General features: G+C 53.3%; 1 protein-coding gene and 1 non-coding gene across 2 annotated transcripts; both read left to right on the plus strand.

Moving 5' to 3' along the window:
* Window positions 1–47312: 47312 nt before the first annotated feature.
* PTPRS (protein tyrosine phosphatase receptor type S) lies at window positions 47313–111115 on the plus strand. The gene is made up of 34 exons (XM_067032972.1): window positions 47313–47511; window positions 53919–54064; window positions 54634–54775; window positions 60434–60622; window positions 66993–67103; window positions 78059–78328; window positions 79780–80361; window positions 81658–81791; window positions 82046–82190; window positions 87604–87909; window positions 89295–89488; window positions 89637–89663; window positions 91789–91906; window positions 92932–93540; window positions 93993–94090; window positions 94617–94870; window positions 95974–96067; window positions 96173–96388; window positions 96878–97035; window positions 97576–97587; window positions 97766–97878; window positions 99486–99533; window positions 100759–100856; window positions 100943–101066; window positions 101646–101821; window positions 101901–102020; window positions 104817–104971; window positions 105090–105375; window positions 105587–105765; window positions 106456–106582; window positions 106673–106798; window positions 108629–108783; window positions 108976–109111; window positions 109804–111115. Exons 1-34 carry the CDS (start codon window positions 47421–47423, stop codon window positions 109870–109872), a joined length of 5808 nt encoding a protein of 1935 aa, XP_066889073.1. The 5' UTR covers window positions 47313–47420; the 3' UTR covers window positions 109873–111115.
* Window positions 111116–128542: 17427 nt separating this feature from the next.
* On the plus strand, window positions 128543–128624 carry TRNAD-AUC (transfer RNA aspartic acid (anticodon AUC)). Its single transcript has one exon. It is a non-coding gene; the product is annotated as a tRNA-Asp (tRNA).
* The last annotated feature ends 13211 nt before the right edge of the window (window positions 128625–141835 follow it).

A 141835-nucleotide genomic window follows, 5' to 3' on the forward strand; every position in this document is an offset into this window, starting at 1 on the left:
CGTTCATCACAGCACGGCCTTCCCTTACCACCTGATTTAAAATTGCATCCCCAACCCTTCCCTGCTCCTACTTCCTCTTCCTCCCTAGCACTCCCCACCTTGCATTTATTTATCTGGTTTTATGTCCATCTCTTCCGCTAAAAAGTCAGCCAGGGATTGTTGCCTATTTTGTTCCCTGCTGTGTTCCTACTCCCTGGCACACAGTAGGTGCCCAATAGGTATCTGTCAGATGCATGAATGAATTAAGAAATGAGATGAGTCAAACCTGATGTGCTATACCCAGCCCTGTTTGTCCCAAGCTATGTGAATGCCAGTACATCCCTTCTCTCTCTGAGCCTCAATTTGCTCTGCTGTGAAATGGGCAGAAATCATCAGTCTTACTCCACGGGGATGATTCCAGCTGCTTGGCGACAAGGGAAGCTCTCAGCCCACAGCCCAGCACATAGTAGGTGCTCATCGGATGGATTCTGTTATCCTGTGTCAGCAACCCTCCCCTTTCCCTCAGCAGGAGGCCTGCTCCCAGCTCAGAAACATCCCAATATTTTAGTTTCCTTCAGTTCAGAAAAGTCACGACAATACTGGGGGACGAGGGCAGTGACCATAGCCTGGGGGACCCATATGCAATGTCTGAAATGCTGCAGCTGCCTTGAGTCTCATGGGCACAGGAAAAGCACCCCCTTCCAGGGCCCCAGAGTGCCAGGCACCAGGAGAGGCGCTCCATGAGTAACTGGGACGCCAGGCAAGTGGATTTATTTAGCACTTCCTGTTTTATCCTGCGCCACATCTCTGCTGCCAGGACGATCCCACTTGTGGCCGGGTGGGAGCCAAAGAGGGTGGCAGGGAGAGGGCTAAGCTCCAGCCCTGCTGGGACATCCATGTTTGCCGTGTGTCCTGCCCACTGTGTGTTCTGGCTAAGCCACGTCCCCTCTCCGAGGCCTGGTTTCCTTTAGAGGTGTGAAAAATGAACACTCTGACATCTATTAAATGCCTACTACGCATGTGATTAAATTCACACAGTGGTTAACCTAGGCTGGGTTGAACTGTTGTGCCGCTTAAAGTTTTGGAAGAACGTACCATATGCCCAAACTGCAGATAGGTAAACTGAGGACAGCTCCTGGGGGTACCCCCCTCTGGATGCCTGCACCTCTCTGATTGGTTCATTATAGGGAAAAGGAATGTCACTCTAAGCCCCCACCCAGTAGTTAGGGTGATCTATGCCTCACTCCTGCCCACCTCCCCCACTCAGATCCTTCTAGCTCTGCCCAGAAGAAACCCTATCCCTTTCATCCACTTCTCCTGGTGCTCCAGGACTACCCCCCTGCCCCCACCCCAAGCCCCTGCGTCTGCTGCAGTCTGTTCCCAAAATGCCCCTGGGCATGGTATGCAAATGAACTGAGTTAACCCTTTTCACACACAGGGACGGTCCCACACACTGCACAGGTATTCAGCAAGCCCCAGGGTATGCTTGGCTCTGTAAGAGGGTTTGATGAGCCTCCAGCCCAGCTTTCAGAGTGATTTGGGGGCTGGAAGAGTCAGAAGGGCCTCCTGCAGGTGGTGGGCAGGAGTTGGCAAAACTGTGGGGTGGCAGAAGGGGGCGGAGAGGGCAAACCAGGAAGTGGGAGGAGCCTGGGAAAGGTCTGGAGGGAGGACCATCGGGGAAGGAAAGAGTATAGCTTCTGCAGTCAGGCTAATCTTTGTTCCTCACTTGTCCCTGAGCTGGTGATGTCATCTCCTGGAGCCTCAGTTTCCTCATCTGTAAAATGGGTCTCATGGAGGCCCATACTGCTCGGGCATCACCAAGTTTCATCAAGATAATTCAATCTGCCCTGGGCTTTAGTCCTCCTCAAACATGGAGGAGGTGCTTGACCATTGGTTACCTCATATTTTCTTTACGTCCACTTGTTTGCTTCTAGGTAACCAAACTTCTTTTTAAAAAAGGAACATTAGGCCACATTTCTCTAGAGCTGGATGCAAATGAAATGAATACACAAAAGCAAGTAAAAGAAACCAATCCAATGAATAAGTAAGGCCAAAGTTTACAAAGCAAAAGGATGAAGGCCCAGCCTTGAAATTATTCGAGGGCAATGATCCGATCTGAGCTGTGGCCACCATTCTCGGGCACAGACTCCCAGCAAGTCCAGCTCTCTCCTTCCTGGTAAAAGTGTTGAGAGAATGTGAGCAGGCAGGCGTTCATGACTCAGCTAGCACCACCCAAGACTTTATCCTGGAAAAGGAAATACAGAAGTGAATAGCTTTGGCCAGTATGATTCTGCTGTGTTTCATGCTCTGTGTGTGTAGAACTTAAAATCACCTTAGGTCCACCCAGATGTTCAGGTGCTATGCTTGGAGACCCAAGGTGTTGGTGGTAGGAGGACCCTGGCTTGGTGAGGTTGAAGCAGGGGGTCTGGATGGTGAGACTAGGTGTGTCCCTTGGGCCCTGGATATAAGACTCAGCCCCCACCTGGTGGAAAATCCAGGCCGCTGTCCCTTAAAATGGGTGAATCCAGAGACCCCATCTACACCAGGTAGGAGGTAACAGAGGCCAGTTTTGAAGATTGTCATTGAGTTCCCAGGAAGATAGTGCAATAAAGTCCCTTGATCGCTCCATGTTCCAGGCAGGCCCTAGAGCTGACCTGAGGCATGGCATCTCCAGCCTCCCTGAAATCCTGGATCAAGTGTATAGCAAAGTGATTCAGTTGTACGTGTATGTATATATTCTTTCCCAGATTCTTTTCCATTATAGGCTATTAAATGTTATTGAGTATAGTTCCCAGTCTTATACAGTAGATCCTTGTTGCTTATCTATTTTATATATAGTAGTGTGTATATGTTAATCCTAAACTCCTAATTTATCTCTTCCCCCCCACCCCCGCTATCCACTTTGGTAACCATAAGTTTGCTCTCTATCTGTGAGTTTGTTTCTGTTTTGTAAGTAAGTTCATTTGTGTCATATTTTAGATTCCACTTATAAGTGATATCGTATGGTTTTTGTCTTTGTCTGTCTGACATACTTCACTTAATTTGATAATCTCTAGGTCCATCCATGTTGCTGCAAATGACATTATTTCATTCTTTTTTTGTGGCTGAGTAATATTCCATTGTATATATGTACCACATCTTCTTTATCCATTCCTCTGTCGATGGATATTTAGGTTGCTTCCATATCTTGGCTATTGTAAATAGTGCTGCAATGAACATTGGGGTGCATGTATCTTTTTGAATTATGGTTTTCTCCAGATATATGCCCAGGAGTGGGATTGCTAGATCACATGGTAGCTCTCTTTTTATTATAGTTTTTTTTAAGGAACTTCCATGCTGTTCTCCATAGTGGCTGTACCAATTTACATTCCCACCGACAGTGTAAGAGGGTTCCCTTTTCTCCACACCCTCTCCAGCATTTATTGTTTGTAGATTTTTTGATGATGGCCATTCTGACCAGTGTGAGATGATACCTCATTGTAGTTTTGCTTTACATTTTTCTAATAATTAGTGATGTTGAGCATCTTTGCATGTGACTTTTGGCCATCTGTATGTCTTCTCTGGAGAAATGTCTATTTAGATCTTCCATCCATTTTTTGATTGGGTTGTTTGTTTCTTTGATATTGAGCTGCATGAGCTGTTTGTATGTTTTGGAGATTAATCTCTTGTCAGTTGCTTCATTTGCAAATATTTTCTCCCATTCTGTATGTTGTCTTTTTGTTTTGTTTATGATTTCCTTTGCTGTGCAAAAGCTTTTAAGTTTAACCAAGAGTTTCTTAAATGACAGCTTTATTGAGATATAATTCACACTCTGTACAATTCATCTACTTGAGTTATATAATTCAATAGTTTTCAGTATATTCACAAACCACCATCATCATCACCAATCATTTACAATCTAATTTTAAAATATTTTTATCATCCCCAAAGAATCCATTGTCCAGTCTAAAATCATGAAGATTTATGCCTATGTTTTTACCCAAGAGTTTTACATTTTTAGCTCTTACACTTAGGTCTAAGATCCATTTTGAGTTAATTTTTACATATGGTGTGAGGTAGGGGTCCAAATTCATTCTTTTGCATGTGGATACAATTTTCCCAGTGCCACCTGTTGAAAAGACCATTCTTTCCCCCACTGAGTGGACAACCTTGTGAAAATCAATGAACCATAGATGAGAGGGTTTATTCTGGATTTTCAGTTCTATTCCATTGACCATCTATCCTTATGCCAGGACCCCACTGTCTTGATGACTGTAGCTTTGCAATAATTTTGAAATTGGGAAGTGTGAGCCCCTCAACTTTGTTCTTTTTCTAGATTGTTTTGGCTATTCTGGGTCCCTTTAATTCCCATATGAATTTTAGAATCAGCTTGTCAATTTCTGCAGAGACGCCAACTGGGATTTTTATAAGGGTTGGGTTGAACCTGTAGATTAACTTGAGGATATATTGCTATCTTAACAATATTAAGTCTTCCAATCCATGAACATGGGATGTCTTTCCATTTATTTAGGTCTTCCTTAATTTCTTTCAGCAACGTCTTGTTGTTTTCATAGTATAAAATTTTGCATTTCTCAGTAAAGGTATCACTAAGTATTTTATTCTTTTTGATCAGTTGCAAATGGAATTGGTTTCTTAATTTCATTTTGCTTGTTTATTGCCAATGCTTAGGAAATACAATGGATTTTTGTGTATTGATCTTATGTCCTGCAGCCTTGCTGAACTTGTTTACTAGTTTTAATAGTTTTTTTTTTTTTTTAGTGGATTCCTTAGGATTGTCCCTCTACCAAATGATGTTGTGCAAATAGAGATAGTTTTACTTCTTCATTTCTAGTCTGGATGCCTTTTATTTCATTTTCTTGCCTAATTGCCTGGCTATAACCTTGAGTACAATGTTAAATAGGATTGGTGAGAGCTGACATCCTTGTCTTGCTCTTGATCTTAGGGTGACATCATCCAGTCTTTCACCATTAAGTATGATGTTAGCTGTAGATGTTCTTTATCAGGTCAAGGAAATACCCTCTATGCCTAGTTTGCCGAGTATTTCATCATGAAGGGATGTTGAATTCTGTCAAGTGCTACCAGCAGGATTTGAAACCATGTCTTTCTGACTCCATAGCCCTAATGCTTACCTGATAAATTAAATCAGGGGCCCCACAAAGGGGCCCCACATTGAACCCAGTAAAGAGGAGCCAGTCAGCAAATGGGGTGTTTCCATCTGCCCCTTTTCTCTTTGGCATTTGAAGTGAACTTGGGAAGAGACAGAGACGGAAGTGTTTAACTTGAAGGAATGCACAAAGACAGTGGACTCTCTGGCATAGGGCAGAGTTGTAGGGGAGATGTTTTGGAAATGGCTTGCAAGAATTGAAGGCTGGGTTCTGTGAACTTGGCATGAGGACTCCTGTGTACATACCGTGATGGGCAGTTGATGGTTTCTCTGGAGTTGTCTCAATAAAAACACAGTGAAGCTAATTACCAGGTTCTGGCAGATACTGGGGTGGAGGCTGGGCTGTCAGGGAAGGAGGAGGAGGGTGGAAGGGTGAAGAAAGCCCACCACTCCCCTGCAAAAGGTGCAGATGTTCATTAACTGAACGTCTCATCCAACAAGCAATGAGTCACATCCACAGCTTGCCAGTCTCTGTGGTTGGCAGACACAAAAGAGACCCAGAACCTACTATGCCCCACCTCCCAATTCTAGTATTTTCCACCTTGTAGAACTTTGAGGCTTAAGCCGTGCCCCCCCCGCCCCCCCCAGGGAGAACATTCTCTCCTCTTTCCTCTGCAAGCTTTGGCTTGCAGGAGGTCTTGGTTTGGTGTTACAGGATCTGCAATGCCCTTCTGACACTTTTCGATCCTCTGGGGCTGGCCAGAGGCTGCAACAATATCCGACTAGAATGTTCTGTTTTCCTTGTATTGATTTTTATGATCACCTGGCTAGTCATCCTGGTTTTTCCATTGACGGTGGTCACATTTATCAACGCTTCTGGACTCTAGATGGTGTAATTCATTTCACTCTCCTAACAACCTTAGGAGATAGAGACTATTACTATCCTACATTGGCAGATGGGCCAAGAAGCACAGAAAAAGTGGGGAGACAGACAGAAAACAAGCAAACTGCCCCCAGATAGTAATCGGTCCCAAATTGGAATAAATAGTCTGGTACTGAGATGAAGATAAACTTTGGCAGTATGGTCAGGGAGGGTCTTTCAGAGATTTGAAGGCTGAGGAGGATCCAGTCTTGGGAAGAGCAGGAGGAACAGCATCTTAGGCAGAGGGAACAGCCAGTGCAAAGGCCTTGAGGCTGGACTGTGCCTGATGTGTGCAAGGAACAGTGAGGAGGCTAGCATGGGTGGAATGGAGTGAGCAAGGGGTGCAGATGGAGGAGGTAAGGGCAGGGAGGTGATGGGGGCAGGCAGTGGGGGCCCTTGTGGGCTGCAAGGAGGACTTGGGTTTTTACCCCAAGTGAGATATTGTCTATTTCCTCCACTGGACTCAATTCCTGGGGGGGGGGGAGGGCAGGAATTTTTTAGCCTTTTTGTTTATTTCTGTGCCCCAGCCCTAAAAACAGCCTGGCACACAGATTGATGGCCTGAATGGGTTGGTTTCCTGCACCATATTTTACAACTGTTTTCCTCTGCTGCTCACAAGAACCCTCAGAGGTAGATGTGGTTGTACCCCTTTTGCAGATGGTAACAGTGAGCCTCTGAGTGACTTGTTCAAAGTCCCTCTGCTAATAGGTGACAGGGCTGAGCGTGGCTCATGCCATGTCCAGCCCCTCCAGAGCCAGCAGTCTCATTTCACTCTACCTCCATCGAGTATGCAAGGCTTGAGCACCTACTGCGTACCTCAAATCAGCTAAGCGTCTGTGCACAGACCATCCCAGTTGATTCTTCCAGATGAGGCTGTTTCCCAATTGCTTGGATGAGAAGACCAAGGTTAGATTGTCAATGGCTAGGTCAGGGTCACACTGCTAGGAAGGAGGACAAAATAGGTTCTGCAAACCTGCACTGGCCGTTGGGAAACTCCAAGCTTAATTTAGGTTCCTTGTTGAATTATTCATTCTCTCCTCTCTTTTCTCCTATTTATGACTTCCGCCTTCTCATTTTGTTCCCTGAGTTAATGCCTTTTGTTTATATCTGCATCTTTGGCCAGGAATGAATGAATCAATGGTTTGGGAGGAAAAAACCCCAGATTCTAAACTTGAGTCCTTTTGTGGGGATGAGGCCCTCTCCAAATACACACCTTGGAGAAATAAAACGCTTCTAACAGGTTCAGAATACAATAATTTGATGTGCAATCTTGTTTGGTGTCTTTGAGCCCTCCCACCCTCCGTGGTAATCTCCGTTTTTCTTTTCTTTTTTTTTTTTTTTCCTCTTCTCATTATCCCACTTTCAAGCACCAACTACAAGCCAGGCAGGCACAGTATCACACTTCATCCTTACACTCTCTTGTGAGCAGCGGCCACCTTGCCCCATTTCACAGATGGGAAACTGAGACCCAGAGAAGCAAACCCATTTTGCAGATGGGAAAGCTGAGGCAGAGCCCCACACGGCAAGTCAGTGTTTGAGCTGGGGTTCCTACTGTGGTTTGTCCTCCTTCAAGGGCAGCAGCTGATGGTAATTAGAAGAGATGTTTGTAAAGTGGTTACTCTGCAGGAAATGTTCCCTCACTCATTCCCTCATTCATGCAGCCAAGAACACATGGAGATCCACACCCTAGCATGACCAGAATTAAATCAGGACAATGGCACAGAGAATGGAGCGTGGGGTGGCTGATGATCATGGTAAAGGAAGGCTCCTCCCAGGAGCTGCAGGTTAAGCAGAGACAGGGAAAAAGGGAAAGATCTTGGGGGAAGACTATTCCAGGTGAAGAAACAGCAGGGGCAAGGGCCCTGAGTCAGCAGTGAACAGATTGAAAGAATTGTAAGAAGCTGGCTTGGCTTAGGTATGGACACCTGGAGGCAGAGTGATGGGTGCGAACGCAGAGAAGTGGGCCCCCCAGAGGGGGCTGGATTTTACACGGAGGGCACTGGGAAGCCATGGCACTGGGGAGCCACGACAGAGTTTAGAGCAGCACATGGCAAACAGCATGGCCTCTGGGCCAAGCGCCCTGGGGCTAGCGGGCGGACCCGCGGACAGACGGAGCCCCCGGGCTGACGCCGCCACCCACGTGCCACGCGAAGCCCCACGCCCCACGTGCTCCCACAGCCCTTTAAACGCCCTAGGCCACGTGACCCCCGCCGAGCCGCCTCATTGGCCGAAGGGCGTGGAGACTCAGCGGCTGCGCAGTGACGCGCCGGGGGCCTACTCCGCCCCGGCCCCGCCCCCAGCCGGCGGCGGCGGCGCTAGCGGAAGGGATGACGTCACCGGCTGGGGGGGCGCGCGAGCCGGCGCGAGGGGAGCGCGAGCCGCAGTGAGTGTCCTCGCGCCGCCCGCCCGGTAGCCCGGCCGGCGCGCGCACGCCGCGAGCCGCTGGCGCTCGGGCTCCTCTCGAATCCCATGCAACAGCCAGGATGTGAAGCGGGGCAGAGCCGGGGGAGCCCAGCCCAGCCAGCCTCCAGGTAAAGGGGGAAAAAAAAATCTTGAGTTCGGTTTAAAAAAATGCAGGCGCTTTAATGGGGTTCTCGGAGGCAGCGGAGTGGGCAAAGCGCCGGCTTTGTGCCGGGGAAGCCTGCACGGCCATTGTGCTTGGAGGATGCTCCGCTGCAGCAGGCTGCACGCCCAGCCGCTGAGCCCGGCAAGCTGCGTCCGAACAATGCCCCTGAGGGGCTGGGCCGGGGCAGCGGGGAGGGCTCGGCGGGCGGGATGGGGGGCTTCGCCGCGGCGGGGGAGGGGGCTGGGCTGGACTCGCCCGGAGCGCGGCGTTGGAAGCTGCCCAGCGCCGCCGGCTGCACCACTCAGGCTGCGGGCGGGGCAAAGGCGCGGAGGGAGGACGCGCGTGTGTGGGGAGGGGGTGCTGGCCCCAGCGGCGCCCGGCCAGGCTCCCCGGACGGGTCCCGGAGGCAGGGGGCGCTGTGCTGGGGGTGGGGGCCGCGCGGGCGCCCCGGAGTGGAAACCAGCCCGGGACAGTCGGCTCCAGGTGGGAGCGAGGGGTGCACCGACTGACCGGTGCGCCCAGGGCGGCTGCTGTGCCCGTCGCCTTCGCTCTCCAATCCCCCTCCCCTAGAGAACCCCCCTACTCAATGCTGTCTCCCCCTAGCGCCCTCCCGGCCTCATCTGTCCTTTGGTGGAGGGCCTCCGCTACCTTAGCCTTGCCCCACCCTACTGTGGCCCCAGCGCCCCCTCCCAGCTCCCCCAGGTGGGGCAAAGCAGCCCCCAGCCCCAGGGACTCTGGCGGACGGGCGGGCACGCGCGCCCGGCCCCCGACCTCCCTTCGGAGCTGGGGGCCCCGTGGGGATCCCGGAGAGGGGAAGCCGCCCCTGGAGCTGACAGCCTCGCGGATTCTGCACGCCCCGGGAGCCCCCTCGGGGTCTGGGGGGGGAGGGGCGGTGACGTCATCCCGGGGGGCGGAGCCGTCTGAACCAGGTTGAAGGGGGTGGGGGTGGGGGGGCGCCGTGCCCGGAGGGAAGCCCCCCGAGTTCGAGCGCCCATACTCTGAGCGCAAGGGTTTTGGCCACGTTGCGGCCAAGTTCACTGATCCTTACGGAAATCACTCCCAAATTTAGAATTCCACCCTCCCCACCTCAGCACACACACAAATCCTGGACACTTACCCCCACGAAACTCCCCCTAAATCAGAGAACTCTCCTTCGACTGCTTTCTCTCCAAAATTCTCAAATTAGAGAATCCACCCCAAAGTGGAGTCTTTTTTTCAGCCACACCCCCCCCCAAATCTGGAGCCTCCTCTTTAGTGATTCTTCCCCGATTTCAAATCGTCCTCTAGTAGCCCCGTAAATAAGCAGCTTTTGAGTGTCCTTTCCTCTGCAACCCTTCCTCAAATTTAGCCACCCCCTAGGGTCCTCACCCCCAAATTAACAAACCTCCCCAGCGCCTTCATCTGGGGGGTGTCTGCCCTCCCGCCCCTCGGGCTCAGCTGGGATTCCCCTGTCCCCCATCTCCATCTGGGGGAGTCCTCATTTTGAGCTTGGGTCCGTTCTGCCTCTGGCCAAACCCCTGAAAAACCAGCCTGGCCCCCAGCTCGCGAAGAGGTGGGTGGGCGTCTGAGCTGTCCAGGCTGGGTTTTAGGACTCTGAGAAGCGGGGACAAAAGCCGGAGGGTCCCCGAGAGTCCCGAGGACAGGAACCCACCTGCTCTGGGCTCCCATTGGTCTCCCCGCGCCCCCTCCCCAGGACTTTGGCTGCCGGGGTTCTAGTCTTCCCTCGATGTTCCCCATTGTTGCTGTTCCTGGGGTGCGGGGGGCAAGGGTTCCTTTTGTTTGGGGTGCCCTGCTTCCCCCTCTGAGCCACCTTGCGCCACTGAGAAGAGAGAGCCTCTACTCCTGTGATACCAGCTGCCGCTGCTGGAGCTTTTATTAATGGCTGAGGGACTCTGTCGATTCTACCATTTGCATAGCTCCCCTCCCCCTCCCAGGGTCCCCTTCCTTTGTGCCCCCTCCCCTGCCAATCTCGCCTACCTTCTGTCCCTCAGCTCTCTTCTTCCTCTGCCAGCTGATACTTTGGCTGCGGAAGGCAGGCAGCTGGGGCTGGGGGGCGGCTGCTTCCTGCCCCCCAATCCTAGAGCCCACCAACTTGGGCCCTGGGTCTCTGGCTGGCTCCCCTTCCCCGCCCCCGACAATGCCCTCCGAGAGGCATCTCTTGATGCCTGCTGTTGTGTCTCCATTCTTCCCCCTCCAGAAAGCTTCGTCTTGCCCTGTGCCCAGGCCTGGGGGGCACCTTCACATGACGGTGCACTTCTGCCTGGGGCCCTGGCCCCCCCCAGCCCCCTGGGGGCAGCCACCCGCCATACTTGATTGCCTTGAGAGTTGGCATAATTGGGCACAGGCAAACAAAACATCGCGGGAGACCCGGCCTGCCTGGTGAGCTCATGCGCTTTTCTATTCCTGCCACCCAGCCGATGACATCGGCCCCCCAGGGGGGGACGGGGGCTGGTGCTGTCATGTCGGTGGCCATCCTGCGAGGAGAGACCACGCCTGGCCCACTCCTCACTCTCTGCGGAGACAGGGGGACGGGTCATTCTGGTGTGGCCGGGGTGTGGCGTTGGAGGGCGCTGCTGGGGTGTGGGCTGCGCTCCTTGGGGGAACCCTCCTCCCCCAGGGGCCCTGGCCTTGTGGTGGGCACAGAAAGAGGAGCGCTGCCAGCCAGGCGCCTGCCTGCGGCCCGCCCACTGACCGAGCTTCTGTTTCTAGCCCCTTGGAGCATTCCAAGCACCTTTCTTTTTCCCCTGCTTCCCAGGGGATCCCGGGCGTCTCTACATATCCGTGGGCCCCATTCAGAGACACGGGGCATTTTTTTCCCCAACACTGGGGGTGTGGTTCTGGCCCGAGGTGTCAGGTGGAAGGGGAGAAGCTCCCTAGATGTCAGGGATTTAGTGGTGGCATCGGGGGGGACAATTCTGGAGCCATCACTGTGCGCTCATTTTCTTCTTTGGGCTGCTCAGAGCGTGGGGCTTTTTGCCTGGTATTCCCTAGACCCGGGACGGGTTGGGGAGACAGATCCACTTCCCTTCAGCAAACGGCTTTCCAGGGATGACTCGATTTCCCCTCCTGCCGTCTGGGTCGGCACTGAACAGCCTGTCACAGGTGTTGGAGCACAGCACACCTCCAGCCACTGCTCCCAGGAGCCAGGCGCTAGGAGACCTGTGGCTTCCATGATTACCGCACCGAACAATGGTCAGCGAGGTGGCCGGGAAGGGGCAGGCAGCAACGGGCAGGGACTTCGTGGCTCTGAGGCTCGGCACCCGGGAGCCCCGGGTTCACCTGCTTCGCGTGACTTTAGTGTAGCCATTGCGTATGGGGGGGAGTGGGGGGGCATTGAGAGAGTTCGGGATGGGGAGGAAAACCCTAAAAATAAAGACGGATATTTATAAACCTGGCGGGTTTGGGGGATAATTGACAAAGCTTAATGTTTGCAGCTGAAAGCTATACCCGCCCCACCCCACCCCCCTCCAAATGGAGCTGCATTAGGTTCCATTTGTAGAGTCATCTGGAGCCTGAGAAAGGTCCTTGGGAAGTGCAGTGGGCTTGGCCAGCACGCTGCGGACCGTGGCTCCCTTTCTGGGGGTACAGGGAGGGCTTGTGCTTCTGGAAAGAGGCAGGGGGCCTAGGCAGGGGCGCTGAGATGCCACCCCGCTTTCCTCTGCACCTAGGACAGCCTCCTGGCACACCCTCCGTGGGTGGATGGCCCGTTTCCCAGAATTTGCAAGGAGGAGGTGCCCCTCTCTGCCCTTGCCCTGTCCTTCCCCGCTACAAAAGATGCCCGGAGGGGGCGTGTGGACAGACCCCAGCTGCCCACCAGGCAGGGGGGCTCAGCCTCCAGTGGGGACAGGGGGCAAGATCCAGGTGCCAAGCTGACAAAACCCCGTGTGGGTCTGTGGACAAAAGTCACACCACTGCGCTGGGGAGAATGAGGGCTTTTCAGATGTTTTCAAAAATTTTGTCTGACTTCAGCCTGGAACCAGAAAGCTCCTGGCTTATAGCCGGAGAAGATGGGGTGTTGGAAGGGGGTGAAATTCAAGTGCATGTCAGCGTGTCACCAGGAGGACGGACAGCCCGGACATAGGCAGATCTTAGCTTGGGATGCACAGGAAGCGGTGACACCTGGGTCTGCTGACCCAGTGGTCCAACTTGTCACCCCCTCTGACCTTCTAGAAGCTCACAGGTTTCGAGTGTCGTTTGTGGGGTTTTCCCCCCTTCTCTCTTTTTTTCTTTAGGGAAAGAAAAGGCACACACAAAGGGAAAGAAAAAAAGAACCCCGACGTACCATTTCTGTCTTGTCTCTGATATTTCAGAAGCGTTGTGTGTGGGGGGAGTATGAAAAAAATCAATTGGCTTACACTTCTGCAAAGGCGAAAATTAACGAGCAGGTGGGAGTGACTCACGGACAGGCCCCGACTTTCGTGTTGCTTTATTTTTGTCTCTCTTCTCTCTCCCCTCCTCTGAGGAGCTGCCATCTCCCTTCCCCTCCCCCGGGTCTGGCCAGGCTGGACCTGGGGGTTGGTGCTATTCCGGGCTGGCCGTGGAATCCCTCTCCTGTTCTCAGAATCGAGGCGCCCTCCCAGTCCTGCGGAGGCCAAAAGGATTCCAGACCTGAAAACACACCGAGGTTTCTTTCCCCGGAGATCTCCATACTCATTCCCATGGATTCCACCCTGATCAGGCGCTTGGAGCTTGGGTTTCTGGGTCACACTGACCCTGCTCCCATAAATACCCTCTTTTTGAAGGAGCAGATTTTCTCCAGAACTCCCTGGATGGTCCCTGCGGCTTTTGAGTTTTTTCGGTTTGTTTTTTGAACTCTTTGCTGTTACATTAGTCCCCTGTAGGAAGGCCAGGCGTTTCCTCCTAGGGAAACTGAAAATCCCGATTTTTTTGTTTCCTGGTTCTCTCCTTCCTCTCTCCCTCTCTGTGTGGCATCGCCTCTGCCCTTTAACCTCTCTGTGTGGGAGCCTCCTCACTTGCAAAATGAGGTTATGCCTCTGGCTTCGGTGGGGGCGGGGGCTGATTTCCAGCACCCACCCTGCTGTGCATACTTGGGCTAGTTGGTTGACCTCTCTGTGCTCCTTCATCTCTAAGATCAGAGCAATCACAGCCTACTTCATAGCAAGCTTGAACAGGAGATGCTGTAGGTAAAGCGCCTCCCTCAGCTCTTGGACGTGTCATCGGTTGCTGGCTTCATCTGTCTTATGACGCCTGGCCCCCGAATGGTGTCGCAGCCTCAGTGCCAGAGGCCTGGGACCCTCGGATGGAGGCGGGCCAGGTGGAGAGGGGCCGGGAAGATGCTCTGTTGTCGTGCTGTCGTGTGGGTAATTGAGTGTTGGTGGAAATTCAGGGGTTCTGGGGAAGGGAGGTCGATGTGTCTGTGTGTGTATAATTTAATGCCACTTATAATTAACCCCGTGATCAGCAAATGAGGGGATGTTGGGGGATAATAATAGCTGCTCTGACTTATTTGGAGTTAGTGCCCGTGCCAGGTCCTACGCTGAGTAAGCACCTTAGGATCCTGCTCGGAACCCCATTTTGCAGACAGGGAAACTGAGGCACGGAGAGAGGTCTTCACTGGCCTGAGGTCACACAGTCCACAAGTGACAGAACCGGAAATCTTACCCAGGACTAGTGGCTGCCAGAACCTGAAGTCTTAACCCCTGGGAAGGAGCCGGGGCTCTGCCCCACTGTCAAAGAAGTAGCTTTGATGACGGTTCACCTGCTAGGTGAGAGTCACTGTGGAGACTCCGGGGCTCCCAGCTGCCTTCCTCAGAGGGTAAGAGTATGGACGCTGGTCCGAGGTTGCTTGGTTTCCAATGCCGGCTCTGTCATTCGCTGGCTGTGTGACCTGGGGCAAGTTGCTCAACCTCTCTGTGCTTCCATGGTCACATCTGTAAAATGGAGAGTAATGCTATCCACCTCATAGCTTTGTTGGGAGGATTAAATGAGTTAATGCGTGTAAAGTGATGTGTTGATCCGTAGCCAGATCTGCCCGGTGGGGGCTCCCCAGCAGCACCCCCCCCCAACCCTCAGCCCCTCACGGGGTCTAGCATGGGAGAAATGTTAGGATGACTCAGCCACTGCAAGCTGGGGCGTTCCCCGTCACTGGCTGCCTAATCAAGGCCGCCCCATTTCTGCGGCAGGACTGGGCCAGGGCCTGGAAGAATTTGAGCCATGGGAAGCCAGGCAAGGCAGGCAGAGAGGGCAGGTGGCTCCCGCACTCCTGAGACCTCAGGCAGTGGCCCCCCGACTTCCAGAACTATAATGGATCTGGGTGAGTGCCTGGGGGGGAGGTCCGGGACCATTCAGGGCCGTGTGGGCTCAGCTTTGACTCGGGCCCTGCTGAGAGGTGCTCAGGAAAGCAGTCAGTTTATAAGCTTGGTGTGTGAGCCTTCATTCATTCATTTGCCAATTCATTCATTCAGTCAATCAGTATTTGTTGAATAGCGGCGGCCAGAGAACTCAAGAGCCAGACTCTGGGTTCAAATCCCAGCTCTGCTGCTCACCAGCTGTGGGGCCTCAGACTATTTATGTAGACCAGCTGTGGAGCCTTGGACTAGTTATGTAGCTGCCGTGCGCCTCAGTTTCCTCATCTGTAAAATGGGTGCTTTGGTGTTGCTTTACTCATGAACAAATACATGCCAGGTAGACAGAAAGCGCTTTGTACATTCTTTTCCTTTCTTTCTTTTTGTAAATAAAAGCAAATGAAAGTCAAATTCCGGGAATACAGCAGTAAACAAGGCAGGCTCCGTCCTCCATCCCCTGGACCCTGCAATCTATTGGGAGAGACTGAATACATAAATAAGCAAGAAAAATATCGGCTGCAGGAGGGCTCTGCAGAGACTGGAAATCCCCACGGCCCCCGGCAGGTCACCAGGCCACTATTTTGTCTGGGGGTGGGGATCAGGGGGACCTTTCTGAGTTGAACAGGTATTGGGAACAGCCGGTGCAAAGCTGGGAGGTAGAGCATCTTCAGCTGTGTGGCAGGAGGTGAGGGAAGCCGAAGCAAGAGGTGGGTGACCACATGGGGTCCTGACACTGAGGAGTTCACATTGCAGTTTCCACACGTGCAGCTAGAGTTTGCTGAAAGCCCCCAGAGCTTGGGTGCAAAGATCATTGCTAGTGGAGACCTGGGAGTTGAGGAAACACCTCTTGGAACAACTGTCATGCCGAGGCCCAGAGAGGGAGAGGAACTTCCCCAAAGCCACACAGCCTCACCTGCCTGCCTGCCTGCCCACCTGCCGGGCTGGGCCTCACACTAGAGGGGTGGGCTGGATGTCTTCACACCAGTCCAGAGAGGGTAATGTGGCAGAACAAACGTTCGGATACCAAGGGGGAAAGGGAGGCGTGGGATGAATTGGGAGATTGGGATTGACATATATACACTATGGATACGGTGTATAAAATAGATAGCTAATGAGAACCTACTGTATAGCACAGGGAACTCTACTCAGTGCTCCGCGGTGACCTGAATGGGAAGGAAATCCAGAAAAGAGGGGATATAGGTATATGTATAGCTGATTCACTTTGCTGTACAGTAGAAACTAACACAACATTGTAAAGCAACTGTACTCCACTAAAAATTAAAAAAAAAAAAAAAAAGACATGGTAGAAATGTCATTCTCAAACCCCAGTGCCCACTAGGGCTGGGCAGGTCATGCCAAGGGGTGGCGGGCACCAGACGGGCAGCCCTGAATGGCTCCGCAGCCAGATCTGCTTGGTTTTCCAAGATAAACCAGAAATCTCGATTTTCTTTTTTACATGAAATTGCCCTATTTTTCCATTCTTTGATCGTTCTTCTCCTTACAACACCTCCGTTTGCCAGTTGTGTGGACTCAACACCTCACTTGCCGTCCCCAAGCCTCAGTTTCCCAGGCTGTAAAATGGATCGAAGCATCACAGCCACCTTGAGGGGTTATTTGGAGGCAGCGGTGCAATTGTTCACGGGGAGGGCTGAGAACAGGGCCTGGGGCCAGCAGCTGCGCTCGATGAACGTTGGCTCTGATTATATTAATATTGGTCATAATGATAAACTTAAATGCTACACAGAAGGAAGCCAGCTCGTCCCACGGGCCAGGGCTGTGAATTATCTTCTGGCTGCAGGACCCGTTCCTCGCCTCTTGTCTCTTCCGGAAACACCTGTTTGCTCTCGGGCCTGGGGCACCGGGTCACCTGCGTAATCAGTAGAGTTCATCACAGTGGTTCTCAACCAGGGGCGATTTCGCTCCCCCAGGGGGCACAGGGCGATGTCTGGGGGACATCTGTGGTCATCACGACTGGGGGCGCTCCTGGCATCGAGCAGGTGGGGTCAGGGAGGCTGCTCAACATCCCACAGCGCCCAGGATGGCCCCCCCACAAAGAATGACCAGGTTCCAGATGTCAGTAATGCTGAGCCTTAGAAAACCTGATTTGTGCTCCGGACCCCAGTGGTGAGAGAAATCAGGCGGCCGGGCCACTGGCTTCTCCGTGAACGTCCGCCTCCCGTGCCTTGCACCATCTTGCTGGACTCAAACGCCGAGATTGCTAACGGGTTCCCGCTGACAGTGCTGGATCTGGGAGATGGAGGGGCTGCTGCGGGCAGGTCTTTCCCCTTTTTCCCCAGCTGGCCTTTGGAGGCCGGAGCATTAAGTTCGAATCCTGGTGCAGGCCCTCCCCCGTTGTGTGAGGTTACCCCTTATTCCCTCCCCCCAGCCTCGCTTTCCTCATGCATGAAATGGGGATACATCTTGCCTGCTGTGTCATTGGGAGTTAAATGCCGTCACGTTGATATGGGACCTGGCACCCAGGGTACACAAGCAGGGACTAAATGACTGTGCTCTCCCATCCCCCATCTTCATGAACCGCTGGGGGAGATGTGGATGGAGCTCCACACCCACAATTTCCCAAACAACTGCAACGGAGGAGAAATAACGCAAACAGGGATGAAGTCCCCGTCATGGAGCCTACACTGCGTGTCTGGCCCTGGTCTCCGGCTTCACTCACATTTTCTCCTTTCATCCTTAGAACAGCCCTGAGAGGTGGCAGCTGTCGCCCCACCTCGCAGATGGGGAAACTGAGGCACGGGGTGAGAATGAGAAACTGGCACACTGGAGCCTTTTCCTGGGGCTGCCTGTGTGCCCACAGGCGCACTGAGGTGGCATTTCTGTGCTTGTGGAGGTTCAGGGGGTCTTTACTTGGTTGAATGATCTGCTCTTGCTCTCTTGAAATTCTTAATAATTTTTGCACAAGGAGGCTCTGCGGTTTCATTTTGCCCAGCTGGAGCACATAGCAATTACGGAGCCAGAAGGTTGGTCACAGAAGGAGGGACATGTTGTCGGCCGGTCTGGATCTGAGATATGTTTTTGCCTCTTAAGAGCTGTGTGACTTCAGGGAAGTTGCTTTGCCTCTCTGGTTGGCACACCCAAACCCCGCTTGCCAGCCAGTCCCCTGCCAGCTTCTCCACCCACTCCCTCCTCACTCATTCTGTACCAACCACCTTGACCTTCCTTCTCCCACCTCCAGGCCTTCGTCCTTGCTGTTTCCTCTGCCAGGAGCTCCATTTCTGGCCAGGCCAACCCTATCCAGCCAGTGTTCCCCAGCACTCTTTTTATTTTACTTCCTCAGTTGCTATTTTATGGTCTGTCTGCCCCCCGTTTTCAGGATGGGAGCTCCACCTGGCTCCCTCTCCCCAGACCAGCCACCCTGGTTTTTGAGAGCCACTGCCCTCCTGCACTAGAACCAGCGTGTCTAATTGTCCGTATTAGGCGGGTCATGGTGGCTGGGAAAGCCCCACATCAGGCAGCTGAAACGCCCTGGCTCAGTTTCCACTGCCCTGGGCAGGGAGGCTAGGAGACCAAGTCCCCAGTGGAGGTGCTGTGTGACTTTGGCCACTTGCTTGCCCTCAGGAGTCTCTGCATGTCTGAGCTGTTTGGCGGAGAAGCCATGATGATTGGCTGTTAAGAGGACAGGTGTCATGGGGTCAGGGAAGCCTGAAACAGCAGGGGACCCCCAAAGGGCATAGGCATAGTAGCTGGGCCAGGGGATTTTTAAGACTCAGATAGCCCTGATGTTCATTTGACACCGCGTGCATCTGGCCAGATAGGTAGAAAAGTCACTGAGGAGCCACCAGGAATGGGCCAGGCTTTCTCTGAGGGATTGAGTTGGACATCTGAATAACCCACGTTTGAGTCTTGGCCTCACGCACAGCATGACCCTGGGCCAGTGGATTCTCCTGCCTGAGCCTTAGTCTCCTTGTCTAAAATGGGAGCAAGACTGTCTCTTGAGTGATTAGAAAGATCCGTACCGAGTGTGCTTTGAAAGCGCTGGCATGGCAAGGGTGTAACTGGCTAAACGTCATACAATACAGCATGATGATGAATGCCTTCTGGGGGCAGGTTGGGGGACCTGCATACAGAGCTTTGGGGGACAAAGGGTTTGGGGGGTCCTGGGAGCAGCAGGGCCCAAGTCTGGCTTCTCCCAGGGGTGTCGAGTCTCCCGCTGCAGTGCCGAGATCAGGCCGGCAGGAGGCCTGCCCCAGGACCGCCTGAGCCGCGGTGGGGAAACCGAGTCACACCTGTGTGGCCAGAACCCTCGACAGCTGCAGGGGGTCAGTTCTGACCTTCCAGTTCTGTGCCTCGGTCACCCTGTGGGCTGCATCGAGGCCTCTGGACTCCCCATCCAGTGCTCTCCCCGACGTCACCCAAATTTCAGTCACTCACTTTGACGTGTGCCTTTTGCCCCATCTCCCTGGTCCTCCTAGTGACTTGGTAGTTTTCTTGAAACCCATTCTCTTTGAAAACGTAAAGGAGAAAAATTTGTCTTACTCTCATGAATGGGCAACCTGGTATGTCCTTGACATAAGAAGGCAGAACCTTTGAAATAAATGTGATGAGAGCCAAAAGAAAAAAGAAAAAAGAAAAAAAAAAGTGACATTAAATCATCCTGCTGCCGCCACAGGCTTAGAGCAGAGGCCAAGGGCTACTGAGGCGTTAAAGCCCAGTTAGCACCCACCGGAGACTTCCAACCTTGAGAAGGCTGGAAAAAGCCGGGGAGGGGGGTGGCGCCCTTGCTGGTCGAGTCCCTGTGGCTGAACATGACTAGAACTGTTTGGGAGTCTCTACCTTGGGACCGGGGTGCTAGGACTTTCTTGTGTGTGTCTTGAGTATTCCTTTTCAACAGCGTGGGGAGAAGGTTATTTCTCCCTGAATTCAATTAATGAGCCTATTAAAAACTATTTATTTTCCCTGACAGTTGTTTACTGAGGAGAAGGAGATGAATTGGCTGGGTATTCTCACCAGGCAGGCGCAAGGCGGGACGGGAGATGCCTGGTGCCTTGGGCCCAGGTGCTTAGCGAGCACAGACCATAGGTGGGGTCCTGCCTTCCGAGGGGCCCCTGGAAAAACGGAGCCTGAACTTGGGCTGCGGCCAGTTTCTGACCTTGGGGTATTTGGGGAGGCAGAGCCTGGGATGGATGAAAAGCATCCTGGCGTGGAGGCAGGGGGCTGGCCCTGATAACATCTGTCTTCTCTATGCAGGCCAAAGTCTCTCAGATACACTGGTTTGAAAGTAAGACCTAACCCCATCGGGCTACATGTTTTTGGTGGGGTCTCCCACTATCCCGTCTTTCTCCTTCACAGCATTTGAACCCTTTGACTTATCTGGGCACATAGCCACCTGGCGAAAAAAAAAACAAAACAAAACTTCCCATTGGACCTTGTAGCTGTCTGTGCTATATGATTCAGTTCTGACCAGTGGGATAAATGAACAGAATTTCCCGGAAATGCCTTCAAAGGGAGGTAGCACATGCTTCCTTCTTCCCACCCCCATCTGGAATACAGAGGTGATGGTAGGCACCCAGGCAGCCAGTTTGGACCATGAGGCAGGTATCAGGGATAAGAATGGGGGATCAAAGAGAGGGAAGGAGCCTGGACCCTGATGATTATGGGGTGGGCAAAATAGCCCTGAAAGGATGACCTGGGAGCTTCTTTTATGTGAAGATGCCTCTCTTGTGAGTTTTTTGGCATCCACAGTCCAGCTTGATCCTAATAGCGGCAGTAAGTGAGCCTCGGGACACAGTGCTTTTCTTCTTTCTCTCGTCGGGTCTCTGCTCATTTTTAAGTGAGCCTTCCCCTGACCTCCCTATGAAGATTTGCAAAGTTCTTACTTGCGAAACGATTTGTAAGAGTGTTATTTGCAAATCCACCTCTCTACCTGGCCACCGTCTTCCCCTCTCCTACTCTGCTTTTACTGGAATTGCTGTTGCCATCTCCATGTCTTATGCCCTTTACTTGTCATCTACCTCCTTTTCAGCCATCTCCTCTGCTGTGTCCACAGCAGCGCCTGTGCACAGTAGGGCCCCGTGCACGTTTTGCACCTACAGATCTCTGTTCACAGGGCAAGAAATGAGGCTCTGAGACGCCTGAGGTCCTCCAGCTGGCTGGTGGCAGCGCCTGCATTGGCACCAACCAAGCAGGTGGCTCCCGAGTTCTCCCTTTTCACTCCCCTCTCCCCCCTCCCCCTGCGGTCGGCCAGTTCGGGCCACCCAGCGGCTGCTCCTGATCCTTCCTTTCGCCCCCGTGTTCTCACCTCGGCCTCCAGAAATAGCCCCTTTAAAATAGCCGTGTCCCTGCGTTCTGGGGCTTCTGCCTGCCCACGGACGTGATGCCGTGCTGACGGTCCAGCCTCTTTATTGCTGTGGGATTTTTAAAAATACAGTTGGTGTTAGGTGTTCCCCCCCCCATTTTTTACGCCTGAAGAAGCCCAGCCACCCACAGGCTGTTTCCATCCTGACACTTGTCATTTGGGGTTTTGTACTGTGTGTCCCCGTGGATCCTGATCCTCCGTCGCAGCCAAGGGGTGTCTGGTTTGCAGAGCCGAGAGCCTCCACTGCAGGCTCACGCCAGCCCACAGTTCCCAGTCTGGTCAGGAAGCCCTGGGTCCGAGTCCCAGGGATGCCTCTTGCTGGCTGTGTGGCCTCAGGCACGTGGAGCAACTTCTCTGAGCCTCGGTTCACCAGCCTGTGAAATGGGGACGTCTCGGGACTCAGGCACATGGCTGAAGTTCTCTGAGCCGCAGTATAGCCACCTGGAAATAAGACCCCTGACGGTTTTTCACTCGGGCCAGCACACAGTGGGTGTTCTTGAGATGTGAGCCGACCTCGTTATAGCCCTCGGGCCACCTCTGAAACTGCCTCCATTACCCATCCCAGGGAAGGATGGAGTGAATTTGGTGCCAGGTCTGGGCACTGCCACTTCTGGAAACCTTCAGGAAATCACTTCCTCCCTCGGGCACTCAGTTTTCCTCATCTTCAGAATGGGGCATGTTACCAGATTGTTGGAAGGTGGCTGAGGGGTAAGGTACACTCGCTGTTTCCCCCGCCCCCACCAGGCCAAGGACACGGCAAATGGTCCGTAGGTGTTGCAGATGTTTTCCTGCCGTGTTTTATACTTGTATTCGTTGAGACCACGCAGACTAGTGGTTAAGAACCAGACTCTAGGACCAGATGGCTTGGGTTCGAGTCCCAGCTCGAACATTCTCCCCCGACCCAGCCACTTGGCTTCCTCCCTCACCTCCATCAGGGTTTTACTCAAATTGTAAAATTTCAGTTTTACGGTTGAATTGTAATTCAACTGTAAAACTGAAATGTCACCTCCCGGCCTCAGCGTCCCCCATCTATAAAACAGGGAGAATGGTGACCCCACCCTCCCAGGGTCCTTGGGAGGATCCGATGAGTTAGCAAGGGTGAAGCCTTACTGCTGGGCTCGGAGTGAGGGTGACACGGCGCCCCTAAATAATACGTCGATTCCCTAAATAGTTATCAGGCAACTTCCGGAGTGTCACCTCTTCCTGGCAGCAGGATCAGGGAGATGGATGCTTCTCGAGTCGATCTGTTTGTTTGGCTTGGAGGTACTGGCTCAACCTCTGGGGCCTCCCTTCCAACAGGGCGGGGAGTAAACTGCCCGGAGGAACATGCCCATCCCAGGCCACAGGCACCGCGGAGACCGCCCCTGCTTCCTGCGTTTTCTCAGCAGGTGTTGGCTGGAGGCTCAGGAAAGGGGGCAGAGGGCAGAGTCCAGGGATAGCTCAGAAACGGGGACAGGAAGGGCCCCTCGGAGGAGGCGTGGATTTGCTTCCTCCGCCAGCCAGCCCTGGAGGCCCAGCGGCTGGTTCAGCTGGGGCCTCCGCCTCCCCACATCTGTGCCTTCTCATCCGGGCGCCTACTGTGTGCTGGGTCTCTGCTGGGACCCAGTGGGGAAGAAGTGTATGCCTTTGTGGGGCTCACGTTCTGATCAGGAAGAGGTAATAAGCAAAATATGTGTCCTGTCAGGTGGTGATAAGAGAACACAGTAAAAGAGAAAAAGGGATACGTGAGTGGAGGCATGAGAGCTGTCGTTTAGGTTATTTTATTTAATTTTTTAATTTTTAAAATTGATCTTTATTTTTTTAATTGTTTATTTTAAGTTTCTTTTTCTTTTTTTTTTTTTGCTGCACCGTGAAGCATGCAGGATCTTAGTTGCCTGACCAGAGATCGAGCCCACGACCCTGCAGTGGGAGTGTGGATTATTAACCACTGGATCGCCAGGGAAGTCCCAGGGCCATCCTTTTATTTTTATTATTTTATTTTTTATTTTTATTTATGTGGTCCATTTTTTAAAGTCTTTATTGAATTTGTTACAATACTGCTTCTGCTTTACGTCTTGGGGGTTTTTTTTGGCCACGAGGCATGTGGGATCTTAGCTCCCCGACCAGGAATTGAACCGACACCCCCTGCATTGGAAGGCGAAGGAAGTCTTAACCACTGGACCACCAAGGAAGTCCCAGGGCCATCATTTTCTTTTCTTTTTTCTTTTATTCTTTTATTATTTTTAATTTTTTTTGCGGTACGCGGGCCTCTCACTGTCGTGGCCTCTCCCGTTGCAGAGCACAGGCTCCGGACGCGCAGGCTCAGCGGCCATGGCTCACGGGCCCAGCCGCTCCGCGGCACGTGGGATCTTCCCGGACCGGGGCACGAACCCGCGTCCGCTGCATCGGCAGGCGAACTCTCAACCACTGCGCCACCAGGGAAGCCCCAGGGCCATCATTTTAAATGGGGTTGTAGGGATGGCTTTTTATTGAGGAGTTGACAATTTGAGTAAAACCCTGATGGAGGTGAGGGAGGAAGCCAAGTGGCTGTGTCGGGGGAGAATGTTCTGGGCAGAGGGCACAGCCTCTGCAGAGGCAGCACCGTGCCTGGCGTGTTGGAGGAACATCGAGGAGACCCGTGTGTCTGGAGCAGAGTGAGGGAGGGGGAGAGAGGGAGGAGGGGAGGGCAGGGAGGGGACAGGGGTGGGGGCAGGTCATGTAAGACCACAGGCAGGGAGGACTTGGGCTTTTACCCAGAGGAAGGAGGGGGGTACCTGACTCAAACACTCACGGGAGCCCTTTGGTTGCTGCAGGGAGGCTAGATGGTGGGAGTGGGGGGTACAGGGCAGAGGAGACTGTACTGGTCCAGGCAGGATGGTGGGTGGAACAGGTGGAGACAGAAGATGGGGGAGAAGTGGGGAGATTTGGGATAGAGTTTGAAGGCAGACTTTTCATAGGTGTCATCTTCATGGTAGCTCTGTGAGGCAGGGACTCTTATACCCATTTGGCAGGTGGAGAAACTGAGGCCCAGAGAGGCTGAGTCATTTGCCCAGTGTCACACAGCTAGACGTTGCACAGCGGCTGGGCGGCCTGGCTGGGGTGCCGCTTGCTCTCTAAGCACTTCACATTTGTCACTTCCTCCTAATTTATGTATAGATTGACCCTTGTTATTTATTTAAAATTTTATTGGAGTATAGTTGATTTACAATGTTGTGTTAGTTTCAGGTATACAGCAAAGTGATTCCGTTGTACATATATTTATTCTTTTTCAGATTCTTTTCTCATACAGGGTATTACAGAATATTGAGTAGAGTTCCCTATACTATACAGTTGGTCCTTTTTGGTTATCTATCTTACATATAGTAGTATGTGTATGTTCATCCCAAGGTCCTGATTTTTCCCTCCCCCCACGTTTCCCCTTTGGTAACCATAAGTTTGTTCTGGTTTTTTTTTTTTTTTTTTTAGCATCTTTATTGGAGTATAATTGCTTTACAATGTTGTGTTCGTTTCTACCATATAACAAAGTGAATCAGCTATATGTATACATATATCTCCATATCCCCTCCCTCTTTCGTCTCCCTCCCACCCTCCCTATCCCAGCCCTCTAGGTGGTCACAAAGCAGCGAGCTGATCTCCCTGTGCTATGCGGCTGCTTCCCACTAGCTATATATTTTACATTTGGTAGTGTATATATGTCAATGTCACTCCATAAGTTTGTTTTGGATACCTGTAAGTCTGTTTCTGTTTTATAAATAAGTTCATTTGTATCTTTTTCTTTTTTTTTTATGCTGTGTATTTAAAGGCTCCTGTGAGGTTGAGTTCTCTTAGTCAAGATGTTGGCTGGGGTCCCCGCCCTGCCCCATTTTATTTATTTTTTATTTTTTTAAATTTATTAATTAATTTATTTATCTTTGGCTGTGTTGGGTCTCCGTTTCCGTGCGAGGGCTTTCTCTAGTTGCAGCGAGTGGGGGCCACTCTTCATCGCGGTGCGCGGGCCTCTCACTATCTTGTCCTCTCTCGTTGTAGAGCACAGGCTGCAGGTATGCAGGCTCAGTCGTTGTGGCTCACGGGCCCAGTTGCTCCGCGGCATGTGGGATCTTCCCGGACCAGGGCTTGAACCCATGTCCCCTGCATTGGCAGGAAGATTCTCAACCACTGCGCCACCAGGGAAGCCCCCTTGCCCCATTTTAGAAAAATACATTGTAAGTGCTGTAGACCAGGACAAAGCCAGGGATCCTGGATTTGAATTTGCCCTTACCTCTTACTTTGCTGTGTGACTTCATGGCTTTTGCCCAACCTCTCTGAACTCTCATTTACTGTGAAATCAGACTCAGCTATTTGCTCATCATCCCAGGAATATTTTTTGAGCTCCTGCTGTGCGCCAGGTAGTTTTAGGCAGATTGGTTATTCCTGTCTTGACCACTGCGGCCCCCCAAGATGTTAGTTGACAAAACCACAGTGCTTGGGCCACTCAAGGGTGGGTGGGAGCCTTTCATGCATTATCAGTACCTTCCGTGGATCCCTTAGTGCGGGTGTCAGAGGCTTGGAGGGAAATCTTGGGGCAGCCACCCATGGGGAATACTAGGTGCCTGGAGCCTGGCCGCACAGGGACTGGCGCCCCGTGCAAAACCCCAAATCAGCAGCACTGGGGTGAAAAGCAATTCAGAAGAGGTGGGCTTGGAACACAGAGGTGGGTTAGAAAAACTTGAACCATATATTTTACTTACACTTTGCTTTTATGTTCAGGAGAGAAAGGTGATCAAAGTGTATGTCCAAAGAAGTCTAAAAAAGCTCTTTCAGTCGCTGTCAAATGATAATTCTGTGTGATAAGGAAGTCATGTCCTGTTTAATTGGCAGCGTTTTTTCTTTCTTATTGACACGTGAAATAATTATGCAGGTTAAACTCAATGAACTACAGAAATCGTCAGCCCTGGAACTGGGATGAGGAAGAGGGAGAGAGGATGCAAGGCTCTGAGAGTGAACAGTGGGAGGGGAGGTCAAAGAAGGCTTCCTGGAGGGGGTGGCAGCTGATCTAAGATGTGGTGGTTGAGTAGGAGTTAACTTGGGCAGAGAGAGGAGGGAATGGTGTTCCAGGCAGAGGGAACAGCATGAGGAAGGATTTCCCATGCAAAGTCACTGTGAGCCTTCAAGGTGAGGTGTCTTTCATGGGACCCAGCTCATAGTAGGTGCTCACGGAATGGATCATGGTAGGTGTTAGACCAATAGGTCCATAATAGGCAGCCGGTCAGTGGGCACGAGGTAGGTGCAAAGTAAGCAGGCGCTGCCCTCGGTCCCAGATCTGGATGACGCCGTGTGGGTGTTGCTTGCCAGCATCTGCGTTCTGAAAGACCTGAGACTCAGAGGTTTGAGTCTGTTTGAAGTCCCTCAGCAGATTGACTGTTGAGCAGGGATAACCTTGAAGGTTATCCTCAGCTTCCTGCCATGCTACTAATGAGGCTGTATCCTCAGTTGCACAGTGGGCATGCAGCTTGAAAGGAGGAGAAACCCAAATCAACTGACTTTAGTTTTTTTTAAAAAAGGCAGATGGATTGATTGGCTCTTGTACCTGAGAAGACTGATGTTAGAATAGACCAGCTTCAGGCATGGCTTGATCCAGGGGCTCAGACAAGGCTCCTTTAACTCCTTGTTAAAGAGAAAGAAAAGCAGACCCAGATTGCTTAAACTGCTTACCTGAGGCCACTCAGCTAGGAGGTTAAGCCAGAGTTCAGACTCGGGTTGCTCTGAATCTAAAGCCTGTGACTTGTCCCAAGCCAGAGAGTGATGACTCCATTTTAAGGATGGGGAAACTGAGGTTCATAGAAGGGAGATGACTTACTTCAGGTCATTGAGTAAGCAAGGAGCAGAGCCTGGGACCAAACTCACATCAAACTCGTGGTCTTGGACCTCATACCATATGGTTCTCCGTAAACACAGGTTGAATGGTGAGTTGGTCCAACTGAGGCAGAGCAGAGGAAAGGTTTGCCAAGGACCACATGGATCTTGGGCCAGGCCCTCCCCTCCCCCTGCCAAAAGGGCCCACGCACACTCCCTCCTGCCACCCACCCTGGATGGTTATGACCTTCCCCTTGCTCTTGATGAACGCATCACGGGTGACAGGTGAGGAGGTCCCCGCTGGCCCTGGCTTCGTGCCAGCTGTGGGTTCTGGCCAGCCCTGCCCATCTCTGTCACAGGAGGAAGTGAGATTGGCAGCCAGTTGTTGTCTTCCGAGCCAGCCACCTCGCTCCCTGATGTCGGGTTTCCAACGTTTGCATTGATTGCTCAAGCCCTCCTCCCTTCTCCCCAGCAAACATCCGACCGACTGCTCAGTAACTCTCACCATTTCCACCTGAGCAGTCCTTCCTCTGCACCCTTTGCCCTCGGGCATCTCCATGGCATTGGGCACCTACTGTCTACCAGGTGCTGAGCTCGACTGCTAGCAAGCTTTGTTCGCCTCCTCCTAGGTCAGGCTCTGGGCCCAGGTGACCTGTGCTCTTATCCCCTCTTTGCCACCTCCAAGCTGTGTGACTTTGGGTAAGTGGCCTGACCTCTCTGAGGCTCAATTTTGTCTTCTGTAAAATGGAGAGAATTAGGTGAGATATGTGTCTAGCAAATAATACATGGTCTTAAAATATTAGCAAGTATTGTTATTGTTGCTATTATTATTTCAGCATTAGTACCTCTAAGTCTGTTGGTCTCCTCTCTCCTTTCCCACACATCCTACACCCAACTCTTCCGTGCCATGCTTTTTCACAAACAGACTCAGTATGTACAGAGCCTTCGTGTCCTTTTTCTGGGCTGTGTACTATGCCACCGGCTTGTCCAGCCCCTTCCTGACCGTCATGCCCACCCATCTCTCTCTTTCACTTTCCTGTGAGATGAGCTGCAGTGCTTTTCACACACAGGCTTCAAGCATGAGTAAGAGGTTCTATGTGGAATGCACATTTTAGAATTCGCTGGATCTCACCCTACAGAGTGTCTGTAATCTCCATTCCAGCCACCAGCAAGTGAGTACAAGCTTCCGCTTAACAGTTTAGTAGGATAGGAATGTTTTTATTCTTTGGCGGCTCCCACCAGACCAGTTGCAGAAACCTCCCATGGTTTCAGATCTAAAATTTTCTTTTAGACCCCAAGAAAAGCTTCTAAGTGTTGAGAAAATAATCACAGTGCCTCCTCTGGGCCCAGGATCCTGCTGGGGGACGTCTAGAGATTCATCAGTGGATATTTATTGAGCACCTACTGTATGCTGGGCCCTGACCCAGGTGCTGGGAATAAAGTGGTGAAGAAGACAAGAAAAAGTCCTGTTCTTGTGAAGCATAGCAGGGAGAAGAACAATACACAAATAAATAGGTTAAATATTTAAGGAGCTATAGCATGCCTTTAAGAAAAATGAAGCCAGGGAAAGGGGTAGGTGATAAGGAGGGACTATTTTAGCTATGGAATCAAGGCAGGCCTCTCTGAGGAGGTGACATTTCAGTAAGACCAGCAGGAGGTGAGAGAGTGAATTATGTGGTGATCTGGGGGAGAGGTGTTCCTGGGGTGGGGGGGGGCTGGGGGGAGAGCCGTGCAAAGGCCCAGGGACAGGACCGTGCCTGGTGTGTGGAGGCCTGTGTGTCTGGAGCAGAGTGAGGGAGGGGGAGAGAGGGAGGAGGGGAGGGCAGGGAGGGGAGGAGGGCAGGTCATGCAGGGCCTTGGGGGCTGAGGGGAGGACTTGGGTTTTTGCTCTCAGGGAGGTGGGAGCCCTGGAGGGCTGTGGGCAGAGGAGGGGTAGGACCTGACTCAGGTGCTCACAGGCACCCTTTTGCCACTGCAGGAGCCGGGGACCAGGGTGGGGGCGACTGTACTTGTCCAGGTGAGCGATGATGGGGCTGGACCAGATGGAGGCAGAGAAGGGGGAGAAGTGGGTGGATGCTGGAGAGATTGTTTTTTGGAAGAGCCAGTGGATTGGCCAAGCAGTGGGTGCAGGGTGGGGTTGAGAGGCATCAAGGATAACTCCTAGATCTCTGGGCTGAGCATCTGCAAGCATGGGGGGGGACAGGCATGGGGACCCCCGTGTTACAGGACACCCGCCAAGGTTTCCAGAAGGCAAAGGGAGTGGTTCTGTCTGCAGGTGTTGGAGGGGACCTCCTGGATCTGGTGGCTCCTAAGTTAGCCCGTGGGTATGATCTGGGGCCAGTGTCCCACGCTACAAGCAAGCCAGTGGCCCCTGACCAAGGCACATCCTTTTCTCAGCCTCAGTTTCCCCATCTGTATAATGGGGATGGTAACGGAAGGGAATGAAATGAGTTAATATGTACAGAGTACTTAGCACACAGCCAGCTACACGTTTGGGTTTAGATGGGGCTGGGCCTTTGCCAGCTCCAAGCTCCGCTGGGGCTCTTGGGGCAGAAATTCTGAGATTCACTGAACTTCCAGTTCAAGATACAGAGGAGGCCTGGTTCACAGACCAGGAGGCTGAAGCCCAGAGAGGTTAAGGCACTTGCCCCAGGCCATACAGCATGTGGCATAGCACCCATGGGCCCACACATCCTCCCCATCTTGCTCCTCTCCCTTCTCCTCTGTGTGTTTTCCACCCCCGGGGCTGCCGGCTTTAGTTCTTGGTGGTTTCCAGGCTCCCCTTGGCTCCAGCTTGGCACTCACCTCCCACTTCCACGCGCTCTGGGCCCAGGGCCTGGTGCCAGGCGGGCCCAAGGGCGGGAGGTGGGGGTCTTGATGCGCACCCTCTGCTTTATACCCAGGGTTCCCTCTGCGCCTGCCCCTTCCCCGATGCTCCCACAAATGATGGAAGTGGGACAGGAGGGAGTGAACGAAATTATATACACACGGACATATAAAAATTAGTTTAGGATCTGGGCCAAGAACCACTTGTGCTTGGCTGGGCATTGTGGGTAATTCATCCCCGATTACCATAAAAGCCAGAGCCTAGCTGACAGGCGGCCGTCGGGCTTTTGTTTAAGATTCTGATGAATATATAATCTCTCTCCTGCCTGGAGCCCGAGGTTCCCCCCACCATGCCCACCACCCCCTCTGCTGAGAATGGTTCCTAGGAAGGATGTCCCCGCGCTCCTGCCCAAGGGGCTGGCAGCTCTGGCCTGCTCGGGAGCCAGGCCGGCCCCAGGTCCATTGGTAAGCCTGCCCCAGAGAAGCTCGGCTTGGCATTCGATGCCCACTGCTGCCCCCAAAGATCCCAGACCTTGTAATGCAGCCCCAGCCCTGGGCCCAGTTCCCTCAGGCCCTCATTCATCCACTTGACACACATTTATTGGGCACCAACTGTTTGCCTGGTCCCACACGGGTGCTGGGACACTGCCGCGACTGAGATGGATGGGGGTGTCCCTGGCTTTTCAGAGTCTGGGGACTGATGGATGAGTAGACAAGCATTTATCCTATATTTAAAGATTCCCCATCTCTTGCCCAGAAGATGCAAATTAAAACAACAAGATCCATTTCTTGCCCGTTCGCTTGGCAAAAATGTCTGATGCTTGATGATATCCAGAGTGGAAATGGGAGGGGGACCCCTGGGCGTCATCAGCAGGAGAAAAAATCAGCATTGCCACTTTGCAACATCTTTTATTTTTAATTTTTTTTTCCTGGCCAGATAATGCGTAGATGTAAGACACAACTGAGGATGTACAGAAGAATACGCAGAGGAGAGCCTCTCTACCACCATTCCCCTCATATCCTCAGTCCCCTTCCCCACTCCTTCCTCAGAAGCAGCACTAGCGTCTTGCTAGGACAGGGTTTGGTAGACTCTTTCTGTAAAGGGCCAGATAGTAAATCTTTTCAGCCCTGCTGTGAGGTGGGTGGTCTCTGTCAATACTATTCAATTCCACCATTGTAGCATGAAAGCAGCCAGAGACAAGACATGAATGAATGGCTGTGGCCGTGTGCCAATAAAGCTTTATTGACACAAACAGCCAGTGGGCCAGATTTGGTCCATGGGTTGTAGCTTGCTGGCCCCTGCTCTATATCAGCGCTGTCCAGCAGAACTTTGGTACAGTGTTAGAAATACTCTCTGCTGATGCTTTCTAATAAAGTAGCCTCTGGCCACATGTGCTGTTGAGCATTGGAAATGTGGCTAGTGCGAATGAGGACTCAACTTTTAAATTTCATTCCATTTTACTGCATTTAAATGTAAATAGCTGCGTGTGGCTTGTGGCCACCATTTTGGACAGCGCAGTTATCTAGACATCTTCAGTGAACATTAAGTAGGCAGGTAGATTTGTATTCCTTTGTTTAACCAAATGGTAACATCTGTTCTGTACCTTGGGGTTCCCCCCCCCCTAAAAATGTAGTATCTTAAGAGTAATTTCATAATTATACATTTGGCTCTCTCCTTTTCACAACGGCAATACTAATCTCATAATGTTAAAAGATACTAATATTTTGTGGCATTATTTGGTCCCTTGCACTGTTATATGTTTAACCAATCCCCTACAGTTGAGCACTTAGGTTGCTTCAAGTCTTTTGCCGTGAGCACTTTCTACAGATGTCATTTCCCGGGGCTGTGTCTTTCAGATAAGTTCTGAGAGGTGATGTTAGCAGGCCCAAAGGGAAGGTGCAGACAGCCCAGCAGCCCGTCTCTCTGCATTGAGATGCGGGAGGCGTGGATGCAAAGATTCACAGGCATTTGTCGAGACTGAGATATAAAATGGAACCAACCTGAGTGTCCATCGACAGGGGGTTGTAATAACTGGGCACAGCCTTGTAATGGAAGATTATACACAGCAGGTGGAAAGAGTCTAGGGATGTGTATGCACACTGTAGATACAGTGTCTTGTGAAAGAGCACAAGTTGGGAAGTGATACAGACAAGATGATACAATCTCACGGAAGAAAAAGAAAAACATTCTGTATTCCGGTGTTACCTTTGGTCTGTAACTGCTTGGGAAAGATTGACACGAACCAGCAACAGAGGTTGCTTCTAGGGGCAGATAAGAGGGACTTTCCATTCCACAAAGGTTTGCATTTGCTGTGTGCTAGCTGCTTCCTGTCCTCAACAGGAAGAATTTGAAAGAACAAATCTCCTGCCCTCTTGCAGCTAGCACTCCAGCTGGGGGAGCTTGAGAATAAACAAAGCACAGGGGAAAAAAAAAAAAAAAAATCAAATGTCAGAGAGTGGTATGTTGCTCTAGGGGGGAAAAAAATTAGAGAAGGGGACTGAGGAGGGCCCAGAGTGGGAGGCAAAATTTTAAAGAGGGCGTTCCAGAAGACCTTACTGCAGAAGTGACACTTGAACAGAGGTGGTGAAGGAGGGAGCCATGTGGGTTTCAGGGGGAAGAGTGTTCCTAGCAGAGGAGCAGAGAATGCAAAGGCCTGGAGGTGACATCTCCCGGGACAATTGCTGAGCCCAAACCACTGTCCTCACCCAAACCTGTACCTCCTCCGTCATGGCTCCCAAATGAGCACGGCTTGCTGGGGGCCGCTGCTGGGGAATAATTAATAATTGATCATAATAACTGATACATCTGGGAACCAGTGGTCCATCCTTGCGCTTCCACGAAGCAGCCAGCCCCCACCCACGTGTGGGCTGCAAAATCACAGATGGGCTAGGTTCGAGATGCCGCAAACTCCAGGACTGGCTGGCCTCCAGTCAGGCAGGAGGAGGGGAAGCCAAGGCCTGAATGAGTGGCGTGGGGAGAGAAGTTGAGAACCCAGCTTGGGTTCAAGTCCTAGTTCTGGTCTAGTGGTGAGAATATGGACCCAACCTCTGGGCCTCAGTTTTCCCAACTGAAAAATGGGGAGAATAATAACACCAATCTTTGAGGTGTTTCAGTGAGCGGCTTCATGGAGGCCTGGCCCGTGGGAAGAGCAGGAATAGGAGCTAGTGTGCTCGTTGAGCACCTACTGTGTGCCCAGCTTGGTTTGGAGCACTTTGCCCCATAGTAGGTCTTTTTTTAAAAAAAATAAACTTATTTCTTTTATTTTATTTATTTTTCCTGCTTTGGGTCTTCGTTGCTGTGTGCAGACTTTCTCTAGTTGTGGCACACGGGAGCTGCTCTTCATTGCGGTGTGCGGGCTTCTCAGTGCCGTGGCTTTTCTTATTGTGCAGCACGGGTTCTAGGTGCACAGGCTTCAGGAGTTGTGGCGCACGGGCTTCATTGCTCCGCGGCATGTGGGATCTTCCCGGACGCCAGGCCAAAGCTGCCTGGGTCATCCTGGGTCTCTAGTGCTCAGCCTGGAGCCTGGTATACAGCAGGTGCTCTATAAATGCAGGTGTGTGTGCGTGTGAAAGAATTGTTACTGAAGTGTGGTAATCGTTCATGCCTCAGTGTGTGCATTCCTCAAATGACGTCCCCCCACCTTACTTACCCCTCTAATCCCATTTCCCTCTCTTTCCCTAGAACTTAGTGTGTTCATTCCTACCACAGGACCTTGGCACGTGCTGTGTCCTCTGCTCAGAATTCCCTCCCCACCCCTATCTTTGCTTGGCTATGCCATCTGTCGCTCTCCCTCCCTAGAAGAGAAGCCCTGGGAGGTTGTCTGTCCTGGTTCCTGCTGCGTCCCCAAAACTCAGGATAGGGCCTGGCACAGGATAGATGCTGAGGTTTCAGCAGTGACCAAGCCTGGATCCCACCCTCACAAGGGAAGTCAGTCAGGAGCTGCATGAAGCCCTGTCTTGGGGACCTCTCTGGCCAGTGCCTCAGTTTCCTTGATCTTCAAAGGCCTTGAACCCACAAAAATCAGCCCCAGGCACTGAAAACCCAATCATCCTCTGCACAGGTGGGGACACAGAGGCCCTGAGAGGGGCATGGACTTGCTCAGGGCCACATAGCCCCCTGGGGACAGAGCTGGGAAGAGAACCCAGCCTCCTGCCTCCTCTGGGCCATGAATTCTAAAGTGGGGGACCCACCCCCAGGATGAGGTTGTTTTGGGGTGACCTGTGGAGGAGGCGTCCGACAGCCCAGAGCTACACAGACCAGCAGCAACTCCGCTTTTGGTCCATAACAAGTCAAGGGGAAAGTCTCAGTCTGGTGCAGGGTGATTTTTTAAAACCAACACCCGCCAATCTCTCTATAACCACATCCCATTGGGCTGCTGGCCTTAGCAGCAGTATCCAGGGAAAATGGAAGAATTTGGTACATAGTTTCATTATAATAATTTTTCTGGTGACTTTCAAGGCTCCACAGTTAGAGCCTTGCATTTTAGAGTGAGTTTCTAAAGTAAATTAGTTCAAGAGAACTGCGTAAGCCAGTTGAATGAAAGATTTAATGAGGTTTATTGGGATGTGGCAGAAGTAGGGAACGAGGCGGAGAGGATTTGGGGGGGAATGCCACACATGTCCTCACTGGGGACCTGGCGAGCGCAGAGGCATTTACAGAGAGAATGCGGCCAGAGCCATTCAAGCGGCCACAGCTGGTTCAAGGTGGGAGATGGGGGGCTTGGCGGGGGCCCAGCCTGGAGGGACCGTGCCTGGCAAGGGCACTGCCCCCCCCCCCCCCCCCCCGCCTGTGGCTGAGTCAGCAGGTTGGCGCCTGGCTGCAGAGCGGAGTCTGGCTGTGCTTGGAGCAGCTTTTTACAAATTTCTGCCCTTGGGGCCAGAGCAGCAGCCCCCAGAGGGTGCCTGGGGCGGACGACCCAGGTTCAATTCCCAGCTTTGTGGACCTGTGGCTGCAGATGGTGCCTGCCAACCTCTGCCCTGTCCTGCAAATCGGCCCCACCAGACTTCAGAAGGTCTCTTAGCCATTACTTTGTTCTTTCATTTATTTATTTATAATATTTATTTATCTATTTGGCTCTGCTGGGTCTCAGTTACGGCACGCAGGATCTTTAGTTGCAGCATGTGGGATCTAGTTCCCTGACCAGGGATCGAACCCGGGCCCCCTGCTTTGGGAGCGTGGAGTCTTAATCACTGGTCCACCAGGGAAGTCCCTCTTTCATTCATTTAGAAAGCATTTATTGAGTACCTACTGTACGCCAGGCCCTAGGACCAGGAATGGCCGAAACCGACCCGGTCCTGCCCTCCGGGCTCCCGCCTCCTCCATCAGAGCTGTCCATAGAACTTTCTGCGCTGATAGAAATATGCGATGTCTGTGCCAATACTGTGGCCACGAGCCACACTGGAAACACAGCATGTGTGACCAAGGGACTGGATTTTGAATTTTGTTTAACTTCATTTCATTTTAATTTAGTCACATGCGGCTAGTGGTTCCTTATTGGACATCACAGATCTAGACAGTAAACAAGAAATAGATAATTTCAGATGAAAATAAGTGCTAAAAAGGAAAAAAAGCTAGAGAAAGGATGTGTGATAAAGGCTGATGGAGGTGGTACCTGAGCCGGGGGGTGATCAGCTTCTCTGAGGAGGCAATGTTTGAGGGAGACCTGAATGGCAAGAAGGAAGCAGCCATGAAAATGTGGGGGAAAGATGTTCCAGGCAGTGGGGAACCAGCATGTGCAAAGGCCCTGGGGCAGGACCATGCCTGGGGAGTTGGAGGAACAGCGAGGAGGCCCGTGTGTCTGGAGCAGAGAGAGGGAGGAGGGGAGGGCAGGGAGGGGACGGGGCAGGTCATGCAGGGCCTTGTGGGCCGTGGGGAAGACATGGGCTTTTACCTGGAAGGAGGTGGGGGCCCTGGAGGGCTATGGGCAGAGGAGGGATGGGAGCTGACTCAGGTGCTCACAGGCACCCTCTTGCTGCTGTGGGGAGGACAGATTGTGGGGAGTAAAGGCCGGAGCTGGGGGACCAGGGCAGAGATGACTGTACTGGTCCAGGCGGGCACTATTGGGGGCTGGACAGGGTGGGAAGGGCATCTGGAGAGAGATGAAGAAACTCAGGAAAAGTTTAGGAGGGAGACTTGAGAGTATTTCCAGACTGGCAGCATGAAGGAGCAAGAGAAGTCAGGGTCAACCCCCAGCTTCTAGGCTGAGCCTCTGTAAGGATGGAGCCGCCATCAGCTGAGCGGGGGAGGACAGAGGGAAGAGCAGGTTTGCTGGATCCAGCTGCACCTGAAAGCATCCTGGATTTGTCCAGAAGGAGAGGATGGTAGCCGGGCCTGGTGGAACCAGAAGGTGAAAAAGGCAGATGAGGAGCTGGTGCGTGCCTGTGGCGGGCTCTGTGCCTGCTGCGGTGTGGCTGGCACGCAGACACGGCGCCAGGGCCGAGATGTGAGTATGGGCGAGGCAGGCACCGGGCTGGTCCGCACATGCTTGCTGCTCCGGGGCATGAATGCTGAGCTGGGTAGGGAGGGGCCCCGTTGGGCAACCTGGGGCCCGGGAGCCCTGGAGCCCGAGAAAGGGGGAAGCTGCCCAACCAGTTTCTCTCTTGCTCCCAAAACCAAGGGTGTGGAGTTCGGTGGTTGCCCCTAAATGAAATTTTCAGGAATTGTGGCCCCAAATGCGAAGTCAGGGAAGGGATTGGGCGTGGGGCGTCCTGCCCAGGGTGCCGTTTTACCTGGGGCTGCCACATCAGGGCAGGTTTCAAAGGCTTGTGACCATCCCAGTGGAATGACCCTTTGCTTGTAAACCATGGGTCACAGCTTCATCTGAGGACATGTCTCTCTGCTCTTTATACTGCAGATCAAGTGAGGTCCCAGTAGACTCTGTGGGCTGGACCCTGGCAAATGGTTTCATACCGGTGATCTCTGTGTACCCATTTAAACACATCGGAGAAAGACTGGAAGGAGGCAGTCAGCCTTGGCCTTTGTACTTGCTGTTCCTCCTGCTTGAAACTCTGTTCCCCTAGGAGTTTGTCTGTCTGATTCGCTCAATTCATCCAGGTGTTCTGAGAGGTCCCCCCAGACCCCTCCACGCTTCTAGAGCCTTACAGATCATTTTATTTTCTTTTTCATACCTCTCAGGACTTCCAGCCTTATGTTATTGACAATGTTTGTTTCTCTGTGGATGTCTGTCTCTCCTGCTTATCTTGAGCCCTGGGAGAACAGGGTGGGGGGGGGGGCGTGTGCGGTGCTTGTCATCCTGCGGCTGTGTCCTCAGTGGGCCGGCACACAGTAGGTGCTCAATAAGTGTTTCTGGAAAGAATGAATGAAAATGACCACATGCTAACAGATTCTCTCCAGGAGAGGGGTGGATTGTGGGCCATTTTTATTTTCTTCTTTATGCTGATCTTTCCCAATTTTCTGCTGCACACGCCTATTTTATAATTAGAAGAAAAGTTATTTTGAAAAAAATTATCCCCCCAAGTGTCCCAGCTGCAGGAGCTGACGTGATCTAGCCCCATGCTCCATCCCAAGGACAGCTGCCTCCTGGGTGTATACAGAGGACGTAGCAACTGAACGTTTGTGGGCTCCCGGGGTCAGCCCTCGGGGGCACTGGGTGGGCAAAGCAGTCAGGGAGGGCTTCCCGGAGGTGGCAGCCCTAACCTTCAAGGGGCTCAGGCCAGAGTTGTCAAGGTGCTTATCTTGAGTCCCCTCTTTAACTTGCACCCTACAGCCAGTCCTTTAGAAAATGTCCTCGTCTCTGCCTTCATAATCTATCCAGAATGTACATGCTTCCCGCACGCCCCGCTTCTCTGCCTCCACCTGATCAGTCCCCTCATTGCTTGCCTGAACCTGTGCAGTCACCTCTGCCCTGGTACCCCCGCTCCCCCCACCCCCAGTCTGTCCTCCTCTGCCCACAGCCCTCCAGGGCTCCCACCTCCCTCGGGGTAGACTAAGGCCCTGCAAGACCTGCCCCTGTCCCTTCCCTGCCTTCCCTCCTCCACTCTGCTCCAGCCACACGGGCCTCTTTGCTGTCCTCCACCATGCCAGGCAGTCCTGCCCCAAGGCCTTTGCACATGCTGTGCCCACTGCCTGGATCACTCCTCCCAAACATCCATACTTCCTTCAGGTCTTACTCATGTCACCTCCCCACTCCCTGACCCTCCCTTTTAACACTGCATCCCACCCCATGCGTCCTCTCTCCCCCCATTTTGTTCATCTTCATAGCGATTCTTCATGAGCCCTTTGCCTGGGCATCAGCCTGCAAAGCACCTTCTGTGCTTCTGGGGGTGTTTTCTGAGGGCCCACTGTGTGCCCTGCCATGCTGGGGGAGGTTCTGCCACTCAGTTTCCACCCCCACGTTGACCCGGAGCACCTCCTGTGTGCTTCCCACATGGTGCTGTGGCGCCAGGGGTCCCACCTCCATGAAGCACCAACTGTGGGCCTCCCAGGGTTAGGGCTGTGGGGTGGGGGGAAGATGTTGGAGCATCTCGTGTTTAGCAGCACCTACTGTGTGCTCCATGTAGAAGGGGCAGGTGGAGAGTCTGCACACGGACATTCACAGAGCACTTACTCTGTGCTTGGTGCTTTGAGGACCCCAGTGCACGCCTCCCCAGTGCCAGGGGAGGTGGGATTATATGCTCTATTTTGCAAAGCGAGGGACTGAGGCGCAGGACTGGAAAGGGCAGATCACCCAGGGGAGGGTGCATTTGGTGCTGGGGAGAGATGGGGGGTGGACCTGCCAAGGCAGCCATAGCAGGGTGTGGATGGGCCACCTTGGGAAGTGAGTCGTCCCTGTCCCTATCTGGGGTGCCTCATGGCTCAAGCAGCTGCCTGGGTGCTGCCCATTTTTTTTTTTGCGGTACGTGGGCCTCTCACTGTTGTGGCCTCTCCCATTGCGGAGCACAGGCTCCGACACGCAGGCTCAGCGGCCATGGCTCACGGGCCCAGCTGCTCCGCGGCACGTGGGATCCTCCCGGACCGGGGCACGAACCCGTGTCCCCTGCATCGGCAGGCGGACTCTCAACCACTGCGCCACCAGGGAAGCCCAAAGCCCATGTTCTTTGTCCCACTTCTAGAGGCTGGGGCCTGTCTGTCTCCAGCACTGCCGTTTCCTCCTGGGCTTTAAATTTATAGTGATTTGTCATTTTCTGGCTCCAGGCCTCTGTAGCATTGTGGGTAAGGACGCTTAGCCTCTGGACCCAAACACTGGTTCGAATCGCTGCTCTTCCTGACCTTGGTAATTTCTCTCTATTCCTTCCTAACCCTTTGGTCAGTGGGGCTGATTGATGGTGGGGTGATGTGAGCCGCCACAGGGCTTGGAATATACTAAGATCTCAGTACACGTAGGCTATGGGAGTCGTCCAGAGCACGAATGGTGGAAGTGATCCCAATTCGCCAGGGATGGGATCAGATGGGGGAGCGCCTCCCACCCCGCCCCGGCAGCTGCCCTTGGGCCTCCGTCAGGGTCCCTAACCCTCCCTGACGCTTCCCCACCCAGCTCCCAGGACCCGCTGGGGCTCTCGGCGTTCCCGGCCTCTCCCTTGGAGTTTTCAAACCCGCACCGGGCAGCAGCGCCGGCCAGGATTGGCTGCCTGGGTGGGGACGCCCCTTCTCTCCCCACCCCACCCCCCACCTCCCACCCGCTCGGGATCGGGTGTCTCGGGCCTGGCACGGTGGACCCATCTGTTTCCAATCTGGCTCTGCGCTCTCCGCCCCTCAGGGTTGTGGCTAAGGTTGAGGCCTCTGCCACGGTGTCCCCGTTCATCCCACCCCACCCCCCCCGACCCCACCCCACCCCCCCCGACCCCACCCCACCCCCCCCGACCCCAACTGGACTCCCAGCAGGAGAGAAGCCTCTTTGTGACTTTGCCCCTCCCCCACCCTGTGGGTTTCTGTGTTTGTAGGGGGCGCGGCCTCTGCCATCCAACCCAGACTGGGAGGGGATCTTCTGCCCCTTGTTCGACCTCCTGTATTTGGGTGTGTTTTGGGAGCCCTCTGCCGCCCTGTCCAGCATCCAGCCCTTTCATCCGTTGCCATGGCCACGATCAGCGCCTGGAAGGGAAGGGGGAGCAGGGTAGGGGATCCCTTTGGCATCAGGCTCCCAAAGGGAGGGTCCTGAGCTGTGCCACTGGGGGCACCCCCTCATGTATGTGCACATTGCGGGGGACACAGTGACCTCCTTGGAGGCCTCCCCGACACAGGACCCCCATCCACGTAGGATTTCAGTGCCCGCTGATCTGGGTCCCGACTGGTCCTCCGCCCTACTTCCGGCCGGGCCCCACCCGAGGCTCGCTCTGGGGCCCCCTCCCCGGCCCACCCCCTGGCTGCCCCGCCCCTGGCCCCGCCCCACCCCGCCCCCAGGCCGAGCTCGCTGCGCCTCGGCGTCTTCGAGTTCTCGCTGCGCTCCGGGCGGACCCTGGGTAGGGCTGCAGCGGGCCCGGCCGAGGCAGCGTGGGGCCCGGGCCCCGATTTCTGAGCCGTAGGGTGAGTGCGTCGGTACCCCCTTCCACCGCGAGGCCCAGTCTGCACTGGCCTTTGTCCGTCTCCTAGCCCCCCACCCCGGGTTCCCCCCCATACCCCCGCCCCGCGCGGCCTGGCCCAGCTACCCTCCAGGGATAGCTCGAGCCGGCTGCTGCCTGGCGCGCCGCCCCCACCCCCACCCCCCCTCACCGTTCAGGCCGGTCGCTCTCGTACTTTGGAAAACTCCAGACCGTTATGCTCTGTGGGGTCCCCTCCCCCGCCTGGCCCCCAGCCCGACCTCTTCCCCCACCTCCTGGGGGCGGAGCCAGGCTGGGGCAGCTTTCGCTGCCAGCCGTGAGGGGGGGCGGTGCTCTGATAGCGGGTGGGTGCTTTGGCATCCTTCCTTCCGCTGGGGACCCGCTCCGCGGAGGAGGTGGCAGGACTGCTGGGCTGGGGGTGGGGGGTTAGTGGCTGGGATCCCTGCTCTTAGCCACTCCCCAAAACTCACAGAAAGTTTTCCTCTCTCACTTTGTCCCTGCGCCCCTCAGGCTTATGGACTCCAGATCGATGCTGTGCCTAGTCGGGGCTTTAGGTTGGGTAGGCATATCAGCTCTCACCGTCCCACTTTCCATACCTGTCTCCAAACTCCATGCCTCTGAACCCCTCCGTTATTGCCTGGAGAACCCTGCTTCCCAGGATTCCTATTCAGAGTCCTGGGCGACCTTAGAGGGGCTTCCTGTGACTCCTGGGCTAACCCTCCTTGAGCCTCACCTCCATCCCTTAAGGCTTGAGCAGACATCCCCCCCCCCCCCGCAACCAAGAGCAGATGTAAGCTGCACTTGGAGGCCATGTCTACGTTGGCCTCTGCTGCCTGTGGCGGCTCCTTCTGGCCTCAGTTTCCCACTCTGAAATGGACATGACCACAGGAATGGTACGGGTAAAGTGTCAAGTGGGGCCAGGCATGTAGTAGGCGTCTAATAAATGCATGTTCCTAGGGTGGGGAGAAGACTCCCATCCTGGAGGATGATGGGTCTATGACAGGAACAGAGCTGGGATGGGAGACACCGGCTCTGAGGGAGCCCAGAGGGGACCCTGGTTCCTCCTGAGGCATCCAAGAGGGCTTCCTAGAGGAGGTGCTAGCTCAGCTGAGACCTGAGGATGAGCGTGAAGACTGAGGTCTGATGGAGAAAGAGGAAGGGTGCGCTGGGTGGAAGGAACAGCGTGCACGAATATCCCTGTGTGGGCCAGAAGGCAGCAAGTAGGGACACCATAGGGCAAACAGGGCAGTCGGGGTGCAACATGATGGAGTCGGCAGTTCTGGAGGGTGAGGTTAAGAATCTAGATTTCAGTGGATTTTGATGGAAGCCATGGAAGGTGTTAGAGCGGAGGAGGGGCAGAGTCAAACACAGCTACTTCCAGCCCCAGGGTTGGGGGGGTCAAGACTGGGCAGAGGAGGGGTCCCAGGGCTAGGGGAAGAGTCCAGTCTCAACCTGGGGTGGGTAGGTCTGCGGCTGTGGCTTGAAGGATGAGTTGACAGGTGGGCCCCCTGGAAGTAGGACCTGTATGAAGAAAGGACCAGAGGTGGACCGGTGCATTCTGAGAACTGTGGTGACCTGTGGGAAGAAGCAGCAGGGCAAGCCCAGGACGCTGAGCAGAGGCGCTGGGGAGCCCTGGCGGCACGGCAGGGGTGCACCCAGATCTTGGTGTTTCAGGCTCCTCCATGAAGCCGGCGTGGGGGACATGCTGGCAGGGGCCATCCTGGCAGGCTGGGCACCCAGGGAGCGTGGACTCTGGGCTTGATTGAGATCTGGTCTCTGGCCTCAAATCTTAACCCAGCCCAGCCCCTCCACGCTGTGTGACCCTCCATGTGCAGCTAGCCCTCTCTGAGCCTCAATTTCCTCTGCTATCAAACAGAAGGAAGCACGGGGAACATTTAAGAGGGCTGAGCATGTGGAGGGGGGCACCCAGCTGGTGTTACCCATTACTCCCTCTGGGGCTGGGCCTGGCTTCCCAGCTGCCCTGCCCATCCGCTCCTGGCGGTGGGGACCCTTGGGGACAGCACTCAATACAAATCGATGGTCAACTAAAGGCAGATTCCTCAGCCCTGGTCCTAGCTCATTCCAGGTAGGTGGCAGGGCCAGTCCCACCCGGCTACATCCTGAGCCCGTTGCCCGGTGGGGGGACACTGAGGCCCCAGGAGGGAGAGGGGCTTGACCAGAGCCCCTCGGAGCCCACCAGGGGCTACAGAGCTAGAGCTTGGACCCTGTCTCACACTTTGGGGACACAGCAACCCAGGGAGGCTGGAGACCTGGGTCCTGCCCTTCAGGGGCTCTGAGGCCCTGGGAAAGGGGTTCCAGGCAGCAGGAAAGTCCCCTGGCCCTGAAGGGAGGCTTTGGGGCTGGAGAGGTGTGGGACATGGGTGTGAGGGCGGCGGAGACGTTGTGTGTCCCTAGGGGGCTTTTCCTTCAGCCCCGCTGCCAGTGTCACCCACCTCTCCTAACCCCTGGCCCCGGGAAGTCCCTGAGAGTCAGGGTTGTGCAGGTGAGCCCCTAGACCCCCAGGACAGACCAGACCCTCAGATGGGGCAGGGAGAGGCAGACCAGAGTCCTCAGGCCCTGGGACACCCGGCCCCATACGAGTGACACGGAGCCTATTTGCTGCCCAGTCCTGGGTCATAATCACCCTTTTGTGCTCCCTGCTTTGCGTGGGCACACAGAGCTGGCTCCAGGATCGCGTGACCTGCACCCCGGCACCTGACTGGAATGGGTGCCCACTCACGCCCTGTGAGCGAGGCCTGGGAGCCCCCAGAGGCCGTCCAGCAGGCCGCACCGGGCCCAGAGAGGGTCGTCCACTTTCCTGAGGTCACACAGTGGCCAGGGAAGGACACAGTCCTGTGTAAACGTGGTCTCTGGAACCAAGACCCCACCCAGCCGGGGGTCCTTGACGGTCCCCGCTCCTTTGTGAAGCTCAGTTTCCTCATCTGTGCAAGACAGACACCCACCTCTGCCCGGCTGCTGGGAACAGATGGTGGGCAGCTCTGCGCCTGGCACAGAGGTGGGCAGGGACCCTTCCGGGGCCCTGGGTTCCAGGTCCAGAGGCCGCTCCCTTCCCTCCTCCCCATCCCCTGCCTAGCCTCATTTCCCACCCAAGTTATTTCCTGTGGCTCCCATGGGTGGCTATTCCTTTCTTAATGGCCACGTTCATCCTCCAAGAACTTGGGGGTTGCCACGTCATGCAGCTCTGAGGCACCTACCTCAGATTCCCTTTCTCAGCAGTGAGGAGGCTGATGGCTCAGGCTGCTTTACTGCAAGACCCGTCAGAGAGGAGGCTTGGCGTGGTGCCAACCTGGCTACATCCCCTCCTGCTCAGAGCTGCCTCGGGTTCCTTGCTCTGTGGGTTCAGTGTGTGGCCACCGCTCTGCCCTAATCTCTCCCCATCTCCCTGCTAGGACCGCTCAGCATTGCTTCTTGTCCTTCCTCATGCTGTTCCTTCTGTGGAGACACGCACTCCCATTCATCCTTTAATTCTCAGTCAAGTCATAATATTAACATTAAATCTGGAGGCAGAGAGGTCCAGGCAGAGGGTACCAACCCGTGCAAAGGCCCTGGGGTAGGACCATGCCTGGCATGTGGGAGGAACAGCCAGAAGACCCATTGGCTATAGCAGAGTGAGTGAGGGGGAGAGAGGGAGGAGGGGAGGGCAGGGAGGGGACAGGGCAGGTCGTGCAGGACCTTGTGGGCATCAGGGAGGGCTTGGACTTTTACCACCAAAGGAGGAGGGATGCGACCTGACTCGGGTGCTAATAGGTGCCCTCTGGCACTGAGGGGAGGACAGACGGGGTGGGGGGTGGCATGGCAGGAGATGACTCCATTGGTCCAGGTGAGCAATGAGGGGGCTGAACTGGGTAGAGGCAGAAGAAGGGGTAAGAAGTAGACAGTCTCAGCCTAGATTTTGGAGACAGAGCTGACAGAATTTGCTTATACTCTCCCCCAACCCCTTGCAGAGGAGCCTACCCCTGGGTCTTGCAGGAAGCCGGAAGAGGTGGGAGGGTCTGGGGCTTTGCCATGGCAAGTTCCTCCAGGGAGAATGGGGGGCCTAAGAGACCCAGGAACTTTTTTTTTTTTTTTTTTTTGGCTGTACCTCATGGCATGTGGGATCTTAGTTCCCTGACCAGGGATCGAGCCCACGCCCCCTGCACTGGAAGCGCAGAGTCTTAACCACTGGACCGATAGGGAAGTCCCAACCCTGGAACTTTTAACCTTCTGTGTTCTGTCTGATCCTTTGCACCCTGAATGTGTCCCCACGCCTCCCACCCCCGTTCCCGCTCCAGGCCTCGAAAGCCCCCTGTGCCGTGTACTCCCCCGGCCCAGCAGGCTGGAATGACCTCTTTGGGGGAGTTGGGAGCTGATGGCTGGGCCCCACCTGTGCCTGGATCAGCCCCATCCTGCCCAGTAATTGGGAAGGCAGGGCTGCAGGAGCCAGGGGCTAATTAGGGGCCTCCCTTTTTAGAAGGCGGCTGCCCCTGGCTCCAATGGGGCCTAGGGGGCGGGGGAGGCATCGTGGCCAGGGCCCTTCATGCAGGTGACCCCTGCCCATGCCAGCTGGCATTGGAGGTGAGGAAACTAGAGCAGGGAGGTCACCCCCCACCACACCCCGGGGTGGTGGGTTTGAGCCCCTCCGTGTTAAAATTCTACCTCGGTTTCCCCAGATGCTCTGTGCGGGCCTGGGCAGCCCATCCGGGTGGTCTGGGCCAGAGCTCAGCCCCCTCCCCAGATGCGGCCAGGCTGATGTGCATCTGTGGGCAGGGCCAGCTGCTGTGGTCACCCTGGCCCCAGCCGGCCATGGGCCATTTCCCCAGCTGGGACCTTCACATCCTCATCAGACACTTTTGCTCTTAAAGGGCCCGTGGTTGGGTCCCAGTGTGTATCTGTGGTCTGACTGTGCGCCTGCCTGTCTACGCATGTGCATGTGGATGAGGGGGATCTGGCGTTACGTGTCCGTGTGCATGTTGCCTGGCTGGGTGCAAGTTTGCCCTGCTGACTGCCCATCTCTGTAGCCCCACTGTGTGCCCGCATCCGAGTCTGTGAGCTGTGTGTTTTTACCTGCCATGCCCTGTGGAGCTCCACTGTGCCTCTGTGTTCATGCTTGCCTGTAGCCCAGCCGTGTATGTGTATTGCCTGCCTGACCGTGACCCTGTGCGTGAATCTCATCTGGCTGTGTGTCTGTGGTCTTGGCATGTACCTGTGTGTCTCTGGCCTGACTGCTGTGGTCTGACTGTGTATATGTATTGTCTGCCCCATTGTGACCCTCTGTCTGTACCTTGTCCGATTCTGTGCGTCTGGGGTCTGATTTTGTGCCTGTCCATGTCTGTGGTCTGTGTGTCAGTTTTATTGGCCCGACTACACATGCGGACCCATCTCTGTTGCCTGACTGTACAAATACATCTGTGACTATGTCTGGTCTCCCTGTCTGTCTGTGGTCTGACCGTGTGTCTGGGTCTGTCTGTGGCCTATGTGCAGGCATCCTCCTGTTCTGTCTGGTCTGACTGTCCGTGGTCTGACTGTGTGCCCGTTGAGTGCCCCTGTCCCCACCCTCCTCATCCCACCTTCTCCACCCTCCACCCTGGGCCGTGACCCGGCCACCACCAGCCCAGCCTTCCCCTGGGGCCACTCGGGGGCTGGGTGTGGCGACCACAGCTGGATATTTTGGGAGCCAGAATCACAGGGGCTGCCCCATGATTACATGGCACCCGTCCCCGTGGCCATGATGCGGACCCGCCTGGGGCATGGTCTGGGGTGTGTGTGTCAGGTTGACCCGGCCACGAGGGCCTCATCCTTGGGCCTCTTGCTGCCCCCGCTTCCACCCTGGCCCTGGCCAAAGTGGAGAGTGGAGAGGGGGCCGTCATAGGGTTTGGCCCCTGAGAAGGACCCTTCTGCCCTAGAGGAGTTTGGAATCTCACCGGAGAAACAGACGCTGGGTGATGAACATTCTCCCTTGATTTGCAGACGGGTAAATGCTGTGAAGGATGATGTCCGTCATTTCTGAAGCCGTGGGATGTGGAATTGGGGGTGGGGGCTGACTTGCCAGGACCAGGAGGGCTGCCAGAGGAAGTGACAGTGGAGCTGAGACCTGTCACGTGGTAGTGGGGGGACAGCATTTCCAGCGGAGACCACAGCAGGGTGGGACTGAGCTGGGACCGTGCGCCTCCCATGAGAGAGGGGACGATACCAGTAGGAGCAGCTTCCTCTAGGGCTGACGGGAGCCATGGGAGGTGTTAGAGCAGGGCAGGGACGGGCAGGTGTGTTTGGGGGGAAGGTCCGTCTGGTGGCCGAATGGGCAGATTTGTAGGGACGGTCAGCAGTGTTAGCTGGAGCCTCTTCCTTCGGGTGGGCGGCCCAGCCTGCGAGGGGGGAGAAATTCGATGTTCAGAGCGCTTTCTAGAGGGGGTGCTCAGTCCTGGTTTGGGGCTCAGCCCGGGGTCGGGGGCTCAGTCAGGGGTAGGGGCTGTCTCAGTCTGTTCTGGCTGCTGTAACAGAATTCCATAGACTGGGTGGCTTATAAACAACACGCTTTCTGGAGGCCAGAAGTCCAAGATCAGGACGCTGGCAGAATTGGTGTCTGGTGAGAACCTGCTTCCTGACTCAAAGACGACCATCTTGCTATGTCCTCACATGGTGGCGGGGAGCAAGGGAGTTCTCTGGGTCTCTTTATAAGGGCACTAATCCCATTCACAAGGGGTCCACCACAGGACCTAATCACCTCCCAAAGGCCCCTAAGACCATCCCACCGAGGGTTAGGTTTCAACATAATAATTTTGGGGGGACACAACATTCAGTTCATCGTGGGGGCTCAACGCTTTCTTTCTGCCCCATCGTCGCCCCCTGAGCCTCCCCCATTGTTCTGTAACCCTCACCCTCGCATCCCGTGACTCTCGTCTGCCCCACTGTGGTCCTCCTGCTGCCTTCCCCATGAAGGCCCCCTGGATTCTCCTGCTACCCTCTCACGGCCCCTCTTTTTGTCTCTACAGACACTGCCCCGACTGACGCTTGGCTTGAGGCCTCTCTGTGAGGGACCGTGGGGGGGGGGCATCCCCCCTCCAGGGCCGGAGGTTGGAGGTTGCAGGTCACGGCCGAGCATGGCGCCTGCCTGGGGCCATGGTGTGGCATCTGTGGTTGGTCCCATGGGCCTCCTCGTGGTCCTGCTGGTCGGAGGCTGTGCCACAGAAGGTAAGTGTGGGCGTCCTGAGTTTGCATGTGCACGTGTGAACACATGTCCCCACCCCACCCACCCGCGGGGGGTGGGGAGGGCGCTGGTTTTGCCATGCAGAGCCTCTGTGCTCTGTGAACGAGGCCGAGTAGAATGCTTGCTGTGCACTGGTTCCTGAGAGGTGCAGAGGTGAATAACAAGAATGGTATGAAAAAGCAGTCACAGTGACAGTGACAACAGTGTCTGTTTGCCCAGCGTTGAATCTGCAGCGAGCCCAGTGCTAAATGTAGGCTTTACCTGCTTCATCTCCCTCCACCTCACAGAACCCAGCATGCTAGTTTCATTACCATTCCCATTTTTCCATGAGAGAAACCAAAGCTCAGAGGGGACTGGGGCTTACTTGAAGTCACTCCTGAGGTAGCCACAGAGTTTTCCTTCCCTTGCCACAGGTAGAAACACCAGCACCCAGTTGGTAGACACACAGGCAATCAAACCTTCCCAGGAGGAGCCAGGGGAGGCTTCTTGGGAGAGAGGGCATTGGAGCTGGGGTTTTGTGGGTGTATAGGAGTTTGCCAGTAGCAAGGGCATTACTGGCGAAGGTGTTAGCACACAGAAAGGCCTGGAGGTGAAGAAAGAGGTTGGTGTAGTTTGGGGATGGGCAAGACTGTGCTTCTGGCAGTAACATGGAGAGGATGAGAGTCAGTCCTAGCCCTAATGCCACGGTCTATCCCACCACGAGGGGCCTAGCGGAGGTGTCATTAGGCTGATGGGGACACAAAAGGTCAGATCAGCAGGGGAAGAAACTGGGATCTGCTGTGAGGCTGGGTTTGAATCCTAACTTTGCTGCTAACCTGCTGTGTGACCTTGGGCTAGTGATTCAACCTCGCTCAGCGGCCGTTTCTACCTTGACAGAATGAAACTCAGCACCATCCATCTCCCAGCATTCCTGGGACAAGGACACACGATAAGCCCCTGCATGCCGCTTGCACACAGTAGGTCCACAATCCCGGGTTACCACGAGCATGATAATTATTGCCTCTGGGTGAGGACACCAGAGACATACACACCTGCCTCATCCATCCGTGCTTTTTCTCGCTTTTATATTGTTTTGTAGTAAATGCCTAACACATTCAGATCAGCCACCACCACCTGATGAGATGGAGGCTATTCTCCCCATCCCCATTGTACAGATGGGGAAACTGAGGCACAGTGAGGTTACGTTTTACAGCCAGGAATCGGCCGGTCTGCCTGGCACCTGAGCCCAGGTTGCTACCCATCACCCCGCACAGCCAGGCGTGCCTGGGCTGTGATCCATCTGGTCACCTCCCAGAGCCTGTGTCTTCTGTGCTCTATTCCTTGCAGTGGGAATAGTGGGCCGAGGGCTGAGCATTTTTAGTTTTTCATTCATTCACTTAATGCAGGGTTTCCCCTGCCCTCGGCACTGCTGACGTCGGGGCCAGAGCATTCTCGGGGAGTCGGGGGCCGTCCTGGGCACTGTGGGGTGCGGAGTAGCACCCCTGGGCCCATCCCCTCGATGGCACCCCCCACGTGACAACCACTGATTTAACTTACACTAGTGGAATAAATCATATATTTACGACTTTGACATCTTGCTCCACTGATAATTAACCAGCCTTGGGCAGGATGCTGAGATCATTCCCATTGACAGGTGAGGAAACTGAGGCTGCAAAGTGGCCATTGTGAGGAGGGGGTAGAGATCAGAGAGTTTGGAGGCTATCCTGTGCTGAGTTCGAATCCTCGCTCTATCGTGTGACCATGGGTGGGGCTGTGCTCTCATTCATTCAGTGGGTTCTTCATAAGTACCTACTGTGCACCAGGCACTGGTTTAGACCTGGGAGACAAAACAGATATCGCACCCCCTTTTGGAGCTGATGATCTTGAGGGAGAGACACCGAGTGTGCTGGATGGTGGACGTGCCCGGGAGCAAGATAAACAGGAAGGGAGATGAGAGCATGAGTGGAGGTTTAGGGGCTGCATTTTAAATGGGTGGCAGGGCATCAGGGAAGGTCGCGCCAAGGATATGACATCTGAGCAGAGACCTAAAGGAGCTGAGGAGTGCACCCCATGCATGTCTAGGGGGAAGGTGTCCTGGGCAGAAAGCCTAGCCTGTGCAAAGGTCCTGGGGCAGAACTGTGCCTGGTGTGTTGGAGGAACAGTGAGGAGGCCCGTGTGTCTGGAGCATAGTCAGCAAGGGGGAGAGAGGGAGGAGGGGAGGGCAGGGAGGGGATGAGGCAGGTTGTGCAGGGCCTTGTGGGCAGCAGAGAGGACGTGGCTTGTACCCCAGGGAGGTGGGAGCCCTGGAGGGCTGTGGGCAGAGGAGGGGCAGGTCCTGACTGAGGTGCTCACAGGTGCCCTCTGGCTGCTGAGGGAGGACAGACTTAGGTTGGGGGAGGACAGGATGGGGGGATGCCAGGGCAGAGGAGACTGCAGTGGTCCAGGTGAGCCATGAGGGAGTGTGACCCAGGCTATCAGCACTGGGCATGTAGCCGGGGCTAGCTCGGTGGATGCTCCCTCAGTGAGCACTGGAATTTTTTTTTTTTTTTTTTTTTTTTTTTTTAGCCACACTGTGTGTAGCATGTGGGATCTTAGATCCCTGACCAGGGATCGAACCTGTGCCCCCTGCAGTGGAAGTGCAGAGTCCTAACCACTGGACCGCCAGGGAATTCCCCTGGAATTGTTACTACTGTATGCCTTTAGGTGTTGGTAGTGGCCTAGACTCAAACCCACGTCTCCGTCTCCGAAGCTGGGGCATCTTGACCCCAGGAGGTGGTCTGTTGAGCAGGAACCCTGTCATCTAGGGGCCAGCAGAGGGGCTGTGGGCACCATGATTGGCACTGCCAGCTTCAAGGAGTAGCCCAGGTCCTCAGGAAACCATTCGGGTGGGGGCTGTCAGGTGGTAGAGGACCTGGGCAGGCAGCTGATGTGTCCACCATCCAGCACCAAGAGGAGTGATTTCTGCCCTAAAAACAGCTTCTGGTCCTGTGGGACCTTCCCAGGGTGCTGTGCGGCCAGCCCAGGCTGGGTTGGAGGGGACTGGTGGGTGGGTCTCCAGCTCTGGCACCAGATTTTTCTCTGCAAAATCTGAAATGGAAAAACAGAAATCAGGCCAGGCCCTTCCCAGGCTCTGCGCTGTTGGCATTGCCACTCTGAACCTCGGTCTCTTCATCTAAGAAACAGGAACACCCAGGGTGCTCTCCATCACTGAAGACCCACAACCCTGTATATCAAGTGTACTATTTGCAGGGCTTTGGGGCCAAATAGGACCAGGTTGGAATCTTAGCTCCTGCCCATCACAAGCTGGGTGACTGGGGGCCAGTCACTCACCCTTTCCGAGCCTCAGAATAGAGCTGAGTGTGAGAACAGGCCCAGCACAAAAGGAGCGCTTGCTTGCCATAGGCTGCGGCCATACCCCAGTGTGTCTTTCTTATGTCTGGGGACCCTTTGCCAAGAAGAGGAAGGGAGGGTTTGTCCAAATGAGAGAATCTGAGCGTCTGCAAGAAATATTCTAATGGGGGATGCAGCGGGCGGAGAAAGCTCTTCCGGGCTGGCTGGGATCCCAGAGCTGCCTGGAGGTAAGCTGAGAGGCGTCTGCCCTGCAGCGAGGGGGCGCCAGGGAGCGAGTGGGCAGCTTCATTGGGCCCAGTATGAGGCAAGCATCAAGGTTCAAAGCCCCAGTTTTTCAAGGGTCACCGGGCACAGAGAAGTGGTGTGGTGGGGTCCCAAGGAGTGGGGTCTGTTTCATGCCCACCCCGCCAGGTGGCACATAACCAAGTATTTCAACCCACTGTGATCAGGGCTGTGATGGAAGGGGGCACCCATGGAAGGATGGGGACAGAGGGGGTCCTGACCCGGCCAGTGGTAATCCAGGAAGGCTCCCTGGGGGAGGTGCTGGCTGAGCTGAGGTTGAAGCCGCCACATGAAGAGAGGAGGACGGACAGCACGGGCTCCCATCGTGTCTCGTTTCCCGGATTGGAGGGTACTCGGGGTGTCTTCCCGGCTCCGAGTCATAAAAAGGCAGCTGGATGCTTCTCACTCCCTGCAGCCCGCTTCTGCCCTGCCTTCCAGTGGCTCCCCAGGGAGGATTTTTCCCAGAAGCGAGATTCCTGACCTGACCACAGAGACTCCCCCCCATGACCTTGGCTGGGGACCCATATGGCCCCAATCACCATTCCGGTAGGAGGGGCAACCCAGGCAGGCAGAGCCACAGAGGCAGGCCCAGGCCAGGGCTCAGCGTAGAGCAAAAACATCGAAATCAGGCTCAGGGCCTGGAGGTGAGAGAAATAGAAGATGTGGGGCTTGGGGACAGATAGACCCAGGATCAAACCCTGGTGTTGTCATTTCTGAGCTGTGTGACCTCATGCAAGCTCATTAACCTCTCTGAATCTGTACAATCCCATCTGTCCAGTGGAATTAACAATCACTTCCCCAGTAAGATACACAGGATTTGAGTGAGCCCACAGATGCCTGCATGCACTGGGTCTACTGATTTTCCAGAGAGGTGGGCAGTGTAGACTTACATGGTCATATCAGTGGGAGCACAGCCTGGAATGAGGGAGGTGAGGCCAGTCAAGCCACTGAGACGGGGACTCTATTTGTTCAAAGCCCAGCCTGAGTCACAGATCGGAGAAATTGGGCGCTGTGGCACCCAGACTTGGAACCTGAGGCCTCCTTGAACTTCTCGGCACTTCTGAGTAGCCAGAACTTTCTAGGTGAACCTGAATGGCTCAGTGCTCAGAGGCCTGGCGTTGCTCAAGCTTGAGTTGTTCATCCTCTCTTTGCCTCTCCTCAGACCCCAAACTTTTACTTACTTAATATATTTCTTTAGTTGGCTCACCTTTCTATTCAAACCTTACAAAAATAATAATTTCAATTTATCCTCAAATAGTTCTAAATGTAAAAATGTTACCAGGGTATGAAGCCTTCTTTCCCCTGTGTCCAGCCACCTGCTTTCTCCTCCCAGAGGCAGCTGTTGTTTCTGTGCGTGCGCTCACACACCACACACACACACACACACACACACACACACACACACACACACACTTTCCCCATTTTCATTTTTCTCATCACACAAACAGGAGCATTTACTATACTTTTTACCCCTCACTTTTTGTCCATTTCATAGTGTATCTTGCTGTTCCTGTCCTAGTAGTTCATTACAAAAGCATCCTTGTCCCTTTTTACAGTTGCATAGTATTCCACTTAGTGGGTGGCCTAGTGTTCATTTAATCATCCCCTTTTGTTGTTTTGTCGGACATGCAGGTTGTTTCCCTCGGGACCTTGTAGATATGTTGCAGCCCTTGGGTCTGTTGGTAAAACTCTCAGAAGTAACTGAATTCATTTAATGGGATACATTGTAGCATTACTGTGGATGGAAATCCAGTATCCCTTTGGGCAATTCAGAGGTTACTGTGAAAAGTCAATAAAAAAAAGAGGACAATGTTAATGAACCCTCAGGTACTGTAGCCTGTTGGAGGTGCAGAGTTGAAGCTGTGTAGGCATCAAAGACATAGTAGCTCCCACTTGAGACTCTCCTGGGGAGACTTAGCACATCAGATCATCATGAGGGGCAAAGGATGAGGGCACAGGACCAGCCCGGTTCAAATCCCCGCTCAGCCACTGGCTGGCTGTGTCGAAGCAAGTGCCTTGCCTGGTCTGTGCCTTGGTTTTCTCGGGTGGGAAACGAGGATCACGGTGGCTCTGTCCCCCAGCACTGTCAGAAGGACGTGATGTCGCTGAGTGTACACCGTCCGCATACAGGAGGCGCTCAGTAAGCACTTGCTCTAGCGGTTGGCAGCACCCGGTCACCCATTTTGCGCTCTGGCCTCCAGCTCTGACTCCTTGTGTGTTTGGACACCTCCCACGGATGAAGAGGCTGGAGCCCTGGGATCGATCTCTGGTCTGCCTCTGACCTCAGGTCCCTTGGTCACCCCCTGCTTCCCTATTTCATGCCTCAGTCTCCCTACATGTCCCATCAGGGGATTAGACCAAGTTCTCTCCTCCCAAGTCTTTTTAAGATCAAGGACCCTCCATAGTTTGGCTGGCCACTACGGAGGGCCTTCAGGGGCTGCATTTAGGGATCCCAAAGTCTCAGGAGTATCCCCTCTCACCTTCCCCTGTGGCACTGGGTCTGAGCAGGTGTGCCCACGTGAGGTGTGTCCTCGTGTGAGTACGTGTGGCCGTTGTATCCGGGTGGGGGGGGGGTGTGTGGAGGTGCTGGGCAGGACCCGGGGTACCCACAGGGGGCAGTGGTGTCATTTCTTCTTCTCTCCAGCCCTCCTGTCGGGCCCACATGGTACCTCTGTGGCCGGACAGAGAGAGGATGGAGGGCATGTTTACCTGGCCCCATAGGGTCCTCGTCACATGCCCGGGCCCACCAGAGCCCCTCCGCTTCCTGCTCTCTCCCCAGAGCCCCCCAGGTTCATCAAAGAACCCAAGGACCAGATTGGCGTGTCAGGGGGCGTGGCCTCCTTTGTGTGTCAGGCCACGGGAGATCCCAAGCCACGCGTGACCTGGAACAAGAAAGGCAAGAAGGTCAATTCGCAGCGCTTTGAGGTGAGTCGGGGGGGCGGGGGATGAGGGGAGGGGAGGCAGCCCCAACCCTGGATGGGGCCACGGCAGCTCAGCCACAGAAGCTGTCCCAGAAACATTCCCCAGTTGGAGCATGGGCAGTCAGGGCAGGCACCCTCTCCAGACAGGTCCCTTCTCTTCTCCCACCCACTCTCTGCCACGTGCACCCCCCCCCCACTATGTGCCCCATGAGGGCCCTTAAGGCTCGCTTGTTCTGCCACCTTTGTGCTGTGTGGCCTCAAGCAACTCCCTGCCCTCTCTGAATCTCATCTCACCACTGCACACAGAAGGGAATTCACAACTCTGTGCACAAGTACATGGTCAGACACACACATTCCCACGTCCAGCATGCCTTCGCATGCCTGTCACCAGACTTACGTGCGAGTGTCACGTACCCACTTATGCACAATACTCTTTACTTGTACAGACCGTTTTCTGCCTCCAGCATCTTTATATGGATGTATACACACACGTGTGTACAGCCCCCAGTTCCTCTCCTGTTTCACGCCTGGGACCCCGGCCTCACCCTGACCTTTGTGCCCTACTCATGGCAGACGATCGAGTTTGACGGGAGTGCAGGGGCCGTGCTGAGGATCCAGCCACTCCGGACACCCCGGGATGAGAACGTGTACGAGTGTGTGGCCCAGAACTCAGTCGGGGAGATCACTGTCCATGCCAAGCTCACTGTCCTCCGAGGTATTGGGCTCCCCAGGGTGGGTCGGGGAGGACCTGGGGCCTGGGCTTTGGGGACAAATACCAAAGGGATTCATGAAAGTCTTGCTTTGGATCTTCTCTTTGGGGGGAACTTGATCTCCCTTTTTTAGCCTGTAATACAACTGGGGCCCAGAGCCTTCTGGTAGGAATTTACTGAGTCTTTGCCGAAAAGAAGAGTGTTAAGGGACTAGAATCATCTCCATTTGTCATCTTAATCATGCTCTTCTGATTACAAGAGGCAGATCCAACTCAAACTGAGAATTCATTGGTTCATGTAATTAAAATATCTGTGGAGTAGACTAGCTTCAGGTTCAGCTGGATCCAGGAGCTCATATGATGTTCTCAGAGTTCACTTTCTGCCTCTGGGTTTGTTTTCTTCCCTATCAACTGTATCCTTAGTGAGATTCCCCCCATTAGCCCCAGGCTCTGGGGCCCCCTGGACTAAATGACCCAGGACTGCCGCTGTTCCTTGGCCCAGCTTGGGTCAGATGACCATCCCTGAGCTGGTCAATGTGTCTGGAGGAACAGATACTCGGATAGGCAGAGCCTTCCCTGGAGTCAGGTAGACGGGGTCAGTAAGGGGTGGTTCCCCTGAAGAAACAAAGGAGGAATAGAGGCTGGCTAGGCAGAAACAGCTAAACATCACCTCCTCATAGATTCACACAGATCCTTCCTGTGGGCTTCTTGCTGGCCTCATTCAGGTGGGCTAGAGACCAGGAAATGGCTTCCTTATTGTACAACAGCATCATTCAGACAGTCTCACCACAAACCCGCCTGCCCCCGACCCCAGCTGCTCCCTGCCGCCTTCTCCCTTGCAAGGTGGTTTTAACCCAGGGGCCTGCAACTTGAGTTCGCATCCTGGCACTGCCCCACCGTAGCTGTGTGACCTTGGGCAAGTTAATGAACCTCTCTGAGCTGCAGTGTCCTCACCTCGAAGTGGGATAATAATGATGTTCACCACAAGGGATTGCTCCAGAATCAGATACAAGTGGGGGGCCGGCATGGTGCCACGAGGGGAACAAGCATTTGGTTGATTCTACCGATGTGATATTATTATTACTGTCGTTGTTGTTATTCTGGTTGTGACAAGACAGCTGCCACCAGCCATACTGCAGCTGTCGGGTGGGTGGGTAGGTGGATTCTGCCTGTTGCCTACAGGGGCACCTTGACCCTGTCTGATCTCTAAGTAGAAGCCACTTGGAACTTCCCTGGTGGTCCATTGGTTAAGACTTTGCGCTTCTACTGCAGGGGGGATGCGGGATCCCTGGTCAGGGAACTAAGATCCCATATGCTTCGCGGCATGGCCAAAAGGGAAAAAAAAAAAAAAAAAAAAGGTACAGGCCACTGCCAGCCATTGGGGGCAGGTGGCCCCCACCTGTGGCTCCCGGGTTGGGAATCATCCAGTGTCCTCCCAGGCAGCGGAGCCACGGTCAGCTTGGAGCTCTGGGAGGAGCTGTCACATTGGCCGCAGGGGCACGTGGTCCCAGACCCTGGTGTACGACCGCCCTCAGAAGGCGGCTCTGCCGTTACCGCCTGGAAATTCCTAGTAATTTTTTAACAAGAGGCCTCATAGTTTCATTGTGTGTGTGTGTCCTGGAGCCCATCCTGCTGGCGGATTGAGCGAGGAGGAGGGAAGGGGAGGAGTCCACCCGCCCCAGCCCACCCCGCCTCTTCCCAGCAGATATTTTTGCCCTGACCTTTCTCAGGAACGGCCCGCCTCCCGCCCCGCCCCCCCCCCCCTACTGTGCCAGCCTCCATTGTAAGCGCTCAGAGAGTTAAAAGGACACGCTGTGAATCTATTAACCGCCCAGTCTCTGGGAGTCTGGGAAAGACACATCTCCGTTCCCCGCCCCCCGCCCCCCCAACAAGACCCTTGGCATCTCTCTGTTCTCGGGCCGCCTAGAAAGACGTGGCGCTTGGGCTGGGCGCCCAGCCCAGAGCGTTTGACCCAGAACGCCTGTGCCCCCTGCCTCCCCCGCCTCGGGCCGCCCCCGCCTCGAGCCCCAGGGACACCCTCCCCCTCCATCCCCACCCCCCCCCCCCGCGGCTGAGCGGGAAGGTCTGGGCTGCCGGGCCCAGCACCCCCAGCTTCCCTTCCTCCGCTGCCATCTGATTGTGGGCCCTGCTCACGCCTCCCGCGCTGTTGTTTTAATTAAACTCCGAGGAATCAGGCACAATGTGGTACTCGATGAACATTTTTGTTTAATTAGGACCTCTCGGTAACGTCAGGCGGCCACGGCCTCCCCCACCCTGGCTGGCTGCCGCCCACAGGCACTCACGGGGGGCCCCCTCGCGGGGCTGCACGCACCCAGGAAGTGCTCGTGTGGACACGCGTGGGGTGCGGGTGCATACGTGGGTGAGCACGCATGCACATTCGTGCACCCGTGCACAGACACACAGAGGAAACGGGTGCACAGAGGGACGCCAGCAGACCCAGCCCCCAGCACGCCTGGGCCAGCTTTGAGCACCAAGAATTGAGGCCCAGTTGTCTTGGCCCGAACCTCCAGTGACGTCATCAGTAGCCAATCAGAACCATGCATGAGGTGGTCCGGGCCTCGAGCCGGGAAGAACAAACTGGGTGTGGAACCACCTCAGACAGGATCCAGCCATCCCATCTGACCCCACAGGTCCAGGCCCGGCTTGGGCCAGCCCCCGTCCATCCCCCAACACACCCACCATGCCCGCTGCCCCTCCTGGGCATTTGTAAGCAAGTACACGTTTATTATTTCCTTTTTACACAAATAGCAGCTTTGTCTTTACCAGGAGGCAGCAGGGCTTCTTCTGTAAAACACCAGAGTAAATATTTTTGACTCTGCAGGCTAGACCGTGTCTCTTGCAACTTCTCAGTTCAGGAAAGCCGTGTAGATGATGAGGAAACCAATGGGTGTGGCCGTGCACCAATAAAACTTTATCAACAAAAACAAGCGGGGCCCCAGGTTTGGCCCAGGGACTGTCGTTTTTTGTTTTTGTTTTCTTTTAATTAATTGATTAATTTGGCTGCGCCCGGTCTTAGTTGCAGCACGCGGGATCTTTCATTGCGGTGCACGGGCTTCTCTCTTGTTGCGGCGTGTGGGCTCCAGAGCTCACAGACTCAGCTGCAGCACACAGGCTTAGTTGCCCCGCGGCATGTGGGATCTTAGTTCCCCGAGCAGGGATCGAACCCTGCGTCCCCGGCATTGGAAGGCGGATTCTTAACCACTGCGCCACCAGGGAAGTCCCAGGGGCTGTAGTTTTTGATCCTTGGTCGACACATCTTTCACACTGAACTCTGTCCACTTAGGAATGCATCTTGCGGTTTGTTACGAATCTGTCTGTAAGGCAATTCCTTCTGCTTGTTTCGGGGACCCATCCGTAGATGGCCCAGGTCTCTGTTGACAGGTGTTTAGATTGTCGCCAGCATTTTCCCGTTACTGTTGGTGCCTCAGGAATCCCTCTCCCTTCCTCCTCGAGTGCACGGGCCTGGGGGAGGCAGCCGCTGAGCTGAGGGCTCAGGGGTCTCAGGTGGATGGTACCACCTCGCCCCTCCTGATCCCACTGTACCAACGAGCATTCCTGCCAGCTGCGGACTAGCAGGCCTGTTTCTCCTCGGTCTCATCAGCCCTGCGTGCGATCACTTTTTTTGTCGCTTGTCCATCAGGGGTGGGGCAGGGACTGTGTTGGTTTGCTAGGGCTGCTCTGACAAAATACCACAGTCTGGGCGGCTTACATCACCTGTTTTTTTCAGTCTGGAGGCTGGAGGTCCTAGATCAAGGTGTCGGCAGGGTTGGTTCCTTCTGAGGCCTCTCTCCTTGCCTCAGAGACAGCCGTCTTCCCCTGGGTCTTTACATGGTCTCCACCCTTGTGTGCCTGGTTCCTAATCTCCCCTTCTTATGAGGACACCAGTCGCGTTGGAGGAGGGTCGCCCTAATACCGCATTTGACTTAATGACCTTTGTAAAGACTCTGTCTCCAAATACACTCTAATTCTGAGGTCCCGAGGGTTAGGGCCTCAACCTCTGTATTGGAGGAGGGGGGAGGTACACATTTCAGCCCACAACAAGGGGGCTAGTGGCTGTTTTAATTTTAGCTGAGGAAGCCTGCCCTACAAAGGGGACCCTTTGTCCACTGCAGATGACAGGCCAGACCAGAGCTGGGGGTTTTAGGGGTGAGAGCAAAAGGATCCAGGAGTCCAGGTGCTGGAGGTGGGGAGAAAAGGTGCAAGAGGGGGTGGGGACGTGGTGGGAGGCTGTTGAGCTGCATACCCCGCCCTGGCATCAACTCCAGCTGAGTCAGGCCATGGAGGCCATGGTGCGATGTGCAAATTACATGAATGAAGGCCACCCGCCCCATCGCCTCAGGCCAGAACCACATTCTTCTTTTTTTAAAAAAAATTTTTATTGGGGTATCATTGACTTACAGTGTTGTATTAGTATCAGGTGTACAGCAAAGTATATCTGTTATACAAATACATATATCCACTCCGTTTTTTTTTTTTAAGATTTTTTTTTTTTAATTTATTTATCTTTGGCTGTTGGGTCTTCGTTGCTCCGCGCAGGCTTTCTCTAGTTGCGGCGATCGGGGGCTGCTCCTCATTGAGCTGCACGGGCTTCTCATTGCAGTGGCTTCTCTTGCTGTGGAGCACGGGCTCTAGGCACACGGGCTTCGGTAGTTGTGGCGCACGGGCTCAGTAGTTGTGGCACACGGGCTTCAGTGGTTGTGGCTCGCGGGCTCTAGAGCACGGGCTCGGTAGTAGGCACACCTGCTATGTGGCAGGACCCGCATGGGGCGGTAGGGACATGGCGGAGACGCGGATACGTCATGATTCATGGGGTTTGACGCTTGGATGTTCTGGAGTCCAGGAGAATTTTTTTTTTATTATTGTTATTATTTTGGCCATGCTGTGCAGCATACAGGATCTTAGTTCCCCAACCAGGGATCAAACCCACGCTCCCTGCAGTGGAAGCACGGAGTTCTAACCACTAGACCGCCAGGGAAGTCCCCAGGAGGATTTATAACTTGAGGCCGCGAGCTAGCCTGAGGTGACATGGATGCCCAGGGGTGATGCAGGAGGGGGCGTGATGACTTTGAGGACCAAGGTGGCTGGTGCGGCTGGATGGAGAGAGCGAGAAGTGCGAGGCTGGCTCGCGACGGGGCAGCCGGGGCCGGCGGGGGCCAGCGTCGGGCAAGGAGGCTGGGTTCCTCTAGAGGGTGGTGGGGGCCACGGGCAGCAGGGGGGCGGTGTGGTGCCATTTACATTCCCAAAAGCTCCTTCTGGCTGCTGTGAAGTAACCCAGGGGTTTTGTAGCCTCTGTGCCGCTGACATCAGGGCTGGATCGTCCTCTGCAGGGCCGTCCTAGGCGCTGGGAGGGGTGGAGCGGTATCCCTGGGCCCACCGACTCGATGTCAGGAGTGAAAACCATTGATGTCCCCTGGGGGGCAGGATCGCCCCGGGTCAGAGGTACTGGTCTAGCCTGATGTTCTCCCAACAGTTCCCTGACAGGAGAGTGGTCTTTCTCACAGACAGAGAAAGAAACAGGCGACAGGAGGTCACCCAGCCAGGCGGGGGGGGGCTGGACCCAGGGCCCGTCCCTGAGCCCCACCCTGGTGAGATGGCCTTGTGACACCTGGGCCTCTGCTTTGTTTTTCCCGTCTCCACCCTCAGAGGACCAGCTGCCCCCTGGTTTCCCCAACATCGACATGGGCCCCCAGCTGAAGGTGGTAGAGCGGACACGTACAGCTACTATGCTCTGTGCTGCGAGCGGCAACCCTGACCCCGAGATCACCTGGTTCAAGGACTTCTTGCCCGTGGACCCCAGCGCCAGCAATGGGCGCATCAAGCAGCTGCGATCAGGTGAGCACAGGTGGCCAGGAGGATGCGGGAGCCACAGAGGGTAGAAGGGGGAGGGCAGCATCCCAGGGCCCCAGCCCTGGGGACTGGTGGAGGACAGAAAGGCCGAGCTTATGTGCAGCCAAGGAGGGCATTGGTGTTGGGGGAGAAAGTGTCTTCAGAGCTGAACCGGTGGGGATGTAATAGGATATTGACAGGCAGGGGTAATGGGGAGCTATGGCGGATGGTAGGGGGAGAGTTCTGCAGTGCTTGCATGGAGATATAATGGACCCAGATATGTACAATGATGGGCAGGTGGCAGAGGGTCTCCGGTACCCAAGCAGTGGGGTCCTAATGAGGCAGAGATAGTTGTGGGTGATGGAAACCCACAGAGGAGGGTTGGTGTCTACAGTTCCCCAACAGTGGGGACACAGTGGGGGAACAGACAGGCAGAGGTGACGGGGAGCCATGGAAGGTGGCAGAGGGAGGGTATCTTCTGTGCTAAAGCAGTAGACTTGTCCAGTTGAGGATATAATGGGGTCCCGACAGGTAGGAGTAGAGGGGAACATAAGGCAAAGGCAAGAGAGTGTTTCCAGTGCTGAAGCAGTGGGTGTCTCCAGAGGAGATAGTGGGCACAGACAGGTAAGGTACTGGGGAGCCATAGAGGGCTGCAGGGAGAGAGCGTCTCCAAGACTGAAGCAGTAAGGACGTGATGGGGCACGGACAGGCAGCCCAGCCTGTTTGTCCAGGCCCCGGCCGAGATAGGGGAGCCTTGAACAGAGCACAGGGCCTTGGCCACCTTGGGGCCAGGCACTTCCACAATCATGTCTTAGCAGAGTACCTCTGTGCCCCTGTCTGTGGGTCCATCTCTCTGGCGGGCTGTGTGTGCATTGTGTCGGCTGTCTTAACTGCCTCATGAACGTCCGCGTGTGTGTGTCCGGGCTCCCTGTGTGTCCTGACCTGCTCCCCGTCTGTGGGCACGCACAGGCTGTGCCATCGGCACAGGGGTGCCTCCCCACCCCACACAGCAAAGCTTGTCCGCGTGTGTCCCGGTCACACGTGTATCGCGTGACGGTCCCTCCCGTGTGCATGTCTCAGGCCGGTCCTTGTGTGCAGGGACACACGTGTGGTCGGGATGTGACCACGGGCACTCACGCGTGTTTCAGTCACATGGACACGTGTTGGTGCACCCTCTCTTGTCTCTCTCCCCTTCCTCTGAGGGCCCCCGCCCTGGAGCCACCCCTGCCTGAAGGCCACCCCATCGTTCTCAGCGCCCCTCCCCCCAACTCACTGCCCGGCCCCGTCCTCTGAGGAGTCCTGTCTGCCCATCCTCTGCTTTCTCCTTCCCTCAACAAAGACCCAAACCCTGAAAAGGGGCAGAGGTTAAGCCCAGAATTTTTTCCCGGGAGAGACCTGGACCTCGCACTGGGGAGAGACGTAGCCTTCCCCGTCCCGACCTGTCTGAGGATATCTGCAGCTTGGGGGGTTCAGCTGGAGGAGTGATGGCAACCTTCGGGATCCAGTTGCTTCTCTGCTGGTTTCCACCATTGTCGCCCCAATATAATGAAATGATTAAGAGTGTGGACCTTGGTGCCCCATCCCCTGGGTCTCAGCACCCTCATAAACCGTGCCTATCCCCTAGCGTTTCTGTGAGGGGCCTCTGACAGGCTGCCTGGCATGTAGCAAGTGCTCAATGAACATCAGCTGCTTTAAAAATCATAATCAGGGCTTCCCTGGTGGCGCAGTGGCTGAGAGTCCGCCTGCAGGTGCGGGGGACGCGGGTTCGTGCCCCGGTCCGGGAAGATCCCACGTGCCGCGGAGCGGCTGGGCCCGTGAGCCATGGCCGCTGAGCCTGCGCGTCCGGAGCCTGTGCTCCGCAACGGGAGAGGCCACAGCAGTGAGAGGCCCGCATACCGCAAAGAAAAAAAAAAAAAAAATTCATAATCAAGGGACTTCCCTGGCGGTCTGGTGGCTAAGACTCTGAGCTTCCACTGCAGGAGGCGAGGGTTCAATCCCTGGTCGGGGAACTAAGATCCCACGAGCCGCACAGCACGGCCAAAGGAAAAAAAAAATTGTAATCAATCTGATCATTATTCTGACCTCCCCTCCCGCACCCACGAGGATACAGGCTTCTGCATAACCACCCGTTAATGTTCCTGTTCTCTTTTCTTGTCCCTCCGTTGTAAACGTTCAGAAACCTTTGGTAAGTTTAATTTCTTCACCACGTCAACAACTAACGCCCCCTCCCCAACCGTGTCCCCCCTTCCCATCCCCTCCCCTCAGACTAACGGCCACCGTGACAGTAACTGTGACCCACTCCACGTGGCATGTTTACTAACGTCTCCCCCCACCGCCCCCTTGCCCCTGACCACCCAGCCCTCCCCATCCAGGCACCCGGGGGCTGCAGAGAGAGGCGCCCAAAAGGAAAAGAGGAAAAAAGACAAGACCACGAGGGTCTAGTGGAGCTTTGTGCATATGGCACCCCCTGCCCCATTCTGGGCCTCAACACTGCTGGAAAATGCGAAATTACAGAAGTTTGCGGGCTGGATCTAGGGAGAGGGAGGAATGTTCCAGGTGGGCTAGTACTGGGTGTTTCTCGTCCTCTTTTCCCAGCCCAGCCTAAATCCCCTGAATCCAACTTGCTGGGCTAATTCTTACTAAGGTAAGAATGACTGATATTGGCCCGTGATAGTAACTTCTCATCTTCCTCGGAGAAGAAAGCAAAACCACCTTTAATACCCAAGAGGTGTATCTTTTCCTCTCAACATAGTGGCCATAGGCTATTTGGCCATCTTGGGAAGTTCTATCCTTTGGCCTCTGGCTTCTATCGCTTGGACTATGGTGATAGTCCAAGTGTAGTAAAACAGCCTGAGCCAGAGCTGACCTAGATTCCCACTGACCCAGATTTTCGCTCTCCATGGTGCAGCCTTAGGCAAGTTCCCCTCCTTCCTCCTCTCTCCCCTCCCTCCGTGTAAAGAGGGGGAGTGGCCCCATTAGGTTGGGGGTTTTGTAAGATAATATAGGGCCCCCCTAAAGTCCTAGAGGGGCCCCAGCCTGGGAGGCCAGAGAGCTGGGTTCAAGGCTCACCCCTGCCTCTGACTCAGGGCGTGACAGTTCCTTGGCCCCTTGTGGGCCTCAGTTTGTTCATCTGCAAAACGGGCCTGGGCCAGGCAGAAAGAGCTGTATTTTCTCACCCTCGGCGGCTTCCTTGCCCTGGCCTTGGGGTGCCCAGGTCCTCAGCAGAGAGTGAGGGGGCCCAGATCTCCCCTGGGAAGGTGAGCAGAGGGTGGGAAACTCTAGCCTGGCACCACCATTTCTGGTCTCCTGAGGTGTCCCAGCCCCCAGCGCCCATATAGACACATAGATCGTTCTCTTCCTCTTTTCCTTTTGGACGTTAAGGAGGCTGCAGGGCCCTCTCTCTACCCTCCATCCCCTTTCACTGCCCTCCCCTGTCCCTCCTACTTGGCCTGTCTGTAACACCTTCCCTTTGCTTTATTAATGCCCAGCCCTGGGGCACTAACCCCTCTCCCCTTTCTCTAACAAGACTCCCAAGACCCCCATCATTCCATGACCCTCCCGAGAAGAACTAGGAGGGGAGGTCGTGGACCTCCCTCCCTCGGCCCAGAAGAAAAGCAGCCCACAGGGCCAGGCGAGGCCATGGACCTCCCTGGGGCATGGCCACGCCCCTCAGGCCAGTCCAGAGGGGCATCTAGACTCAGCCCCTCCTTCCCCAGGAGATTCTTGCCTCCTACGGGAAGCCCTCCTGATTCTTCCTCAGCAAGGCCTGCAGGGTTTGTAGGCCCAGGGCTGCCTCAGCGCCCCCTCCCAGCCCCTGGGGGCAGAGTGTTCAGGCCTGGCTCATGGCCCAGCCCCGCCTCCCCGGGGCCCCCTGGCCCCCCCAGGACTGCCTTCTGACATTCACCTGACTCTCTCTGCTTCCCTTACAGAAAGCACTCCGATCCGAGGTAAGAGGCTCTTTCCTCACCCACCCACCCACTCACACTCTCTCTCGCCGCCCGCCCAGCCCCCCAGGCTCCACGGGGGGGCTGCCCCAGGCCCCCCTCCACATGTGTTCTCCTCGCCACCCCGCCCAGTGTCTGTGCAGTCTCTGTGTCTATGTCACTATCTGTGGACGGGGGCTGAGTGTGGCTGTGGTGGCCCCCTGGGTCATCTGGCCGCAGTCAGGGGGTTGTGTCCCCAGGAAGGGACAGCGTCTCCCGTGGCCAACCCAGAGCGCTGGGAGTCAGGCTTCTGACCACTGCTCTGTACGCAGCCCTCATCCGTCTCTAGCCTTGGTTTTCCCGTCTGTACAATGGACGTGCAGAGGGGGCCTTCCAGCTCTGAAGCTTTGATGTGGGTGGCAGGGCAGGGGGAGTGGAGGGTCCAGCTTGAGGGAGCAGAGAGAACAGGCAGTCTCAAAGTCAGCCCCATGGTGCTGCCCTTAAAGAATAGACTAGTACAGGCCTGGGTGGGAGCCCTAGGGAAGAGTCCGTGTCTGGTCCTGACTTTGCCACGAAATGCTGTGTGACCTTGACCAGGCTCCCTCCCCTCTCTGGGCCTCCATAGTAATACATGCCTGCCTGCTTCCCTGGAGCCTTGAGGTTGGTAGGAAGTGTTACGAAGGGGCAGAAGCCTCACCCATGGCCCCCAGAGAGAACTTCCCGATCTGTGGGTTCCCCTCACTTCCATGGGACACCCACAAACAAAGCTTGGAGGAGGGGTCTGCTTGGGACCTTGGACTGGATTTTTGGACTCCTGGTGCCAGGGACTCTGATCAAAACCTGTGATTGGGGAAAACAACAACAGCGAACAGAAACAGTGTGTGATCGAAACACATTTGGAGGTGTTCCCTCACCTTCACTTACCAGTCAGCCAGTCACAGGGACCAGGACTGTGAGTCTAACGTACTTACAGATATTTACGCAGTTTTATTTACTTATGAAAATGAGGACTTCGGTCCAGGCCTTTGATTTTAAACATAACTGTGGAAAACCTCTGCCTCATTTTTAATTTGTTCACGGGCACTCAAGTATTTGATCAAGGCCCGCGATTTCAGACATACTTAGAGATGTATTTTCCTGTGAAAATGAAGATTTGTCCCAGGCCTGTGGTTTCAGATATCTTGGGGGAAATCTTGGCCACATTTTCATTTAGTCATGAGCACCGCAGTGAGTGATCAAGGCCCCGTGCTTTTAAATATTCTTAAGAAAGTTCATTCATTTTCACATGTTCATGGGAAGTGAAGTCTTTCATCTGGGCCTGTGATTTCAAACCTATTGTGGGGAAATCTGCCCTATTTTCATTTACTTGTGGGCACCAAGACCTTTGATTTGGGCCTGTGATTCTAAATAAGCTTGAGAAAATTGACCTCTCTTTAAAATTCTTATTCGCTAATGACCAACAAATTCTTTGATCCAGGTTTATAATTTCAAGCACGCCGGGGGCATTTCAGCCTCAACTTTATTTGCACGGTTTAGAGGTTTTCCTTCACACCTGATTTCAAACACTTTTGAAAATTCTCCCCGTTAAGCTCTGAGCAGTGTGGACTTGGGTCTCCGTCTGTGATTGCAAACACACTTGAGAAAATTCATGTACTTGTGAGCATCCGGAATCCTGAATCCAGGCCCGTGGTTTTAAAACAGATCTGTGAATTCAGACTGACTGACTTAGATGACTTTAAATCTCTGGGGAAATTCACCCTTCAATCAGTTTCAGGTACAGAAAGCGTGGATCCAGACCTTTGCTTTCAAACATACTTGACGTATAATCACTCTCAGCCTCCTTCACCTTTGCTCTTGTGGAGTGGTAACCCAGCCCTGAAACTTAAACACCCTCGAAGATATACAACCCTGTCTCCGTTTCTGGACACCATGGGCCTTGAGGCCTGTGATTCCAAACATACTTGAGGAACCCAGGCCCACGGTCATTTACACACAGGCACTGGTTGAAACCAGCAGGCGATCACCAGCTCCCCGAATTGGCACATCATTTGTGGTGGCCCCTGAAGTGTCAGGGTCTTTGGAACGGCTGCTATGGGTTGGGACGCCAACCTGCTCTCCACCCCACCCTGCCTGGAGAACATTACTCGGTGCTTTCCTGAAAACACATTCTCCCTAGTTTTGTCACTCAACTTGGCAGTCGTTTACGAGGCCCCAGCTGAGGGTGGAGGATGTGTGGGGCAGGCGGTATGTTCAGGCCAGGATGGGCCAGGATCGGGGTGGGGACAGGCAGTCAGGGAGGCCCTGACCCAGTGGGGGCTTCTAGGCGGACTCAGCTTTTTCATCTGCCTCTCCGGCCCAGACCGACTAAGAGACAGGACTCTGGGACAGCCCTCCCACCACCCCAACCTCGAGGTTTCCCCTAATGGGCCAGGCCTTGTCCCCTTTACCCACAGGAGCCCTGCAGATTGAGAGCAGCGAGGAGACCGACCAGGGCAAATACGAGTGTGTGGCGACCAACAGCGCTGGCGTGCGCTACTCCTCACCCGCCAATCTCTACGTGCGAGGTAGGGAACGCCGCGTCCAGGTCGAAGGCAGGGACCCGCCCCACCCGTCCTCCTCCCTCCTCGGGCTCACAGCCTCCGGGCTCCCCTGTCCCCTGCAGACCCCAGCAGGCAGGCCCAGCCCCGCTTGTGGCCGCGGGACCTTGGGCGAGGCTGTGTCCCTCTCTGGACCTCAGTTTCCTCGCCTGTAAAATGGGGGCAGCTTCAACCCCCACCCCCACCCCTGTGCCTTGTGATGGCCGCCCCGTGGGCTGCAGGACTCGGGGTGGGGGGCGGCAGGAGGGAATGGGGCAGGGCCGGGGGGGTCAGTCGTGGGCCTACAGGGCCGGGGGAGCCTGCAGGCCTCTGCCCCACCCCGCCCGCCCGCCCATCCGAGTCGGCTTCTGTGGTGTGTCGTGCAGTGCCTCCCCTTTGCTGTGTGCTCGCTTCGCTTCTCCAGACTCGTGGCCTCGTAGCTCCCTGCTTCACCGCCCCCCTAATCTAAGAGTTGGGGAGAGGTCTTCAAGGCTGCCCCTGCCAGCCCCACGCCCTCCGCTGTCCCAGAGCCTGGTGCTCTCCTAGTCACCCTCAGAGAAGGGCTCCTTTAGGCAGACACCCTGGGGTATGGGCTGAGGCTTGTCAGTTTCCCACTTAGTCACGCCTGGAAGCACGGGGGTCCTTGCCCTGACGCCCCCGCTCACCCAAGGAGGGCCTGGGAAGAGGCTACACAAACTTTCTTCTGGGCCCCTTGGTGTCCCCTCGAAGATGCCAGGCTGGGAGGGGGCTGCCCCCGCTCCTAGATGTCTCTGTGGACCCCGTCTCATCCCCGGGTCGGTTCTCTTCCGTCCTTTCAGAAATTTTAATTTGTCTCCTCCTCCATCTCCTGCATCCCCTTGGCTGTTTCTGATCCGATTTGTGCTAGAAACAGCTCCCGCCTGCCAGGAAACAGGGTCCCGTTCATCCCCCCGGGCTGCCCCAATTGGCTCTGTGTACTTGACCCCACGCCAGCCTTCTTCGGGCCTCCGTTTCCCCCGTTCGACGCGCCAAGCCCCTGCCGTTCTCCACCTGGGAGGCCATGCGGCTCCTCCCTCACCCGGAGACCCTCAGCCCTTTGGTCCCCAATGAGCACGGCCCCAACCGGCCCTGAAGCAGCACCTTGGCTGCACTTGGGTTCTGTATCTCGTCTCTGAGGAGGAAGGAGGCTGCCTGGCGGGAGGGGATGGGGACGCCGGGGCGGGGGCGGGCAGGGGGCACACATCCGATCTGATGCCACGGCACCTCTGGTGAGTTATAGCGCGTCCACGACTCCCAACTGACTGGTCTTCGTCTAACCTGCTTATTTCTCTGCAAACACCTGGGATGGGGGTTTGTAAGTCTGGCAGAGTTCAAGGAGGACAGTGTGGGCAGCAGGCATGGGGCAGGGTGGGGGCGGGGCCTCTAGCCCAGGGTGCGACAAGGGAGGGGGGCCTTCTGTGTCCTCAGCACCCCCCGCCCCGTCCCAGAGGTGGGGTCCTTTCTTTTGGGGGGGGTGTCCAGCTTCCCATTCTTTGCCTGGGTCTCAGACGCTCCAAAATTGAATTTTAAAAAAGATCGTGGAAGGCAAATGTAGATCTTGTATGTCAAGGAAAGAACGGAGGAAAGACTAAAAAAGGTCGTTGCTGTTCTTTTTATTTTTTAATTTTAATTTTTCTTTTTTGGTTTAAAGAAAACAAAAAAAAATCAACAAACTATTGCAGCTTTTAGCCTTGGGAAGTCCTCTTTTTACTCTCTGTATCTCCCCTATTTTTTCTCTTCTCCCCATGTCATTGTGTTCTGCATCAAACCCCCTTTACATCCCTCAGAGCTTCGAGAAGGTTGGTGTGTTTTTTTCTTTTTTACTTTCTTTACCCACATTTTTACATTCCGAAAGTGACACACACACGCAAGAAACGCACACAGACAGGCACACGGACACACGCAGACATGCACACAGAAAATAATAGAAAAACGAACTAAAAAAAAAAATGACGAATACGAATAATGAACTCAACGTGAACAAAACAAAACAAAAAACCACCAAGTGAGAGCAAAAAACCCAGAAAGACACGAAAATCTCAGCCGCGCCCAGTCCGGCCTAGGGCCGGCCGCACACATGCGATGCTTGCATTGTGGTCGCCTCTATGCATCCTTTGGTAATGTTGTTGCTAAGTTTTTTGCACTCCTCGTCGTCATGGTAACTTGGGCCTGATGCATGCTGGGAGAATGTAAAAATCTTCTCTGCATGCCACTCTTGTCAGTTCAGTTTGGTGAATTCCCAATGCCTTCTGTTGGAGTGTTTCTCGTCTTCCGTTCCGTTTTTCTCCTTTGGTTTTCTTCGTTTTTTTTTTCTTTCTTCCTTCCTTTTATTTAATTATTAATGTTTTGATTTTGTTTCGTTTGGGGGGGGGATAACCGATTGGTTCGTTTTGTTTTTTTTTTCCCCTCTCCCATCCCCTTCACCCAACCCCCTCCTCCCCCAAAGCGTTTTGTCCTTGGTTCTGTCCTGTGTTTCCGTGCTCTTTGGTTTGGGTTTCTTGGGCTGAGCTGTTGTGTGGTTGTTCTCCAAACGCATTGTGATTTAAAAGCCAGTGTTCCTGTCCCAACTACCATCCAGGAGGGCGGAAGGGGTCCCACAGCTGGGATGCTGGGGCAGAAAGTGACCGCCCGGGCTCAAGAGCACAAGGGAGGTGGCATAGACAGATGGTGGGAGGTCAGAGCCTGGGTGGGGTGTGTGAGGAGAGCAGCCCAATTTGCCAGCTCTGTTTTACCCAGAGCTGATGCCTCAGCCCCACAGGGCAGCCATGTTGGAAGGGAGCTTAAGCAGGCATGTTTCCATCCTTCTGCCTTAGCATGAGACCACCTCCCACCCTCCCAGACAACCCCAAAACAGGCATTCGAAGCACAGCTGGATGGGTAGCCGGCATTTTGAGTTCTTGTTCATTGGAGCAACACGTCCAAATAGGAGAAATGGCCACCTTTCAGTGGACCGCCCTCCCAAAATGATGCATGCTTGGCACTGCATAGGCAGCGCTCAACATGGTAGCTGGTGTGATGATTTTTTTCATCCTGGCTGGGTACCAGTATGGATCCACCCATCAGAAAATGTAGCATGACAGACTTTGGAAGAACTACTTGGCCAGTTATTCTGCCCTTTAGTGCTACGCCTCTGCCTCCCAGATGATGTTGGCTGCTTCCCCCACCACCTCACAGGCTCTGGGCCCAGTCACAGGCATCTTTTGTCTAGCAACACAGCACGGTCACTTTCTGAGTACCTGAGCATCAGAACTGTGGAATTCTGGAGAAAACCCTGGGGAACTTTGGGCACAGCCCCCCTCCCCCACCCCCACCCCCACCCACTTCCCCAGCTCTCCCTCTGCCTTTCTCTCTCTTTCAGCTCTCTTTCTCTCTGTGTGTTTCTCTCGCTCTTGAAACCTTTGGAGATGTTCGCTCCCATCTTCTGTTCCCTCCCTGAGGAAAGGCAAGCCCTTGAGAGCCCCATTCCAGCCCCAAATAAAAAGCACCCCCCAATAAAATATCCCTTTAGATTTATAGCCACTAGCCCCCAGCTTACTACCCAACACTGATGATAGTGGAGGGCTGAGATCAGCCTGTTTTGGGTCACCTTTTTCTCTCTCTTGTCCCTCCCCTGCCTTCTCTAAACTCCCAGTTATTAAGTTCAGGAGCAAGTTGGCAAGAGGACTTCAGATGCAATAACAAGGGATTCATTTTTCCTGTCTCATTTTGAATCCAGAGTGAGAGCTGCCAGGCAGAACCTCTCCAAAAGATGGAAGACAGAGGTCTCTCGGGCCCTTCACTAAAGCTGGGTCCCAGTGAATTGAAACTGAGAGGTGGCTGAGGGTCTCTGAAGACCACTTGGACTTTGGGGGCAGTATATAGACTGGTGGTGAGAGCACAGACTTGCTGCTTGGGGAGACCTAGATTCCAGTACTGCCTCTGCCCGTCCCTGGCTGTGTGACCTTGGGCTAGTCACTTGGTTGCTTGGAGTCCCTATTTCTTCATCTGAATAATAGGTAGCATTGATTTACCTAGCTCACAGGGTAGTTGGGAGGATTCCATCGAGCAAATTAATGCTCATCTTGTGCCCTGTGTAGTGCATGGCACATAAGAAATCGCAAGTGAAGTTGTTGTAAAACAGGGAAATCGAGTTCAGATAAATGGTCTGGGCAAGTCACTTCCCTTTTGGGGACCTCATTTTTCCCCATGATGTATTTCAAACATCCGCTGTTTGAGTAAGATGGCTTATGGGAAACTGCTTTGAAAAGAATTGGAGGGCAGATGTTAATTCATTTGCTCAGATCTCATTTTTTTGCTAATGCATTTCTGAGCCCATCTCATGGTCTCATTTTCTCCTGGCTCCAACCCCATTCCCATGAGATCAGTGGTCTCCTCAGAGCCTCATCTCTCATCTTACTCCCTGTCACTCCCCCAGGAAGTTCTGTGGCCAGAGTATCAGAAGGGGGCAAAAAAAAAGGAACAGTTTGGATGTTAGGCTACCCTTGCAGATAAGTACCAGCCCAGCAGAAGAGAAGAGCCGCCTAGCATGTTCTGGCCTGAAAGCTACAAGCATTTACAGTGTTACCAGAGCAACCAGTGCGGGGAGTTATTTGCACCGAATCCCCACCCTCAACCTAACTCTTCCTTCAATTCACAATCTCCAGCTTCTGCTGACCCTGGGTGATCCAGGGGGTGGAATATTCAGATTTACCCTTCGCCTAAAGTATATCTCTGATACTCAAAGGACCAAGGTCAAAACCAAGCCCATTTTTTTAATGCAACTGGGAGCTCTGCTCCCCGAACCCTCCTAAGGAAGATGCAGCTCAGACTTTGACAGGGTGGGAAGATGATCAGGTTATATTCTCCCTGGCTGTTAATATTCTTTAAAATCTTTAAAATTTGTCAGCCTTTAAGGTGTGAATTAGTGGCTAACGATGGTGTCTTTACCACTTGGTCTAGCATCATAGCATTATTGAACCATGTTGCAGGACCCAGTTAAATGGTGTGCTACCCACCCGATGACATAGGAACATGCGGGGAGAACTTGGAGTGAGCTAGAGACAGGGGAGAGAACTTTCCACCTTCAAGGGACTTAGGATATTCTCAGGATCTTGGAAGAAGCCAGATGGGGATAATTTAATGCCAGTTCTCAATGCTGAGCTAAGAGATCGGGACTCAATATACAATGCCAGAGGGACATCCAGATTGCCACAATTTCCAGGTGTTCTTCAGAACCCTTTATCTGAAACCCATCCCCAGGCCTCTTCAGATCAGTTCATAGCATGGAATTCTGTGGGGCAAATTGTTTTTAAAATTAAAACTCTGGCACCCAAGCCGTATAATTGGTGGATATGACCTCTCAGTGTTCCCCTTACCTCCTGGCACCCCCAAACAAGAGCAGATACAGATATTGGGCCTGGAACCCGCCCCCGCCACCTCCTGTATCTCCAGAAAGACTACCACCGGGGTATGTCGGCGACCTCCCCGCCTCCTGCTGATCACACCTGGCCATGCCACCCCACCCTTCACCCCCAAAGCCCCCTGACTTGACCCTGGTGGTAGGCAGTGGCAGGTCAAGACCCAGCGCTTCTCCTCATCCCACCCTCATCCCAAGGGGAGAGGGGGCTCCAGGGGTGGGAAGGCAGGCTTTCCTCCGTTTGGGCGTGGCGGGTCGGGGGTGGGGGGGTGGGGGGGGGCTGGGCCGTTCTGCAGGAACACTGAGCTCTAGACACCTCGCCTGCTGCCTGCCTCACACCCTTTGCATTGCTGTTTCCTCTGTTTTTGGGGGGTGAGGGGAACATTAGATTACACCTTGTCGTTCGGAAAGCCCCGTGTCTCTGGCGGCCGCGGCGAGGGGACAAGGGGAATCAGTCGATTGGCAAGATATCATCCCATTTTCTGCTGGAACCAGGGGAAAAAAAAATCGAGAGAGTACCAAAAAAAAAAAAAAAGAAAACAACCAACAATTAAAAAGTATCTATAGCGCAGCAAAATGTCCAGCTCAAAATGACAAGAGCTTGTCAAGGCCGCTGGTCAGCCCGTGGGCCAGGGGTCCAGCCAGGTCCCTCCAGGCCTTGCACGCTATCCCGATGGCGGAGGGAGCTGGTGGTGGGAGTGGGGAGGCAGCAGGGTGGCGGAGAAGGGGGAGGGGGAGGAAGATGCACAGGGCAGGCCGCGGGGCGGTACCCACTCTCCCTGGGCCACAGGCTGGGGTTCAATGGAGGGGCTTTGGAATTAGGCCTTGGACCCCTTCCCGTCCCCTGACAGGTGTAATCTAAGCTTAAGTAAACCCCGTGGAGGCTGCAGAAACGGCACCTCTCCTCTCCCCTCCCCTCCCCTCCCCTCCCCATCCACATCCTCATTTTGGAGTCTGGAGGAGCAACCAGCAGCCTCTCCCACCCCAAAATGCCCAGCAGAGCCCCCCCACCCTTCAGAGCTGCGGCTTGCTGAATCGTTGAGATGTCTGACACTATTGAGTTCCCGACCTAGTGCTCCAACCAGATCACCTCACTTTTGAGTTTTCCCCCTCACCCTTCCCCAATCCCTCCTCCCCTGGAGCACCCCTCCCCGCCCCCCACTTTCTTGGTTTTTGAGTTTCTGCCTCTTCCTGCCTGGGGGAGGGGTCGTCTCCCGGTTGCTTTGAAGGTTTTTGAGTTGTTTTTCCATGTGAATCGGGGTTTGAAGCGACCCGCCCCCCCCCTCAACCCACCACCCTCCCACCGCCCACCCTTCTGATCCCCTCACCCACGCGGGTCCCCCCCACTGGGACCCCCCCGGCTACTCGGTGACGAGAAGAGCTGGAAACGAGAGCCAGCTGGAGCGTGCTGAGGACCAAGGCTGGTGTGGTCCCCTTATAACCTGCCTGGACCCTCCATTCAGGTCGGTAATTGGGGGCGGGGGTCCCGCGGGGCCACTCCGTCCCATGGGTTCCGTGCCCACCTTACTTTTCTAACCTGCACCTCAAGCTTGCAGCCAGGGGTGGAAAGATGATGTGGGTGGGAGTCAGCACCAAACTGGGCAGAACACAGCGTCAGCCGCCCGCCCTCGCCAGCTGGAAGGATGCCCAGAGGCCTTATGAGACCCCCTCGGGGATTTTAAGCCACCTAGTGCTCATGGGCACAATCCTCCCCTAACTCGTGGCAAACCAGCCCTCTTCCTGCCGCACACCCTTAGAAACAAATGGGGTAGGTGAGAAAGCAAGTGGGCAAAGTGTCTTAGGTGTCAGCCTTTGTAGCATATTGGCAGATCCATTTAATTGATGGCTGCCGGCCATGTTGGGGATTGTGAGCACCAAAATTACAGTTGTTGATAAATGCCCTCCCACACTTAACTGACTTATAATTAACAACCCTGTACAGTCTGTTACGTGTTCAAGATGTATGCCTTGTGTCTACTTCTGAAAAGTGTTAGAGGTACCTTCCAAATTATGACACTCCTAAGGGAAGATATTTTAAGATCAGATCCGATGTGAACAGGGTCTTTGGGACATGATGTTGAGCCTTACACACGTAAATTGGGATTATATTAACCTTTAAATCCTAAAGCTAGCCCTTATTCCCTTTGATGTTCCAATAATCCCTTTGAGTACGAACCTTTTACTGATGGCTTCTGGACATTTATTTTGATGGCTGCTGGATATTTTTCGACTGATGATTATCCAGTTGATAGGTGTATATGGGTGATGGGTACTTCGGTGATGCCCTCTTCGGTATCCCCAGAGGGTAAGGACACTAGTTTGAAAGAGCCAAGAAGGGACACGTGGTTATAATTCTTGCTAATTACCATGGTAAGAGAAGGCTCACTTTATCTCAGAGGTAGGGATCAGGCGTACCTGGCTTTGAGCTCTGGCCCTACCACTTCCTTTCTTTGTGTCTTCCAACTAGCCCTAGCTCCTCTCTGGGCCTCCACTGCTTCATCCACAAAATGGGCATGAGGTCACTGGCCTCTCAAAGTGGGAGAGATTCAATAGAAATTCTTCCCATTACTTTTTTTTTTTTTTTTTTTAACTAATTCATCCCCAAACTCCCTCAATGATGAGCATCTCATTGATCTTTCCAGCATCCTGGAAGGCCAGAAGGAAACTTCACTGCCCCATGCCCAGGCAGAGCATCTTCTGTGTGCTGGGCACTGCCCCGGTCAGCTTAATGGCCTTCTCAACACATCACCGATGGCCTCCATTTCACAAAGGAGGAAACTGAGGCTCCCGGAGGATGAGGGCCCTTCCCAGGGCTCATCCAGCCTCATCAGCCCCCCACCTCTGCTGGAGCAGGTTTTCCATGGGACTCTTGAGGTCTTGAGGAGTTTACCTTGCTGTGTGATTCAAGTGACTTGGCCTCTGTTTGTTCAGCTCTAAATGAAGAGCAGGGAGAGTCACTGAGAAGTGGGGCTTCTGTGGCTGGGTTGGTTTGCTCCGAAGGTTCTTTTTCGATGAGGATCTCACCTCTGTGGCCGCCTCGAGCCTCTGCCAGGACCCTTGGGTGCTGGGTGGGGAGGCCAGATGCTGTGTTCTGCCAGGGTTGGGGGGCACCTACCTGGGGAAGCCACAGCCGTCCTCCTTTCAGACCCCGATTTTCAGCCCCACACCCATTCCATGTTTTGTTTTGTTTTGTTTTGTTTTCTTGCTTTCAGGTGTTTTGTTTTGGAGGGGTTTTTTGTTTGGTTTTTTTGGATTATTTCCCCCCACCACCCCACTTTGTTTTTTCATTTGTTTCCCCTGGTTTTGTTTTGGATGTCGATGCCGTTTTCTGTCCTTGGTTAATTAGCTCCCTCACACTCATCCCCCATTGTGTTCCGTTTCCATGACAACGCAGCGTTTGGGCATCCCACTCGTGCCTCGCTGTGGATGCCGGCGGCTGGCCTGGACCGCGTCCGCTGGCTGGCCGGACCCCATTCTCCCCCGATACCTCCACCCAGCCCTGCCAGAAAGCCGCTCCCCCATCTCAGAGCCCAGCCCCGCCCCTCACCCCCAAGTCTGTCTGCATGGCCCCTCTGTCTCCCCTCCCTGCCCACCCCAACCCCTCCCCCCTGCCGAACACCTTCCACTTCCTCCATCCTGTCTCCAGCGTGACTCCTGGACTTTTCGCGGGGCTTCCTTTTCCGAAGGGCTGCCAGCTTTCTTGGCCCTCCCTCCGCCCACACGGAGCTCCCCCTTCTCTCCAGCGGGGATTCAGAGAACAGGGACTGAGATTTCCAGCTTGGAACCCATGGAGAGGGAGAGAGAGAGAGAGGAAGAGAGCGAGTGAGCCCCCCTCCTCCGTAGAACAGGGCAGACACCCGTACAGCGACCCCCTTAGGGGTGCGGCTGCAACCGCAGTTCCATGTGAAAATTAGAGGCAGGTCGGGTTGCCGAAAATCCTTGGTGGCCCTGTTTAGCCTTGCTGAGGCTCCAATCTGTCATCTCTACAGTTTGAGACAAGACTCCTTGAACTGCCCAAAGCTGGGGGGCATGTCCACGTGGCTCCTTGAAGCCAGGGACAAGCTCCTTCTGGCTAGAAGGGTTTACCAGCTCGCCCAAGTCCTTTCCACTGCAGGGAAACATCTCCGATGGGGCAGCCGTGCCTCTTGGCAGTTCAGGTGCCCATTAGCACCCGCCACTTCCCCCCGAGCCCCGAAACCCATGCAGCTTCCGAAAATGGAGCCCCCGAAATGCATCCTGCTGCCTTCATGGTCTGCAAGATTGGGACAGAAGGCTGCATTCGCTTCCCCGCTAAGAAATGCACAGAACATGTCCCTGTTTTCTCAACGTTCAAGTTCATTCCCTCGTTTATTATTATTATTATTATTAATATCCTATTTATTCTGCCAGGGCTGTGATGTGACAATGTGACACGTCACATTGGGTCACATCTAGAATTAATATGCAGCATTGAAGTGGGCCCCCTCCCCCCTCCTTTCTCTTTCTCTGTCCCTCCCTCTCTGTTCCTGTTTTCTCTCTCTCTCTGGACCCATCTATCTCTTCTCTCTGGTTCCCCCCACCCTCCCCGTGAGTATGCACTAAAGGCCCCTGAGATCCAGGCCTCTTCACATTAACCTCTCTTTTCCTCCTCCTGCCTCTTTCCCTCGTCTCTCTCTGTCTCTCTCTCTCTGTCTCTCTCTCTCTCTCTCTCTCTCTTTCTCTCTTCCTCTCAACCAACCTATTTTGCATGCTGTTTGTGATTCTGAGAGCTGCATCTATCAATGGAAACTTGTCAGATCCGACAGAAGCTTTTAGAAGGGTTTCTATACCCAAAAACCACAAAAATTTCATTAGAGTTTCTCATCTTTTCCTTGAGGGCCCCCCGGGGAAGTGGGCGGGGCCCCCGGGTCACCAGAGGGAGTGAGGATGGAGGGCAGACATCCTGGTCCCCTCTGCCTCTTGGTCCCAACTCTTCCCATGACCTCCCCCCACACACACCCCGCCCTGCCCGGAGCCCCCCGGCCCCTGCAGCCCAAATCTTCCAAAGCTCCCCAGTTGGGAGAGCCGGCAGAGGGGCTGCTCCCCGAAGCCACGTCTGTCAGCAAAGATGAGAAACGGCTGATAAATTTTTGTGTTCCTAACTGTGCTGTGGACCAGCCACTCTGGTCTCTGAAACCCTGTTGCTATGGAATAATGCTTCATGTCTCTTTTATTATATATCGATATATCTCTCTATATATTGTTTGTGAAGTACCTTCCTTTGAAGTTTTGGTTTCTTTGTGTTGGAATTTGGTTTTTTAATTTTTTTTGTTGTTGTTTTCTTTCATTTGGAAGAAAAAATTTCAACTGGGGGGAAGGAAACAGCCCTGTTTATATTTAAATTGTTTTCCACTTTTTTTTTCCTTTTTTTCTTTCTTTCTTTCTTTCTTTCTTCCTGCTTTTCTTTCTTTTCTCCCCTGCATTCCGTCTCCCCATCCCCCCCACCCCCTCCCTCCCCTCCCCCTCCCTCCCCTCCCCCACCCCTACATCTCCCACCCACCCCATCCCCCAGTCCGCCGCGTGGCTCCACGGTTCTCCATCTTGCCCATGAGCCACGAGATCATGCCAGGTGGCAACGTGAACATCACCTGCGTGGCCGTGGGCTCACCCATGCCATACGTCAAGTGGATGCAGGGGGCCGAGGACCTGACGCCTGAGGATGACATGCCCGTGGGCCGGAACGTGCTGGAACTCACAGACGTCAAGGACTCTGCCAACTACACGTGCGTGGCCATGTCCAGCCTGGGTGTCATCGAGGCCGTGGCCCAGATCACGGTGAAATGTAAGCAGGGGCCGTGGGGCATGGGGGAGGCAGGTCGGACCTCGTGTGTAGGTGGGGGGTATGGGTGGAAAACCTCTACAGTCAACGAACACTTATTGGTGACAAATTATTCTGGGCCTGGCCCCATGGAACGAGACCCAGTCTTGCTCTACTGGGCTCACAGTCCAAGGTGGGAGATGACACGTAGCCCGGCAGCTATGATGCAGACTGATTAGAGCAGTGATGGGGGACTATGTAGCACCACTCAGACCCGCAGAATAAAGGTTCCAACTCCCAGGAAAGCTAGGTCAGGGAAAGACTAAAAGTTGAAAAGGGAAACAGGCTGTGCAAAACTCAGAGAGATAGAGCACTGCGGGGTGGGGAGGGATTACAGATTCTCCTGATGTCTCAAGTTTGTGGTGAGATTCAGAGGAGGGTGCCCCCAAATAATTTTTCTAGCTTTGTAACAGGGGCCAGCAGACTACAGCCCATGGGCTGAATCTGGCCCTCCACTTGTTCTTATAAATAAAGCTTTATTGACACCTGCCCATTTGTTCATACCTGGCTTGTAGCAGCTTTGGGGCTACAGGGACAGAGCTGAGTGATTCTCAGCAAAGACCACGTGGTCTGCAAAGCTGAAAAGATTTACTGTGTGGCCCTCTGCAGGTAAAGGTTGCCGAGCCCTGCCCTAGGGCCATAGAAAGTGTCAGCATCAGCTGGTGTGTTGGTCATTTTGCCGAGGGATTGAACGTCTTCTGGTGTATGCTTCCTGGGGCCTGTGTGATATGAGATCTTGGGACAAGTAGGAGAGAAAGTCACAATTTTATCCGGGTGCTGGGGACACACTGTAAACCATCCTCGGTCCCTGTTGCTGGGGACAACATACAAGCCTGGTCATGACGTACCGTCAGGCAGTGATAAGAACTGGGCAAGGGCACCTTTAGCCAGGGTGGTGAGGGTGGCCTTAAGCCCTCTGGCCATGTGAGCATTCCAGGGGCAGGGAACAGCAAGTCTGAAGTGTGAACAGACAGAAGGGTCCTGTGGCTGAGCACAGAGTGAAGCAGAGTAAAGCACAGAGAAGAGCTGTAGCTCAGGGGCCGCCACTGTTTCCTTCAGAAGTGAATATTTTTCTTAAACAGCCAATTTTTTTCTTAAGTAAAACTGTTGAGCTTTACGGGCCATCTAGTCTCTGCTGTAGCCACTCAATTCTACCATCGTAGCACAAAAGCAGCCAGCAGCGATACATAAGCGTGGCTGTGTGCTGATAAAACTTTATTTATAAAAACAGGTTCCAGCCCTCGGTCTGTAGTTTGCCAACACCTACTATAGATCGTGGGCTAGGGGTCGTTAGGCCCATGGTTGCCACCAAGGAAATGAAGGCTCAGAGAGGGCAGTTGTGCGACTAAAAGTCACACAGCCTCTGGGATCTGCAGCCAGCGTGCCCGGTGCGTGACCTTGCCTCCCACCCACAGCTCTCCCCAAAGCCCCCGGGACCCCTGTGGTGACAGAGAACACAGCCACCAGCATCACCATCACGTGGGACTCTGGCAACCCAGACCCCGTGTCCTACTACGTCATCGAATATAAATCCAAGAGCCAGGACGGGCCATACCAGATCAAAGAGGACATCACCACGACGCGTTACAGCATCGGCGGCCTGAGCCCCAACTCGGAGTATGAGATCTGGGTGTCGGCCGTCAACTCCATCGGCCAGGGTCCGCCCAGCGAGTCGGTGGTCACCCGCACTGGCGAGCAGGCCCCTGCCAGCGCGCCCCGAAACGTGCAGGCCCGCATGCTCAGTGCCACCACCATGATCATCCAGTGGGAGGAACCCGTGGAACCCAACGGCCTGATCCGGGGCTACCGGGTCTACTACACCATGGAGCCCGAGCACCCCGTGGGCAACTGGCAGAAGCACAACGTGGACGACAGCCTGCTGACCACCGTGGGCAGCCTGCTGGAGGACGAGACGTACACCGTGCGCGTGCTGGCCTTCACCTCCGTAGGCGATGGCCCCCTCTCGGACCCCATCCAGGTCAAGACACAGCAGGGAGGTGAGATGCCCGCGGGAAGCACGGCTTCTTGAGGGGGCGGGGCAGCAGGTTTCGGGGCCGTCCCACCAGAGGGAAGGAGGCGGCCGTGCGGTGATGTGTCTCCCAGCATGCGGCCGGCCGATCTTAACCGGAAGCCACCACGTGGTTTATTCGGTCTGCATGGTGCTTTTTTTTTTTTTTTTTTTTTTTTTGTGGTACGCGGGCCTCTCACTGTTGTGGCCTCTCCCGTTGCGGGGCACAGGCTCCGGACGCGCAGGCTCAGCGGCCATGGCTCACGGGCCCAGCCGCTCCGCGGCACGTGGGATCTTCCCGGACCGGGGCACGAACCCGTGTCCCCTGCATCGGCAGGCGGACTCTCAACCACTGCGCCACCAGGGAAGCCCTGCATGGTGCTTTAAAGTATTTTCACGCCAGCATTGCAAAGCGGGAGGTTGTCCTAGAAAACCCAGGTTTCTGGCTACCCTTGGAAGATCCGATTTGGCAAGCCCATAGGGCTACAGTCGGTCATCTGATGGCATCCAGATAGATGCCGCCGCCGCCGCCGCCACCGGCTGCATCTGAGAAAAGGGCTGTGGTTTCTGTTCGCCTCCCTCTTCTCTGTTAACTGCCCCGGCTCCCATCCATCTCTGAGTTTGAGAACCCCTGTTCGCTGCTCTCACTGGAGGGATCCATGCTGCCCATTTTGAAATAACAGGAAGTGTGTTAACCCGAAGTCTGTAAGCTGGTCTCTCACCTGCTGGGGTGAAGGGCGTGGGGTAGGGGTGTGGAGCATTTAGGTGCGTGGCGCCCCAGCTCTCTGCAGGTTTCCGGGCTTTTTCTTATGGACTCGGGCTTTGGAACCTCAAATCCAGGAAGAGTCAGGCAGCTGCCCAAGCAAAGGGAGAGGAGGTTTGGAACTCTGCTGCCGTAAATCAGATACAGGGTGGAGATCCACATTCCAAATTATGGCCCCCACCAGTTTTCTGTTTAACTGGGGGAATGGGGAGGATGCTGGGGTGCGTTGAGAAGGGGATTTTTTAAAATGTTCCCACTGGCAGCAGAGAGGATGGGGGGATTGGGGTGGGCAGCTGACAACGAGGGGCGGTAGGGGGTCCCTGGGAAAATAAGAGAAATAAGAACAGTGGAGAACACTCCAGAAGCATCCGGAGCCTAACAAAGCCCTTCCTTTTAGCGTGGTGCTGAGCTTCACGGGGGCCTTTTTGGAGAATGGGAACCTGGCGGGTTGGATACCCTATGTGGGCCCACCCCTCCCAGGCCTCCCCCCAATGCCAGTCCTCTTCGCCCCCTCCCCCGCAGTGCCCGGCCAGCCCATGAACTTCCGGGCCGAGGCCAAGTCGGAGACGAGCATCGGGCTCTCGTGGAGCCCTCCGCGGCAGGAGAGCATCATCAAGTATGAGCTCCTCTTCCGGGAAGGCGACCACGGCAGAGAGGTGCGTGGTGGGGGCGGGGGGTAGGCGTGCTGGCGCTCGCCCCCGGCTTCTGCTCTGGGCGACTCTCTTGTCTCCCCGAGCCTGTGCCGGAATGTCTCTCTTCCCCCCTTCTCTTTGCCCCTGACCGTTGCTAATTTTTCCACCTCTCACTGTTTTCTCCTCCATTTCCATCACTCTGTGAGGTCTGTGTCTGTATCTCTCTGGTTTCTCTCTGTCTCTCTCCATCTCCGTCTCTCTCCCCGCCCCACCTCCAGGTCGGGAGGACCTTCGACCCGGCCACGGCCTTCGTGGTGGACGACCTCAAGCCCAACACCGAATATGCCTTCCGCCTGGCGGCGCGCTCCCCGCAAGGCCTGGGCGCCTTCACCTCGGTGGTGCGGCAGCGCACGCTGCAGTCCAGTAGGTGTCTCGCGGACCCCGCCCTGACCTGCGGGGGTGGGGACCTGGCCGGCGCCTGCGCACTGACCCGGGCGGGGCCTGCGCAAGGGTGGGGGGCGCCTCCGCCCATCCCGCTTCGCTCAGTCCGCCTCGGGCGCGCTTGCATCCACGCTGCGCCTCGGTTCCCCCACCAGTGCAGGGAGGGGCTTACCCGTGGACCCCGCAGGCTCCGATTTCTCTACCTCCCTGGGGGTACAACCATGGCCGGTTTCGCGGATGACACCTCCTCTCTCCTCTGCCTCTCCCGGATTTGGGGTTAGTGGAATGGCCACGTTGCGCCCATCTCACAGGTGTTTGAAGGGGTCTGTGACGCCGTCACAGCTCACACCCCATCCTTCCGAGAGAGCAGAGGATGCAGAGACGATACTACCTCCCCAGGTGGCCCTTCTTGCCCCCAAGACCGGGTCCCCATTGCCAGGGGCTCGGGGGCATGGGGGAGTCAGAGCTGATGCCAGATTCTGGGGGAAGCACAGGACCCCCAAAACATAGGGCCCTCAAATTCCTGGAGTTCTTCGCTGTGCCCGCCTGGCCTCCCTGTCACAGAAAGTCACCTTTTGGCCAGAACACGGCAGCTGGCTCTGGGCCATGCCGTGGTGCCCGCCGCGCCCTCCCTGCCTGCTCTGAGCTCAGGGCCTAGGCAGCCCCTCCGACCGCCGCTTCCCTGCCTCCCCCTCCTCCCTCTACTCCCTCTTCTCTGCTCAGTCTGGCCCAAGTGGCCCCCGCCGTGACCCTCCCCTTTCTTCTTCTCCCCTCCCCCTGCTCAGTCAGTCACGGGGTAGCCACCCCAGGCCTTGTTCCGGAAGCTGCCTCAGTGTTCAAACCTTCAAGCCCCCGCCTCCCCCGCCCCCGGGCGTGCGCACACGGGGTCACGGGTCAGTCCAGAGTGACAGCAGCTTGGGCCGGGGTGTCTGAGCCGCTGGGATCAGGGGACTTGGAGACACAGCACCCCACCGTCACCCCCGGCCCCCTCCCCTCCTCCCCGCCCCACCGGGGCCGAGACGAGCGCTCCGCAACTCGCAGGAATGTTTGTGCGTGAGGTGATCAGTGAGGGTGTCCTGTGGCTTGGGCGGCCACGTGAGAGACCGGCACAGGTGCCGCGAAGGTGAGTACGCGCTGGTCTCCAGCGGGTTCACAAAAACGGCCCACCCTGCGTGCCCCCTAGCCTGTGCCCCATGTGCCCCAGCAGCTCTGGGCTGTGCAGATTGTCCAGAGCCCAAATTCAGCCCCCTAAACTCTCCACCCTGCTGCCGAGAGGCACACCTGCCCAGGAACGTGGAATCTGGAACCACGTGCCCCGCCCCCCGCGCATCCACGTGCGCATCCACGCTGCCCCACACCCTCCCAACAAGTCACGCAGGTTGGGCCGGATTGTGAAGGAGGCGGCCTCCAAGGTCGTCGAGAGAGCGGCTTTGGCCCAGCCACGCGAACCTCCGAACCTCCGGGGCGGCCCAGGACAGGGAGTGGGGGAGAAGGGACTCCCCACTTCGCACCCCAGGACGGGTGGGGCCCGAGAGAACTGGCAGCCAAGACGCAGGGCCAGGCGTATCCCCCCCCCCCGGGGAGTGCGGGCTTCTTAGGCTGAACTCAAGGGTAGGTGGAGGCCAGACCACTCAGCCGTGGGTCTCCCCAGACATCGTCCCACCTTCCTGCCTCGTCGGCGCCAGCCCGGAACTGCAGCGCGCCCACACGGGGGCCGGAGCAGGGCTGCGCGCCCTCTCGCGGCCAGAGACCCACCCAGAGCTCGGTCTGGCCTTGTAGCTCAGCACTCCGCCATTCCCTCCCTCGTAAGAAAGTCTTTTAAGTTAGCAGTTGAAGAGTGGAAGGTAGGTAACCGGACTGGGAGTTTTCTGGAAGGCGTCTTTCTTTCTTTTATTATGGTTTTTCTCATCATCATCATCACCATCGTCGCTGTTTCTTCTTTTATTATGGTTTTGGTTTTATTTTTCCTTCCCCTTTCTTAGCGAATCCATTCCTTCTGGCACATTCCTCGGTTGGTTTTTCCACTCCTGCTTGATTCCCCCTGGGCACTTTTGGTTGGGGTGGCTGGTCAAGAAATGGGGGAGGGGACCCCCAGGTGTCTATTTCCGGAGGAGGGAACCCCGGTGTTTCCATTTAAGTGAGGCCAGAGAGTCATTCTGGTTGCAGTAAGCCATGGGAGTGGTCTCTGGTAGCCTGATGTCTTTGAGGATGGGGGCCTCTGATTCATCTCTGGATCCCAGACCCTAGCATGGGGTGTGCACGTAGTAAGTGGTCTGTAAACACGTGCAGTGAATAAGTGCGGCTGGCATGACGGTGACGGTTCTCTATGCCTCGACCTCAAGCAAGGCCAGTGACCTCTCTGAGCCTCCCTCCAGACGAGGCGGGCTCTAGGGTCATGGGCATTTGAGGGGCTGTGGCTCCAGCCATCCTCAGCTGGCCTGAGCTGATAAAGGCACAGGCTGAGGTCTCAATTCCCAGCCTCAACCAAGACAGCCCATGGACAGCAGCTGAGCCTGCCTTCAAGGCCTGGCTCGCGCCACGTGCCCTTGGGCAGGCCACTTGCCTTTTCTGGGCCTCAGTTGCCTCACCTGTAAAATGGGAGGTGAGCACCCAGAATGGGTGGGACCTGGCACCCAGTAGGTATACAACCAGTGATAAAAGAATGCCAGGCACACCACGTGGGCTTTGAAACCCATTTCCCCACCTGGAACATGGCAGGGGGTGGAGGGGTGCTAGTTCCAGCCACGTAAGGGGGTCATGAGAATTAAATGAGGCACAATCAGCGGGCTGTATTTTGAGTCTGCAGAGGGCCTAGGCTGCTGGGCGTGCAGAAGATGTATAGGACATGAGGATTATCATCAGTAATGCTCTTAACACAGGGCCTGGCCCATAGTAGGTGCTCGGCACATGGAGACTATTACTGATATTCCATAAAGCCCTTAACACACACAGTTTATGCTTAACATATGGGAAGTATCACTGTTATTTAACAAAGTCTTTAGCACACAGTAGGTGTGGCACACAGTAGGTGCTCCATAAATGGCAGCTGCCGTTTTCAGTCTAAATATGGATCGGCAGGGTGCTGGGCACAGAGTTGGCAGTCCATGAATGGAAGCTATTAGTAGCTTGTAACAAGGTCAACCTGGTGCCAGGTACACAGTAGGTCCCCGAAACATAGGGGCTATGTTGATTGCTCTGCAAAACCCTTGGCACAGTGCCTGGCATCCAGTAAGCGCTCAATAAGTGGCACTTTAAAGAGGTTGGCCTGGTGCTAAGCACATAGTAGGTGCTCAGATGGGAGCCACTGTCTGTCTGGAAGGGCCTAGCATGGTTTCGTTTTTGCTCCAAACATGAGACTGTTGTCTGCAAGGTTCTTGGAACTGTGTGTGTAAATAGTAGGTGCTCAGTAAGTAAGAACTATTACTATTTTTTATATAAGGTCATTAGCACAGTGCTTGACACACAGTAGATGCTTAAAACGTAGGGACTATTTCTGGTATCCAGTAATAACGGCCTGACACACAGTAGGCCCTGTTAAGAAATGAGAACTACTAATGTTCTACATCGTCCTTAGTATAGTACCTAGCATGTTGTAGGTACCTAACATGTGGGAACTGTTTTTCTGTTTCAGTAAAGACCTTAGCACAATGCCTGGCATGCAGTAGGCACCGCATAAATGGCAACGGCTACTTTTATCTTCAGAGGGCTGTTGCAGTGACCAGCCCATAGTAGGTGTTCAATAAATGAGACGTGCTATTGATCTGCAGTGGGCTTAGGTTGGCATCAGGTGAACAGTAGGGGCTCAAAACAGAAGAACTATGAGCTACTAAAACTTTGGCACACAGTAGGTGCTAACTGTGCACTGTGTTATCTGTAAAGCCCTGACCCAGTGCCATCACAGTAGGTGTCCAATACACAGGGGCTTTTATTATTACTCTGTATAGCCCTTGGCATGCTAACTGGTGCACAGTAGGTGTCAAGACTCAGACGTTGTTTTCTTTGCAAGTGAGGCCAAGAAGTAACCACAGGGTTGCCCTCTGGGGTCCCTGGCAGTACAGATGTTCAGTAAATAGATGCTCTTACTGTTAACCTGTGAAGCTTTTAGAGATACGTCTAGCACATAGTAGGTGCCCAATAAATAGGGCTTTTACTGCTATTCCCCTGATACACAGTAGGTATTCAGTAAATTCGTGTTTACAGTTATTCCATCCTTGGTGCTGTGCCTGGCACATAGTAGGTGCCCAGTAAATGGAGCTTTTGCTATTCTTCTGGCACAATGCTTGGCACACAGTAGGTGTGCAATAAGTATTTCACTGTTATTCTGTGAAGCCCTTGACATGGTGCTTGGCACATAGTAGGTTTCAATAAGTAGATTTTTCACCTGCCATTCTGTGCAGCCCTTGGCACCGTGCCTGGCACATGGTAGTTACTGAATTAATGGGGCTTTTATTGCTTTTGCATTTGGCATAGTGGCTGGCACATAGTAGGTGCCCAGTAAATGGAGCTTTTGCTATTCCTCTGGCACAGTGCCTAGCACACAGTAGATGTTCTATAAATAAGTACATTTACTGTCATTCTGCTCTTGTGCTGTGCCTGGTGCACAGTAGGTGTTCACTAAATAAGTACACTTACTGTTATTCTGTGAAGCCCTTGGCATGGTGCCTGGCACATAGTAGGTGCCCAATAAATGAGGTTTTTATTGCTATTCTTCTGGCACAGTATCTAGCACATAGTAGGTGTTCAATAGATAAGTACATTTATTGTCATTGTATTCCTGGTGCTATACCTGGCACACAGTAGGTGTTCAATAAATAAGTACATTTGCTGTTGTTTTGGCACCGTGCCTGGCACATAATAGGTGCCCAGTGAATGGGGCTTTTACTGCTGTTCCACTTGGCATGGTGCCTGGTACATAGTAGGTGCCCAGGATAGGGAACTTTTATTGCTATTTCATTTATCACCATGCCTGGCACATAGTGGGGCTTTTACTGCAGTGCCACTTGGCATGGTGCCTGGCACATAGTAGGTGCCCAGTAAATGGGGCTTTTACTGCTGCTCCGCTTGGCACGGTGCACAGCATACGTGCATACGCTCCTTGGGGACTGTGGTTACCCTCTCCCTAAGACCTACTGTGTGCCAAGTGCAGCCCCATGTGGTGAGTGCAGCGTTCTTGGCCAGCCCTCTCTGCCCCCATCCCCGTCCGCCCACCCACCTGCCCATCTCACCTTTGGTTGACACCCGCTTCTTTTGGGTTCGACTTCTCTTTGGTTTGGTTCTGTTTTGTTTGTTATCATCTTCTTTTTTATTTTCTCTTTCCCATCTTTTGTTTCCCCACCCCCTCCCCGCCCATCCCGCCTCCCTTCCCCACCCCCACGTTCTCCCCCCCCCCCAATAGAACCGTCAGCCCCCCCTCAAGACGTTAAATGTGTCAGCACGCGCTCCACGGCCATTTTGGTAAGTTGGCGCCCGCCGCCGCCGGACACGCACAACGGGGCCCTGGTGAGCTATAGCGTCCGCTACCGACCGCTGGGCTCAGAGGACCCGCAACCCAAGGAGGTGAACGGCATCCCCCCGACCACCACCCAGATCCTGCTGGAGGCCTTGGACAAGTGGACGGAGTACCGCATCACGGCCATCGCTCACACAGAGGTGGGACCAGGGCCCGAGAGCTCGCCCGTGGTCATCCGCACCGACGAGGACGGTAAGCACCGGTCCCGGCCTGGGACCCCCGGGACCCCCGGGCCCCAGCCCGGCCCCTGCCTTGGAGCCTTCTGTCCCTGGAAAACTGGGCCGGCTGGTGGTCAGAAGTTATTGGGTTGGCCAAAAAGTTCTTTCGGGTTTTGCAGTAAGACCTTATGGAAAAAAACCGAATGAACTTTTTCGGCAACCATAGAAGCCACGGTCAGGAGAAAGGAGACAAGTGGCCATCAGCCTCCCCAAGCCAACCCGGGCTCCTTGATCTTGGAATTCTCTGTTCTGGACCTTCCGGGCTACATTTTCTCTCTGAGCCTTGGGCCTGGAACGTTAAGCGGGGAGCCCTGTATTTTGGTCCGGTGGTGGAAGCCATGGAAACAGGGCATAGGAAACAGCAAGCAGCACTTGCAACAAAAATCATGGTCCCTGACCCCAGAAACCTGGTTTTTTAGACTCTAGGGATAACCTGAAATTTGGAGCTACTTGGGTCTGAGCCATCCTACCTAGAAAGTAGGTAGATTGCGTGCTGATGATGGTTAACTGCCAGCTCTCTGGGGCATCGAGACTGACTTGTAGCACTGGCTGATTTCTGTGGTGTAAATATTCCCACCGTAGCTGAGCTAGAAAGTTCTAAGACGCTAGTCACACGGTAGAAGCTGAGGGCATGGGGGAAAATGAAGCAGGCAGCTTCCCCAGTAAAACTGCAGGAAACCTGGCCCAGCTAGCTGTTTTCTGAGCCATTGGCCTGGAAGTTTCGGTTGGCAGCCCCAACATTTTGTCCTAACCATGGGGAAGAAATGAAGCAGTTCTTCACGCCAGGCCTTGGGGTGGGGGCGGGGTGGGTGGCGGGGGCTCTCAGCTTGTGGGCTGGCTGAGAAAGCGCTCCAGTGCGGAGTGGGCTGGCTGCACCCTGGAGTGTGTAGGAGCGTGCAGCTGGACTGCCCGGGTTCCCACCCCGGCTTTGCCTCTTGATAACCGTGTGGTCCTGGGATCAGCTCTCTGTGCCTTGGTTTTCCCATCTGTAAAGGGAGCATAAGGACCCGTATCTAGAAGGGATGCTCTGAGGTTGGAAGCAGTGTGGGTAAACGTCTTAGAGTGGGGCATGCACGGCCTGCCCATGTCTTGTGGCCCTGGGTAGGTGACCTAGGCTCTGGGAGACCTCAGATGCCCGTCTGTAAATGGGGTGCACCATCAGGGCCCCCTCCCCGGGCTGTGGGAAGCGCGAAGGAGGTATTCCCTCCGGGCCAGCGGTGAGCACTCAGAGCGCCGGCTTAACCGGCAGTCACTCGGCACCTTGGCATCGGTCAGTGGCGCTGCCCGGGGCAGGGCTGGGCACCCCAGTAACGGCCCCGCCCGCCCCTCCCCTCCCCTCCCCTCCCCCCCACCCGCCAGTGCCCAGCGCGCCGCCGCGGAAGGTGGAGGCGGAGGCGCTCAACGCCACGGCTATTCGCGTGCTGTGGCGCTCACCTGCGCCCGGCCGGCAGCACGGCCAGATCCGCGGCTACCAGGTCCACTACGTGCGCATGGAGGGCGCTGAGGCCCGAGGGCCGCCGCGCATCAAGGACATCATGCTGGCCGATGCCCAGGTGGGCGGGGCTCCGGGGCGGGGCCTGGCGGTGGGGCGGGGCCCGGGCCCCCCTGTGCTCCCGCCCTCTCGCTGCTTCTCTGTGTTTCTCTCTCTGGCTACTCCGCTCACCTCCTCCTCTCTCCCCTGCCGCCTCCTCCCGCGCTCAGTGGGAGACGGACGACACGGCCGAATATGTAAGTAGTGCCCCCCTGCCACCCCGAGCCGCTGCCAGTGCTCTTCCCGCGGGTGGGCCGTGCAGTGCTGTGACCCCATCCCCCGCACGCCCCTCGTAAAAGGGTCTCCTCCCCTGGGCCCCCGATGCACACCTAGTTACCTCTTGGAGCTAGCTGGCAGCCTCGCTTTTGCATCAGGCACATGGGTTTCTGCGGGGGGACCGCGGAGGTATCCATTCTTAGCTGAATGGCCCCTGGACTCGGCTGGCCTCCTGCTGCCCCACTTCCCTCCTCCAGCCTAGCTCCCAGCCTGGGTCTTCGCCACCACACCTTTTCTCCAGCTGTTGACAGCGTTAACCACCCCCCTCCAGCCCACAGCCTCCCCTGTTGCACCCAGGCCTGGCAGATCCAAACTGAGTCACTTTCCAGCCTAGCCTGACCCTTTTGTCACCTGACTCAGCCCTTCCTGACCTCGAAGTTTCTCTCTTAGGCCAAAGTGTCCCCTTCATTCTGGCCCTAGCGTGATGAGATGGGTCAGTGGGCCCCAGGTGGGAAAGGAGGCCTGCAGGAGGCCCTGAACCGGAGTCAGGATTGCTGTGTGACTCTGGGCAAGTTGCTGCATCTCTCTAGGCTGCCTTTCTGCCCCTAAGATAGGGACCACAGGCTCTTCTGACAGCCCCAAGCCTGATGTTAAGTTGACACGGCCCCACCCACTCCAGTAGCTCTGCTTCTCCCCCGCCCCGCCCCACCCCAGTCTGGGGGGAGGTTCCCACATGGCTCCGGCTCAGACCCTACAACCCACCAAGACCCCGGGAAGGACTGAATGTGAGAGGCTCAGGGGCAGGAGACCCTCTGTTTGTGCATCCTGTCCCCCCTCCTATGCTCCTGACCTGGGGCCACCCCGGAGCTCCCAGGCATGCTGGACATGTTTGTGGGTGTGCATGTATGGGAAACGTGGACACACGTGTGAGTGTGTGCGGGTCGGGGTGCTCTGTCCTCCACTGAATGAGCAGTGATTTACTGAGCACCTGCTGATCCTGAGCTAGGTGCCGTGGATGCGGCAGTGACCAAGACACGCCTGAGCCTGTTTTCCTCGGGGGGTCGCGGTTCAGGGGAGAGGGATGTTACTTGGAACAAGGCACAGATACGTGTCTAGTTACAGCTCTGGTGGGGACGGGGCATAGATAGTGGTGTAAACGCTTGAACAGCCAGCTGTTGGGTGGGCGCAATCCTGACTGGTAGTATTTGCCCTTTTCCATGGTGTAAATACTCCCACCATGTCGATTTCAAGCTACCTACCAGATTTGTGGTAGCTCGTCATTGTAGAGTATGTGTATCACACAGATGTAAGAGACAGAATAGAATAATCTCGAGGACACAGATAATAGCAAACGCGGTAAAATAATGACGGAGGCGTGGGTTTTGAGTACTTATTCCCTTTGTTTTTACTATTTATTTGATCGTACGTTTATATAATTTCATTTATAACAACCGCTGTTTAATAAGTGGCTTGCAAATTTTCTGAAAATTCGACTGTTGGCTTTCAAGAGCTGGTATCGGGAATCTCCAGCACAGCAATGGATGTAGTGGAGATGGGTCGGGTGGGGGGGGGGGACACAGCCAGTGCAAAGGCCCTGGGGCAGGACCGTGTCTGGTTGGAGGAGGGATAGACAGGCAGCCCCGTGTGGCTGGCGCAGAGTGAGCGAGGGAGGAGGTGAGGGCAGGGAGGGGACAGGGGCAGGTCATGCGGGGCCTTCTGGGCGGCAGAGGACTTCGGGTGGTGCGAAGGACTTGGGCTTTTGCCCCCAGGGAGACCAGAGCCCTGGAAACCTGACTCAGCTGCTCACAGGCACCCTCTGGGGACCACTGCAGGGAGGACAGAAGGGGGGTGGGGCAAGAGTGGTAGCTGGGGACCAGAGGGGCGGGGACTGCACTGGTCCAGGCGGTCCATGACCATGACAGAGGTCAGGCTACGTGTGCCCATCTCAGCATGGACGTGCTACGTGTCGGTGTCTGTGCATGAGCTCGGGTGCACGTCTCTGCCCGCACATTGGGCCCCGTGTCTGCCTTGCTTGTCCCTAGCATGGGGAGGAGGGTGGGCAGCCCTGGTGTGTCACTAATTCCCCACCCCTGCCCCCACCCACAGGAGATGACCATCACAAACCTGCAGCCTGAGACCGCCTATTCCATCACGGTAGCCGCCTACACCATGAAAGGCGATGGCGCTCGCAGTAAACCCAAGGTGGTAGTGACCAAGGGAGCAGGTGCGAGACCCTCTATGGCCCCTTTGCCCTCAGAGCATCCCTGCAGAGTTGTTGAGCCCCTGTTGGGGGGGTGGGGTGGGGGATGCACCAAGCAGGAGGAACAGGGAGAGCAAAGGTGTGGGGCTGCCCCAGAGGATACTAAGACCCCATGTGGTCCAGCCCCACTCAGCTCTAGCCAGATGGAAACTTTTAACAGCCAACTCTTAACTCCTCACCCTCTGCCTCCTGTTCCCCCTGCCTGGATACCCTTCTCCGGGCTGACCGTCTCGTCTGCATCCTTGGGGTCTTTGGTTGGTCAGAACCTCCTCGGGAAGCCTTCCCCACTCACGCCCATGCCGCGGTCTTGGTCAGGCCGCACCCCTCCTGCCCCCAGCACCCCGTGCCTCCCCCATCCCAGCTCAGATCACCCCAGGCGGGCTGTCATTTGAGGGTGGGGTGCCCGTCTCCCCCGCTGCACCCTGAAGCCTCCTCTCCTGGCAGCCCTGCCTCAGTTTCCCCCTGGGGCCCCTCCCATCAGTCCCAAGAGGCTGGTTTTTCACCAGCCAGACACAGCTGAGTGAGGAGAGAGAGAGAGACAGCCATGAAAATGTAAGGGGAGAGGGTATTCCACGCAGAGAGCTCAGCCCGGGCAAAGGCTCAGAGGAGGGAACAAGCTTGGTTTGTTCGAGGAACAAAGGCCCCCATGGCCTCCACCCCACTTCCTGCACTCTTTGCACTGGCTGTTCCCTCTGCCTCAATCACTGCTCCCCCCAGACCTCCCCGCGGCTCCCTCCCTCATCTCCTTCAAGTCTTTTGCTTCTGAGCGAGGCCTTCCCAAGACCGCTTTTAAAACCGGCAACCCCTTGGGAATTCCCCGGCGGTCCAGTGGTTAGGACTCCACGCTTTCACTGCGGAGCGCCCGGGGTCAGTCCCCGGTCAGGGAACTAAGATCCCACAAGCTGCACGGTGTGCCCCCCCGCCCCCAAAATGGCAGTCTCACCCTGTGCTCCCAGGCTGACTCCGGCCCCGTATCCCCGCCCCCACAGTGCTGGGCCGCCCCACCCTGTCGGTGCAGCAGACCCCCGAGGGCAGCCTGCTGGCACGCTGGGAGCCCCCGGCCGGCACCAGCGAGGACCAGGTGCTGGGCTATCGCCTGCAGTTCGGCCGCGAGGACTCGTCGCCCCTGGCCACACTGGAGTTCCCTCCCACCGAGGACCACTACGCGGCATCGGGCGTGCACAAGGGCGCCACGTACGTGTTCCGGCTGGCGGCCCGGAGCCGAGGCGGCCTGGGCGAGGAGGTGGCCGAGGTCCTGAGCATCCCCGAGGACACGCCCCGCGGCCACCCACAGATCCTCGAGGCGGCTGGCAACGCCTCCGCCGGCACAGTCCTGCTCCGCTGGCTGCCGCCAGTGCCCGCCGAGCGCAACGGGGCCATTGTCAAGTATACGGTGGCCGTGCGGGAGGCCGGCGCCCTGGGCCCCGCCCGAGAGACCGAGCTGCCCGCGGCGGCCGAGCCGGGCGCCGAGAACGTGCTCATGCTGCAGGGCCTCAAGCCCGACACGGCCTATGACCTCCAAGTGCGGGCCCACACGCGCCGCGGCCCCGGCCCTTACAGCCCCCCCGTCCGCTACCGGACGTTCCTGCGGGACCAAGGTAGGCGCGCGGTGACCCCCGCACCAGAGCCGGACCGGGCCTCGCGCCCACCCCCACCCCAGCCCCCTCCCTCCCCCCCTGCCCAGGTAAGTGGTCACTTTTCTGCTTCCTCGTGGACGCTCAAGGCGAGTCCAGACCCCGAGGCTCCGGCGTTGGCAAAGGTGGGACACGCCTAGGTGGCACCGCCGACCCCTACACCGCCCCCAGCCCACCCCCGTCCCCCGCACCCCCTCCTCCACCTCCGCCTTCTCTGCAGCTGCGCCGTCTCCCGCGGCAGGGACTTGGGACAGGCAGGGCCGGGCCAGGGCCAGGAAGTAAGGCCACGGGCACAGCGGACGACAGGGAGCGCCTGGGCCGCCCCCACACACAACCCCGTCCCCCCGCTCCCCCCGCCCCCCAGCACTCACGGGACCTCTCCTTTGCTCTTTCCCGCCTGCCGCTGCCTGGCGCAGTCTCACCCAAGAACTTCAAGGTGAAGATGATCATGAAGACGGCGGTCTTGCTCAGCTGGGAGTTCCCCGACAAGTACCACTCACCCACGCCCTACAAGGTGCAGCCTCCCGATGAGTCGGGGGGCGGGGCTCGGCCGGGGTTGGGGCCTGGTCTGGAGTCGGGACTGGGTCCAGGGTTGGGGGTCAGCTGGACTCGCTGCCGGGTAGCCTTGAGGCTCAGTCTGGGGTTGGGGCTTAGTCTGGTGTTGAGACTTATTAGTCTGGGATCAAGGCTCAGTCAGGATCGGGGCCTAGCCTGGGATCAGTCCCAGGGGTTGAAGTTCAGTCTGGGTTTGGGGCTCAGTAGGGGATTAGTGCTCAGTCAGAGCTGGGGCTTAGCCTGGGATCGGGGCTCAGCTAGGATTCAGGCTCAGTGTCTCAGTCTAGGCTCGAGCCTCAGTCTGGAATTAGGGCTGTTTAAGGATTGGGACTTAGAGCTAGGACTTTGCTGCGATTGAAGCTCAGCCTGGGGTTGGGGCTCAGTCTGGGGTCACAGTTGGCAGGGTCAGGGCTAAGTCTGGGATCCAAGCTTGGTCAGGACCAGGGGCTCAACCTAGAGCCCTGCTGAGCTGGCCCGGCCCACAGATCCAGTACAATGGGCTCACGCTGGACGTGGACGGCCGCACCACCAAGAAGCTCATCACGCACCTCAAACCCAACACCTTTTACAACTTCGTGCTGACCAACCGCGGCAGCAGCCTGGGTGGCCTCCAGCAGACGGTCACTGCCTGGACTGCCTTCAACCTGCTCAGCTCTAAGCCCAGCGTGACCCCCAAGCCTGACTCCGATGGCTACATCGTGGTGTATCTACCCGACAGCCAGAGCCCTGTGCCTGTCCAGTAAGCTCAACTCGCCCCCCTCAGGGATTTTGCACCCCTCCACCAGCCAGCTCTGTGACTGGGGCCAGCCTCTAGACCTCTCTGTGCCTCACTTTCCTCACCTGTCTGTAAAACAGAGATCGCATCAGCCCCACCCCATGTGGTTCCTCTGAAGGTCCAGTGCTTCTCATAGATGTCGCTAAATGTGGCCTCATGTCTGCTTCTTGAGCATTCCCTGACGCCCCCATATGCCTGACCTTCTGTTGGTTCTAGGTTCCTAGACTGGTGGGGAGACAGAGCTGGACACAGACACCCTCAGTCCCGTGGTGTGGCAGTGAGAGACACCAGGGCTGAGTCCCCAGTAAGGAGAGGAGGACTCTGGGAAGCAGGGAAAAATCGAGGATTATACGACTGTGGGCATGGAAGCTGGGGTTTTGAAGGATGTATAGGAGTTTGAGAAATATACAGTTGACCCTTGAACGGCACAGGTTTGAATTACATGGGTACACTTATATGCGTATTTCTTTCAAGAAGTACAGACTACAGTATTACACGATCCACAGCTGGTTGAATCCACAGATAGATAGAGGACCGTGGATACAGAGGACCAACTGTACTTATATATGGATTTTTTTTTTTTTTTTTTTTTGGCGGTACGCAGGCCTCTCACTGTTGTGGCCTCTCCCGTTGCGGAGCACAGGCTCCGGACGCGCAGGCTCAGCGGCCATGGCTCACGGGCCCAGCCGCTCCATGGCATGTGGGATCTTCCCAGACCGGGGCACGAACCCGCGTCCCCCGCATCGGCAGGCAGACTCTCAACCACTGCGCCACCAGGGAAGCCCTATATATGGATTTTGACTGCGCAGGGGGTCGGACCCCTTAACCCGCATGTTGTTGAAGGGTCAACTGTAATTGCAAAGGCTAGGCTTTCTAGGCAAAAGGTACAGTATCATCAAAAGCCTGGAGGCTTGAATCAGGAACTATAGTCCTATGTGCCTGGGGCCATATGCGCACTGTATGAGCAGAAGGGAAGATTCAGAGAGGGGTGGCTCCCCAGCTCAGCCCTAGATAGCATCCCTTGGTCATGCTAGTAGACAACCCCCCATGACTCCATCTCCTGATAGGAACTACTTCATTGTGATGGTGCCACTGCGTAAATCTCGAGGTGGCCACTTCCTGACCCCGCTGGGCAGCCCAGAGGAAATGGACCTGGAGGAGGTAAGAGCCTGGGGCCCAACCAGTGGGGCCCAGACGTGTCCCAGCTTTCGTGAGCCCAGTTGCTCCCAGCCAGGTTCTGAGCAGCCCACATCTCTGTTCCCACAGCTGATCCAGGATATCGCACGGCTGCAGAGGCGCAGCCTGCGGCACTCGCGCCAGCTGGAGGTGCCCCGGCCCTACATCGCGGCTCGCTTCTCAGTGCTGCCACCCACCTTCCATCCGGGCGACCAGAAGCAGTACGGTGGCTTTGACAACAGGGGCTTGGAGCCTGGCCACCGATATGTTCTCTTTGTGCTTGCTGTGCTGCAGAAGAGCGAACCCGTAAGTCCCAAATGGTGTCTGCCCACATCGAGCCACACCCGTTGAATGAGGCAGGCCAGTCCCTAGGGCCCTGACCTCAGAACCAGGCACAGATCCTCCTAACTGTGGTCAGAGTTCGGCAGAGGGAACGGTTTGAGGTTGAGGGTATGCCATAGGGAAGGTTTGTTAGAGGAAAGGACTTTGGAACTAGGGCTTTGACGGATACGTAGGAGTTTGGTAAAGAAAGGGCATCCCACAGTTTGCGTGTGCAAATGTCTGGGGTGCAAGAGGAGCAAAAGGGATTTCAGAGTGGCTGAAACAGAGTGAGGAAGGGGGAGAGTGAAGATTGGCAAGGGCCAGGCCATGCAGGCCACTAAGGGTCAGGGTTCTTGGGAGCTGTAGGAGGGTTTAGAGTAGGGGATGGACAGGGATTTGTGTTTGAGAAAGACCCATGTGGCCACGGTGAGGAGGACAGGCACTGATGGAGGTCCCCCCACCCCATTCCTGCAGACATTTGCGGCAAGCCCCTTCTCAGACCCCTTCCAGCTGGATAACCCAGACCCGCAGCCCATTGTGGATGGCGAGGAGGGGCTCATCTGGGTGATCGGGCCCGTGCTGGCTGTGGTTTTCATCATCTGCATCGTTATTGCCATCTTGCTCTATAAGAAGTGAGCCCCCTGCTCCCCCCACCCCCGCACTTGACAGGAGGGAAGGCTTCCTGAAAAAGGAGGGGGGTCTGGAAAGATCCAGGGGGGGATGGTCATCTCAGAGGATCATCGCAGAAGCCCTGTATGGTCCTGACAGGGAAACCAGGGCTCAGAGAAATTAAGCCACCTGATCAAAGTCACACAGCCTGGGAAATGGCAGGGCTAGGGTTCCAACCAAGCCAGTGATTTGACTCCTGTTAAGTCTCATGCTCCACTCGGCAAGATTTGGGGTGGGGGCTGCCTCTGTCCAGTTTAACAAGGTCATGTGGGACACGTCCCAGCTTAGAAAGAGAGGGCTTGAGATGTTATTCCATGTGGCGGGGGACCCACGCAGGAAGGATTAGCCCCATTTTCTGGAGGAGACCGAGACTCAGAGAGGGAAAGAAAGCCACCCACAGTCACAGAACAGGCCCTTGATGGCCAGCACACCCTCACCTGTCTTCTTTCCCCGCCCCCTCCCCCCCACCCCCACTCCTCATCTATGTCTGCTTTCGGGAGCAGTAAGCCTGACAGGTAAGAACTGGTCCTGCCCTTTGGAGGCCAAGGAGGGGAACTGGGGTGGCGTCGCGCCTGTTGGGTGAGCGGGCGCCTGGCTGCTCCAGCCGTTGTGCACGTGTCTGTGCGTGGTCGTGGGAACCCCAGTTGCACGCAGCTGGGTCACATGTCCGCGTGTCCGCTTGCTCCTACAAAGTAAACGCAAGGACTCGGAGCCCCGCACCAAATGCCTACTGAACAACGCCGACCTCGCCCCCCACCACCCCAAGGACCCCGTGGAAATGAGACGCATTAACTTCCAGACGCCAGGTATGTGCTGATCCCAGGTGCCAGGGACGACGGCAACGGGGGAAGGGGAGAGGTAGCATAGGGAGAGAGGAAGCTGCCACCTCGGTGGATCCCGAGGACTGCCCCCACTGAACTGTGCTCGGTACGATTCAGTTCCTAATTCCCAAATTCCTCTGTGGCTCTGGCCTTGGAACTGTCATGGGTTGGATTCTGCTTACAACTGAGGGAGGCTTTCAAAGAGTTGCATTTAACTAGTGGCTGCTGTCTGCTCTGGGAGCTTAAAGGACATCTTCAGACAAAGACAAAAGCAAAACTTTTCTGAATCCTCATTTCTTCTGGCAGAAAGAGCTCTGCTTCTGTTCACACCTCTAGTCAGAAGGCCCCTCAGTGGTGGGTGTTAGGGTTTTTCCCAGTCCCCAGGGATGTGCCCCTAGCAAAGTGTAAGAATTCCGCCTCCACCACACTCTGTCTGTCTCCCCTCCATGGCCGCAGATGCTCATGTTCTCCCTGCCTCTTTATAGTTCCCTGTAGGTTAATAGGATTCAGCCGAGTTGCCTGCCATGCTTGGTGGGAGAACTGAATCAGGACATTGCCCTTGATATCTTCACGTGCAGTGATCCTCTCATTCCCTCACCTCCTCCCTCGTAACGGGCTCATGCCAGCTGCTTCTCACCAAATAAGGAATTTTTAATTTAACTGATGGCTGCTGTTGTCCTTATGAGCTCACAGCATGGCAACGTCTGTCTCTCTGCTTGCACCCAGCTCTTCACTTCTTGTCTCTGAACTCGTTCATGTTAACTCTTTCCAACCAAGTGGAGATTTTTTTTAAACATTTATATTGAACTGATGGCTGCAGTCCTCCTGAAGGGCTCATGCATATAGCCTTGCATGCTATTCCTAATATATTTATTTCTCTCTCTTTTATGCTGCTGGACTGTCTCACGTTAGTTCCTTGTTTATCCAAAGAAGGATTTTGATCATTTATTTTAACTGATGGCTGCAGTCCTCTTTTATGATGCTGGACTGTCTCACGTTAGTTCCTTGTTTATCCAAACAAGGATTTTGATCATTTATTTTAACTGATGGCTGCAGTCCTCCACGAGAGCTCACGAAAGGTCTCGTGGCACCCCTAATGTACTCCCTTCTCTTTTCTGTCTCTGGACCAGCTTATATCAATTCTGTTTCCGTCCAAATGAGGATTTTAAATGTGTGTGTTTAAGTGATTGGTGCTGTCCTCCTTAAAGGTCATGGCATGGGCCCGTATGTCCTTCCCCTTTCCCCAAGTTTCTCCCTCACCATCCTGCCTCTCCTCCAAAATCCCCTCTGCTGACCCCAGCAGGGGACCCAAGGCCAGGTTGGTCTGGGGGGACATGTTGATAGAAGAGCCTAAAACTTTGGGATCTTTTCAAAGTCACAGCTGAAAATCAGGACTGGCCGATGTCCAGCCGGAGGGATGCACAGCAGCTGCTGTTGGTTCTGTGGTTGGGGCCCAGGCAGCCGTGTGTCCCTCACTTGTTGCTCTGCCCTTTGCGTCTGTCCGCCGGCTGCTGTGCGTGCACCCAGCGAGGGGCGGGGGGAGGTGGCCTCCCCGCGTGTTTTCATTTATTTATTGTTTGCTGTTTCTGCAGATTCAGGCCTCAGCAGCCCCCTCAGGGAGCCGGGGTTTCACTTTGAAAGTTAGTTCCTGTGTCTCTCTGTTCTTAGCTTCCTTTCGTGCCTGTTTGTTTTTATCCTTGGTTTCTCCATCCCGCCTCCTCTCTCTCTGCCCACCTGTCGTGCGCTGGCTTCTCGAGGCGGGGCGAGGGTGTGGTCTGCCGGGCCCTGAGGTTGTGGGTTGTGACTGTGTGTGTGAGTGTGTGTGTGTGTGTGTGTGTGTGTGTGTGTGTGAGAGAGAGAGAGAGAGAGAGAGAGATTGGGAGCAGGAGTCTAGGTGAGACATGTATGTACATGTAAGTATCGCCCATGTGATAGGGGACCCACCAGTCAAACGGACACCAGCCTCAGACCCCTTAGATGTGGGCTCTGGGGCAGCACCTGGGGCGGCGGGGAACACGCAGGCGCTCAGAACAACAGCTCTTCAGCAACTGGCTCAGCACGTCTTTATCGGTTTAACACCAGTGCTTCGGTGCTGGCGCATAGCTGTCAGTCTCCCTATAGCCGCAGAGCGAATGTGTGAGCGCATGCATGGCCACCAGGCCCCAGGAGAGGAGAGGACAGGGGTCAGGCAGGCTCAGATATGGGGAGGAAAGAGCCAGGCCCACCCCACGACCTCCAGCCACCCCCCTGGGGGCTCCAAAGATAAGGGACGTCACCATCCCACGTACCAGATGAGAAGATGAGCCCTCAGAGGTCAGGGGTTCGTGGCAGCTGCCCCACCATCCAACACACACATACCCCGTGTCTCCCCTCCCCTGTCCCTCAGCTCCACCTGGCAGAGGACTTTTTGGTCCCTCTGATCCCCAAGGGGCCGAAAGGGGGTATCTGCCTCCCGCCCCTGCCCCAGGGACGGTATTTCCGAAAGCCCGGCCAGCTGCATCCGCTTCTTCACCTCTGTGTCACTTGCCTGCTTCTTGCCACGAGGCACCAGGAGCTTGAAGTCCTGGGCGGGTTGACCCTTCCCCAGCCCCTGCATCCCCAGCTGGTTGCGGGGGGCACTGGGGAGCTGGGGCTCAGCTCAGAGCCGCCGCCTCCTGCTCCCCCTTCAGCCCCTGCAGGCCTGGGGTCCCTGCCCCCACGGGGGCTGCCCTGAACCTTCCCCTCCCCCGCCACTCCCTCTAACTGCAGCTCGTCCATCGCAGACTTACACTGTAGAGCACCGCCCCCCCCCCGCCCTCCCCGCCCCCGGCCCCCGGGCTGGCCCCCGAGTGACGGGCCACGCCGGCGGGTCTTCTCTTCCCACAGGCATGCTCAGCCACCCGCCCATCCCCATCGCGGACATGGCGGAGCACACAGAACGCCTCAAGGCCAACGATAGCCTCAAGCTCTCCCAGGAGTACGAGGTGAGCTGGCCCCCACCTCCCACTCTCCCGGGCCCACAGACACCCACCCTGACACCACCCCCCCCCCCGCCTCCCCTTCCCCGCAGTCCATCGACCCGGGCCAGCAGTTCACGTGGGAGCACTCCAACCTGGAAGTGAACAAGCCCAAAAACCGCTATGCCAACGTCATCGCCTATGACCACTCTCGTGTCATCCTCCAGCCCATCGAAGGTAGCACACGGGGCCCCAGGCCCCATCATGCCTCATTCCACAGACAGCGCATAGACCCCATGCCTCCTCTTGGCCACGGGGCCAGGCCAGAGCGGACTAGCGAGGGGACAGGTGGGGAAACTGAGGCCTGGTCCAACGCTAGCCAGAAGCCGCTGGGAAGTTTGAGATACGTATTTAACTGATGGCCACCGTCCATTACATATTTCCATCTATCCCTCTACATCAGTGACGCTCATCGGGGCAGTTCCACCACTCGGGACATTTGGCGATGTCTGGGGACATTTTTGTTGTCACGGCTTAGAGGAAGGGGCTGTTAGTGGTATCTAGGGTATAGAGGCCAGGGATGCTGCTCAATAACTTGCAACGCACAGGGCAGCCGCCAGCATAGAACGATGTGGCCCCAAGTGGCTATGGTGTTGAGGTGGAGAAACCATGCAGTACATGCCTCACGATTTCCTTGGGGACAGACTGGGGCAGCCCAGGAGGGCTTCCAGGAAGTGGGAAGTGGTGGGCCAGGTGGAACCAGCCTAGAAGGACAGAGCGCCCCCACCGATCTCTGGCTTCTCACCCCGGCCACAGGCATCGTGGGCAGCGATTATATCAACGCCAACTACGTGGATGGTTATCGACGGCAGAATGCGTACATTGCCACGCAGGGGCCGCTGCCCGAGACCTTCGGTGACTTCTGGCGCATGGTGTGGGAGCAGCGCTCCGCCACCATCGTCATGATGACGCGGCTGGAGGAGAAATCACGGGTGAGGCCTGGACCCTGTGGCCCCCAAGCCCTCAGTCGGCTCCGGCCCACACTCACCTCTGTTCTCTTACCTGGTACAGATCAAATGTGATCAGTACTGGCCCAACAGGGGCACAGAGACCTACGGCTTCATCCAGGTCACCCTGCTGGACACCATCGAGCTGGCCACGTTCTGCGTGCGGACGTTCTCCCTGCACAAGGTGGGGCGCAGGCCGGGACTGGGGGCTCTGGGGAGGGGGTGATGGGGGTGGAGGAGGAAGACGAGCTTCCGCCCTGGGAGCTCCCCATGGGACAGAGAAGAAACCATGTTGACCCAGGCTGACCGCATGCTCAGGTGGCCCACTTCATGGATGGGGACACTGAGACTCAGAGGGGAACAGCTCTTGTCTCTAGCCACAGCGGGAGGACAAACCAGCAGAATCCTGCTTAGCAGTGAACCTGCTGTCCCCTTAGCATCAATCACTCTGCCCCCCACAGCAGGTCTTCCTTGCTCTCTGGCCTCACCCAGCCTGGGTTTGCGGCAGGGTCCTGGCAGGGTCTTGGCCATGCACTCAAGGGGCTTCCAGTCTTGGATGGAAGACACAGTGGGCAGTCGAGACTGCGGCAGAGGGAGTCTTTAGATATGTATTTAACTGATGGCTGCTGTGCACAACATAGTTCCGTGTGTCCTTGTACATCAGTGGTTTTCAGTTGGGGCATTTTGCCATTCAGGGGACCTTTGGCGATGTCTGGGGGTACTTTAAAAAAAATTTTTTTATTGAAGTGTAGCTCGTTTACAATGTATTAATTTCTGCTATACAGCAAAGTGATTCAGTTATACATAAATGTACATCCTTTTTCATATTCTTTTCCGTTATGATTTATCACAGGACATTGAATATAGTTCCCTGTGCTATACAGGAGGACCTTGTTGTTTATTCATTCTGTAGATAATAACTTACATCTGCTGACCCCAACCTCCCACTCCTTCCCTCCCCCAACCCCCTCCCCCTTGGCAACCACAAGTCCGTTCTGTACGTCTGTGAGTGTGTTTCTGTTTTGTAGATAGGTTCATTTGTGTCAGTAGATTCTGCATATAAGTGATATTATATGCTATTTGTCTTTCTGACTTCACTTAGTATGATAATCTCGAATTGCATCCGTGTTGCTGCAAGTGGCCTTATTTTGTTCTTTTTGATGGCTGAGTCGTGTTCCATTGTATATATGTACTACATTATCCATTCATCTGTCAATGGACATTTAGGTTGTTTTCATGTCTTGGCTATTGTGAATAGTGCTGCTATGAACATAGGGGTGCATGGATCTTTTTGAATTGGGGTTTTCTCTGGATATATGCCCAGGAGTGGGATTGCAGGATCATATGGTAGCTCTGTTTCTAGTTTTCTGAGGAACCTCCCTATTGTTTTCCACAGTAGCTGCACCAATTTACATTCCCACCGACAGTGGAGGAGGGTTCCCTTTTCTCCACACCCTCTCTAGCATTTGGTATTTGTGGAGTTTTTTGATGATGGCCATTCTGACCAGTGTGAGGTGGTACCTCATTGTAGTTTTGATTTGCATTTCTCTAATAATGAGCGATGTTGAGCATCTTTTCACATGCCTATTGGCCATTTGTATGTCTTCTTTGGAGAAATGTCTGTTTAGGTCTTCTGCCCATTTTTCCATTGGGTTGTTTGTTTTTCTTGTCGTTGAGTTGTATGAGCTGTCTGTATATTTTGGAAATTAAGCCTTTGTCGGTCACATCGTTTGCAGATATTTTTTGTACGTTGTCTTTTTGTTTATGGTTTCCTTTGCTGTGCAAAAGCTTGTAAGTTTAATTAGGATTCCGTTTGTTTATTTTTGTTTTTATTTCTAGTGCCTTGGGAGACAGGGGACACTTTTTTAAAAGTGTCATGCTGGGCAGTGGAGGTGCTCCTGGCACCACAGTGTTCCCCTGGCCGCGAGCCAGGTCCTCTCAACGTTAAGCATACATCTGGCCCAGGTGCCAGCAGACAGTCAACGGACACGAGGGAGTACGGATTTTCAGTTGATTCACACTTTAAGCATGCACTGTGTGTCAGACCCTTACCTGGGCATCAGGACACCCAAAGTGCCCTGCTCTCGTGGGGCTTACAGTCTGGTGGACAAGACACAGACAGTAAATATGTAAAATGACAGGAAATCTTACACATAAAACAGGGAAGAATAGTATGGGTAGCGGAGGACCTGGAGTTGGTGAGGAAGGGAGGAGATCTGGGGTAACAGTATTCCAGGCAGAGGGCACAGCCCGTGCAAAGGCCCTGGGGCCGGACTGTGCCTGGGGTGTTTCAGGAACAGCCAGGAGTCCTGTGTGTCTGGAGCAGAGTGAGCGACCGGGGGGAGAGGGAGGAGGAGGGGAGGGCAGGGAGGGGATGGCCTCTGTGGGCTGCAGGGGAGACTTGGGCTTTTACCCCCAGGGAGGGCTATGGGCAGAGGAAGCAGAGGAGGGGCGGGACCTGACTTGGGTGCTCACCAGCGCCCTCTGTCTGCTGTGGGGGGAATAGACTGCGGTGGGGATGCCCGGGGACCAGGGTGACTGCTCTGGTCTGGATGGATGATGATGGGGCTGGACCCGGGTGGTCACCATGGAGGGGGGCGAGCGAGAAGTGGGTGGGCTTGGGGTCGACTTTGAAGGCAGAGCTGACGGTGCTGACTGATGTCTTGGATGTGGGAAGGCAGGGGAGGGGAGTCTAGGGCGACTCCTAAATTCCAGCCAGAGTGCGTGGAAGGATGGCGCCGCCATCAGCTGAGATGGGGGGAGCGGGTTTGGGGAGAAAGTCGGGGGGGGCACAGTGCTGGCTGCGTTGAGTGTGAGATGCCAGTGAAACTCCCAGGCAGAGACGCCCCCAAAGCCCCGGGGCAGCCGGGCACCTGAGTCAGGCACTCGGAGTAGTGGTGGTCTGGAGGCGTGAACGTGTGGCCCCCCAGCACGTGGGTGGTGGGCTGTGGTGACTGGCGGTGTCCCTCTGGCCCCCCAGAACGGCTCCAGCGAGAAACGGGAGGTCCGGCAGTTCCAGTTCACGGCGTGGCCGGACCACGGGGTGCCCGAGTACCCGACGCCCTTCCTGGCTTTCCTGCGGAGAGTCAAGACCTGCAACCCGCCGGACGCGGGCCCCATCGTGGTCCACTGCAGGTAGCCCCGCCCCGGTCCCCCGCGCCCCGCCCCACCGCGCCCGCCCCGCCCCAGTCCCCCGCGCCCTGCCGCGCCCCCTTTCCCAGGGGGCCCCTGATGACCCTGCCTCTCTGTGCAGTGCGGGCGTGGGCCGCACGGGCTGCTTCATCGTCATCGACGCCATGCTGGAGCGGATCAAGCCGGAGAAGACGGTGGACGTGTACGGCCACGTGACGCTCATGCGGTCCCAGCGCAACTACATGGTGCAGACCGAGGACCAGTACAGCTTCATCCACGAGGCGCTCCTGGAGGCCGTGGGCTGCGGCAACACCGAGGTGCCTGCCCGCAGCCTCTACGCCTACATCCAGAAGCTGACCCAGGTGGAGCCCGGCGAGCACGTCACCGGCATGGAACTCGAGTTCAAGGTGGCCCGGGGCGTAGAGGTTGCTGGGGGCCGGCTGGGGGAGGGGGCTGAGCGGGAGACCAGAGGGTGGGGGGGGGTCGGCGTTCCCCTGCCTGCCAGGCCCCTGTGAGCGCCCTGGCTGAAAACACACGGCCCACCCCATCCCTGGGGAAAGCAACTTCCCAGCCGGAGGATGTCCTGATGGTGGCCCCCTGTTCCCCTCGTCCCCACAGCGGCTGGCCAACTCCAAAGCCCACACGTCCCGCTTCATCAGTGCCAATCTGCCTTGTAACAAGTTCAAGAACCGCCTGGTCAACATCATGCCCTACGAGAGCACACGGGTCTGTCTGCAGCCCATCCGGGGTGTGGAGGGCTCTGACTACATTAACGCCAGCTTCATTGATGGCTACAGGTACCTGCCCCCTGGCCGGGCGATGCCCAGGCTCCAGAAAGGTCCCAGCCCTGCCCTCGGGGGGCCTCCAGTCTCGCATGGCAGAGAGCTAGACAGACCTTGCCCGTCTCAGTCACAGCCGAGGTGGAAGGGATCTTTAGACGTGTATTTAACTGATGGCCGCTGTCCGTAACATGGTTCTATCTGTCCTTCTCTATCAGAGGTTCTCAATCTGGGCAATTTTGCCACCCAGGGGAAGTTTGACGGCATCTAGGGACGTTTGGATGGTCATAACGGGAGTGAGGGAGGAGGATTACTACTGGCCTCTAGAGGGCAGAAGCCAGGGGTGCTTCTCAGCACCCCGCAGTGCACAGAACACGGCCCCGTCACAAAGAATCATCCCGTCCCGGACACGTCAGTAGTGCAGAGGTTGAGAAACCCTGGCCGAGGGAGGCTGTTCCAAGGCGGGGGCACTGCCTATGCATAGCCCTAGGGAGAGCTTGGCCTGTGCAAACAGCGGAAACTAGTTTAACGGTACTCGAGAGCGGGCAGTCCTGCAGCCTCCCGGAGAAGTGGGAACCTGTTCTCAGGCTGATGGTTTCTCCATTGTGGAAAATGGGATTATCTGGAGGGTTGAACCAGACAGGGAGGGAGATGATGCCCGGGCCGGGGTTTCCCCGTGGCCCTGGACTCACACACCCGGCCCCGCAGGCAGCAGAAGGCCTACATCGCCACACAGGGGCCGCTGGCGGAGACCACGGAGGACTTCTGGCGCGCGCTCTGGGAGAACAACTCAACTATCGTGGTGATGCTGACCAAGCTGCGGGAGATGGGCCGGGTGAGCCGGGGGCCACGCGGGGAGGGGCAGGGGCCGGGCCAGCGGAGGGGGGGGGGCCAGGGCTCACCACGGAGGCCTCCTCCCCAACAGGAGAAATGTCACCAGTACTGGCCGGCCGAGCGCTCCGCCCGCTACCAGTACTTCGTGGTGGATCCCATGGCGGAATACAACATGCCTCAGTACATCCTGCGGGAGTTCAAGGTCACAGACGCCAGGGTGAGTTTGGGGACGGAGTGCTGGGAAGGACCGGAACCCGGGCCGGGCCCTACACCACCGTTCCGCTGGTGGTCCGGAGAGGGCTTCCCTAGCTGGGGGTAGAAGCAAAGGCCCAGGGGGAGGGACAAGCCCCAAGGCTGGGTGGAAGAGGAGCGGGTTGGCCAGTTGGACACTCACTCCCACCACCAAGTGGGTGGAAGAGAGGGCCTCGGCCCCACGGCAGCCCCGTCGGAGCATGTGTCACACCACTCCCTAGGGAGCACGGCCCAAGGCGATCACGTTAAAGGGAGTGAGTGGGGCGTTTCCGTGGAAGCAACAACCCACAGAGGGTGGTAGCATTAGAGGGCTGAGAGCGGGCTGAGGGAGCGGTGATGGATTGACGGTGCCGGGTGGCGGCCGGCGGAGCTGTAGACGGAAAAGAGCGGAGAATCCACGGGTGGCATGACGGGGCATGGGGACGTCAGTCGGGATGTTGCCAGTGGGTGGCAAAGCCTGATGGATAAAGAGCATCGTTAGTCATCACGCGTGGGTAGTGCAAGCTGGCGCCGTTGGGTTGCTGGAATGGGGGGATTGGAGAATCAGTGGAAGGTGCTGCTGTTGAGTGGTAGTGGAGGAGGGCGGTAAACAAGGATGGTGGTGGATGGGAGGAAGGTGGGAGTGGAGATTGGAACGTATGGATAACGGGATGGAGAATGCCAACAGAACGTGGTACTACGGGTTAGTGAAGGGTGATGTGTCATCAGCAATGGGTGGAGGAGGATGAGATCGGAGGGGGCAGATGTTTGGCCAGTGGCGGATGGAGACGGTCAATGGGAAATGACTCTGGAGAGAGTAAAGGACGAGGAACGCTCAGCGATCAGTGGTAGTAGACGGTGCTGTTGATGGTATAATAAGGTAGAGGAGGGTGGGATTGGAGGAAGGAAGTGTCAGGTGGTGGAGGATGGAGACCATCAGGGTCAGAGGGCATCACCGGACGCGACACCATTTTGATGTAGAGACCGTGACCGGGAAAAGGGAGATGATGAGTAAAGGGGGCTGGTGAACGTCAGTGGAAGAGGGTCCTTAGAGGGGGGAGAGTGCTGAATTACTAGGGACGGATTATGGAAGATGGCACCATTGGGTCGTGGTGCATGGAGGGTGGTAGAGAGCCACGGTGTTGGATGGCCCTGCTGGCCATGGGAAGACGGGATTGGCGAGAAGGGTGGTTGAGTGGTAGGGATGGAGTAGGTCAGTGGGAGGCGGCATCGTGGGATGCTCGAGGACCGTGAGTTTCCGCGGTGGGTGGTAAAAGTTAGGCGGTAGCGGTGTTGGGTAGCACGGGTAGAAGGTGAGCTTCCGGTGGTGGCGGGTGGAAGATGGCGCCCTTGGGTGGTGAAGGGTGGTAGATGGTGGCGCCGGTGGGTGGTCAAAGACAATGAGCAGTCGGCAGTGGGGGGTGGGGTGGAGGATCGCACCCCTGGAAGGTGACGGTATGGGGCGGGGCTCTTGTCCTCTGAGATGGTGCAGAGCGGAGGATGCCAGGGAGCTGGAGGATGAGGCCAAGAAGGGCAGGTGCTGGGTGCCCTCTGGGGACGGCACAGGATGGAAGATGGCAGACCGCGGTGGCGGATGGGGGTGGAGCTGTGCAGAGAGGGGCAGTTGGGGGGTGAACGATGGCCATAGAAGGTGGCGTCACTGGATGGTGAAGTTGGAGGGTGCGCGTGGCATCCTCGGGTGGTGAAGACGAGGTTGGAGCAGCTCAGCGAAAGGTGGTGCCATTAGACAGCGTAGGACAAGGAGTCGTCAGGATGGACGGCAGAAATCTCTCTCTCTCCTCTCTCTGTGTTCCAGGATGGACAGTCCCGGACTGTCCGGCAGTTCCAGTTCACGGACTGGCCGGAACAGGGCGTGCCCAAGTCGGGGGAGGGCTTCATAGACTTCATCGGCCAAGTGCACAAGACCAAGGAACAGTTCGGCCAGGACGGCCCCATCTCTGTCCACTGCAGGTGAGCTGCTCCCCGAGCCCCGGCCCACGGCCCGGCTACGGAAACCGAGGCCTCGTGAGGACGGCCTCAGGCACTCCCATTTGGGCTCTTTCCATCCCCGGGAGGCATCAGCAGGAGGGGGGTGGGAATCGGGCAGTTAGCTCAGGCGCCCCCCAGGCACCCGCCCCTGAACTCCGGCTCTCTCCGCAACAGCGCCGGCGTGGGCAGGACGGGTGTCTTCATCACGCTCAGCATCGTGCTGGAGCGGATGCGGTACGAAGGCGTGGTGGACATCTTCCAGACCGTGAAGATGCTGCGGACCCAGAGGCCAGCCATGGTGCAGATGGAGGTGAGGGCGGGACGGGAGGTGGCGGCAGGGCCCCATGCCGGTGCTGGCCCGGGCCTCTGTTTTCTCCCCTGTGAGATGAGCACAGCCAGCCTCCACTCTCTGGGAGCTCGTGGGTGGAAGGTCCTCAGCGCCCCCTGCTTTGGGCTGACCCAAAAGTAAGCTGAAGGCCAGGGCTGAGAAGCGTCCCTTGGAGTGGGCGGGGATGCCTCCATCCCGGCCCCGGAGTCCCAGCGAGGTCAGGCTCAGCCAGGACCCCGGCACTGGCCACGAATCCTGAAGTGAGGCCCAGAGCAGGGAGGGACTTCCTGCCGTCGAGTGCACGTGGGACATTTTAACAGTGTCCTCCATGGAGGTCCAGTGGTTAAGACTGTGCTCCCAATGCAGGGAATATGGGCTGGATCCCTGGTTGGGGAACTAAGATCCCACATGCCGTGCGGCACGGCCAAAAGAAAAGAAAAAGAAAAACCAGTGTCCTCCAAACTCTCCCATCTCTGGGGAGACAGAGCTGGAGTGGCAGCCTGCCAGCCCCCCAGGGGGTGTCGCAGGGGATGGCCAGGCGGCCGCGTCCTAAGAGATGAGGAGGTGAGAGCCCAGCGAAGGCGCAGGCTGCTCTGGGGGTCCCGGGGAGCCCTGGGAGGCTTCAGAGCAGGAGAGGCGCTGACAGAGGCCCCCCCCTCACCCCCCCCACGCAGGACGAGTACCAGTTCTGCTACCAGGCGGCCCTGGAGTACCTCGGGAGCTTTGACCACTATGCAACCTAGAGCCTTGTCGGCCCGGCCCGACTCCACCGACCCCGACGCCTCCCGTGCCAGGCGGGCCCCGAGGCCTGGACCCCGGCGGCCGGGGCAGGAGGCGGCGGCCGCGTTTCCGCAGGGTCTCCGGGAGCAACGCGGCCCCTCGAGCCCCAAACCCCCGCGTGGCCCCAGCCCACCCACACCCCCCCGCCCGGACCGGCGCCGCCTTCGCTACTCGGCACATTCCTCATTTCCTTCCAGAACGAGATTCCAAAACGAGAGATTCCGGGGTGGGGGGAGGGGGGAGGCTGTGAGCAAACGGGGGTTCTTCCCCAGAGCCCGGAGGAGGGCGGGGGCTGTGAACTCGGCCCTCGTCCTTCCCCGGGGAGCCTTCCTGCCCCACAGCCTGGAGGGCGCCGGGGATGGGGACCCGATGCAGCCCTCTTTCGAACGCAGTGTAACTATCCAGTGACATTTCCTGTTTTTTTAAATAGTGTAATTTTTTTTTTTTTTTTTTTTTAAAGAAGAAACAAACGGGGGAAAAAAAAGACTTGACAGTCAACGAATTTAAAAAGAAAAACTTGGCTTATTCTTATTCTGTTCACAGACAGTCTATTTTTTCACTGTAGCAGCCGTTCTTGTGTGCCAGCTGTGTCGCAGGCACCCGCGGGCTGAGGCTTGCCCCTGTGGCTTGCTTTTTTCTTTTTTTTTTTTCCTTACCACCTGAAGGTGTGCCTCACTCGAGAATAGGACCTTTTGCTCCTGATTTTTTTTTTTTTTTTTTTTTTTTTGCTTCTTTTATAATGAAATTCTCAGACATATCCAGGAGGGTGGGGGTGGGGAGCAGGGGGGGGGGTCTCGGGCCCACCAGCGTCAGGTCTCGAGCCCACGGGCTGGGCGCTGCCACAGAGGGGATGGCAGCGACCCCCTCCCCGCAGCCTCAGCCCCCATCCCCCGGTCTCCCATCCCGAGGAGAAGGGCTGAACAAAGCGGGAGGTTCTCACTTCTTCGGGGAGAGAGAGGCCACGTGCTGGCCCAGATCAGGGACCCTTTCTGCCCCCTGGGACCATGGGGCAAGTTTCGGGGCAGAAGGCTGGGATGCGCCCCCCCCCCCCAACCCCAACCCCTGAGCAAGTAAGTTTTTCTCTTTGTACAAGAGCAGATCTGCCGTTGCTTTCAACACTGTTCATTCAGACGGAAGCAGTTGGGTGGTTTTCCCACCTCTGTGTATGTAGATAAATCGACTTTGTATTAAAGGAAGATCGTCTGACTCCGGCCAGTGGTGGAGTGTCTGTCAAGCCCCCACCTCGTCTACCCCATCTCCCTGGGGCAGCCGGGGGCCTGGAGAGCTTGAACGCAAACCCCAAGCCCTGGCCCTGCAGGGGCTGCCTCATGGATAATACTCACTCTTGTTGTATAACTGTGACCACCACTGAGCATCCACCGTGGGCCAGCCCTCTGAGGTGGGAGTCAACCCAATTTATAGATGAGGAAACAGAGAGGGCAGGCACCCATGCAAGGTCACACAGTGGTGTGAAGTGGACCTGGGATTCATACCCCAGCCAGGCTCATCCACAGCCCACAGAAGGGTCCGTGATTAAGCTGAGTTTGTGGACGGAAGAATTGGGTTGGAAGCACTACTCTTCCCCACGCTCTCGGCCACCCAGTGAGTGGACCCTACTCTGAGCCAGCGTCAGACCCTGGAGGATGGAGGGTGAGCCATTCTGCGTCTACACCCATGCTTGGGTCCCTTCCTCCCCATCTGGCTTAAGACCCTGAGATGGAGGAAAGATTTCCCCTGTTCTCACAGAGGTGCTCCAGGGATGAGAGGGGGTCTTAGGGAAGGGGCCCAGCCTAGGAAAGAGTGGGGTCATCCGTTTCAGAAGCAGTCAGATCTGGCAGTAAGTAAGTAAATCAAAAACGTGATCACCACCATTAATAAGCTCAGTCAAATAGATTTACCAAACCCTACGTCCCCACCCCTAAAATTCTCAAACACATATGGAACATTTATAAAGATCAGCATTAATAAAAACCAGCAGTGGAGATCTTCATAAATTTCAAGAAACAAATATTAGATAAGATAACCTGATCTTGGCCCCAGGATTAGATTCTGTAATAGTTAGACTCCCCTGAAAAGGCCTACAATGAGAAATTTTAAAAACATGTTTCTAAATGAGGCATGAGTTAAAGAAAGAATCAACATAGAAATTACAAATTTTTGAAACTGAACAATTCAGAGAGTACGTTATGTAATGAAACCTGTGGGATGCAGCCAAAGGGATACCCAGAGGAAAACGTAGCCTTGAACATGTTGCTAAGAAAACAAATTCCGAGAACAAGTCCACTTTTAAAACATAGGAACCAAACTTTCAGTTCAAGTAACTCTAATTGGGCATGATGGAGGTTCTTTTGCATTAACAGAATAAAAACCTTTCTTTAAAAACAGCATAATAGATAAGTCTCAGGCAAGTACAGTCAAGAAAAGAGAGCGTCCAAATCCAGGAAAATGGGGGAAAACATTAACTACAGATTGAGGCTTTTTTTAAATTGTGAGATGAGTATCAGGGGAGACAAGCAGGAAAGACAGTAGAGAGGGAGGGATAGTGGGAGTGATAGCAGAGCTGACATGGGAAAAAAGTCCCTCACTCTCCCCACTGTGGGATGGTGGGGAGAGCAGGCAGTAAAGAGAGGAAGGTGAAGAAATAGCATGTAAAGGACTACATTTAGCAGCCTCTGAGTTCTGAATTCAAGAGGTAGTGGAGGGGTCCTCTTCTTACTAATAGACTGAGGGACCAAAGGGATAGAAAAGTCAGAGTCTAACCCAAGCCTGGTCCTACCTAAGTTATCCAAGACTTTATCAACAGTCTTCTCTGCCCATAGGACTTCTACTCAGTCCTCAAAGCCCAGTACTCAAAGCTCCTCTAAGAAGACATCTCTTATTTCCCTTCTCTGTTTCACTCAAGCCCACTGAGGCTAAGGTGTCTGAATAGGCTCTACCTTGCCCTCCTTGAGTGTGTGACCTTTATCTCTGAGGTTCCTCCCTTGAGATGCTCATGACTATAGCTGGGGGCAGGTGGTGGCAGACAGGGATTTATCTGATGAAGTCCTGGAAGAGGAAGGCTCTGAGGAATAGCCTCAACCCACTAACAGGGACGCCAAGACTCTTAAGCATCTCCAGTTGCCTTGACCCTCCATAGGATTCCATAACACCCGTCCCCCATTTATTGAGCACTTACTGTATGCTTGGCTCGTACAATCTCAGTCCTTCTGACAATGCACCAGTGGACAGGTGGGAAAACTGAGGCTCCAATGGGCCAGGTTTCTTACCCAAGATCACACAGATGGTAAGTAGTGGAACCTGGACCTGGGCCCAGATCTGGCCAGTTCCCACGGTGATAGTGAGAAAGTTCAAGACATCTAGGAGCTCCTCCAGACCACAGCATCAGCACCAAGCTGAGAGGGACAGGGTCCTAGAACAGAGCCCCACCTCCCATCACCAAGGACCTGTGAGGGGCCAAAGCATTTTGGTGCTTTGGAAAGTGCAAATACCCTAAATACGCACTTTGTCCCTAACTAATAACATCACTTTGAAATGTTTAAAACTAAAATACCCATAAGGAGAAATGAACAGAACTACAGTGATGCTGGATGCTGAAGCTAACTCAGAAATGGAAGGACCAAACTGACAAAATAATAAGGATCTTGAGGAGATGAATAATGCAATAGCAAACCTGAGCAAATAGATACGTACAGGACTATGTGCCCAACAAATAAAGAATGTATGTTCTGTCCAAACACTAAGAGCCCATCGCCAAAAAAGGACCATGAATTAGAGCATAAAAAAACAAAGTTCAGGCTTCGCTCACTAGCCACAATGCAATACAATTATAAATCAGTGATGACATGTAGCTCCTCAAATTTACATAGGTGGAAGCGTTAAAACAAATGAATTAAAGATAAACCATACATAAATTACAAAGCGTTTAGAATTGAATGATAAGACAACTGCAAATTAAAACCTTTGGGATATAATCAAAAATGTACTCAGGTAAATTCAAAGTTGTAAGTGCATTTATGGAGGGAGGGAGATCACTGCATATAAATGAAATATGTAGTCAAAGAAAGTACTCAGGGAAAATATGTAGCCTTATATGAATTTGAGGGAAATAACTGAAAATAAACTAGTTAAGCTTTCAACTCAAGCACCCACAAAAGGACAAATAAACCCAAGGAAAGTCAAGGGAAAACATGAAGAAAATCTGAAATTAATGAAACGGGAAACGACAGTAACAATAACAGAATAATATAAAAAGCTGGATCTTTGGAAGCACCCATAAAAGAGGAAAACCTTTGACAAGAAGACAGCACAAATAAATGTTAAGGATGACAGAGGAACCAACAATTCTTACAAGGGAGATATTTTAAAGGATGAGCATATACTACATATATACAACTTCACACCACTAACTGCATAAAATGATAAACTAGGAAAAAATCTAAGAAAACCAAGTCATTAAAAAGGGAATAACCTTCAAAAACATGGAAATGATGGTCAAAGATCTAACTGCCGTACCAGGCACCTTCCCAGATGGTTTTTCAGGTGAGTTTTGTCAAATCTTCAAGAAAAAGATGATTTGAATCTTTTATAAGCTATATCAGCTTACAGAGGGAAAAAAAGATAGGACTCAAACTGTACAGGACAAGCCAAGGGAAAAAAAAAAAGTCTATCCCACTTATGTGCCTGGATTCAAAAAGGCTAAGAAAATACTAGCAATGCAAATCTAGCATCTCTTCAAAAGAATAGGATGTTATGACTCAATAGGGAAGGATTAATGGAATGCAAGGATGGTTTAACATTAGAAATCCCACTCAAATTAAAGTTAGAATAAATTGCTGCCTTGGAGAGCAAATTGACAGTATCTAGTAAGCTGAAAATGTACATAATCCTTTGACTTAATAATTCCACTCCACATTTCACAGAGACTTGTCTTGGGCAGTTGTGGCCAAGGAGGCATGTAGAGGTTTGTCCATAGTGGAATTGTTTGTTTTTTTTTAAAAAAAAGGACACTGTATAATACATTTTTATTATAAACAAAAAATAAATTTAAAACATGGAAATAATATTTTTATTTTATAAAGGAATGGAATCAACTTAAATATCCACCAGCAGGAAGGGGGTGTGGAGAAAAGGGAACACTCCTACACTGCTGGTGGGAATGTCAACTGGTGCAGCCACTACAGAAAAACAGTATGGAGGTTCTTCAAAAAGCTAAAAATAGAGTTGCCATATGATCCAGCAATCCCACTCCTGGGGTTATACCCAAACAAAACTATAATTTGAAAAGATCATTCACCCCTATGTTCATAACTGTACTACTTGCCATAGCCAAGACATAGAAACAACCTAAATGTCCAGCAACAGATGAATGGATAAAAAAGATGTGATACACACACAAAGCTAAACGTCCATCAACAAATGAATGGATAAAAAAGATGTGATACACACACACACACACACACACACACACACACACACTAGAATATTACTCAGCCATAAAAAAGAATGAATGCCATTTGCAGCAACATCGATGGACCTAGAGATTATCATTCTAAGTGAAGTAAATCAGAAAGAGAAAGATACTGCATGATATCACTTATATGTGGAATCTAAAATATAACACAGGGACTTCCCTGAGGGTGCAGTGGTAAAGAATCCGCCTGCCAATGCAGGGGACACAGGTTTGAGCCCTGGTCCGGGATGATCCCACATGCTGCAGAGCAACTAAGCCTGTGCACCACAACTACTGAGCCCACATGCCACAACTACTGAAGCCTGAGTGCCTAGAGCCTGTGCTCTGCCACAAGAGAAGCCACCGCAATGAGAAGCTCACACACTGCAACAAAGAGTAGCCCCTGCTCGCCACAACTGGAGAAGGCCCGTGTGCAGCAACAAAAACCCAACACAGCCAAAAATAAATAAATAAATTTTTAAAATAAAGTATAACAAATGAACATGTCTATGAAACAGAAACTCACAGATGTAGAGAACAGGCCTGTGGTTGCCAAGGGGGAGGGGGTGTGGGGGAGGAAAGGATAAGGAGTTTGGGATTAGCAGATGCAAGCTATTATATATAGGATGGATAAACAGCAAGGTCCTACTATATAGCACAGGGAACTATATTCAGTATCCTGTGATAAACCATAATGGAAAAGAATATGAAAAAGAATATATATATTATAATATATAAAACTAAATCACTTTGCTATACAGCAGAAATTAACACAACATTGCAAATCAACTATACTCCAATAAATTTTTTTTTTAATATACACTAGCAGGATAATGTATAAAGAACTCTGGTCATACGATGAAATACTATACAGCAATGAACACGAAGCAATTGGAACTCTGCACCACAATATAAACAAATCTCAAATACACTAAGCAAAAACAAGCAGGCCACAGGAAGAAAAGTTAGTGTAACTCCATTACAGAACATTTTAAAACACTTAAAGCAAGTATATATTAGAGATAAATGCATAAGTGGCAAATATATAAAAACTCATCTATATGGCAATACTACTCAAAGCAATCTACAGAGTCAATGCAATACCTATCAAAATCCCAATGATGATTGTTTTGCAGAAATGGCAAAGCTAATCCTCAATTTATATGGAAGTGCAGAGAAATCTGAAGAGTCAAAACAATCTTGAAAAGGGACAATAAAGTTGGAAGACTCACACTTCCCAATTTCAAAATTTACTACAAAGCTACAGTAATCAAAACACTGTGATACAGCATAAGGATAGACATAAAGATCAATGGAATAGAAATGACAATCCAGAAATCAACCCATACATCTGTGACCAACTGATTTATTTATTTATTAACTTATTTTTGCGGTACACAGGCCTCTCACTGTTGCGGCCTCTCCCGTTGCGGAGCACAGGCTCCGGACGCGCAGGCTCAGCAGCCATGGCTCACACGCCTAGCCACTCCGTGGCATGTGGGATCTTCCCTGACCGGGGCACGAACCCGTGTCCCCTGCATCGGCAGGCGGATTCTCAACCACTGCACCACCAGGGAAGCCCCCAACTGATTTTTTGACAAGGGTGCCAAGACCATTCAATGAAAAAGCAAAAGTCTCTTCAGCTAATGGTGCTGGGACAACTGCATATCCACATGCAAAAGAATGAAATTTTACCCCTACCTCACACAATATATGAAAATTAACTCAAAATGGATCAAAGACCTAAATGTAAAAGAGTTAAAACTATAAAACTCTTAGAAAAACTCATCTGTAAACAAATTCAGGGTAATTGTTCCCTCTGGGCAGGAGTGAGTGGAATGCATTCAGCAAAGGGTACACATGTAAATCCAACTCAATGTATATGTTTTCATTTTTAACTTGGATGTTAAGGATATGGCGTCCATTATATCATTATATCACTTTTGTATATCTGAAATAAGAACATAATAAATCCATGGAAAAAAGAAATATCACCCCAAAGCATTTGATTAAAAAAAATAAACAACCGTTCCTTAATTTGATAAAGTAATTGACAATGCTGAAACTTTACAACAAAAGTGGGCAAACAGTTTAGGTTTTGCAGGCCAGAAGTTCTCTGTTGCAACTACTCAGCTGGACTGCTATAGCACACATGCAGCCATAGACAAAACAAATGGGTGTGGCTGTGTTTCAATAAAACTTTATTTATAAAAACAGGTCGTGAACTGAATTTGGCCCACAGGCCATAGTGAGCCAGTCTCTGATCTAGAAACATATCCAGTGAACCTGGAAATGATTCAAGGAATTCCCTTATCATAACAATCATTTCGTATAATACTAGGGACCCCAGCCAGTGCAACAAGAGCAAGAACTGAGTTACAAGTGTGAAAGGAAAAACACAAAGCTTTCATTACTGCAAGAAATATGACTGCCTACCAGACAACTTGAAAAAATCATCTTAAACTGTACTATAAGTAAGAAGAAAATCCAACAAAATACCAGTTAACAAAGCCACCATAAAAAGTCATTGGCCCGGGACTTCCCTGGGCTCAGTGGTTAAGAATCCACCTGCCAGTACAGGGGACACGGGTTCGAGACCTGGTCTGGGAAGATCCCACATGTCACAGAGCAACGAAGCCTGTGTGCCACAACTACTGAGCCTGCACTCTAGAGCCCGCGAGCCACAACTACCTAGCCACATGCCACAACTACTGAAGCCCGTGAGCCTAGAGCCCGCGCAACGCAACAAAAGCCACCGCAATGAGGAGCCTGTGCACTGCAATAAAGAGTAGCCCCCACTCCCCACAACTAGAAAAAGCCCGTGCACAGCAACAAAGACCCAACGCAGCCAAAAAAAAAAAAAAATTTATGGGTGAAAAGAAAAGGATTAAAAACAGGGTATTTGCATAGTCTCAAAGTATCTCCACACGTTATTTTTTTAATTACAAAGGGGAAAACAGTAACTTTACCATAGAGAAATCTGGCCAACAGGACCTTAACCAAGTGATCAAGGTCAAGGCCCCCAGTGATGAGACATATCAACATCATTTGCCTCCTGATATACCAACTGAGAAGGACACAACATCACTTTTGTTTTATTCTTGCCCCCAAATGCATAACCTCAATCTAATCATGAGAAAACAGACAAACTCAGCTTGAGGGACTTTCTACAAAATAGCTGACCAGTACCCTTTCACGGACCCAAGAACATAAAAGACAAAGGATGAGGATCTTATCTATCACTTAGGGGATGTGATGACTAAATGCAACATGCGTCCTGGATTGATTATGGACCAGAAAAAAGACTTGAGAATCAAAACTGTTTGTACTTGGGGGCTTCCCTGGTGGCACAGTGGTTAAGAATCCGCCTGCCAATGCAGGGGACATGGGTTCGAGCTCTGGTCTGGGAAGATTCCCACATGCCGTGGAGCAACTAAGCCCGTGAGCCACAACTACTGAGCCCACGTGCCTAGAGCCCATGCTCCACAACAAGAGAAGCCACCACCATGAGAAGCCCACATACCGCAACGAAGAGTAGCCCCCGCTCGCCGCAACTAGAGAAAGCCCGTGTGCAACAACGAAGACCCAACACAGCCAAAAATAAATAAATGAATGTATTTTTTTTTAAAAAAACTGCTTACATTTGAATAAGGTCTGTAAGTCAGTTGCTAGTACTGTATCAATGTTAATTTCCTGGTTTCAATAAATGTACTGTGGTTATGTAAGATGCTAACATTAGGAGAAGCTGGGTGAAGGTTATGCAGGAATTTTTGCAACTTCTCTGTGGGTCTCAATTTCAAAATAAAAAGTTACAATAATTTTTTTAAAGTCATCAGCCAGTTGTACTATCAGCAATAACCAATTAGAAATTGTAAATAAAAAAAGACACTACATCATAATAGTGATTACCAGGGGCTGGGAGGCGGGGAGAATGGGGAATTAGCATTTATTAGGGTCAGAATTTCAGATTTATAAGATGAAAAGAGTTACGGGGATGTGCATATATTTCATGCCACTGAGATGTACACTTTTTTTGAGATGCATACTTTAAAATTATTACAATGGTAAATTTTATGTTATTTTAACACAATAAGAAAAGAAAGATTGTAAATGAGGTCATATGAGGCTATTGGCTTCCACCTGGTTCCCTTGAGACATTCACTTCTTGGAAGCATCGTCTCAGGATGCTCTCTTGGATCCCCGCCATACTGTGAGGAAGCCCAAGCCACACAGAGAGGCCACATACAGCTGCCCTGGTCTGTCGTCCTAGCCTCCTAGCTCAGGTCCCAGAGATCACGTAATGGAAACAAGTCACCCCCACCACTCTTGGTCCAAATGACTGACCCATGAGCATAACAAAATGACTGATACTTACAACAGGAGGTTGTGGGTGGAGGTTGTACAGCAATATAAACTAGAACAGAGGGCAAAGACCAGACTAGGATGAAAGATGAGTGAAAGAGAACTTTAGTTCTTATAATAATTCTGTTTTTATGATGGAAAATGCATTTATACAGTAATTGTGATTAAAATGAATTAAAAAAAAAATAAAGCCCTTCCATCCACTATCAGGTATTAGAGACTTAGCTCATCGTGGGCAGACAGCAGCAGCCCGCAATCATGAGAGCACAGCTAAATCTTGCTAACTATGCCATCTCCCCTGGGGTCCCTGTCACAATCATAGAAAAACAGCTCCTGTTTATTGAATGGTAACTGTGGTGTTTTTATACCACAGTGAGAAAGTAGTATTATCACCCCCTTTTTGCAGATGAGAAAACTGAGGCACAGAGAGGTTAAGTAACTTGCCCAAGGTTACACAGCCTGAAAAATGGCAGGGCCAGGAATTGAACAAACATTGCACCGGGAACTGGATATTTAAGAATGCATAAGATATAACCCCTGCCTTCATAGGTTTGTTGCCAAGTTGGGGAGACAGACCCATAAACAGGACATTTCTGTTCTTTTCTGCCAGGTGGAATACATGGGGTCAATGGGTACATAGATGGGAGGGTGGTCAGGAAAGGCTTCCCAGAGGTCAAGGCGAGAAGGATTTTAATTTCTTCACTGTGGAGAGGAAAGGTTCCTGGAAGAAGGCACAACTCATGCAAGGACCAGTCAGAGAGCATGGCATTTGAAAACAGCATGGCAGATGCAACACATTTTGATTGATGTGAGGGGCCCAGACAGGCTGACAATGGGCCCTCCCCTCCAAAGGACAGTTTTAATGGTGACACACCCCGGCCGGGGTCTGGGGGAGCTGGACACAGACTCCTAGAGGAGGAAGAGGACTGGTGGCTGTGCCCTTGACTGACAGCTGTTATCCCGGCAATTCCACTCAGGCCCAACTTGCAGGCTCCTCCACCAGATGAATCTTTGGGAGATAATAGAGCCATCTTGAGCCAGCTCCAGGGGTTTCAACCTTCCCCCACTATTCCATAGACTACAAACAGCTGTTTCTGGAGTGAGGGAAGTACTGCCAGGATGATTTGCCCCGCCCACTTGGAGACTGCCCCTGCTCAAGCCTTTGTCCAGCCAGCTGAATCTTTCTTCTGGTTCTACACTGAGTTAAACCAGCTGGTTAAGGGCTGAATTGTGTCCTTCCAAAGTCGTATGTTGAAGTCCTAACCCCCAGGACCTCAGAATGTGGCTCTTTGGAGATACTGTCTTTAAAGAGGCGATTAGGTGAAAAATGTGGTTATTGGGGTGGGCTCTACTCTAGTAGAGTACCATGGACCAGTACCAGTCCACGGCCTGTTAGGAACCGGGCCACACAGCAGAAGGTGCACAGCGGGCGAGCAAGCAAAGCTTCATCTGCTGCTCCCCATTACTGTCTGAACCATCCCCCGCACCTCCACACCCCACCCCACCACCCACCCCGTCCATGGAAGAATTGTCTTCCACCAACCTGGTCCCTGGTGCCAAATAGGTTGGGAACCGCTGGATTAGGATACAGACACACAGAGGGATGACCAGGAGGACACAGGGAAAAGAACAGCCAACTGCAAGCCAAGGAGAGAAGCATCAGAGGGAACCAACCCTGCCGACAGCTTGATCTTGGACTTCCGGCCTCCAGACTGTGAGACAATAAATGTCTATTATTTAAGCTGCCCCATCAGTAGGGCTTTGCTACAGCAGCACAAGCAAACCAGTGTACCTGGTTTCCCAAGTTTGAGAACCAAAGCACAGAAGGTAAGTAGAATCTGTGGGAAGGGGGATGATTTTAGATGGCCCAGGGAAAGGCACTAGATAACTCTGAATTGAAAATAAGGACATTCTGCTTTAATTCTGTCTTAATTCTACTGTTCAGGTCCAGGCAAAAAGACACAGTTGAGTGTTACTTACCACAACCACCCCACCTCTTGCTAACCTCCTCTTATCTTTTTAAAAAATTGAGGTATAATTTACACACCATCAAAGTCCAAATATTAAGTGTACGGCTGGATGAATGCTTACATCTACTTACCCACCCTGATCAAGATAATTGGAATGTTTCCAGCTTGCTATATAGTCTGTATGTGCCCCCTCCCTTTGTATATTGAACCCCACCCCAACGTGATGTGGAGGTGGAGCCTTTAGGAGGTGATTATGTCATGAGGGTGGAGCCCTCGTGTAGGGGATTAGTGCCCTTAAAAAGGAGACCCCAGAGAGCTCCCTCGCTCCTTCTACCACATGAGGACACAGTGAGAGGATGGCCATCTATGAACCAGGAGGTAGGTTCTCACCAGGCACCAGTTCGGCCAGTGCCTTCATCTTGGACTTCCAGTCTTTTCTTTGGGCCATGACCAGGGAATCCTGTCTCCCTTGCCACCCCCATATCCAGTCCCTCACCACATCCTTCATCCCATGACTCTCCATCCCCACTCCTCCCTGGTAACTGCTCCTGCTTCCTGTTCCCAACCTCCACCTCCTCCTGTACTTTATCCATTCAAAAGTCAGAATGATCTTTTAAAAACTGATTATATTTCTCTGTTGCTAGAATGTCAGCTTTAGAAGAGTAAGGATTTTGCTCTGATTTGACCACTGCTGATGTCAAGAGGCTGGTATACTAGTAGGAGCCTTGATCTTGGACTCCCACCCTCTAGAACTTTGAGGAATAAATGCCTGTTGTTTATAAGCCACCCCGCCTCTGGTATTCTGTGAGACAGCACCATCTCCAAGAAGGTTCCCTCACACCCCCTCCCAGGCAATGCTCCCACCCCAGGAAGAATGGCTGTTCTGATTTATATCACCATAAATTAGTCTTGCCTGTTCTTGAGATTCATAGAAATGCAATCATGTAGCACATTCTCCTTGGGGTCTGGCTTCTTTCTTTAGCATGCAGTTGTGTGTTGCCCTTATTATGTGATTCCTTCTTTTTTCTATTCATCCTTGTAGTATCATCCAGAATAGTTTCACCATCCTAAAAATCCCATGCACTCCACCTATTCACCCGTTCTCATCTAACCCCCAGTAACCACTGATCTTCTTACTGTCTCCACAGTTTTGCCTTTTCTAGAATGTCCTGTAGTTGGAATCACAGTGTATGTAGGCTTTTCAGATTGGTTTCTTTCACTTAGAAACGTGCATTTAAGGTTCTTCCATGTCTTTCCATAGCTTGATAGCTCATTTCTTTTTAGCACCGAATAACATTCCATTGTCTGGATGTCCCACCGTTTATCATTCACCAACTGAAGGATATCTTGGTAGCTTCAAGTTTTGGCAATTATGAATAAAGCTGCTATAAACATCCATGTGCAATTTTTTCGTGGACATACATTTTTTTTTTTTTTTTTGCGGTACGCGGGCCTCTCACTGCCGTGGCCTCTCCTGTTGCGGAGCACAGGCTCCGGACGCGCAGGCTCAGCGGCCACGGCTCACGGGCCCAGCCGCTCCGCGGCACGTGGGATCCTCCCGGACCAGGGCACGAACCCGCGTCCCCTGCATCGGCAGGCGGACTCCCAACCACTGCGCCACCAGGGAAGCCCTGGACATACATTTTTAACTCCTTCGGATACATACCAAGGAACACGATGGATGGATCATGTAGTTGAGTATGTTTACTTTTGTAACCTGCCTTCCAAAATGTCTGGAGCATTTTGCATTCCCACCAGCAATGAGTGAGAATTCCTGTTGCTCCACATCTTCCCCAGCGTTTGGTGTCGTCAGTGTTTTGGATTTTGGCCATTTCAATGGGTGTGTGGTGATACCTCATTGTGCGTTTGATATGCAATTCCCTGATGATGTACAATGTGGAGCATCTTTTCATGTGCTGATTTGCCATCTGTGTATTTTCTTTGATGAGGTGTCTGTTCGGGTCTTTGGCCCAATTTTTAATTGGATTGTTTGTTTTCTTACTGTTTTTTCCCCCCCACATCTTTATTGAGGTATAATTGACAAATAAAGATTGTATATATTTAAGGTTACAACAGTGATGTTCTGATACAAGTTGCATTGTGAAATAATTACAACAGTCAAGCTAATTTACATATCCAGCCCCTCACATGGTTACTTTTTCTTGTGTGTGGTGAGAACACTTGAACTTTGCTAAGAGAGTAAATCTTAAGTATCTGATACACTATTACTAATTATATTTGCCACTCTGTACATTAGATCCACAGAACCTATTCATCCTTAATAACTGAAACTTTGTACCCCTTGACCAATATCTCCCCATCCCCCTCCCTGCCCCTGGCCCTGGCCACCACCATTCTACTCTGCTTTTATGAGTTCAACTTTTTTTTTTTATAAGTGAGATCATACAGTATTTGTCTTTCTGTGACTGGCTTATGTCATTTAGCATAATGTCCTCAAAGTCCATCCATATTGTTCCAGGGATCTGGAGCAAGATGGCAGAGTAGAAGGACCTTGAACTCACCTTCTCTCATGAGCACACCAAAACCACAACTAACTGCTGAACAACCATCAACTGAAAAATGACTGGAACCATCCATGTTGTTCCAAATGGCAGGATATCCTTCCTTTTTAAGGTTGAATAATATTCCATTGTATTTATACACCACATTGTCTTTATCCGTTCATCCATGATGGACACTTAGGTTGTTTCCATGCCTTGGTTATTGTAAATAATGCTGCAATGAACACTGGGGTGCAGATATCTCTTCAAGATCCTGTCTTTATTTTATTTCAATACATATCCACTTAGGATTGCTGGATCATAAGGTGGTTTTAATTTTTTTTGAGGAACCTCCATATTGTTTTCTATGGTGGCTGCAACCAATTGACTTTCCCACCAACAGTGCACAAAGGTTCCCCCTTCTCCTCATCCTGGCCAACACTTGTTATCTCTTGGCTTTTTGATAATAGCTATTCTGATAGGTGTGAGGTGATATCTCGTGGTTTTAACTTACATTTCCCTGCTGATTAGTCATGTTGAGTGCCTTTTCATGTACCTGTTGGCCATGAGAAACGTTTATTCAGGTCCTTTGCCCATTTTTAAATTGGGTTATTTGGGTGTTTTTGCTATTGAGCTAAGTTCCTCATATATTTTGGATATTAACCCATCAGATATATTGTTGGCAAATACTTTCTCCAATCTCATAGGTTGTTGCTTCACTCTGTTGATTAGTTCCTTCACTGGGTAAAAGCTTTTTAGTCTGATATAATCCGACTTGTCTATTTTTGCTTTTGGGGTCTTATGGAAAAAAATCATCACCTAGACCAATGCCAAGAAGATTTTCCCCAGTGTTTTCTTCTGGTCTCTTACAATTTCAGGTCTTGTATTTAAGTTTTTAATCCATTTTGAGTTGATTTTTATATGTGCTGTGAGATAAGTGTCCCATTTCATTCTTCTGCATTTGGACATCCAGCTTCCCAAAACCATTTATTGGAAAGACTATCCTCTCCCCATTCTGTGTTATTAGCCCCACTGTCAAAGATTAGTTAGCCATTGGTGTGTGGACTTATTTCTGGGCTCTCCATTCTTCTTTTTTTTTCATTGTGCAGTATATGGGATCTTAGTTCCCGACCAGGGATCAAACCAGTGCCCCATGCAATAGAAGCATGGAGTCTTAACCACTGGACCATCAGGGAAGTCCCTGGGCTCTCCATTCTGTTCCATTGGTCTTTATGTCTGTTTTTTTTTTTTTTTTTTTTGCGGTAAGTGGGCCTCTCATTGTTGTGGCCTCTCCCATTGCAGAGCACAGGCTCCGGATGCGCAGGCTCAGAGGCCATGGCTCACAGGCCTAGCCACTCCGCGGCATGTGGGATCCTCCCGGAGCGGGGCACGAACCCACGTTCCCTGCATCGGCAGGCGGACTCTCAACCACTGCACCACCAGGGAAGCCCTATGTCTGTTTTTATGCCAGTACCATACTGTTTTGATTACTGTAGCTTTGTAATACAGTTTGAAATCATGAAGTGTGTGTCTCCACCTTTGTTCTTCTGGTTCAAGACTGCTTCATTATTCAGGGTCTTTTGTGATTCCAAATAAATTTTAGGACTGTTTTTCCTATTTCTGAGAAAAATGCCACTAGAATTTTGATAGAGATTGCATTGAATCTATAGGTCATTTTAGGTAATATGGACATTTTAACAATATTAGTTCATTTTTTTCTTTGTTTTTTTAATATATGTATATATTTAAAATAAATTTATTTATTTATTTTTGGCTGCGTTGGGTCTTCATTGCTATGCGCAGGCTTTCTCTAGCTGCGGCAAGTGGGGGCTACTCTTCACTGTGTTGGCAGGCATATTCTTAACCACTGCACCACCAGAGAAGTCCCAGGACTATTTTAAACAGAGATGGCAAAAGTAGGCACCCTTGTCTTGTTCCTAATCTTAGAGGAAAAGCTTTCAGCTTGTCACCATTGAGTCTGAGGTGAGCTTATTGTTGAGTTTTAAGAGTTCTTTGTATATTCTCGATAACAGTTCTTGATCAGCTGTGTCTTTTGCAAATATATTCTCCCATATATGTATTTTCCTGATGATCTGTCTCGTAAACAGGTGACACAATTTGTGGCTCTTTAAGTCAGCTTACGAATCAGAAGGAGAAGGGAGTTGGTGGGTCGGGAAAGAGCTGCCCAGACCCCTAAACTTTGGAGGAACATTCTGCTGAATGAAGTTGAGCGCGGGCACTAGCCTGGAAACAAAAATGGTTCTTTTGAAAAACATTTCAAAAGCCATTTTCTTCACCTGCTCGGCCTGTAACCGCTGAATTCATTAAAATCCAGAAGAAAGAGGGGAAAGGAAGCTGGTGAATTCTAATTTTCTCTTTGCATTTCAATCAGGGCAAACAATGGGCGTCTGCAGCCAGAGGGCTTCAGGCGAGGCTGTCCCCACCCCCGCAGTGCCCCAAACTGGGAGCAGAGCTGGACCCTACAAAGGAAGGAATGAGGCCAACTCCATCTCAGAGTTTTGTTTGCAAGGAGCAGTGGGGCCTCCTCCCTCTCTAGCCCTTTTAGAAAGGGGCTCCGGCTGAATGAGCCTCTTGAATAGCAAACCTTGCTGTCTTGGGGCCCTGCTGATGGTTCCCAGTCCTGGGAGGACTGAGTTGGCTTAACTCCCTCCCTCCCACCCACCCTCGGAGCCCTCCCAATGGACACCAGGTAGGAGAGCACCGGAGAGCTGGGGGCACTTGCAAGTTTCATCCTCTCTCAGAGCCCAGTGGCTTTATCAACTAGATCTGAGATCTCTCCACAGTGACTTCCTACCTCCAATGTCCCTCCAGGCTTATAACCCATGAGAACCACAGTGAGCGAACCCACACTAGGACGGCTAACTTTAAAAAAAAAAAAAAAAAAAAAATATATATATATATATATATATATGGGCTTTCCTGGTGGCGCAGTTGTTGAGAGTCCGCCTGCCGATGCGGGGGACACGGGTTCGTGCCCCGGTCCGGGAAGATCCCACGTGCCGCGGAGCAGCTGGGCCCGTGAGCCATGGCCGCTGAGCCCGCGCGTCCGGAGCCTGAGCTCCGCAACGGGAGAGGCCACAACAGTGAGAGGCCCGCGTACAACCTCCCCGCCCCCGACACACAAAATACAATAACAGGCATCGACGAGGATGGGGAGAAATTGGAGCCTTCATACACATTGGTGGGATAAGAAAAGGTGCAGCTACTTAGGAGAACAGTTTGGAAGTTCCTCCAAAGGTTAAAGATAGAATTATCATAGAATCTAGCAATTCTCCTAGGTATCTACCCAAGAGAATTGAAAACATATGTTTGCACAAAACCATATATGGAAATGTTTATAGCAGCATGATTCACAATAGCCAAAGGTGGAAATAACCATAATGTCCATCAATAACAAATGGATAAACAAAATGTGGATAACCATATAATGCAGCATTATTCAGCCTTGAAAAGGAGAGAAGCACTGACACTACAACATGGACAGACCTCGAAAACATCACGCTCAATGAGAGAAGCCAGACACATAAGGCCACATAGTGTGTGATTCCATTGATGTGAAACGTCCAGAACAGATAAATCCACAGAGACAGGAAGTGGATTCATGGTTATAAGGGGCTGGGGAGAGGGAATGGGGACAGAGTTTCCTTTTGGGGTGATGAGAATGCTCTGAAATCAGATACTGGTGATAGTTGCACAACTCTGCGACTATACTGAAAACCACTGAATTGTATAAAGCAGTGAGTTTTAGGCTATGTAATTAATTCAATTTTTAAAAGTTTTATTTTATTTATTTATTTGGCTGCACCTGGTCTCAGTTGCGGCATGTGGGATCTGACTCTCTGACCAGGGATTGAACCCAGGCCCCTGCATTGGGAGCACAGAGCCTTAGCCACTGGACCATCAGAGAAGTCCCAGTAATTAACTCAATTTTTAAAACCTTTTTTTTTTTTTCTAAAGACAAATACCATATGATATCACTTAAATGTGGAATCTAAAATATGACACAAATGAATATATCTGTGAAACAGAAACAGATACACAGACATAGAGAACAGGCTTGTGGTTGCCAGGGTGGGGGAAGGGTGAGGGAGGGATGGAGTGGGAGTTTGGGATCAGCAGATGCAAACGATTATATATAGGATAGATAAACAAAAAGGTCCTACTGTGTAGCAAAGGAAACTATATTCACTATCCTGTGATAAACCATAATGGAAAAGAATATGAAAAAGAATGTATATATATGTATAACTGAGTCAATTTAATGTGCAGCAGAAATTAACACAACATTGTAAGTCAACTATACTCCAATAAAACTACAAAAAAAGGGAATTCTCTGGTGGTCCAGTGGTTAGGACTCGGCACTTGCAGCACTATCACTGCTGAGGCCCTAGGTTCGATCCCTGGTCAGGGAGCTAGGATCCCACAAGCTGTGAGCAATGCAGCCAAAAAAAGAAAAAAAAAAAAAAATCCCTTTTTTTAACCTTCAGGGCCTCCTGAGGCAAACTCCTAGCTCTCGGCCTCCCCTCTTCCTGTCCCACCTTGGGCCCTTTGTCCAAGCTGTTCCCTCTGGCGCACTCCTCTCTGGCCTGTCCGGCCCCATACCCCACACGTATCCTTCAACTCCCAGCTCAAACTTCTTCCAGAAGTCTTCACCAACCCCCCAGACAAGGTCCATCCCCCTTAAACCATCCTCCTAACTCGCTGTTCCTTCCCAGTGGTGGTCACAGTTGCGATTTTATATTTCGGTGTGTGGTTATTTATTGAACGCTGATCTCCCCCTACTAGATCGTGAGGTGCCTAAAGGCGGGGATCTGGTCTCTCCTGGTCACTGCCGGGTCCTCAGCACCCAGCAGAGGCCTGGCACATAGTAGTTGCACAGTAAGTATCTGTTGACTAGGCGAATGAATTGTTACTGAACCAACTTTGGGTCCACTCACCTGTGCACAGCAAAGCCAGTCTACTGGGTTTTGGTTGAAATTGGCAGGACTCTGCAGGGCCCTCCTGGGTACAAAATCCCCTCTGTGTCCCCTGCTTTTTTTTTTTTTTTTTTTTTTGCGGTATGCGGGCCTCTCACTGTTGTGGCCTCTCCCATTGCGGAGCACAGGCTCCGGACGCACAGGCCCAGCGGCCATGGCTCACGGGCTTAGTTGCTCCGCGGCATGTGGGATCTTCCCGGACCAGGGCACGAACCCGTGTCTCCTGCATCGGCAGGCGGATTCTCAACCACTGCGCCACCAGGGAAGCCCTCCCCTGCTTCACGTTTGGGAAAGCTCTAGTCTCCTAGGCTTTCCCCGAGTTCCAAAGAGCCGGCACAGCAGTTATTAATTAGGGCAGTGAGGGGATGCAGAAGCAAAGGAAAAACAGTCAAGCAAGAAAAGTAATAATAGCTTAAACAATACTTCAGTGATAAAACAGAGTCTTAGTTCCTCCTCAAGGGATATACATAACAACCTGACACAATATCTTTGAGTTGTTTTGCAGAAACTAAGACCCCCGGTAACTACATGCTGACCACAAGCACTAGACCCCAGACTGGCTGGAACCAGAAGGCTGATGACTGAGATGCCTGAAACATCACCCTGTTACCTCACCACCAACCAATCAGAAGAAGGTCCACAAGCTGATCATACACACCACAACCCACACCCCTCATGTTGCCTTTAAAAGCCCTTCCCCGAAAGCCACCGGGGAGTTCGGGTCTTTTGACCATGAACTCCCATTCTCCTCGCTTGGCACCTACAATAAACACTGTACTCTCCTTGCCTCACCATGTTACCAAAGTGACCTTGGGTCCGTTTGCCCGCCACACAGCACTGCCAATCTACTGACACCGGGTTGTGGCCCACAGCCAGCAAGGAACTGAGGCCCTCAGTCCCACGGCCCATGAGGACTGAATCCTGCTAAGAGCCATGGAGGAAGCTTGGAAGCAGCTCCTTGCCGGTTGGGCCTTTAGATGAGGCGGCAGCCCCTGACCAACACCTTGTTATAACCTGTAAGACCCTCAAGCAGGGCACCTACCTGAGCTGCACCCAGAGTCCTGCCCACAGAGATTGTGAGATAAGAAATATTGTTTTTCAAGCTGTTAAGTTCTGGGCTTACCAGCTAGGCAGCAATAGCTGACTGACTGGGGACCCCAGACCACCGCCGCCCTCCACCACAACCCTCCCTTCAAAGGGCCTGCGGCAAGCCCTACGGCAGAGTCGTCATTTGGGGCCTAAGCAGTCACGTTTAATGGCACCTGGCTTCCATTTCAGGGAGCCTCTCGCTGCACGTGGCTTCAGAGTGCCATGATGCCCTCTCTCAGTGCAGGATCTGGTCCTCCCCTGACCCCATACAAAGGTGTGTGAGGAGCAGTGCTGGGTTGAAGCTGGGTCACCCTCTCCTGGGGCTTTGAAACCGGGACAGGTGACAGGAGGGGAGGGAGACATCATGAGGCCATGCAGCAAACCTGACTGCCCCTTATTTCCATTCTGGAATTCCCCCTCCATATCCCAGCACTCAATCCCATCCCCTCCAAGACAGTCAGAAGTGGTTTCTGTCACTTGCCACCAAACGATCCTGTGAGATACAAGCCCACCCTCATCACAGGGCTCAGTGACCAGGAGACAGAAGCCAAGTGGACCCTAAATATTCCTGCGCCGTGGGGCTGCCAGTGGCTCTGAGGGAGGCAGGGAGCCCTAAATGATCCCAATCTACAGAGAAGAAAGGGTGTCCCCTGCAGCAGCACCAGCCAGTCCCAAGCCCAAGAGGCTGGCTCAGGGCAGAATTGGACACAGTGTCCTGCTATTACACTGCATTTTCTTTTTTTTTTTTTTTTTTTTTTTTTTGTGGTATGCGGGCCTCTCACTGTTGTGGCCTCTCCCGTTGCGGGGCACAGGCTCCGGACGCACAGGCTCAGCGGCCACGGCTCACGGGCCCAGCCGCTCCGTGGCACGTGGGATCTTCCCGGACCGGGGCATGAACCCGCGTCCCCTGCATCAGCAGGCGGACTCTCAACCACTGCGCCACCAGGGAAGCCCTACACTGCATTTTCTCATCTTGAACCCTCCTCCTTCAGCTTCCTACATTTTTTTTTTTTTTTCTAAATTGACGTTACTATCGCACCAGGATAAAAACAACCCCCAAGTGTGGCCCAGGTTTTTTAAAATAATCTAAATAATGTTTTGGATTTTTTTCTTTTTTTTAAGTGGGAAGAAAAAAACAAATTCCATCTTTGAGGGAGGAAAATCATAAATCATGGAGCTACAGTGAAAACGTGGGGGACTCAGGCCAGGCCCACAAGACGGCAACAACTTCTTACCTCATTACAGTTTAATTAAGAATTATGTTTGAGCCTCTTCTGTTTCATTATCATCGGGCCCAGCTTACGTCTAATCTTTTTCTACCCGGTGTACAGGAGGGTCTGGTCCACGATGCGTGCTAATGAATTTACAATTCTCTCTTTGGGGAACTTTAATAAAATTAGCCCATGAAGAAGATGAACACAGATATGGTAAACTTCTGGAGGGAACATTTGCTTTCAATTACAGGAGTTCTGGAGGAAAGGGCCAAGGGGGTCCCCAGGGGGACCGTGGAAGCAGCAGGAAGGATGCCAGCGGGCCCTGCTGTGTGATCCGGGCCACACTTCGCTCCCCTGGCAGAGGAAGGTCTGCACTCATGAGTTTCCCTGTAGACTGAGCATCTGCTGTATACCAGGCCCCAGGCTGGGTGCCCCAGACACAGTGAGGCACCTTTGGAGGAGCAGGCAGATGAGACAAACGTTATATCAAGTACAAATAATTGTATAAATATGGCTATGATTTCTCCAAAGGCAAGCACAGGAAGGACGCAGGAAGCTGGAACAGGGGGTTCAGACTGGATGGGGGCATCAGGAGAGGCTTCTGGAGGAGGCGGCATTTAAGCTGAGACCCAAAGGATGAACTGGAGTTGGCCGGGAGAGTGGGGGGTGGAAGGTGCTCCAGGGAGCAGCCCAGGGAAAGGCCTGTAAGGTGGAAGGGGCTTGGTGCCTTTGAAGAATTTGGGGGTGAAGAGTGTGGCGTGGAACAAAGCCCTAGAGGTGAAGGCAAGGGATGCCGGACCTTGAAACTGACACTGAGGAGTCTTTCCTAAGAAGAACGGTGGGGGGGCTTCCCCGGTGGCACCGTGGTTGAGAGTCCGCCCGCCGATGCAGGGGACACGGGTTCGAGCCCCGGTCCGGGAGGATCCCGCGTGCCGCGGAGCTGCTGGGCCCGTGAGCCACAACTACTGAGCCTGTGCGTCCGGAGCCTGTGCTCCGCAACAAGAGAGGCCGTGATGGTGAGAGGCCCGCGCACCGCGATGAAGAGTGGCCCCTGCTCGCTGCAACTAGAGAAAGCCCTTGCACAGCTACGAAGACCCAACACAGCCAAAAATAAATAAATAAATAAATTTTTTTTAAAAAAAGAAGAAGAAGAAGAATAGGGGGCCTTGGAAAATGTCCATAACTTCATGCTCATCTCAACATGCCAAAGGCTGCTGAATGCAAATCCCGGACTCTGCTGTGGGATTTTTCTCTGGCTACCAGAGCAAGCTCAGCCCTGTGCAAGATGAGCCTGGGTGTAGGGAGTTTACTGGCCCCCACCCGAAGCTCTCCTCTCATTCACCCCTCACTCACAAGGACAGTAGGATTTGGTAGATCAATTCCCCGGCTCCCTCGTCCATTAGGTAGGACAAGTCAGGTTGTGCTCTGTACTGTCTCCAGGGACCCCAGTGGGACTGAGCCCCAGTTACCCATAGCTGTCATCTACTTATGCATCCTGCATTGGCTCCATTCCTTCCCCTCTAAGTTCTCCACCCCTCCCAGGGCTTCCTGGGATCACCTCCTACTTGCTCAGTACTTTATGTAGGAATATTACTCAGCCGTAAAAAAGAATGAAATAATGCCATTTGCAGCAACTTGGATGGACCTAGAGATTATTATACTAAGTGAAATAAGTCAGACAAAGACAAATATCATATGATAGCACTTATACGTGGAATCTAAAAAAATGATACAAATGAACTTATTTACAAAACAGAAACAGACTCATAGACATAGAAAACAAACTTACATTACCAAAGGGAAAAGGGGGGAGGGGTAAATTAGGAGTTCGGGATTAACAGATACACACTCCTATATATAAAAGAGATAAACTACAAGGACCTAGGGACTTCCCTGGCGGTCCAGTGGTTAGGACTCCATGCTTCCACTGTAGGGGGCATGGGTTTGATCCCTGGCTGGTGAACTAAGGTTCCCACATGCCCTGTGGCATGGTGCCACCCCAAAAAATATTCATTCAGGGATAGTATGAGAAAGGAATATTAAAACAACAACAAGGACCTACTGTATAGCACAGGGAACTATATTCAGTAACTTGTAGTAACCTACAACAGAAAATCTGAATATATATTTAAATATGTATATATGAATATACATGAATCACTGTGCTGTACACCAGAAACTAACACAAGACTGTAAATCAACTATACTTCAATTAAAACAAATTAAAGCCATGATGAGATACCTCTTCATCCTCACTAGAAAAGCACTATTTTTTTTTTTTTTTTTTTTTTTTTACGCATTGGGTCCTCATTGCTACGTGCTGGCTTTCTTCTAGTTGTGGCGAACGGGGGCTACTCTTCGTTGCGGTGCACAGGCTTCCCACTGTGGTGGCTTCTCTTGTTGCAGAGCATGCAGGCTTCAGTAGTTGTGGCATGCGGGCTTCAGTAGTTGTGGCACACAGGCCCTAGGGCACAGGTTCAGTAGTTGTGGTGCACGGGCTTAGATGCTCCATTGCATGTGGGATCTTCCCAGACCAGGGCTCGAACCCATGTCCCCTGCACTGGCAGGTGGATTCTTAACCACTGTGCCACCAGGGAAGTCCCAAAAAGCACTATTTACTAGAACTTTCTGCAGTGATGGAAATGGTCTCTATCTGTGCTGTTCAATACAGTAGCTTCTAGCTACACATGGCCATTGAACACATGAAATGTGACCAGCATGACTGGAGAGCTGGATTTTCAATTCTATTTCATTTGAATTAATTTGAATTTAAATAGTCACACGTAAGCACAGGGAATGGAGTCAATAGTTTATAGTAACTTTGTATGGAATATACTCTATAAAGATATCAAATTACTATGTGGTACACCTGAAACCAATATAGTATTTTAGGTCAACCATACTTCAATTAAAAATAAATAAGGGGGCTTCCCTGGTGGCACAGTGGTTGAGAGTCCACCTGCCGATGCAGGGGACACGGGTTCGTGCCCCGGTCCGGGAAGATCCCACATGCCGTGGAGAGGCCTGGCCCGTGAGTCATGGCCGCTGAGCCTGCACGTCCGGAGCCTGTGCTCCGCAATCGGAGAGGCCACAACAGTGAGAGGCCTGCGTACCGCAAAAAAAAAAAAAAAAAAAAAAAAAAATAGGGACTTCCCTGGTGGCACAGTGGTTAAGAATCCGCCTGCCAATGCAGGGGACACGGGTTTGAGCCCTGGTCCAGGAAGATCCCACATGCTGAGGAGTAACAAAGCCCGTGCGCCACAACTACTGAGCCTGCATGCCACAACTATTGAAGCCCATGTTCCACAACAAGAGAAGCCACCGCAATGAGAAGCCCGCACACTGCAACGAAGAGTAGCCCCCACTGGCTGCAACTAGAGAAAGTCCGTGTGCAGAAACAAAGACCCAATGCAGCCAAAAAATAAATAAATAAAAAGACATACATTGAAGATATGCACCCTTTACTGTATGGAAAGCCTCAGTTAATGTTTGTTTTTGGAAAAAGAGAATGATCTGATGCCAAAAAAGCACATGAAAAGATGTTCAGCATCATTAGACATTAGGGAAACGTAAACTAAAACCACAATGAGATACCATCACACGTATTAGAAGAGCTAAAACAGAAAATGGTGACGATACCAGATGCTGGGGAGGCTGCAGGAAAACTGGATCTCTCACTTGTTACTGGTGGGGATGTAAAATGGTAGAGTGTCTTTGGACCTTGGATTGGCAATTTCTTTAAAAACCAAACATGTAGCTGCCATACAGCTTGACAAATGTATTCCTGGGCATTTATCCCAGAGCCATGAAAACATATGTTCATACAAAAAAGTGTACACAAATATTCATAACAGCTCCACTCATAAGAGCAAAATACTGGAAACCAAATGTCCTTCGGTGATTGAATGGGTGAAAAAATGTTGGCAAACCAATACCTGGAATATTGCTCAGCCATCAAAAGGGAAAACTGATCGATACACACAGCAACCTGCACAGACCTCAGGGCAGTCATGCAGAGCAAAGACAGTCGATCACGGAAGGTTCCGTGCTGTCTGATTTCATTTATACAATATTCTCAAAATGACAAAACCAAAGAGATGGAGAGCAGATTAGAGTTTCCTGGGGGCAGGGGAGCACAGGTGGGGTTAATGTAAAAAACTAGCATGAGAACATGACCTAGCAATCCCACTCCTAGGCATAGGCCCAGCCAAAACTATAATTCAAAAAGATACATGCACACCTATGTTCAGAGCAGGATTATTCACAATAGCCAAGACATGGAAGCAACCTAAATGTCTATTGACAGAGGAATGGATAAAGAAGATGTGGTACACATATACAATGGAGTATTACTCAGCCATAAAAAAGAATGAAATCATGCCATTTGCAGCAACATGGATGGACTTAGAGATGATCATACTAAGTGAAGTAAGTCAGAAGGAGAAAGACAAATACCATATGATATCACTTACATGTCGAATCTAAAATATGACACAAATGAACTTATCTATGAAACAGAAATAGACTCACAGGCATAGAAAACAGCCAAGGGGGAGAGGGGATGGGGAAGGGAAGGACTGGGAGTTTGGTGTCAGCAGATGCAAACTATTATATATAGGATGCATAAACAACAAGGTCCTAGGGACTTTCCTGGTGGCGCAGTGGTTACGAACCTGCCTGCCAGTGCAGGGGACGGGTTTGAGCCCTGGTCTGAGAAGATCCCACATGCCGCGGAGCAACTAAGCCCATGAGCCACAATGACTGAAGCCCATGCGTCTAGAGTCCGTGCTCCGCAACAAGAGAAGCCACCGCAATGAGAAGCTCGTGCACTGCAACGAAGAGTAGCCCCCACTCGCCGCAACTAGAGAAAGCCCGTGTGCAGCAGCAGAAACCCAACGCAGCCAAAAAAAAAAAAAAACAAACAAGGTCCTACTGTATAGCACAGTGAATTATATTCAATATCCTGTGATAAACCATAATGGAAAAGAATATGAAAAAGAATATATATATGAATAAATGAGTCACTTTGCTGTACAGCAGAAATTAACACAATATTGTCAATCAACTATACTTCCATAAAATTAAAAAAAGAAAAAAAGAAATAGCATGAGAGAATTGCTTTGTGGAGATGGAGAAGTAGAAGTCCTGGATTTTGACAATGTTGATGGGTACACAAATCCATCTATGGAATAAAACTGCATACACACACACACACACACACACACACACAGGTAAAAGAAACAATGAAATCTGAATATCATCATCTAATTAACAGTATTATCCCAATGTCAATTTCCTGGCTTTTATATTGTCCTAGAGCCATAAAAAATGTCAGCACTGGGGGAAGCTGGGTGAAGGGTACACTGGACTCTCTGTACTATTTTTGCAACTTCCTGTCCATCTATAATTATTATAAAAACAAAGTTAAAAACCCAAAAGATGAGATCTGATTAGCAATGGGTTAAGAGACAGAGGCTCTTGGCAAGACTAGTAGAACCTCACGTGTGTGTGTGTGTGTGTGTGTGTGTGTGTGTGTGTGTGTGAGCAAAAAGCCCCTGTGATTATTAGCACCATAAAAATCAAAGAGGCAGAGAGAGGTGTGTGTCATTCAGGGTGCAATATGTTAGGAGAAAAATATGCCAAAATTGTCCCCAGTTGATGGTTTCTTTTACTTTACTTAAAGATTCGCACATAGCTGCAAGACTAAAACTGTATGTACCACAGGATAAAATAAAGCAAATTGCATATTTTGTTTTTTTAAGATAAATTCCTCAGTGAATGCCTGCAATTATGTGCTTCAAATTCTGGCACCTGATTTGTGTGGATGTTCTGTCTGGTGGTTGGTAGCATCTTGGATCCTATATTGCTTAGGAAGGCTCAGAGCTCCAGGGGCTGGGAGCTTTCCAACTTGTCCTAGTCGGCTTGAGCTGCCCTAACAAAATACCGTCGACTGGGCGGCTTAATTCCTCACAGTTTTGGAGGCTGGAAGTCCAAGATCAGGGTACCAGCATGGTTGGGTTCTGGCAAGAGCCCTCTCCCTGGCTTGCAGATGGCCTCTTTCTTGCTGTGTCCTCACATGGCCCAGAGAGAGAGAGAGAGAGCTCTGGTCCCTTCAGCTCCTTAGAAGGACACTAATCCCGTCATGGGGGCATCACCCTCATGACCTCATCCAAACCCAATTACCTCTAAAAGGTTCCACCTCCAAATACCATTACACTGGGGACTAGGGTTTCAAAATAGGGATTCGGGGGTCGGGGAGGGACACATTCAGTCCATGGCAGAATTTGCCCTGCAATAGAACCACAAGCCCACATTCCCCCCCTCTTCCAAGGGCTGTCCCTGGGGCCCAGGAAACCACCTCTGAAAACAAAAACAAAACAAAACAAAAAACCCTGGGATGTGGGGCTTCCAGGACAAACCTGAATGGAGATCAAAGCTGCTCTGAGGGGCTTCCCTGGTGGCGCAGTGGTTGAGAATCGGCCTGCCGATGCAGGGGACACGGGTTCGAGCCCTGGTCCGGGAAGATCCCACATGCCACAGAGCAACAAAGCCCGTGCGCCACAACTACTGAGCCCACATGCCACAACTACTGAAGCCCACGTGCCTAGAGCCTGCGCTCTGCACACAACAAGAGGAGCCACTGCAATGAGAAGCCCGCGCAACGCAACGAAGAGTAGCCCCCACTCGCCGCAACTAGAGAAAGCCCCGTGCACAGCAACGAAGACTCAATGCAGCCAAAATACATAAATACATAATAAATAATTTTTTTTAAGTTAAAAAAAAAAAAAGCTGCTCTGAGTACAGAGAAACTGGATCTCATGTTCTGCTGGTGAGAATGTATAATGGTACAGCCCCTGTGGGACACAGCTTGGCAGTTTCTTAAAACACAAAACACTTACCATACGATCCAGCAGTTGTACTCCTGGGCATTTATCCCAGAGAAATAAAAACTTATGTCCTTGCAAAAACCTGGACGTGAGTGTTTGTTGCTGCTTTATTCGTAATAGACAAAAACTGGGAACAACCTCGATGTCCTGCAACAGGGATTCACCTGTTAAGCAAACCATGGTCCATCCACACCACGGAATACTCTTCACTAAAGAAAAGGCACAGACGCTTAGATGAACCCCAAGGGCATTGCTCCAAGTAAAAAAAGCAACCTCAAAGCACAACGTACTGTACGCTTGCCTTCATACAACATTCTCGAAATAACCAAAATTATAGAGATGGAGGAGAGATCTTTGTGGATGTGGAACAGATCTGTATCCAGATGGCGGTTACAAGAGTCAACACACGTGTGTGATACAATTGCACAGAATGAGACACAACGTAGCCATGTCAGTTTCCTGGTTTGGATATTATACTAACGGTGGGTTACGTGAGATACATATAATCACATACATAATTGTATACCGTTTCTCTCCGGACAATCTTGGCAACTTTCTTTGGCTCTAGAATCATTCCAAAATAAAAAGTTAAAAAAGAACGGGCTGAGGTCTGTGGTCTTATATATGACAAATCTTCCCAGCAGCAAAGACTCACCCGAGATCACATGACTCCCTGGGAGACCCCCAAAGCGCTAAGAGTGAGGCAGCTCGGGGACCTCTGCAGAAGCCACCGCCCCATCTGCCCGTAAGGGGCGCGTGGAACTTCAAGAGTTAGGAACCGACGCCTGCTGCATTGCCCATGACCCTGGCAGAAGTTGTATTGAAACAATCAGCCTTAGCAACCACAGGGTGAACAGAGGCATAAGGTACATTCGCTGACTGTTCCCACCGCGCTCCAGGTCCCCGGCGAGCAGCCACCTCCAATGATTCACGCGTGCTGGGCCCAGACACACGGAGACCGTGGACCACCTGCCCGAAAGCCTCTTCTGGCAAGTCCTGCCTCCAGGCCTTTGCTCAGGCTGGTCTTTCTGCCCGATAGCCCTTCTCCTGTCCTGCCAAGCCTCTTCTGGCTTCCATCCTGGTCTACAGATGCATCTTCCTCTAAGGATTTCAGACTACCCTCGCACAGTCAATCAACACACCCACAGATTGAGATCTAAGCAGTGAACACAGCTGTCCTTGGCAACCAGGGCTCACAGAGAGAAGGGTACATAACACGGCAAAATCAGGGGGCAGGGCAGACTTCCTGGAGGAGGTGACCTCCAATTGAGAGCCAAAGGAGAAACAGGGGAGAGACAGGTAAAGATGAGGGGCCCAGCATCCCCGGTAGAGGGAACAGCAAGTGCAAAGGTCCGGAGGAGGTGAGTTTAGGGGCCTGCAAGTCTTGCCTGGAGTAGAAAAGCAGAGAAACAGGGAGGTAGAGCATGCAGTTAAGGCTGAGCATCTCCTGTGCCACAGAGACCAAGACAGGCCGCATCAGAGGGTTAAGAGAAGCGGCGGCATACAGACCGCATTGCCCCTCCCCCCAGCCGGCACAGTACCAACACGAGCGGGCTCCTCCAGTGGGCTCAGAGGGCCCCGGGTGGACATCCAGCTCCCCCAGCGTTGTGGGTTGCTTCTCGGGAACCCTCGCTTTGGTCTTGCCCCACGGAGAGTGCAGGGACATCTCCAGGGCTTGACCACGCGGGGAATAGGACCAAGATGGAGAAGTGGGGAGGGGCTTGCAAGAATCAGCCCTGGGATCTTGGCAGACCGAGTTCCTACCTGCGGCGTCCAAGCGGTTACCTCAGCCAGCAGCTTCGCTCATCTGCAGAGCCAGGACGGTGACGGTCTGACCAGGGAACTTGGCGGGACGCAGGTCTGCCTGTTGCGGACTCTCAAAGGAGGAGCCCTGCGGGCCCTGGAGCCTCGTCTGGCCCGCTCCGGCTCAGGCAGGGATGTTCATTCATAGCCCCGCCCACCCCTGCGTGGTGCTTGGGGTGGGGGCCTGTGGGCCAGAAGGCCTGACTGGTAACAGCTGGGGGCCTGTGAAGCCCAGCAAGGCTGGAGGGGAGGGTCTGGTAGGCAGAGCTGATGGTCTGCAGAGCAAAGCCAGTGGCCCCGTACATACATACAAGGGAACCGCCATAACACTATAGGTGGATATCTCAACAAAAACTTTTCAAGCCAGGAGAGAATGGGATAACAGATTCAAAATATTGAAAGAAAAAAAAAAAAATGTCAACCAAGAATTCTGTATCCGGCAAAGCTGTCCTTCAGGAAGGAAGAAGAGATAAAGAGCCCACCAAATGGACAACAGCTGAGGGAGTTATCACCAGGACACCTGCCTTACAAGAACGGTTCAAGGGAGTTCTTCAAGCGGCAGCAAAAGGATACTAATGAACATCATTAAAACATAAGGAGGGGGGCTTCCCTGGTGGCGCAGTGGTTGGGAGTCCGCCTGCCGATGCAGGGGACGCGGGTTCGTGCCCCGGTCCGGGAAGATCCCACGTGCCGCGGAGCGGCTGGGCCCGTGAGCCGTGGCCGCTGAGCCTGTGCGTCCGGAGCCTGAGCTCCTCAACGGGAGAGGCCACAACGGTGAGAGGCCCGTGTTCCACAAAAAAAAAAAAAAAAAAAAAACCATAAGGAGGTAGCATAAAACTCACTGGTAATGGTAAAAATATGGTCAAAGATTCTGTGACATGGTCAGGCTGTGTGTAACTCACATAAAACTTGAGTTTCAAAATTAAAAAGCAAACGTAAAACAATAATCACAACTATATTAATCTTTTATTGGAGACACAATATAAAAAATAGGTAAACTGTAACTTGAAAGGTGAAGGGGAAAGTAAAAGTGTAAAGCTTAGGAATGCTATCTGGGTTCAGTTATTTTCAGTTTAAAAGTAGCTGTTACAATTTGAAGACACTTTATGTAAGCCTTGTGGTAATGAAAGGGGAAAAACCTGTAGGAGTTACACACAAGAACCGGATAAAGAAATCAAAGCATATTGATACCAAGGCCTCAAAAGACACAAAAAGCCAGCTGGATAAGAAGCAAGATCTGAAAAAGAGCTAGAAAACAATGAACAAAATGGCGATAGTAAGTCCTTACCTGTCAACGACGATTTTAAATGGAAATGGATTAAAAGCAGAGAGGTGGGGGCCAGGGGAAGGCCAATAGGGACCAGATGCTGAAGGCCCTTTTAAGCTACGTTCATAATATCAGTAGTTTGGACTTTATCCTGGGGGCAATGGAGAGCCAAGGAAGGTTACTGAGTAATGGAGGGGCACTGCCAGCTTTGTGATTTCGATGGATCTCTGTCACTCTTGGGCTGTGGTGCATGCTCTTGACAAGGGGTTCAAGATACAGCAGCATCTCTGGCTGCTTCAAGCTCCGATCGCCTCACCCCACCTGACACAGTGGTATCTTTGTACCTTTGACACCACTCTCCGCAGAGAACTCCTGTCCTCCAAAGCC

This window comes from Kogia breviceps, chromosome 4 (assembly GCF_026419965.1).
Source record: "Kogia breviceps isolate mKogBre1 chromosome 4, mKogBre1 haplotype 1, whole genome shotgun sequence".
Classification (NCBI taxonomy): domain Eukaryota; kingdom Metazoa; phylum Chordata; class Mammalia; order Artiodactyla; family Physeteridae; genus Kogia; species Kogia breviceps.

What these genes read in the sequence shown, in the direction of transcription:
- PTPRS (XM_067032972.1), top strand. Translation starts at nt 47,421, where the DNA reads ATGGCGCCTGCCTGGGGCCATGGTGTGGCATCTGTGGTTGGTCCCATG. An exon ending in CGCCAATCTCTACGTGCGAG is followed by an intron (nt 67,104 to 78,058) that starts GTAGGGAACGCC and finishes CCCATCCCCCAG; the next exon opens with TCCGCCGCGTGGCTCCACGG. An exon ending in AAGGCGACCACGGCAGAGAG is followed by an intron (nt 81,792 to 82,045) that starts GTGCGTGGTGGG and finishes CCCCACCTCCAG; the next exon opens with GTCGGGAGGACCTTCGACCC.